Source organism: Mya arenaria, chromosome 10 (assembly GCF_026914265.1).
Source record: "Mya arenaria isolate MELC-2E11 chromosome 10, ASM2691426v1".
NCBI classification, from domain to species: Eukaryota; Metazoa; Mollusca; class Bivalvia; order Myida; family Myidae; genus Mya; species Mya arenaria.
The window spans coordinates 22,475,990-22,612,796 of record NC_069131.1 but is presented as its reverse complement, the minus strand read 5'-3'; the positions used below and the strand labels follow the sequence as shown (position 1 = coordinate 22,612,796).

At 35.1% G+C, this 136,807-nt stretch overlaps 2 protein-coding genes across 3 annotated transcripts; both read left to right on the top strand.

The window, feature by feature from the left end:
* Nucleotides 1–80,150: 80,150 nt before the first annotated feature.
* Nucleotides 80,151–100,648, top strand: LOC128206766 (peroxisomal acyl-coenzyme A oxidase 1-like). The gene is made up of 14 exons (XM_052909452.1): nucleotides 80,151–80,437; nucleotides 83,732–83,894; nucleotides 84,543–84,703; nucleotides 85,252–85,359; nucleotides 87,344–87,463; nucleotides 89,737–89,852; nucleotides 90,269–90,438; nucleotides 91,072–91,234; nucleotides 91,702–91,892; nucleotides 92,122–92,274; nucleotides 98,056–98,161; nucleotides 98,421–98,567; nucleotides 98,836–99,042; nucleotides 100,012–100,648. Exons 1-14 carry the CDS (start codon nucleotides 80,314–80,316, stop codon nucleotides 100,090–100,092), a joined length of 2,010 nt encoding a protein of 669 aa, XP_052765412.1. The 5' UTR covers nucleotides 80,151–80,313; the 3' UTR covers nucleotides 100,093–100,648.
* A 12,247-nt stretch (nucleotides 100,649–112,895) lies between these two features.
* LOC128206763 (uncharacterized) lies at nucleotides 112,896–132,626 on the top strand. Of its 2 annotated transcripts, XM_052909448.1 has the most exons (5): nucleotides 112,896–112,994; nucleotides 124,708–125,063; nucleotides 125,704–125,868; nucleotides 126,242–126,442; nucleotides 127,967–132,626. In XM_052909448.1, exons 2-5 carry the CDS (start codon nucleotides 124,970–124,972, stop codon nucleotides 130,723–130,725), a joined length of 3,219 nt encoding a protein of 1,072 aa, XP_052765408.1. In that variant the 5' UTR covers nucleotides 112,896–112,994; nucleotides 124,708–124,969; the 3' UTR covers nucleotides 130,726–132,626. The 2 variants fall into 2 exon arrangements, with proteins under 2 accessions (XP_052765408.1, XP_052765410.1); XM_052909450.1 differs by lacking the exon at nucleotides 112,896–112,994 and having other exon boundaries at nucleotides 124,551–125,063; nucleotides 125,716–125,868.
* The last annotated feature ends 4,181 nt before the right edge of the window (nucleotides 132,627–136,807 follow it).

Below are 136,807 nucleotides of genomic sequence, written 5' to 3'. Positions count from 1 at the left end.
TTATGGAGGCTTAGCTTTAAGACAGTAAGATACATGAGTATAATTAAATACTGGGTGAAACTATTACATAGTAATGAAAGTAAATATTATAAAAAGGTTTATAACATGCTGAAAACAGATATGGAACAGCATCCTAACAAACCAAATTGGTGTTCACTCATAAAAGACCTACTTTGTAGCTTAGGCTTATATGATGCCTGGTTTTATCAAGAAATTGGAAATGTTAAGATATTTTTGTGTCTTGTTAAACAAAGGTTAAAAGATACTTTTATTCAAGATTGGCAAAGAAGATTAGACATGTCCAGTAGGGCTAGGTTTTACAAAAATGTGTCAGAATTTAGATTTCAACCATATCTCAACAATTTAAATATTACTTAAATTTAGAATGTCGGTGTCCAAATTGCGGCTCTCTTCACATAGATTAAGCATTGAAACGGGACGATGGAATAGACCGCAATCAACGCCCCTAAATGAACGTAAATTCACTGTTTGCTCCTTATTAGAAGATGAATACCATTTTCTTCTAGAGTGCACATTATTTAGTGAACTAAGAATGATATTTATACCTAGGTATTATAGACAACATCCTAGTATGTATAAATTAATTGCGTTGATCAATACAGAAAATGAAACTATTTTAAAAAATCTGAGTATGTTTATATACAAGGCTTTCGAACTTAGAAATGTTGCATAATATCCAACATAAGTATGTGTGTGTGTGATATATGTGTATATGTATGTGTGGGTGTTTATGTATATGTATATGCATATATAATATGATCACCTTTATACCATTAATTGTATTGTTAAAATTGTGGTTATTGTATGTTTTGGTATGTTATATGTTGTCTGTAGTGCACGATTGGTCATATATATGTATAAAGATTTACACATGTTTTGTACTTGTCGCCATTTTTGTATAATATTCGGCCACATGGGTCTATGATCTTCTGGTAAATAAATGATCTGATCTGATCTGATCTGTTTAACTTAACGAGGAATTGTGCATGTATAAATGATTCCAAAATTGTCACTACTAGGTCTTGTGTTTTGGGGCAGTTTAAGACGTATAACGTAAATATTTAGTACACTTTCATTGCAATACAATTATTTACAACCTCGTAATTTATCATAACAATAACTAGAATGGTGTGACCTTAAGCTATAAAACTTCTGGTGCAGCTTGCACTTGACCAGTTAATGACCTCATTAGAGGGACCAAGAGGCGATGGAAAATGAACAATTAATTCATGAACATTGTATCGGCAGTCGGAAGCTAATTCGCTTAGGGTGCATTACTGCTGAACAAATTTCATATCCTGAGTTCAACATGGGACGATAACAACTATTATACTACGTTTATGTACCTCACTACCGAATGTCCGCGGATAGTTTTTGTAATAATCCAATAAGTAATTGCTTGCTATCTACCAACACATAAAACAAGGACAATAAATACATTACATTCGGCAGTTTGTGTTCATTTCAACCGAAATCGCAAGTTGAGCTGGTCTATTTTGTACTCTCATTTTCGAAACCAAAAAGGCATATTAAACTAAGGAAGTTTTCAAGGCATTCCATATTCCCTTTATCAAACATTTTAATCTGTGTACTTATGTTTTTGTTACTTTCTGTGAAAGTATTTGGTTAATAAAATGCTCGGAACGATCAGGTTATATTAACCTTTGAAAACTCGAATAAAATGCAATGCATTATTCATGTTTATGTCGAAACTGAGCAAAAAGGCTCGCTCTAAAACGATCCCTAGCTATGTACAGATAGTGTTTTGTGAAATGGGCGGTTTCAGTACTGACACATTAAAATCAGCCTAGGTTCGTTTTATAACATATATATAATGAAAACATGGATGAGTTCACAAATCTAATTCAAATAATGCAGGACATCTTTCAAGCTTTATTTTACTTTAAGACAGACTTTGAGTAATATACATTGAAACATTATGAAATGAGAAATTTATTTGAAGAAATAAAAAATAGCTGCACTTTGTCACGGACCTATAAATTCCTTGACCTCGTGTATTTTGAAGTGCTGAAATTAGAACGAATAGGCACTATAAATGACTATATTGCTAATTTGTTCTAGTCATGTTAGTCAGGAAACAAAGTCAAACGGGGCAAAATGAATTGAGAAAGGTGGCACTTTTATTCAAAATTTGAAATTGGAACAATATAATTGCAAGTTAGAAAGAAGTGAAATTGAGTGTGACATAATATTCAGAATGAAATCAACAATATATGGTTTTGAAACACAGATGTGTCCTTCAAGAATGAAATATGCAACATGAAGAACACAGTTTCATTACATATACAGGTACAAATAAAACCCCTGAAAAATAGCAAACTTAAGGTCTTAAAAGGGCTGTACTCCGTATGATAAAAATAAATTGCGGAAGAAAAAAATTGTCGAAAACTGTCATTAACTTGGTATTGATGTGTACAATGCATTGAAACTTACTAACTGAGGTACCACATAGTTTACAATTTATTTAAGTTTAGCAGTTATTTCGTATTTTCCATTAAATTAGCGTGATTGGCTAGTCGGTGTTATCACGTGTTATTACCGAGTTAGGTATATAGCTTAATTATATCATAAGATCAGAGTAAACCGTCGTAGATCAGTGGGTACGACGCTTGACTGCAATATTGGCGACGCGGGTTCGAACCCGGTCTCCGACACATTTTTTTACATTTTGGTACCTTTTTTGGTGCCAATCTGGTGTACAGTCCCTTCAAATGAATATGTTGAAATGGGATAAATGGATGTTAACATACATACATACTAATATATGCAACAAAGCACAACACAGTGAAGCAGTGTTTAGAAGAGTCCAATACAAAAGACAGAATAGGTTTTGAGAAATAAAGATTAAAGTACATTCGTTTTTAAGATGAAGAATTTTAACAACATGAAAATAGATGATTTCAAAATTAAAAAAAAAATGCAAACAAATGTTGGTAATTTTTTAAATGTGAATAACATGAACATACAAATTAATACTTTAAAGGGTAAAGACAGTTTTATGAAATGAACATTTGTTGCAAATGTGCAAGGTATTTAAATTTTATTCTAGCAGTTCAATGATTACGGATAGGAATGATCACGTCAGAATTTTTAAGCAATAGGAAAGGATTATTGAAAAGTCTTATAAATGGAATAAATTTAGTTGTTTCCACAAATGAATGTTATCATTGTGTAACAAAAGTTCAACGGAAAGGTTGGTATACAATAGAGTGAAATCATGAACATTCATTAAGAGAACAAAAAGGCAACTTTATAAACAGTTTTACACATTGGCAAATAGTTATTGAAAACTAAAGAAAATGTTTAGAAAGGACCTGTAAGAAAATGAATGTGTGAAATGATCATATTCAAAGAACACGAAGAAACATGCAACAGCTATTACGGTAAAACATATATCTTACAGGGTAAAAACAATTATTATTATTGTACATGAATGTGTGCGTCTGTTCGGTAATTTGACCTTCAAAGAGTAACATTGCTTCTGCAGTATTAAGAAACAGGAAATAATAGCATGTAAATCAAACATTAGAAACAGCGGCATTCAATCGTCAGATATTATACAACAGTTTGGCCAAAGTGCTGTTGGAGATCCATACCGAAAAGCAGTTAACAGCATGTAAATCAAACTGCGGCCTTAAACCGTAAGATATTATACAAGTATAAGTGTGGCCAAATTACTGTTTGAGATCAATACTGAAGAGTAGTTAACAATAGCATGTAATCAAACTGCGGCCTTCAACGGTCAGAGATTATACAACAGTTTGGCCAAATTGCTGTTGGAGATCAATACTGAAAATCAGTGAACAAAAGCATGTAAATTGAACTGCTGCCTTTAACTGTTAAGAATGGACAACAATTTGGCAAAATTTTACTGGTGATCAATATTAAGAAATCAGCAACAATAGCATGTATATCAAATTAACATTTCAAATGATCTAAAATAATACTGCATTTTTACAAAAAGAAATGAAACATAATTGTACATAGTTAGCTACATATTTACTGATTGTGTTTAAATTGACACATACAAAGTTAAAATAATGCCCATTAAATAACATACATGTATTTAAAAGCAATCTGTGTATTAATGTGCACATCGTGTTAATATTGGCGACGTTCAAATTCTTAGGTGTGCAAAATTTGGTGATTTGCACCTGTGGGAAGTATTTGTAAGCAAAAAGCGAAAGTTCAAATACTACGGTTTGCAAAAGCTGCAATATCAATAGCCTTAAAAAGTGATTTGCACCAGTGGGAAGTATTTAAAAACAAAAAGCGAAAGTTCAAATACTATGGTTTGCAAAAGTTGCAGTGTCAATATATAGCCGTAAGAAGTGATTTGCACCTTTGGAAATTGCTCTTACTTCTTCATATTTTGACCGATTTCGATACAATTTGAAATAAAAACAATTTATGAGGCACTTTCCAATATACATACAAAAAGAAAATTAAAAAAATATTAATTAAAATAAATGAGGTAATTTTATCAGTGGATTTCACTTCTCGAAATCTGGATTTCACCTCGATATCCGATCTATTTATGAAAAATTGCTTTAACTTCTTTATTTTTTTAACAATTTCAATAAAATTTGAAATATAAACCCTTTATGAGGCACTTTTCAAAATGTTTGCAAAAAAGTAAAATTATTCATTAAAATAATGAATTATGAGTGTATTTCACTTCTCAAAATCTGGATTTCAAATCAATTTCCGATCAATTTTCGAAAAAAAAACATGAAAATTTCTTCTTCATATTTTGACAGATTTCAATAAAATTTGAAACATATACTCTTCATGGGGCACTTTCCAAAATAATTACAACAAAAATAATTTATTAATTAGATTAAATGAATTAAGAATGGATTTCACGTTTTGAGTGATTTAACGAAATCCACTGGATTCCTGTATCACCCCGCACCGCATGCGTATAATTGCTTTGCGCATGCTCAAGAATTGAACGGAGTTATTGACCTCAGGGCCCTTGTTTATACGCCTCGAAATAGAAAAATTAAATTATTTCGTTACACTTTTTGCCAATTAGATAAAAGAAAAAAAGATAAATAAAAATCACTCCAAGAGTAGTCAAAATAAAATAATATCATTCTCTAATTTTAAATTTTTAACAACACTTTTCTGTGCATACACTTTCAATCGAAAGGCTAAAATCATTCATTTCCGTCTCCAGTGCGATCTCATAAGCCAATCACTGAAAAAAGCTCGCTCTGTGGAGCGAGCCTAATAACATTATACATACATGATATTATCAATAGCCATGTCAGGCACACTAAACACAAGGATGACACAAAAAAAGAGAAAACTCTCATTTCTATCGTTGATCTAGTTTTTGATTGTATTGTGTCAGCAGGTCCGATAAAATATAAATCAACAGTTAAGAAGGTGTTAATTTATGATATCTTAGATGTATTGTTGCCATAAGAGTTTCAATTTTATGTTTAAATCTGATTTCATGTGGTTGATATTTTCCCGCGTTATTGGTTGAAATGTTTCCGGTAACAGTTGGGTCGTTCTATTTACAGAATGTGTTAGAAAGGATTACTGAAAGGTTTTCTTAAATTGAGTGTATTTTTAATAATTCTTGAATAAAATAATGAACTAAATTAGTGTTTAAGTAATGAATTGCGGGTGTTATGTCATTATTGGACCTCGGACTCCACATATTTGCCCTGCTCATATCCCGATAATGACATCAATCCCTGAATTCATTCCTTAAAGAACATCAAATTATGCCAAATGCACAAAAACAGTTACGTTTATTTCAAAAATCCAAGATTACACGGCTTGTTATAGTTAAGAAATTACATCAGACCCTTATATTTGTTTCAACTAATGCACATTCTAAAGACACAATTAATGTTTCGAATTTATTTCCCGGTTTCAAAAGCAAAGTAGTAAGTGATTTATTTGCCTTTATTTATTGAATGCACTGAATTTGTAAACATTATTATCAACATAAGCTCAGGGAGTAGTCTCAAAATATATCTTAGGAAAAAGCTTAAGTTGTTTGAGTTCGATCGATTAAGAGTTTGGTTTTTAAACAAGTAGCAAGGTATTATAGGTTGCAATTATAAAAACAAAACATGGGAAAACTTGAATATCAAAATTAAAAAATGGGGAGCAAGATTATTATTTTGATGAAAGGGGGACATTTTCCTTTTATTATATTAAGTAAAGATCACCTCGTGGTGTTTGAGTGATTAAAATTTAAACATTTTTTAATGTTACGTTACAATATTATTAGACCTCACTTGAACGTCATGTATGACTACCTGGGGTTCATACATTTACCGTTGTATGTAATTGAGTTGGAGAACTTGGATCATGCCCCTTTCGAGGAGCCAAACAATTTACTCAGTTGGTTTGAACGTGCTTATAGGGGTCGGAGAAACTCCCCCGGAGAAAAAAGAAAATGTATGTTTATTTCGATTTTCTTTGGTAGAATTGACAATTTATATGTAAGGACCATTATTTACTTTTATATGTGCTTGGTTTGGTATGAAATCAGAAGGCAGTTTGTTCCATCAGTGTAATCCGGCGTATTCATCAGTGTAATCCGGCATTACTACCCTCGACATCCCAATTTTCTCCCTACATGGCCCGGAATTAAAAGGAGAAGTGGTATGTGACACCCTCATTTATTGTTTTTCTTAAACAGACGGTGTAGTACAAGAGGTATTTTTAATCTACACACATTTTATGTCGCCTAACAGGTGCACTATTCGAAGACTATTTCTAAAATAACAATTTTCAACAACAACAAAAATGATTTTATCATGCAACAATAGATATGTCAATATATCTTGTAAAAGTAGTATAACATCGGTGGATAAAGATAATTTTTCATGGTAAATTCTTTTAGAAATAGCAACGCACTAAAAAAATTGTCAATTAAAGGCACTTATACTGACATGACATGTCTGTGATTACGTACGGATGGTTAAAGTTATTACTTTATTTGATCTAGGAAACATAACTTGTTTTGTAACGGAATGTAAAGCTAATGTCTTTATAACCACTGCTATTTAGGAATGCTAAATGTCAAATGTCCAAGCCAGTATAAAACATTTTATTACTGAAGAGCGTATGAATTTTATTAACAATTCAAAACAAAACCTATACAAACATACACTTCGTTGCAATAAATTCACAATTTTTGTGGGCTTTTTTGGATTTCCATAAAATGAGCCTTATATTGTTTTCTTGTTGTTTTTTTAATGTGGCATTTACGTTGTACATTTTTTTTTATATCTGGAACTATTATAATGTGGTTTATCACTGAGATCGGGTGTTGGCTTTGATAAAAAACAATTCGTTTACGAAGCTCAGGTCGCCTGTAGCAAATATTAGAGATAGTTAACTGCTAATGAATCCGATAAAAAATGCATCCGTCATTGATGGGACTAGCTATTGATTTTACATTTTGCAGGGAACATTTCATTCGATGTGTACATTGTGTTTGTTGCCCTGTTTAAGTCATTCGTGATACATGTTTAAAAGGAATGATAAAAAACAGACAAAATGTTCACCATGTAGCTAGAAAAACGCGATGATTACAATCGACAAAATAGCTTGGAAAGGCAACCAAGGCTACCATATAAACGTTTTATAACGTAATGATTTGTGACCTGGTGTGTGAAAACGCTTTCTCTATATTAGTTATAATGACATATTTTGATACCTTGTCTCCCCATGTCATTTTGGTGTGATTTGAGAGAGTTATGCTCACTGATTACTTTTATGTAGACAAGATGACCGAATAAAACATTACTGGATTGAACTTTTGTTTTTTATTGAACTTTTGTTATTCTAACAAACATACACTTCGTTGCAATAATTCCACAATTGTTGTTGGGTTTTTTATGGATTTACATAAAATTAAACCTGTTTTGTTTTCAGAATAACTAACTAATTGTTATTTTTATCAGAAGAATTTCTAACCGAAATTTAAAGGAAATGCCAATCCTTTCAAACGGTACAAAACTATTGTGTCACTCCTACTACCTGGGATCAAAAGTACGGGTTATTGTGCTTCGTAAATCTTATTTCAACTACCATGAGGGCAAATCACGTGATCGCGTTAACACATTACATTCATCTCGATTTTTGCAATGTTTTTCTACTTTCTAGCGGTTGACGAGTAAAGGGCGGAATGGGGATAACTGTAAGGTGGTTGATCGGTAGACTTTCGATTTGAGACTGTATAAAGTGCATATGTACAAAACTTCCAAACACTCTTTGTATTCATGTTTTGAGTTTTTAGAAGGAAATGAACTAGTCGCAAGTAAAACAATATTATGTTTTGAAATAACGAATTCCTTGTGTTCTTTATGTTGAAATATATGTTTAATGTACAAAATGTAAAGAAATACAAATTATCAAGTTTTTTATTTCTGAAATGCGGTCGCATTTGCCTCCCTTTAAAATTTTAATATTTGTTCTTTTCGAACAGGTCAATAACTTGTGGTTTCTTAGTTTATCACTGCGATCCATGATTACGCCGGTCATCATTTTGAATGAAAAGCGCAAGTTCAATTCACATGCAAATATTCCTAAGGTGGGCCGTAAAACGATTATCGATTATTGCCGAGTCATGCATAAAATCACGGAAACACCGTACAAATGAGTAGAATATGAAAATATGTATTATTCCTATTCTTTCTGCACGTATAAGTGCATAATTCAAATTGATTTTATTTGTTTGAAATAGACCAACATTCATGATTGGTAAATGATTATCGAATGCAAAATGTCTTGGGCTCAATCCTTGACAACGTCATACAAACAAAATTTATATATTAACATATTTGGAATCTAATGCTTATTTGCCTTGCATTGAGCATTAAAAGGGCAGTATTTAGATAAATGAGCGCATCAGCTAGTTTTAAACTCCAGTGAGTGTTTCCGTCACAGACCAAGGCAGTAATAATTTCATTTATGGATAAATATTGCAGAAAATTTTAAAATGTAACTTTGTATAATTTCACTTAAGATATTTATAAATAATGTTGTGTATTCATAACACTCAGCGTATTGAATGATTCAGGATAGATCGCGCTAGAAAAGATTCTAGAATAAATGCTTATCCCAATAACTTAGTCAGATAACCTGCATCCAAACTCTAACAATTTTAGTTCTGGTCATAGGACTTTCCTGCAAGATAGAGCCCTCTTCACTGTAGTAAAATAATATCATTCGCACGGCTCTCGACTGCTTGTCAGAGTATAATAACAACAAACAACAACAACTTTTATTTAGCATTAAATGTACAACATTCATAGCCAAAATGCTTACATATTATCAAACGTAAAAGGTCATAAGAGAGAATTACAAATTGGATGTTATATTAAGATTGTTTTATGAATTAATATTATCATACATATATATTTATTATATGTTACTCTAAACGTGATCGTAAAAGAAAAGCATGGTATACAAATTTAGCAAGAGAATTTAACTTTTTCTTTGCATTTGCTGACATCAAATCTATAAATTTTTGTTTTGTGGGCCAATGGCAAAAATATGTTTTAAAATATTCCTTTCGCAGGTTATTATAATGCGGGCATACTAACAAAAAATGATATTCATTTTCTATGACATTCATGTTGCAATATGTACAAATTCTATCTGTTCTAGGTATATTAAAATACCTTCCCTTTTCAATAAGTAAGTCGTGGGATCAGACTCTAAATTTAGTTAATGATATCCTATATTTATCTATCTGTATAAGATCTAGATAATTTTCATGTAATAATTCTTTTTTATACCAACTATATGTAGCTAATCTGTTGGATCCATTCACATCTGCACTCCACGATTGAATAAATATATCAATTATCCTCTGTTTAATTAGTTGTAAAGGTATAACTTGTATATCTTGTTCGATCCAGACGTCAGACATTCCAATTTCATCTAATATTGTTTTCACTTGAAAAGCCCAGTTTAATCCATTAAATGTGTTATTAGAATTTGCTTCGGTTTTAAGCATTGTGTATATATTTTTCACTAATGAGTTATCATTGCTTTTTAATATTTTAACCCAGTACCGTATCATATTTATTTTTCTCTGAACTTCCATAAGATGTCTTCCTAATTCACCATATAACGCTGATAAATTTGTACTTTTTCTTACTTTAAGAACCTTTCTCATAAATTTACAATGAATAATTTCTATATCTTTTGCAGGATAATATCCGAAAATTTCGGATCCATAGTTTAATATTGATCCTACCAGACTATCAAACAACTTGCATTGCTCTTTTGTATTTAGTTTTAATTGATTGACTGCGATGAATAAATTATGCAAAGCATATAATGAGTGTTGAGCGGTGTGTTTCTGCGTTCTGTTCCAGTTTCCATTCTTAAATAAAGTTATGCCTAAATATTTGAATGATTCTACTATATCTAGATTAGTATTATTGAATGTAAATGTATATTTTGTTTTTCTTCCCCTCTCAAATATCATTATTTTAGTCTTTGGTATATTTACTTTTAAATCCCAAAGGCCGCAATATAATTGTATATCATTAAGCATTGATTGTAGCGCCATAGGTCTATTGGCAAAAATAACTGCATCATCTGCAAATAATAGTAAGTATAGTTTGATATCATTGATACTGCATAGCCCATCTATATTATGATTAATATTATTAAGTATGTCATTGACGAAAAATAAAAACATCAAACTTGAACTGGGATCCCCCTGTTTTACTCCAATATTTGAGGTAAAAAAGGGGGACGCCGTTTCCTTATATCGAACACAGGCTTTTACAGTATTATACATGGCCTGAATAGCTTTTACGAACAATGAGCTAACATTTTGGGTTATAAGTTTATGAAATAAATGAGATCTTGAGATTTTATCGAAACATTTCTCGTAATCGATAAAACAACAATATAATTTCATTTTTGATGCAAGAGTTTTAGCGATTATTGAATGAAGTATAAATACACAGTCAATTTTGGACTTTCCTTTCTGGAATCCGAATTGATTTTCAATTATTTTTTCATTAGTGTTACTCCATTTAGTGAGCCTATTTAATAATATCGTTGAATAAATTTTAGCTATAATATTAATGAGTGTGATTCCTCGATAATTTTCTGCTTCTTCTACATTCCCGCCTTTGAAAATAGGGACGATAATACCCTCCCCAAAACATGTTGGGTACTCCCCCTTTGCAAATATATAGTTATAAAGTTTAAGCAGAAACGGTGCAATATGAGGAAATATATGCTTATATATCTCTGCGGGGATATTATCTAGACCACTACTTTTATTATTGTTTTGGGAAAATACTGCATCTTTTAGCTCAGCAACGGTTATTTCTTTATCAAGGTATTCATCAACAATATCATCTCGTAGAACATTATCATCGTTACTAACGGGGGTGCTATATAAATCCCGAAAATTTTCGAAAAGATCAGATATATTTAGATTTTCCGCATCTTGGTTTCTTATACTGGTTCTTCACCCTTTTCCAGAATTCCCTTGGTTTAGTTTTGCTTAATTTTTCGAATGTTTCCTTTTCCTTGGCTAAGTATTTATTTTTATTCTTGCGTTTAACCTTATTATAATTAGATTTTGATGCAATATAATTATGGCGCAATTCATCACTCGATTTATTCCGTATGAATTTATTCCTTGCCTTTTTAAATGTAGATCGTGCATTATAGCATTCTGCATTGAACCATACTTTCTTGTTCGGATGTGGTATTTTATCTGTATTTAATGTATTTCTGGTAATAGAAATACAAGACGCAGACTCTTGAACTATTTGTATAAATGATTGCGTAGTTTCATTAATATTAGTGCTTGAGTTTAATTGCTCAGTCAATAATGTTAATTGTTCGTGATACGAAGCTATTTTATTATTTAAATCCTGTACCTTTGACAAATCCCATTTAATGTATTTTGATTTGTTTACGTCATTTTCAGTATCGTTTGTATTATTTCTTTCTATCATATGTCTCCCAAAAGAACAAAATATACCTGAATGATCTGAGAATTCATTTGGTTCTAATATTTCAAAATTTGATATGTAGTTAATATCATGGGCCTTCAATAATAAATAATCTACTACACTGGACCCTTGATGGGAATGAAAAGTATAATCTCCCACGTTATTATCCGTGTGCAATCGACCATTGCCTATAATATAAGAGGTGGATTGGCAAAGTTCAACCAATCGTTTACCGTATGAATCAAGCACGTGATCTTTAGACGCACGTGGGGGAATGTTTACAAAATCTGACAGCTGATTATCGTGATCAATATACTTGTCAAATGTAATAAAATCTATGATATTTGAACTTCTACTATTAAGATCACCGAAGACAAAACATTTGCCGTATGGAGAATATTTCTCAATTCCTAGTTCTATTTCTTCAAAAAAATCAAATTGATCATTTGCAAATATTTTCGAATTAATAGGAGGAATATATGTAAAACAAATATACACATCTTCATCAAAGTTAAATAATTGTTTTGACAGTTTTAACCATAATATACCATGTTGGTTTTTATCCACAATTTCATAATATTTGCATAAAGTTTTATGTATGTATATTGATAATCCGCCGCTATAGCGACCTTTTTTAGTATTATGTGCCTTATTTCCAGTAATATGTTCACTTACATAATTGTTTATCTCTAAATTTAAACAAGTTTGTTTTGAAATCCAAGTTTCAGATAATAGAATAATGTCATACTGCTGTATAATATCTAAAAAGTCAATATCAAATAATTTTCTGGATAGTCCATTCACATTCCATGACAGTAATTTTATGTCCGATCTCTCTTGACTGTCCTAGGCACGTGGTGGATCACAGAGCTTCCCGTGAACGAACGTTTTGTGCAGTGTCCTATTGATGAAAAGTTTATTTCCGGTAACGCGGGCGGTCTGTCCTCGCTCCTGGGCGTCCTTGATAAGCTGCGCGAACGCCTTCCTGGCGTCCCGATATTCCTGGGGCGTTTGGATGCCGATACCCTGGTTGCTATCCTTCAGGGCGGACCTCACTTCCGGTTGGAAGGCTTTGGTACGTACCTCTTCTCTGGTGTTGTAGCTGTGGAATTTAACCACGATAGAGCGGGTTCGACCTCTTGATGGGGCACCAAGACGGTGGGCTCGATCAAATGTCATGTTATCAGTGTCTAGATCTAGTTTTAGTTTGATCAAGTCTTTGACTAACCTTTCACAGTCTTCGACATTTCCGGAAGGGCTCTCTTGGATGCCGTAAAACATAAGGTTTTCTCTCATTGAGCGGGCTTTTAAGTCTAAAAGGTCCTCCTTATATTTTTCTGCTTCCTGTTGGTGTGATTTAAGAGAACTTTCCGCATTCTTACACATTCTGTCTAGCGTTTTCACCTGCTGTTGCATTGTAGCAAAGTCCTGCTTTCGCGCATCGTTTTCGTCGCTGATGTAGGTGCACGACTTTTCCATGTCGTTAACTTTAGCTTCCACAGATCCTATTCTGGTGTCGAAATCTGTCAGCTTCAGTTTTATAGAACTCAGAGCCTTTTCTATTTGGTCTATTTTCGGAATTACCGCTTTGATGGATTTAATGTCCGCGATAATTTCCGCTGCCCAGGGGGGTGGGGCGGCACTACCCTGCGGGGTGGACGATGTGAACACTCCTGGGGACTGGGGGTTAAATCCAAATTGCATCGGCTGTCCATAGTTAAATACAGGTGATTGGTTAGGATTCATCACAGTTGACACATATGATTGTGAATTATAAAGAAAATCCGACTCAGTATTTATGCACGTGGCTATCGATCCAGCGTGGTCACTGTTTTCAATATGGCTACCCGATAACGAGCGGCTAGCTTTTCTCTTTTTTGTCTTATATTTCTTATTTGGATGATTGTTTCCAGTTTATAACTCCACAGACATGAAGCTTAATGTTTAAACTTTAATCCAGTATCAATTTTGATTGAAATAATTAGTTATTATGACACTAATTTGCAAGATATTTCCCGGAGAAAAACAATCCATGTCTTGACCATTCACGGTTCAGTAGTAGTCTATAATATTAACATTTCGGGGCACACATGCCAGGGGTGATACTCAATATTCAACTTAATCTAATCATATGGTCAATAACCATTGACCTCATTCACTCTAATGGTCAGCCATTAAGTACAAGTAATTCGATTAGCTACATCTTTCTTAGATCCAATTAATACCAATATGGATAGTAACCCAGGAGTTTTCTGGTTTATCTTGCAGGTAAGAACTACTCTTGTTTCTGTTATTTTCTTTTCAAATATTATTTTTATAAATTGTTTCAAGACTATATTTTAAAATAAGTTAAGATCTATATCAAATGGATTTATATTCATGTGAATCGTTTTACCAACATGTCATTTTTTCATTGAAAATATCACATGTTTAATATTTTCTTAGGCTTGATAATAGTTGTCTGTCTACGTAGTTAAATCAAATTGATGAGAGATGTAAAAATATGTATATATTTGTTCCATCTTTATATAAACCCATTTTGATCTGTTAAACGTTGATTTGATAAGACAAAAATCAACATCAATGTGTGATTATACATGATATGTCTTTATTGATTTACAATAAATTGTGTTTGTGTTCAATAAAAAAAAAATGGTGGATTTTTCAGTCTTATCTTCCAGCAAACATGGACTATTTTACAATCCAGGTACCTCTTTTACGAAAAAAAACCCCTTAACATTCGAAAAGATCAGTCATTATATTAACATGTAGCTTTACTCACTCAGGTCAAACCGTTGCCCAAATGAATAATTTCACAATATGAGCATGCCATTAGTTAGTGGTATAGATGTCACGGTGTTGAGGTGTCGTTGTCAAAACCTAGTGGTTTAGGTGTCAAGAGCATCGTTTTATTTCATTTGCTGAAATCGGTCATCGACTATTGGAATCTACAATAGTGTTTGGGAGGCTGTTGTCAGAATAATGAATACAAATATACGGTACATTTCTGGAATATTGCATCCGCATCTTGCACAAAGCAACGAGTACGAAACAAAATCTGATACGTTAACGAACCGTGAGCTCTTCATTTATGTTAATTAATAATAAGGGCTGGACATGTCTCTGTGAGTGAGTGAGTTATTGACAAGAAGGTACAGATTTATTCTTCACAGAATAGTATCAAAATGGCATATGATTAATGCGGGTATCGTATGTTACGAATTGAATTTAAGCCATGTAGTCAACCATATAACGACACGGTCTACGTCAAGGTATATGACAGTGTTAAAAATTGTATTCATTATTTTATATTTATAACTGGACCAAGCTATATTCTCTTTATTGGGAGTTATATATAGTGTCGAATTCCCATAGAGACTAAATGAAGTACAATAAATCAAACTTAAAACGTGTTTATACTACTTTCTGTGGCTATGTGTGACATTTTTCCATTAGAATTTATTTGTCAATGTACACTTATCATCATATATTCATGAACTTGATAGTGTTTCCATACCCAGACAATGATTCTCAGGGAAACCACTTAATATCAAATATAAATGCAACTGCTAAAAATTTTGTCATTTAAAAGCTCTTTCATTTTAGTTCAATTATTCAGTGCAGTATCAACTTAATATGTTATCACCGCGATATTGCATCAGTTTTAAAAAGGGACTTATTTTATTTTGCACATTTTAGACAATTGCGATTATAACATATCTGATTCATGGTCATTCAATTATTTGTAAGAAAATTGCTCAAGTTCATTTGTTCACAGATATTTAACATGCCTAAACTTTTAATGAAAAATGGTTAAGGAAACATTTTAATTTAGATCCCAGATTAATGTTGTATGGTTGCGTATGTAGCCATTGTTATCTTCTCTCTTCTTTTTGACCAATACATATTTTAACTGATTCAAGATAGAAGTATTTAAGGTAAATTCACACTGGGGCTTCGGAAAGCCCTACTTCACAAATCGTGATACTTTGGATTTTTAAAGGTAATATTTGGATTATGCTTATATCCGTCCAGTGTGAAAAAAAGATGCATTATTAAATGCTCTGTAAATTTCACAGTTTTTATCGGTTCTCCGACGCAAAATATGTATCATATTTTTAAGGTTTTCTCTGTTCACATTCAAGGTATATAAATAAACCACTTCCAGATCAAATGATGTATTTTATGACTATTTCTGGTTTAACGTCGCTGGCGTTATTCACCGTCATTTAAAAACGCATAGAATGGCCGCAATTCTCTTTATTGTCTGAAACAATTATTTCTTGATAAATATGGATATACAACTAACCTTGAGATATAATAAAACAATCATTGACTAGGGAGTCATAGGATCTGAGATGATATTAAATGAATCTCAATTAGCTTGCCTCGTGGAAGAAAATCTATATACAGCTTAATTGTCTACGAAGTAAAACCAATGACAACTTAAAATAATAATAAACAGGATATTTGTCAGAACGTGTATTCAAAGTGTCTCATGTTAGAGTAATGTTACTTTAATAACAAGCGAAAGTGGAAATCTGATCCGGAATTAAGTTTTAAAATTGTTAAAAGCTAAAGAGCAATGTTTAATACTCACTTGATATTAACTTAACAATTTTTGATTTATAAACACACAAGAAGCCCCGAAAGTAATACAGTATACATGCAATTGTATTGTTCCGTGGTTGCTTTTTATTCCAAAAACTGATTATGGGGACATCTTATCAACGGGCGAACGACTTTAAAATCGTAAGATCAAGATCTTGTGTATAAAAGTATGCCTGAGTTACTAAATCGATTGAATTTTTAAATCCCAAAGTCAAATAAATATTGAAAACAATGAACAATAAAGCTCTTAGCCGATGAATTTATCTGTATTTTTTATTCTCTATAATTTGTATATAAAACAGCTAGCGACCAGCATTTACATGTTTGGAAGTAAACCACCCTATGCGAACTATTTTTTTATTAAATGAACAATGCAAAAAGGACCCGGTAAATAGAGTTATGCCTAAAATGTAATCATGTGCATGCTCATAATACAATGTCTTCTCCCTAAGAAAGAAAAAAATCATAAATTGAATAAGATCATTGGTCTTCTGTTCACATCTTATTCACCTAAATGAACTGGTAAACTATATAATGCATTGGTGAATTAAATCTTTACACTTAAAGTGAACTGAAATAAAAACACTCTGTTCTTAGGGAAATTTCCGACAAGGATAAACGAATCCTTTCTTAAATGATTTGCAAACGTATAAGATTGATGTATTTTCACATTTCCATCAGTCATTTGATATAGCTTTAATACAAAACAATCAGCTGACGTTCGTGCGCGGAACTTGTGACATCGTTAGCGAAAATGAGACCTCTGGTGGAAATTTTATTTTAACTAATATTGACTCTTGATAGGATGCAATTAAGTGTATATTGAGAGGGTATGAACATTATATTGTATATTGTTTTACACATTGTGCTGAAGTCTATCTTGAATGTCTGCATTTATAATTTACAATTCGCTTGTCTCGATAGCATAGCTGCATCCAAAAGTCCAATAATGTCGCAAACTGTTTTATGTTATTTAATTTGAAGCACATGTTCCCGCTAAAACATACCTGTTCATTGCATATTGATTTGACCGTTCAAAGCAATTATTTAATTAGAACAGCTTAAAATTGCCAGCAAGGAAAGTGCTGCAAGTTCGTAAGCACGCTGTTAAATGTATTTGTTTAAGCAGGAGTTCCAGACCTGAGAGATAAAGTAGGCATTTTACTCAATTTCAAATATCAAAAGCTCTCCTCAACTATTTACACTGAGATATATTTTTGGTTTGTATTGTCTTTGACTTTAAGATACTGAGGAATTGCGATGTAAAAAACAAAATACAACAAATAAAAACTGATTGGAATCTCATGTAAAACTATTATACCACAAGGATAGAATGTCGTACTGCTCGATACATTGTTATGCCAGGCTGTTAAGTTTCATACGTTTTTTATTTATTTAGGATTGTTGGAAAAAGAGTGAGGTTTGTGCACGAAATCTGGTTAAAACCAAAGGTAATTTACATTTTACTGACAGTTCCAAGGCGGTACCTAACAATCCTTGATAAACATACCTAGTGTGTGTATATATAGTATGCATGCGATGTGCTGTTTGTGGAGTTTTGTGCTGTTCTTCCATGTTTCTTGTTAAAGTTTTTGATTTTTTGTTTTAGTGTTCTGTCTTTGGCGTTTACCCAGTGCCATTAAACCGGCTTTATGTTTAAACATTTTGCTACTGATCTTGTTTCTGTAGTTTTTCACATACGTATTACTACAGTTTAAACATATTTGTTATTATCGTACTTAAATAAGACGCATTAAATATTCTAACTGCAATCTGTATGATATCTGGACAGCGGGATATTTTATTTATATATAATGTGTGTGTGTGTGTGTGCGTGTATTTTTTGTTTATAATCGCGTTCAATGTGTGGCCATCGATATATATTCAGCTAAAATGTTTCTTTTGTATATTTTCCAAGAAGTAAATGTTAAGCGCATTCGGGTATCTTCATTATATATGTAATGCAACGAATGAGTCTTTCAAAGGCCACCAACTAGTTTGACTATGATATATTTCGAACAGAAATGCATGTTGTTATTTTATCTTCGGGGTAAATAGTTACCAGTATAGTTACTACACAATTAAGGACTCTTCCCATCACCACCAATTTTCAGAGGAAAGCAGGTAAATCTTGTTTGCATTGGTGGGGACATATAAAACATATGAAGTCAAACTCCACCTGCTGGTTGTTAATATATCATTGTTATTCAGCTTCAACGCAACTGGCATACTTGTGCCTAGTTGGACTTATTTATTTGCATTGATGGAGTAATATGAGCTCCTGTTGTATGTGGTTTTCCCTTCTGGAATCACGTTGTTATCATGGAAGCTGCCATATTGAATTTGGCGAGCCAATGAAATTTCTTGTTGCAATAAACTCGATTTTCCATCATTATACCCAATGACATTGTTTCTACCTCACACAAATTAAAAGTATCATGCATAAAATATGCTGAATATTAGTATTTCATAGAATTGAATCATATCCTGTAATAACTATGCTTTTAAGATAATTTCCATAAACATTGATGGAAACGGATGTACTTTAGTTTATCACAAATTATTCATTTACAATATGATATACGTTTTTCAATGCCAAAATAACATTTGTTTCATGGAAAATAATTGAATGTTTAAGGTTGAGGTTTAATAGCAATCTGACGTGATAAAGTTGATAAATAGCATTTGTCACGGACGTCTTGAGACAACCTTCGTATAATTATATTAAATTTCATCAAATAAAAAAGGCGCTCTGTAATGGTGTTTCATTAACGTGGAAGAAGCTAAGGGGAGTACCAGTAAATATGAACAAGAAACGCTTTCGCCAACACGATATTTTGTGCAGTTTTACATAAAGTCTATGAAGAGTCTTGTACATCGAACGACATTTTCACACAAAACAAGGATTTATGTTTAGTCAATGTTATTCTTTATTTAACGCCGATGAATATTTAAAACAACGACACATGTATTGAGGTTGTGTGAGCTTCAATTGAAAAAGAACACTAAGCCATTCAAAAGACTCGTTTTAATTCAAATGAACAACTACAGCTTGTTTTAAAACTTATAACATATACTTGTGCATGTTTAGATCGTGAATCAAAATGTCGTCAAAGACATGATTCGTATTGATAAGTTTCATTTGTATGATGCTCATTTTAAAACGAGAAACATTCACAATGTGTATTCAGGCATATTAAGTAGTATGTGTATGTGAACCGATCCCAATTGAATCAATCAAGTATGAAACTTTAACACTCGTTTTGTATGCTTGCCAAAACGTAACAACCTCCTTAGCTCGTTCTGGAAATACGCTTTTGTGATACAGTAGAGGAAAAAGTAAGTACAGAATTACAGCTAGAAATTCGTCATTATTTATATAGAGAAGACCAGTCCAAAATGTAACAACCTCCTTAGCTCGTTCTGGAAATCCACTTTTGTGACAAAGTAGAAGAAAAAGTAAGAACAGAAGTACAGCTAGAAAGTTGTCCTTGTTTATATAGAGAAGACCAGTCCAATAGATCCTAAAATGTGTGTCACGAGAACCGGATGTTAGATATGACCCGTTGATTGCTTGTTCCCAACACCACAGCAAGAAATAAGGTATATGAAAGGCAACGCTGATACATAAAATGACCAATAAAGAACTTGAGCAAACTCTTACTGTTTGTGTTCTCTTCGTAAATGTCTTTGCTGCGAAAGTTTCGTAACTACAGATTCAGTACAACAAGTACATTTAGTGTTGTGAAAAAAGCTATAGGGAGGGGAAAATATGATTGTGACAAAAATTGCATTTAGCACAGAGGATGAAATATTTAGTCTGAGTTGGAGGTGGATATCGTTCGTTTGTCAATTTTCAATTCCCCACTGAGGAACGGTTTGTAAATCACGAATATTGTTTTGTCATGAGAAGGCAAAATAAAGCCCTCCTGGACTTGCGATGCATTTTTTGTAAAGGATAACACACGCCACTGACGCCTTCTTGGGTAAAGGACACAAATATTTAAGTTGGCATGAACCTTGCATTATATGCCAAGCAAAGCAGCGTTTGAAAAATTCAATCAATATTGACAGATATCCCCTGGGCTAGATATAGAAGCACTCTTCTCAGACATTGAATACATATATCAGCATTTACATATATCCACCATCGCCAAGGCCGCTAGATTAACACTTGTATACACTTTTTCGTGGATTACGTTCTAATAATCGCTATAGAAAGTCCATTGCCGATCAGCCCTATCATTAACAAACAAAAAACTGGCTTTCAATAATAAATTGAACTGAAATAAGCTTCTATTACTAAGTTAAATAAAAATCGGGAAAGCTTTGAAGTGGCTAACAGTTTATTACCATTCAAACAACTCCGTTGTTATTGCATATTTGTAAACAAGATGTGAATTTAATTAACATGTTTTCAAAAACTTTCTTACTAGCAAATAATTTAGCAAGAAGTCAGCGTCCATAATGATTGATTGCTTTAGATCATTCGGCGAAAACATTAATTGATTTTTTTCATTTTGTTGAATGCCATTTTCTATAACATTGCAAAAATAGTTTAAACATATTGTTTGATAATAGTTCTTGGTAAACTTGAATTAACTCCACCATGCAGCGACACATATTGTGCAAAATATTGGTTTTAAACTATAAAATGAGCCTTTCATGAAACATGATAATTTGAGATGTTCTAAGTGGTGTCCTTCCAATCCCACTTAATATAGTGGAATACTTTGTTTTGTAGAAATGCTTACGATATTGCTACTTCGAGCAGCAATATTAATATAAGACTGGCATCCCACTCAGTTAAGACTATTTTGGAATTACACCTAGTCTAGAATTTACGATATTGGTACGTCGAGCAGCAATATTAATATTAGACTGGCATCCCACTCAGTTAAGACTATTTTAGAATTACACCTAGTCTAGAATTTACGATATTGGTACGTCGAGCAGCAATATTAATATTAGACTGGCATCCCACTCAGTTAAGACTATTTTGGAATTACACCTAGTCTAGAATTTACGATATTGGTACGTCGAGCAGCAATATTAATATTAGACTGGCATCCCACTCAGTTAAGACTATTTTGGAATTACGCCTAGTCTAGAATTCACGATATTGGTACGTCGAGCAGCAATATTAATATTAGACTGGCATCCCACTCAGTTAAGACTATTTTGGAATTACACCTAGTCTAGAATTCACGATATTGGTACGTCGAGCAGCAATATTAATATTAGACTGGCATCCCACTCAGTTAAGACTATTTTGGAATTACACCTAGTCTAGAATTTACGATATTGGTACGTCGAGCAGCAATATTAATATTAGACTGACATCCCACTCAGTTAAGACTATTTTGGAATTACACCTAGTGTAGAATTTACGATTTTGGTACGTCGAGCAGCAATATTAATATTAGACTGGCATCCCACTCAGTTAAGACTATTTTGGAATTACACCTAGTCTAGAATTTACGATATTGGTACGTCGAGCAGCAATATTAATATTAGACTGGCATCCCACTCAGTTAAGACTATTTTAGAATTACACCTAGTCTAGAATTTACGATTTTGCTACGTCGAGAAGCAATATTAATATAAGACTGGCATCCCACTCAGTTAAGACTATTTTGGCATTACACCTAGTCTAGAATTTACGATATTGGTACGTCGAGCAGCAATATTAATATAAGACTGGCATCCCACTCAGTTAAGACTATTTTGGAATTACACCTAGTCTAGAATTTACGATATTGGTACGTCGAGCAGCAATATTAATATTAGACTGGCATCCCACTCAGTTAAGACTATTTTGGAATTACACCTAGTCTAGAATTTACGATTTTGCTACGTCGAGCAGCAATATTAATATTAGACTGGCATCCCACTTAGTTAAGACTATTTTGGCATTACACCTAGTCTAGAATTTACGATATTGGTACGTCGAGCAGCAATATTAATATTAGACTGGCATCCCACTCAGTTAAGACTATTTTGGAATTACACCTAGTCTAGAATTTACGATTTTGCTACGTCGAGCAGCAATATTAATATAAGACTGGCATCCCACTCAGTTAAGACTATTTTGGCATTACACCTAGTCTAGAATTAACGATATTGGTACGTCGAGCAGCAATATTAATATTAGACTGGCATCCCACTCAGTTAAGACTATTTTGGAATTACACCTAGTCTAGAATTTACGATATTGGTACGTCGAGCAGCAATATTAATATAAGACTGGCATCCCACTCAGTTAAGACTATTTTGGAATTACACCTAGTCTAGAATTTACGATATTGGTACGTCGAGCAGCAATATTAATATAAGACTGGCATCCCACTCAGTTAAGACTATTTTGGAATTACACCTAGTCTAGAATTTACGATATTGGTACGTCGAGCAGCAATATTAATATTAGACTGGCATCCCACTCAGTTAAGACTATTTTGGAATTACACCTAGTCTAGAATTTACGATATTTGTACGTCGAGCAGCAATATTAATATAAAACTGGCGTCCCACTCAGTTAAGACTATTTTGGCATTACACCTAGTCTAGAATTTACGATATTGGTACGTCGAGCCGCAATATTAATATAAGACTGGCATCCCACTCAGTTAAGACTATTTTGGAATTACACCTAGTCTAGAATTTACGATATTGGTACGTCGAGCAGCAATCTTAATATAAGACTGGCATCCCACTCAGTTAAGAATATTTTGGAATTACACCTAGTCTAGAATTTACGATATTGGTACGTCGAGCAGCAATATTAATATTAGACTGGCATCCCACTCAGTTAAGACTATTTTGGAATTACACCTAGTCTAGAATTTACGATTTTGCTACGTCGAGCAACAATATTAATATTAGACTGGCATCCCACTCAGTTAAGACTATTTTGGAATTACACCTAGTCTAGAATTTACGATTTTGCTACGTCGAGCAACAATATTAATATTAGACTGGCATCCCACTCAGTTAAGACTATTTTGGCATTACACCTAGTCTAGAATTCACGATATTGGTACGTCGAGCAGCAATATTAATATTAGACTGGCATCCCACTCAGTTAGGACTATTTTGGAATTACACCTAGTCTAGAATATATGATTTTGCTACGTCGAGAAGCAATATTGATATTAGACTGGCATCCCACTCAGTTAAGACTATTTTGGCATTACACCTAATCTAGAATTTACGATTTTGCTACGTCGAGAAGCAATATTGATAAAAGACTGGCATCGCACTCAGTTAAGACTTTATTGGTAATAAACTAAGTATACAATTTACTGGCGTTCTACCAAGTCTAAGATAAACTTGAGTTATAGCAATAAATATATTTATTTACGAATTCAGCGTGTCAGTTTATGTCATAAATTACCTATCTTTAAAGGAAATTATAACTTTTAAAAGGCTAATGTGTTATAATTTTTGAAAATGATTTAAACGGATATAATTATATGAGTGAATTACACTTGAACCGCCCCTAAAAACGACCATTTAACCATTGTTATGGTATTAAATTTCCATTTAATTGTTTTTATTAAACGCCGTTCAAAAATAAAGACGAAAACCTCGCAACGAGGTATCACAGTGCTCGAAAGTGTTATACACCGACATCTCACTGAAAGCCACAACATGTGGTACTTCGAGGCATGTCCAAATACTTTATCGCTTGGGACAACAAATTTTTCTCTCGTATTGCATATTTTAATGGCATCGTTGGCAGATTTAAGACAATAGTGAAGAATGAAATGCGAAGTTTGAATTAACAAACACAAAGCATTAACAAAAACATTTTAAACGTTGACATCGCACTTATCAATACAAACTCCATTTCTCTATCGTTCCTCAATAAGAAACGAAAATAGTATACAGATTAAAAAGTCCATCTAGCATGGAGCCTGTGCAGACATAACTTTATGGACACTGCATATGTCATCAATTATTGCCTGATCCTTTGAAGTCTAAATGAATGAATGAATGTTTAATGTTGTATTAAAGTTTTTTAACTTTAATAATTAAAGCGCTGAAAGCGTTGAAAAGTTGTAGGCGTGACAAGCTTCATTATTTTACAATTCTGTTAACATACAATACAAATCGAATTCAAACAATATTGAAGTGCACCTTAACTGCAACCGATAAGTGCCAGAAATTGCAGACAACGTTTTGACTATTTGCTCAAGGTAAAACTAGGCAGGGCTTTTAGTCAACTCATTTCCATTTTCTGCGTAATTATCTATAATTATCTATCCCCGTCTGTTCCTAACCAAGATGTATTTAAGATTGAAGGCCTGCTTTCACATTCACATTAACATTGCAATCTTATAAATGTATTTAAACAAATGTCTTTTTAATACGCCCTATTTTAAACCGCAAAACATCTAATGTCCCATTTAGTAGCCCCGATGCATTAATTGATTTAAACATAAACCCCGTTTTTTGGCAAAATCATGATAAAAAGAATATCTCGCTTTGCGGTATTAAAGTCTATAGGCCTGCAACATAATGCATCGAAACCGAGCCTGCGCCTTCACTCGACGAAAAACTATTTTGCTTAATAAATTCTCAAACATCTGCTAAACCTCGAACTCTTCGAATCGTTAGGTAATTTTACTGACCACTTTCTGAAATGTATTTTACATGCAATATTTAATTATAACGCTCCAATACTATGTGCAATAAATATTCGCAAATAACAAACCCAATTCCTAACTGTGCTGTGGTTTATTTATTCAAGGGTAAATGTTTAGTTCATCGTACCGGCGATTTTTGATAAGGAAATAATTATTTTACACACGATCTTTTGCTAGTGGTTTTCTGGGAATTTTTGTGATGCTAGCCAAGAGATAATTTGCTATCTGACACTTTGTTAATACAGGAGCTGTTTGTGACGTTTTGTGGAACCAATCATGGCTGCAATATTGTCAATTATAATGTGTGATGTTGACTAAACAAGAGAGAGTTAAATTTCTATGTAATTGCAAACTTTTCTCTTGATGTTCTTATGATTCTTTAGGAGTTTGAAAGGTATTACTTATACAAATTATATATAGATGATACAATACAATAATGTTAATTTTCATACTTCGTCATCCATTTTTAGGATCAGTATTTCAAGGTCACGGTCAACATTCTTAAGATTTTTTGACCGTACAATAACTTGAACTATGCACTTCAGGCTCCAATATCACGAAAGGTCACCCCGAAAAGTCAAATCACAATCTCAACTCATTTTTCCATATTACAGTATGACATTATTAAGCATTGCTAATGTTTTATTATTTTTATAAGCACATTCTCACAGGCATTATGTCGATTAACATAATTGCTATATATATATCAAGGGCTAAGGTGCTGGATTTAATGTCAATGTCACATTAAAAAGTCTAATCAACTTTTATACCGCATTACAAAGTTCAAAATGATTGCACTCACTTTCCAACTATAAATTATCGATGCACATCTTCTGCAATTTTTTGTTTTCAATGTTCCACATGTTTTTGACAAAGCGTCTCTCAGGAAGAAACTTATTGACAATATATCTTATTTAGCGTCTACGATTATTCTATTTCATCGGTCGGTCGGTCATGGGGGTCGAGATATTGTAAAAGCTTTGATTATACGTCTAGCTACACAAACCCCAATTGTCACTGGTAACCTAGTTTTACTATGAATTTTTTGCCCTGTATGTATTATATAGGTACATTCGGAACTCCTCGGCCATTTTACCGAAAACAACCTCGGATGTATTTGGACGGTTTACATACTCAAAAAGTGGTACGTTTAAGTCCGCTGCAAGTAGATCGCGTAGTAATTTTATTTAGCAGTTAAACTTTGTGACTTAACTCTTGGGATTCTTCATTATGTTTGCAATAATACAATTTAATGGCAATCAAATTAAACTTAGATCAATAAATACAACTCTAAAACACTACATTTAATTAATGATATAATTCAAAATTTTACGAACTACTTCAACTGATGTACCTGCATACATCCGAGGTTGTTTTTTTAAAAAAAAATGGCCGAGGATTTCCGAATGATATAGGTAAAGTCAGGTTTTACATCGACGTTGTTTCTTTGAAAAACGGAGGAGCTTAATATCTGAAGAGTTTAAAACATTTTACATCCAAAGAAATATAAATAGTATGTTCGTAAAAACCAACATTTTTGTTTTATTACAGGAAAACATGTTTACCTTTATCCACATAATAAGGTCAGTTACCCCATTAGTTTCCGATTGATAAATTTGTAATGACAGGCAATACATTACAAATGGCGTTCACTAAGTATGTATTTAAATAATGCCTATTTTGCACTTAGTCATTCAATACCAACACTTTTGTTTGGCTTACTTATCTTCACATTTAAAAAACTCTTATATGAAACCAAAATAATCCAAACTTATTATTTTCCAGCAACGCATAAGTGAACTTTTTTCCTTTGAGGGCAAATTAAATCAATTCAGAATTGTCTACTAATGTTTCAAGTGTGTGCTCTATTTACACAGGTAAGTGAATCAACGCATAGATATAATATATCAGATCATTGGCGTCATTCTTTCTTTGTAGGTTTTGAAGCCGAATGGTTCGTGATTTAAAAAGAAAACTCGCTGAAACTTGCTGAACGTGATTTCTTGAAAGAAACGGAAACTTTCTTTCTTATGTAATTTATTTTTTAGTTTACTAGTGGAACTTGGAACATACATGTTTTCAACGGAGATTGGGGGGGGGGGGGAGGTCGTGAAACACTACAATTCAGTGCTATTTCGTTTGCAAATTATCAACAGAATATATATTACTTAATGACATTAGTGGTCTATAATCTTGATAACATTTGATTCCTTTGAAATTATAATTAATTTAAGTTACTTTCTATGGAAATAACATAATTAGGATACTTATTGGCATGATCTGAATAGCGAAATATTTCATGTGTATGACGTAATGTTTCATTTCTGAAACAAAAATCTATTCAATCCATTGAAGATGTAATAACGATATTGTGGCCTGTGTAATAAAATAATGTGAAATCAAAATCCCAGGAAAACTAAAAATGTTTTGACTTGCAGAAAAGAAATTAAATCAAGCCCACATAATTGTTTCAGCTATAAATATGTTAACATTTAAAGAGTTTCACCTTAATGGGAACCATATCTGACTTAACTGCGAATACGAAACTTCCATATAACTGTTATAACTATTAATTGCATTTGTGTTTAAATTGAAATGCAGGCAGATGAGAGGCGATGAAAAATTATGTCGTCAAATTAAATGAACGGGGATGGCCACGAATAGATTCCCAATAGAGGAAGAAGTATGATGGTATAAGAACGTGGTATATAAAGCAATACAGTATTTGTTTGTTTATTTGCTCAGACAGAAAAAAATGTATATGAAATGAGAAATACTATTCCTGGGATTGGAATTGAAACGCTAACAAGTTGTGGGTTCAAATCATACTTTTTAATAATAATAATAGGTCAATGCCACATAAAAGTCCAACCGGTTCTCGACTAAATTTCTTTAATGTAGTTCAATAGTTGTGTATCTAACTAAATGTAATTACGTCTGTCCACAGCACAAGAACACTTTATTACAGGGAGTGAATATTGCTAGCATATATGATTCGTTTGAAATTCAAAAGACGTTACTTTAAAATCGTTTTGTGGTCTGGACAAAATATATTCGAAAATCAAAACAACGATTTTCAAGTATCACAGCAACTAGACTACAAAGATTCATTTTGTGTTATTTAGTCCTAAACCTGAAAGGAATAGCAAACATAGAAATAGATCTTGAAGCACTCCGCCGAATTTACTATATTGAGAACACCACCAGGACGAATATCAATATCGCAGCGGAATAAGACCAACTCAGCGAGTGCTTGAAACTTCTCAAGACCTTTTACGAAATTGGTAACTTAAAATGTAATGGAAGGTGGAAATGTTCTAAGCCACACAAACTATGCGGACACCGCAATATTCAATCAATTTAGAACAAGACGCAAACGGAAATCGAGTTTAACTGTGGTTTAAAATAAACGCCCAAAGTGCATAAAACGATTCAACACATTCTGCGAGATTGGTAAACTACAATGTACTTGGAGGTAGGTATATATTAAACCATACATGATAGATGGTACTCTGCTTGCTTCAGTCTATTGAGTAAAAGACCCATCCGGATGTCGGGTTTGGTAGCGACGAGTGATTCAAATGAGTTAAAGGTTTAACAATGTTGAAATGTCTGAAAATCTCCTCGATAAAGGCGTTGCGCTTGCAGAAAGAAAAAAAAACGTATAAATTCAATGGTGCATATACAATTAAATACGCAATCGTATTACCATCCGTGTTCGAACTGCCAAGCAGTCACCTTATGAAAAACTGGTTACAATACTAAAGAAAAGAAGCATTCCAACCACAGACCTCGCTATAGCAACAACTTCATATGAGGAAATCCACCCACTTAGCCACGGCTATGTGATTATCTAAGTGAACGTTAAGAACGTGTTGCTCTTTCTGGTTCGATGTATTATACAGTTGCAATATCAGCTGGATGGCCTCAAGGCTCAATTCTTGGGAAAAAAGGTTGTACCTTGTTTGCTTTGACAGATCAAATATCAATTATCTTTGTTCAGATTCGTAATGGCAGACACTAGCTGGCAATACACATTAAGAGCAATTAACAACCGTGCGATATACGCGTACTTAAAAATGACTTTTCGACATAATTGTGCCCATGATTGATTTTAAAACAGTTTTTTGAAAGATATATTCATACAATAAAAGTAAAAGTTCGATTGATTGACAAGACCATCAGCCGAAAACATAACCAAGAATTTTTGTATGCATATGATCAAGGCCGATTTTACACTAAATTGATGATAAAAAAGTAAAAAAAAAACACTCCAGACTTTCTTAGACATATCGTTATTAATAAACGTTTTGATAAACACTTTGGAACAGTTCGCAAGACAAGAGTTCACGCTGAACACTCTTTATTTGTCCTTTAATTCATACATGTTCCAACAGTTTTCAACAAATGCAAAATAAAACATAAACGACCAATCGGAGAAACAATGAAGAAAAACGAAACAACTAAGGACTATTATTGAAAGCGAAATAAATATTTCTCTCATGCTTAACGATGAAATATGGGGTTTTAACAGTGAAATAACAACAGTGAAAATATTTTCACTGCAAAATAAGCAGTGAAAATACCAACTTTCAGAACTACCTTTAAATTCCTTTATTGTTACATGTACTTGCCTTGATCAAAACAGAACACTGGACTTCAGTAAATTATGTCAAAAAATGTTAATAAAAGTAAACAAAATTTAGAAATTTAAATAAATATATGATTGGAAATTAACAACTTACCGTTTATTACCGGTTATCCCGTTTATCAAACATTTTACTGATCTTTGAAGCTGAATATTCGAACATTTGCTTTCATACCAAACAAATTACAGACAAAAACAACTGTTCAAACATTTATATCATCGTTCAAATGTATTTTTGTTTTTTGAACTGTTTGCCGTTGTAGTACGTAAAATGAGCTTCCTGGAGAATTCACACAACAATTTACAGATAGATCCGGTATTTTGTTACCCCACCCACACCTCAAAATGTGTCAACAAACTAGCGTGGCATTTACTCTTTATCTGGAAAACACACATTTTAAAGCGAAACAGACTGGTCTCTGACAGTAAGATGACTGAATATTAACTTACTATAATAACACGCGTACATGCAGGCTTAAACTAAGAAGAATGGCTAAAATCCAATGAGTATCCACATTTGTATTGCTAACACATTTGACCTTCCAAATGTTCATTCTTTAAATAGCGGCGTAGTAATTTGGTTATGTATTCATGCCCATCTTAAAATAAAAAGTGTTTTCATTATTTTTTGGAACAAATGTGCACTAATAATACTTCATTGTTTACTGTTCATAAAGCTTTGCAATAAAAAACGAGCGAATATTAAGCTTTAAGAATGAACAGCAGAGAACTATTTCTCAGCAAATCGAAAGTAGAAAAGTTGACAGCTATAATTAAGCTGAGGGGCGCCCCACGGGTACCGGCGTAAAGCCTACCCTTTTCAAAAAAGAGGGTAATTCAGAAATAAATAAAAAACAAACAAATAAAACTCCGAAAATAAGCATAAAAGAAACAGAAAATTTGTTTATTTCAGTGTAAGATCGTATTTAATTTCACTCGTGATCATAAAAAAACTACATTTTCACTCGTGGCTTCGCCACTCGTGATAATATGTTTTTCTATGACACTCGTGAAATAAAATACGATCTTACACTGAAATAAACACATATCCTCTAATTTTTGACAGCAAATATCGGCAACCACTAGCATGATGATATCATATTCCTTTGACTGAAGTAAGAAAAATATCATTATGCTGTAAAATATAACCTTAAATAAATTTAAAGCTTTCACTTCAAGAACTTTAAACTCAATCTCAAACATAATGTGATTATATCCATTATACAGGCAAGAGGTCATAAAAACATCTTATCTATGACAATATATCCTAGCTACTCTAGCAATCCATAATTGGCCAACCAGTGCAAATGTTTTGTGACATGGTACAGATTTGTAAAGAAATCGAAATGTTCGCATGAATAGGTGTTTTATGGAGAGAAATTCCAACCACTGCCACGTGTTTTGGTAAAGTACGTATGTTATTTAAGCATAACGATATATTGACTCTCAATAACCTCTTTTGTCTGCGGAATTTGAAAAATGCACAGCATGATAAAAAATATGTTTTTACACTAACGTGTTTTTATTTTGGCCTCAGTTTTTAAAATTATATTCACATTTATCTTAATAACCGTATTTGTTTTATTTTTACAAATTTTAATATCATAAATCCTGATTAAACTTTGCCTTACACGCCGTGCGGTCCATTTCAAACTTATGTTATTCTGGATACAGTCAATATAAAACTTTAGGCATATCTTGGACGCGTGAACTCTTCGGTTAAGCCTGAGTCATGATCATTTAAATGTTAAAAATTTGCAGTCATATAGACATGCATTGTGAGATGAGCTTCGTGAAATAAACTTGGAACTTCGATCTCTAGTCTGCCTTTTTAAATCATTCTTATCAGACTAACTTATGTGTCAGCCATATTGCATAATTCAAATGTTATGATATTGCAAATGAATGATCAAGTTTGACCTTTAAGACCTTTTTCCATTCTCTTGGCTATTTATCGAATCTTTATGGTAAGTTGTTGCATGCGAATGGTGTTTAAGGCAACTCATTGATTGATTTTATAACAGTAATAAATCCACTTTGACACCTCTCAGACGCCGTCTACATATATGCATTTTAAGCTTCATGGCAGCCTGATGGCGAGTTTGGATTTATTAAATGCTATGATATGGCAAATGTATTATCAAATTTGACCTGAAATAGTTTTTTCTACTCTCTTGGCTGTTGATATAGAATCTTAATTGTACTTTGTTTCGTGAGAACAGCGTTCAAGTAAGCTCTTTGTTTGTTTTTAGTGGATTCACACTGACACATCACAGACGCCTTTTACTTATGTGCGTTTTAAGCTTCAACGATTTTACAGCCTGATAGCGGAATTGAATTTATAACGAGAAGTTTATCTGTCCTGTAAAACGAAAAAAAGATTTGTCAAGAGACAATATTGCTTGAATTTCTCAAAACGGCGGTCACAAATCTAAGCAGTATTTATGTAGGAAATATCTGTATAAATTGTACAGTCATAATAGTGTTGAAGGATTTTTATACAAAAGCTTTACTCGTGTTGATATAACCTGCGGAAGTTTTATCCTTTTTAAGCATTTCAAAATATCTTTATTACCTTAGTGGAGGAGTTTTGGCTTGCCTCAAAGCGGTTTGAGCTGTGCACATTTTGCAAGTGAACTATTTATATTTGGTTAGTCCAACTGTTTTCAAATGGCGATACAAACCAGATCAGACATATCAAATGCTAAATAAAAGCTTTGGTCGTTTTTAAAGTACTGAATTCAGAATATGAAAAATATTGAAAGAAGATTGTCATATATAAAAAAATACTCCGGTCGTCATTTTGTCACTTTTGTTTTTAATTCTGTTGAATTTTAATATTAGATTCATGTCACCACAGAAGAGTGAATTGAATCTTGATACTCAGCCTAGGTAATTGTGTATTTTCATGGTATCTATTATGTGTTTTTAATAACTTTCTGTGTTAGCATAAGACGGAAAACAACACACGCAGTTATATTTCTAACAACAGTGGTTATATTTTTCATTTAGTTTTAAAACAAGTTTTTACATCATTCGACTTGTAACCCTTGTAAGCAAGAAAGGACTTTCTCGAAATTCATAAACATTACATGAACTTTAAATGTCGATCGTTAAAAATAGTTTGTCTCTTAATATACATGACACTCCTGCCCACTCGTATTCCAGTAAGTTATGAAACCAGGGGGGATTATTTACAACATCATTTTCTTGTCCAATATGGTGAGATATTGCCACAAGACTCATACATCTTTTGTAAGTATGTTTTAAAACAGCGGATGAGCGAGTGAGATATCACTTATGGTTAATATCTCTCTTAGTACGAGATATGTATTTAGTGAACAGCGGTAGATAAAATCACGTATGATTGATGTTTGGCTTCGTACCAGAGCTGCATTATGGGAACAGCAGAAGAGACAATCACGAATCTGATTTATCGCTCTCTTGTATAATTGACGTCGTATATAATACATAGCAACAAAGCTTTTTTGAAAATCTGGTTACTGATATTGAAGTTTGAACAATTAATACACTAAATCAATTTAGATAGAGTACAGTTGTACAGGTGATAACACTATCTGACAACACGTTATCCTAATATAATATATTAATATTTGTTATTTATTGTAACAGGCATAATATTGATGCACCCCAGCATTTCCATGTGTATTATTGTGAAATTTGAACTATCGACAAAATAAATACTTACCAAATTCGTTGCGATCTTTTCGTAAAATTGTGTGTTTCAAACTGGTGAGGACAATAACAATTGATACAAATCTGCCGTTTTAAATACTGACAAACAGACTGTAAAATTTAACTTATAACACTCACCATTTTCCTAATCCTTTAAATGCAAAATTCATTTGCTGGACATTCCGGAATTTCACCTGAACTCATAACGTTCAGTTATATTTCATCCATAAATTATTGATTTTTGTCAGATGATCACCACCACTTTCATATCTTGATTTACATTATTACACCAGTGATCCATTAGGCTAACTTCGTTTGGTCGACCTTAGCGTCTAATTTTGGGTCGAACATTATCTTCTGAGGCATTTCAGCTCTAGCGCTCTTTCAATAAAGTCAACGGTAAATTTGCGGACATTTTTCTTCTCAAAAACATCTAAATTTGCACATTTTACACTTTAATATAAACGTTTATTCATTGTATACTAACCACTGTAATGCTGAAAATCCAAGAGTATTTTGACCTCTATACAGTACTGATTACAGCATTTTAATTAGAAATAAAACTTTTGCTTTTATCGTCTTTTTACCAACTGCTAAGCTTCTATAATTTCATATGACATTGTTGTTATAAAACACATCCAACAAGTATTAGATTAAACCATTTGTAGCAATACCCTGTAAAGTGTTTTTAGTCTCGGGTTTTCATTTTATTTGTGCAGTGGTATAGTAAAAACGATATAGAACAAATAATTAAAAGCAGCTACCAAGTTCAATTGCCGCACGGGCATGCACCAAAAGTAGCGTTTTTATGCTGACCTTGTCGCCCTTGCCATTACTGCTCCAAGAGGTGTCTCATTTAATAACACAACGAAAACAAAAGGGAAAAGCACAATAGTCAAGAGTTATAATATAAATCCTGCACAGAGGCCAAAGGCGATTTCTCAAACAACAATAAACAAGAGACAAAAATGAATGAATATCATAAACAGCAAACGCATCAAAATCGCTTTATTGATAAATGATAGAAATGCAGCCTGCTAAGAAGATTGAACTTTTAAGACGTAACATCTATCGGCCGTAAGTAGAACATCTGAACATAAAAGTCATTTTCATGTTTATCTTGAAAAGAAGTACAACCGGAGACACATTTTCTTTCAATGAGAACTTTTACATGCTAAGCGCGTGTCTAAGATTAATCGTACGCAACTTTCACTTCTAAAATTACTGCCGTTTAAACATTGCAAAAAGCCATTTTATTTTAAGAGAATTAATGTTTGCATTGCTTTTAGTGAAGTTTAATACTAAAATCATCCACTGTAGTACAGGAGAAAGTTGAGGAGACATACGGTGGATTTTCAATTGTAAATGCCACTTGAAAACAGAGCTTTCGAGTCTTGAGTCTTACGCACTTGAAATGAAATTATTCAACTTCGAATACTTTATGTAACGGAGTTAGTAGGTTACATGATATTGTGTAAAACGGGTAAAGGAAACCATTTATCGTAAGTCCAACAACACATTAAATTGCTGATCAACTATATCAATACATGTATATGGTTGTTTAAAATGCAAGGCATGGACAACATAAACATATACTTTTCGTGGTGATATCCTTGTGTTAATATACTTTGTGAATGTCAAAAATATATTTCCGCTGACATCCACGAACTAGCTAAGAGACGGAAGCTGACGACAGCGAAGTTCCAACAACTGTATTCATTATGTCATTTAGTTATCAAAGGAGTCTTTCTGTTTTATATATATGCGTTGATGATGGGATGCCAAATTAATTGGTGGGTTCATGTCGGAGATAAAATGTTTGATTTAATCAGTTTTTACAAAACTCTCAAAGACACCAATCTCGAAGCTTTGTCTGGATGAATGTTCATTTTTTAAATGTTTATACACGGCTGGATTGAATTCAAACCACACCATCAGAGAAACAATAACAATTTTAGAGTACACATTATTACTGAGGATGCCACAAAAACATTTTCAAATACATATGAGAGGTTGTAGACCTTTGGAAGTCTTGTTACACGTTATACGGTCTCTAATCGAAAGTCAACCGTTTCACACTTATCCACATTCTGCCTATTGCTCGTTAACCACTAAGGAAACATAGCAAAATATCGGGATGTCTATGATGTGTCATCGCGATCACGTGATTGGCCCTCATTGCACTTGAATAAATACATCCGATGTACAATAATACGACATCTTGATGGTTGTTAGTAGAAGTGACTCATTACGATTCTTTTTACAATTTGAAAGAGTTTAATGTAAACAGTAATTATTACACCAATAAAATTACAGCATGATCTTTTGACCTTAAACGATTGACAAACCTGCAGTTCATTCAAATTCCGGTTGTGAAACGAACTGCTATAACATTATATTCAATGTTTTATTCGGTCGTCTAGTTGATTTATTAGTATCGGTCAGTAATAACATCACCATTCATATCAAAATGACATGTGCTGACCAAGCATCAACATTTTGCATAATTAAGAATAAAATGAAAAACCTTTTTACACAACGGGTAACTTATATCACACCGCAATAATACGTACATATCGTAAACATGGCTGCTTTCCAAATTATTTTGTCTATATTAATCGTCTCGTTTTTATATCTGTGTCTGAAGACAATATATGCCAGAACTCACTCTATATCGACCAATCTCGGCCAATATCGACAAAACTCGCCTAATATGAGTTTTCTCCGCTTTGATTGGCTACAAAACTCGCCTAATATAGGATTTGAGAAATGAGCCATTTTCATTTGCTGTCGAAACTCGCCTAATATGAGAAATACGCTGGAAATTAATTTTAAAGGTAGCCATTTTGTTTTCCGTTTCCGACTGTTTTGAAAATTTTGTGCTTCGTATAAACCTATTTGGCATACTTGAACCTATTGAACGATTGAATCACTTTGTACGGTTTGATATAACAGTTGTATTTAACCCGTTGGTTGATTTTACGACTATTATGATTTTGTACGCCGACAAAATTGACGTGAAACATATGGCGTGTTGGCAAACGATTTACAAAATTAAGACAAAAAGACATGCTTCCGCACAATGTACAGTGCTTTATTCATGTGCAATGTCACTATGAGGATGCATGTCAAAATCAGCAAATTCAAGTCTAGAAAAGCAGACACCATGAATTAATAAGGGATAAATACGGGTTCAATGTTAACTAAAGGTAAGTTATAAGAATGTTTTAACCAAAATGGTAATAGTTAATTAATAAAATACTTATTAATTATGTGATTTCATATTGACCCAGTTATTTGTCCTCGGTCAGCTGTATTTGCCTTCGCCCTTTCGGGCTCAGGCAAATACAGCTAACCTCGGACAAATAACTAGGCCAATATGAAATCACCTAATTAAAAACATTATATTAAATCGTGTTTTCGTTGATAATTGACTTATAAAACGACATTACATAATTGATTGACAGGCAAACATATATCACGAAAGACTAAAACACCGCAAAAAATGAACACACTGAACGTAATATTACGATCAAAATGTAAAACTGATAGCTTGTCCCACAAGTTACGAATATTTTTCTCAGAAGGGCATAAGCTGACTCGAATAATTGATGGAGGCGATCTGAGCTAGGTAAACGCAAACACGCGATCTTATTGATAAACCACTAATAAAAGTTCCACATATAGAAATTTGTATAGCGTGAATGTAACATAAGAACAATATGATCGTCGTTAGGGCCAAAGGCCTTTGCCTCTAAACATCGCTTATGTTTAAGGTGTTTATTATTTTATCTGTTTTATCAATTTTAAAATTATAGTTATGTTTGGTATCACGTTTTCGAATTTGACCTCTTGTGTACTGTTGTTGTTGTTGTTTTTTCAGATAATTTTGGAAGAAATTGAAAAAAGGATATGTCTGCCACAGTTTTTTGCCGGAATATAATGACTTGTTTTGAATAAAAGATTCACTTTTTTAAATTGCGTGTTAAAGGAATCGAAAATACAAACGGAAAAAATGGCAGATATAACAAAACCTTCTCATCTTTCAGCAGAAACGAACACACAATCCTACGTGGTGAGCAGAAAAAGCCTTCTTTGAAAAAAGACCGTATATTCAAAAGTATTTTGGGTTAACATGAACTTCTCATAATATCAATTTAAATGCCTAGAATATTAATTGCCATCACAAGTTAACGCAATGATTTGTAAATACATTTTTCTTTGATTATCTTAATCACAAACTTTTGGCATAGACACATTTAATTATCTTGCTTATGTTCAGACCAGCGAAATAAAGTCCGTTCATACATGCCGCTTTTCACAAATTATATTCGTATCAAAGATAAACTGCAGTTATTTACCAGATCACTTACTGAATTCATTCGGAAGACATTATCATGATGGAAAGTTTAAAATGTAGACTAAATAAAATATGAAAGTGTACATAGTCTGTCAATGGCATAAGTTGTATAAATGCCCTGCCTTTGTGGGATAGCTGTCAAAATGTGGTGGTGTAGCTGTCACAGTAGGTGGTGAGGTTTCAAAACGTAGTAGATCCAGAGTCAACAACAACCTTTTGTTTTATATCCTGAAACCGTTCTGAGAGAGACAGAACCAAGCATAATGTAATTCGCGGGTTATTTTCACAATAACGGATATAATACCATCTTTTTTATGGAAGATTTCATTCCCATTTTTAACGAAGGAGCGACGAAAATTAAACAGGAAGAGGAATACCGTAAAAAAACTCTGTGATTTCGTGCAAAAAGGACGTGCCAGTTAAGATTTGTTAATGGTATAGCTATGATTTAATGCGGGTGCCGATTGATTCATACTGCCTTTTAGCCATGTGATCAACTATACAACGATACGGTCTAAGACAAGCCATATAACACACTAAAATTTGTGTGGCATTTTATTAATATTCATAATCCTCTGAAGAGTGCAGAGTATGGGCCAAATCATGTTCTACCTCAAATGCCTTCTAATAAAGCCCAGGTTACATACATAAGGAATTTAATGCCAGACAATACATCATAATGCGTTTATGCTGCTTTCTGTTGCGTACAATTAGTGGTTCATATATTCTGGGTGACAGTTAATTCCAATTCAATAAGTCTGTCTGCTGACACCTATCATTAAATCTGGATGAACTCTAAAGTTCCCATTCCGTGACGGTGATTTTTACAGACAAAGCTCTATATTAAATAGAAGCGCAGACTTAATAAATTATAAATAATAAATTGTCATTACAAAGACTATTTAGTATGTTCATTTCTAAAGTGCACGATCGCTTGCATTATATCACAGCAATACATTTATTGTTTCTCTTGTATTAAGTTTGTTCTCAATTTTTACAAGCTTCAATGGTGTGAGGTTTTGACCATATAAGCTTCTTTAACCCCCCCCCCCCCCAGTAGACTCGTGTTGCATTAAATTCGTGTTACACTGACCGATCCAAAGCGGTAGTCCTGTAATAAATGGGTGAAGCTAATTTTCATTAGTGTGCGGTCTGTTTGTGGTGTGTTTGTATTTGTAGTGTTTGTATTTGTGTATGTGGTGTTTATACGATCGTTTCTCTAGATCAATGTCGTTTGGACTCTTGCTTTTTAATCAAACGATTAAAAGCGTTAACATACATATTCTATAATAGTATGCGCTTTTAAAACCTGTAAAAACATATATGATTTAAAAAAAAATGATGCTATGTGGTTAAACTACTTGAGACTGACATTGAGATTTGACTTTGTATTTTCGCGATATTTTGGGCTAGAATTCAAAGGTCATCAAAATAAATATTTCATTGGTGCAATTAACATTCCAATAAGCCATATACAATTTAAACTTAACAGAGGAAAACTATGAATGTACATGTGCATTGGCTAAAAATAGCTTTGAATTAGGCCCTGTATCGTGTCCGCATAATCGAAAATGCAACAAAAAATCGGTGTCGAAAGCCTCATCAGATAACTCGTTAACTATTTTTGTGCCGTGGAAGCGAAGGTCTTACCTTATGTATTATTTAAAGATAACACGGAAAGTGTGTAGTGTCAATGGTTTGTGAAATCGCGGGTGTCGATTTTGTGAATTATGAATTTTATCTTCGCAAATCGTATCAACCACGAATATGATCACAAGTCAAGTCGTACGCCATATTGTTTTTGATAAATTCAATCGTCTTACGAGATGAGAGATAACGTACAAATTACTTCCAAGTCGTTTCAATATATATTTTGGAGACTCGAATATAAAGGAGAGAAGGAATTTAAACAGACGCTGCTTAATTATTTAAACAAAAATGATGTACGGGGAATGCAAATTATTCTGATATGTATATTGAATCTGTTCTGTTGTTGTGAATTGTGCCATTAGGTTATGAAAGTAGGGAATGTTTCCTGACTGTTGGTTCGTGATTTGTACTTCATCAATTCATGTCAAGAATGAAACATCCTTTTCGACTTTATGGTTCTTACGACGTCAGTTTTAGCAAAATAAATGGTACTGATTTAAGGTACCAATTACTGCACATCATGGTTTTGTAACACATAATTGATACCTTTCAATCACACTTTTTTGCGCGAAATTGGGCGCACCTGCTCAATATATATTCGTGGATTCTACGGCTCGATTCTCCATCTTTTGTATAAGACAATACAAATTGTATACCAGACATTACATCATAGTGACAACGTATTTATATTTCTTTCGTATGGTTGATGTATTACTTGCCCTTTATTCCATGACATCTGTCAGTGGAAACCTGTAATTACATTTGTTAGAATTCTGTCGTTCCCATAATTTCAGAGAAACTACTCGATAAAGATGAAAATCACAGACTCTTTTAACATCATATATTATAATTATAATTTGCATTGATTGGTTATTATATGAACATTAATTTCAGGAAAAAGTTAATGCATTTCTCTGATGATTGTTTAGATAATATATATTTATTTTAAGTCATGCCATAAGTCCTCTTTGTTCAGCAATCACATCGTCATATCTTTCCATTGGTATAGTATTTTAACAAATCAGCGATACGCGGTCATACCACTCATACTATGTATGCTGTGAAATTTATACTACTTAATATTAAATTGAAAAAAAATATAAATTAAATTATCAATAAATTCAAACAATGACTTATGTAGCACAACATCACACTGCATACAAATCTTTTTCATAAATCATTGAGTAGTATAGTAGTATTGTAAATGAGATTGGAAGGCTTATGATGTGACATAAGGCTGGCTCAATAGATCTGTCTTATGAATTATGCCATTTACGTACTAATTCAGACAAAGAAGTTTAATGAGGTACATTATTTTATAATTCTCATGTAACATACTTTTTTCTGAATGGACGTGATCTCGTTACGACAAGATGCATTGTGACGCATGCTCAATGTAGACAGAAGCATTTCTGAATTCATTTTACCAATATTCTACAACCGTCTGAGTTGTCTGACCTTGGAGTATGTTTAAGGCAATGACACATATATCTTAAAAGGTCATTTCTAGTGTTTGGTACACGTACCAAAACCACGCTTTTTTACTATGATATTAAAAAAGGTCTAGCGGCAATTCTTCTCGTCTGCAATAAAAGAAAACGATAAAAACCACGATATTACTACAACGGTAGAATCAGATGGCTAATTTTCTCTTAGAATACAATTGATATCTATAATTTTATATTAACTGGAGAACACATTGCGACCGGTATTTGTGTTAATATCCAATAGTTTTAGTATATTGAATACGGTTATTATCGTACCTTTAAAGCAACATTACAAGAAACACCAATGGAAACACAAAACCGTGTACTAAATGAACACGTTTTAAATGGCTGACATTTTAAATTTGCAAAATACAGGAACATTAACGACAATTAGTTTCCAGTTAACGGCGTTAGAGGTAAACTGTCATGCATTATTGTAACATATTATCGGAATTTGGTAGATGTTTAATAATTCTTTAAGTAGTCCGTCAACACATCATTGTGTAAATGCCATCGTAAAATAGTATATGCCTTGACTCCTTGTCAGACAATAAATAAAATTCTAAATAAAAAAGTGTTTGCAGGGAATATATGTTTGGGTGGGTTTCGATTTTATTTGTATTCGTTTAAAAGCCATGTGCAATTCACATTTAATTGTTCACTTCAATTTATCTCAAACTAATCAATTTATGGTCGGGCTCAAACAAATCATTTCTTATGTTATATGGATCGACCCTTGTTTCATATTCAAGTGCTTCTGGTCAGACTCGAACAAAACACCTTTTCTGTGATATTGATCACCCTGTGTAAGAGGCTAGGAGAACATGATCCTAGCCAAACTCGAACTTATCAGCGTTGTCACTCTGTGTTTCCTTTAAGATAGGTCAAGAGAAAGTGTTCCTAGTCGGGCTCTCACTTTCTCACATTTTGTGTCATTTTCTAGAGGCTAAGAGAACATGCTGCTATTCGGGATAAAACTAATCACCTCGTGTGTGATATTGATCACCCTGTGTTTCCTTTTTAAGAGGGCAAGAGATCATGCTGCTGGTTGGGATCAAAATAATCACCTCTTGTGTGATATGCATTATCCTGTTTTCCCCGTCAAGAAGACAGGACAACATGCTGGTGGTCGGGCTGGAAATTAGCACATAAGTGTGAGATGCGGCCAACTTTACCACTAGTCTTCTCTGAACCTGTTATACTTATTTGTTCATTTAAATCCAAATCAAACGTGATTTATAAATAAAAATACATTGATAGATCACTTGTTTCCTGATCGTTTCGGAGTTATGTGACTATGTTCTATTTGCTGTTATTATGTTTTCTTTGTTGCGAATATGTATACTAGGGTGTATACATGTCATGCTGTTATAATTATCTGCCAAAGATTTCAGTGGCGAACCAAAGCATTTGCCCAAAAGACTGGCTTAGCTGCAGGGATATTCCATCTCCAATACGCCTTTACCTAATAATTGCCATATCTGCAACTTTTAACAACGAAAGACAATATGGTACGAGCAAATTGTTTAGATCATACTGAATATAATTCTACATATACCATTTTGCTCGAAAAATGCAAATATTAATAAGCTGTGTGCTAAACACAGATCAATGTATCTCTAAATAGGATACTACGATAAGATAATGGCTTCCTGGTCTGGCAGTTGTCAAGTGTCATCGCTATCAGGATTTAACTTACCGCTACCATGTTGATTGAAACGTCAATAAACGAAGACAACCTTATTACTAGCTCACTGTAAAAAATACATATTAAATTAGAATAGTGTTCACCAAAATTGGTTTGGAATTGAAATACTCAAAACAACCCATTGGGAGTTATGAACAAAATAATAAAGAAGACAGCCTGTCCCATCATTGACATATTTAATTCATCAAATATGCGGCTTTATCATTATAGGCGCAGGATGTTGCGATATACCCTTTTACCTTACTAATCTAAGTTGTGGACTTCAACTTCATAATTTCATTTGTTGTGGAAATTGTTTTTATTAATGCATTGTATATATAAGTCAGTCACCCAGCAACTGGCACTCTTCAAGTGTAGTATTTCTTGTAGTAATCATAGGCATGATAGATCAATTAAACTTTGGTCATTTGAACATTCAGTGTCATTTTGCGACTCAGCTATAAAACTAACATCATGCTTGTATGATCATTTATTATCTAATTCATGTCACTTGTCGTAAGATAGTTTCGTTTTCCGTTAATATAAGTAGTTAGTAGATACATGTTTCACTGCTATCTGTTTTCGCATAGCCATGACAGCGTTTGTCGTATGAACTTATGGTCAACTTATCCACTTATTAAGTGAATATGACGACACATTTGTTATCGACAAGACATATTCAAAGATGACATGCAGACTAAAGTATTATGGAGATGTTAAATTAACGTGTAACGCCTACTCAAATACCTAGATTGGATTCACTATCCCTTTTCAGAATATTTTAAGAAATATTATAGAAAAATACATTGACTAGACAAACATGTTAACATAATCAGTAACAGCTACCTGTCATATTTCCTTAATGCGGTAAAAAACGACATGGAAAATTAAGTCATAAGTAACAACGAGGCAATCTCCTAGAATTCGGCCGTTGAGTGAAAACTTGTTCTTAAAGATGTAAGATGGTAATGTTACTGCAAATGATTTTACGAGAATCAATAATCAAATTGTCCATCGTAAAACAATGTTTTAAAATTGATAGCCTAAAATTTCTGTTTAAAAGTAATTTGCTCGACAGTTGTACGACAATGTGCGAGTGGGCTACAATATTGGTGCTCGAAAATATTGAACTGTAAGAACATTAATCAGTTAAAACTAACGTTAATGATATTTTAAAAGGACAAATGACTGCCATTCTCATTCACAAGACAAACAATGCAGCATTTCGATTACTTTCCCTCAACTTAAGACGCAATTTTAACTCAGAACTGGAATTCTTAGTGAATGTTGTGACAGTCCGAAAACAGTTATTATAGAGTTGCTAAGAGCTAATTGTTGAGAATAGTTTTAAAGTTGATAAATCTTTGAGCGAACAGGACTTAAAAATTGCCTAAACAATAAGTTCTTGATAAAGTGCAGGTACATCAACACATAACAAGAACTTATTGCAATTGATACTAGTTCAGTTTATTACAACAAGAAGTGCATTATCTTTTCTCGATGAAAAGTTAATGTCATATTTGAATAAATGTTTTTTTTTTAAATTTCCTTAAACACACATTTTCTCCAGCTGCAAAATGATCAACATATGGTATACTCTATCATTCATAATGATAGAAGTATCGAGGAGTCTGCAAAAACTTGCTCGTCATATTTTACTGCTGATTGTAAGCATACATTGCGAAACGCATTGGTTCAAACACGCAGATTACAGGTTCCTATTTAGACAACACACTTAGTGGTATTGAGCCCAATATATTTTATCGTGACACGTTATTGATGGTTCATGAATCATGTATGTATTTGTAGAAACAACTGTAATATATCCAATGAAGATACAAATGATTTTAGACACGGACAAAACGCTTACAACAGTATCTTCGAAAATGGGTAAAGGTTTCAAATATCATCCTCCGGCCTGTATATCGTCTATAAATAACCGAAATCAATTTCAGGCAACTACTAGTGCAATCCATACATCAAATGTCCAGACACAAAAAAACACATGTCAGACTGTTTATCAAGATGACATCTTGTGTATACATCTTGTTTATGGCGTTAACTTAGCGGTCTAGATGTTATGGGAGCCCTTTATTCCATTTCAATTACTCTATCCGTGGAAATTAATCATTGCAATTGGATGAATTATGTCGTTTCTTCTATAAAAAGCCGTGAATTTAGCAATAGAATCCCGCAGAGACAAAATATCAGAGAAAATGAGTGTATAAAAATTAATGCCATGATACCGGTCAGCTTGAATTGATTAAGTTTCAATTAAGAACCTCTATTAACACGAGCAGATCGGGTGGGGGGGGGCTAAACTCGCCCAAGTTTACTTCTTATTTCGATATAGGAGAAAATAAAACGTTATAAAATACGCCCAAAATGCGCCAATTCGGACTGGAAATCGTTACAATTTTCTGAGTGGACTACCCCCCAAAAAACTGACAACATTTTAAATATAATAAATTTCGGTTCTGTAAGAGAAGCGCAAGTCAAAAGGTTTCGCCCCTAGGTATCGCCCGTTATCACGTCAAATCCTTGATCCGCCCCTTTATTTATAGTATAACGTAGCATAATGTGTACCATAACAGGATGTTATCGATAGGTTATATGGTGAAGGGTATTGGACAAACATGTAACCGTACGTGACATCGCTTGAACATTGGATATAAGAAAATAATTGTCAATATCAAACTTGAGTGTTATTGGGTGTTAATAGTTGGTTGGTTTTTATTACTGCTGTCTTTTAAATAACAGTAATGCTTTTTACCAAAATCAGATCGCTTGTAGCGAAGATCCGTGATAGTTTACCGCTGATGCTCTTTTGCTGAACAAAAATATATATATGTTTAAAAAGTAACAAGTAACTGTCGTTTAATCATTTGTTAATTACGCGTTTATTGCGTCCAAGACCACTACCTGACCTCATTCGAAAGGCATTGTATGTTTGGGGGTTGAAAGATCAAACCGAAGATGAATGTTCGTACAATCTGACCATGACATTAGTTTTTGGAGTAGTGGTTAAGCTGTCAAGCGTATCTTTTTATTAATTTGCTGAAATCTTTCACATAAATTAATGTTAGCGTTTGGTAGACAGTTGCCACAAAAACGGATAGAAATATACGGTATCTTCACTAGAAGACTCCATTCTCATTCTAAACTAAGGATGAAATACGCAATAAAATATAGAACGAAAACGAATCGCAAGCCTTTAGGATCTACAGTGATCTATTATTGTCTCATAAGGTAGAAATACCGTGTTTTCTGCACTTTTCTTTCAAATTAAACTCGTAATCCTTCATAAGAGCCTTTGCTTTCGACATTTACTTATCATGTTTGGTATATTAAAACAATTTTACTAATTGTTGTAAATCTTATTTGGGAGTAAGAGTGCGACTTTAACGATGGAACGATTACGCAATAAAGTCTGGAACGAATCGACAGTGAGGGAGAGGTAGAGAGAGAAATGCCAGAAATAACCATGTTAGTAGGTGAATTATGGACAGTCCAAAATTATTTTTTAAAGAAATGTACCAAAATGGCAATGTTTGTGGTTTATATGGGTGTCGATAGTTTAGCGTTGACATCAACCATCCAAAAAGAAGATCTAACTCATGCTATACAACAATCTTGAAAATGGGTGGCATTCACTTATAAATTCCGATTCTTTTAACAAGTTGGAGCCAAGTAATGTTTTACTTTAAGAGCGTTCCATATAAGTCCAGTTCCCATATATAGGAGATTGAACGCCAGACCATTCATCATTGTGATAATGTGTTTATACTTCTTTCTGTGGCATAAAATAAGTGGTTCATATTTTCTGTTTTTACATTTCATTCCATTTCGATCAGTCTGTCTGTAGAAACCTATCATCAAATCTGGACATACTCTGGCTTTGCTAGACCTAGACGGGTGCATCTCAGAGAAACAGCTTCATATAAAATAAAAGGACAAACTGTATAAAATCTTGCATAACAAAGTTCATTCATTTCATATTCAATTCCTCAGTGCATAATAAACTATAACAGAGAGTACATAACATGGGTTTCCTTTGCACATTTAAGACAATTGTGATAATTACACAATTTCACCATGATTATTCAATTCTTTGAGATCAAAATGCCAAAACATATGTTTACCAATATTTAATGTATTTGCATTTATGGTAAAATTGGAGATGAACACATTGAAATTCAGATCTCATGTAAAACAATTGACCTTACGACAGCGGCTACTAAGCCACGCCCCCTGATATCAAGGGAGCGAACTCTGTCTATGTCCGTCAAACAAACAAGGAAGCAATGGCGTCGTTTCACCGATATTCCTGACGGTTTGGGGCCAAATTATCATAAATGTGACATTTCACTGCGAAAACAACAGTAGGCAAAGGAATTTGTTACTGGCTGCTACATCGGAAATCTCGATATATCTTTAGAAGACGACGATATCTAACATTTACGGGCTGAAATCTATCGAAGTCAGAGAAATCGGATAGCCGCCATGTTGTCAACATTGACATCGATACAAAGGAAAAGCGTGTGTGTGACGCATACTTTAAATGCAAAGGTAAGTTTAACTTTTAATAACGCCGGTCATTCTTACAGGATTGTTGAAACAAAGACTAAATCATCACACAATATGAGTATATCATAAATGGCCCGAAAGGGGAACCCGGAAGTGACATAAAATGACAGTTACATGCCAGCTATATATAACCTTATATTTTACAGTATGAGCAGATACGTTTTTTTAAGTTAATGCATAACAAGTTTCAGTTCTCAGCGACTATAAACAATAGTGTAATAGTTGGCAAGTGACAATTATGGGTGATACCAATCTGTAACTTTTGCATTGCTTAAACATTCATATGCTTTAATTCTTGTTCTTACAGAAATTTCACACACTCTGCCTGTTAAGGTAAACCTGGGAGGAAAAGTCCCCCCGGTGTGGGGCTTAAACTCACGACCACCATAATACTAGCACGGCGCTCTTACCAACTAAGCTGACCGGGCAGCTGGTTGTAACCAACGCTGCCACCATAAAAGTATTCTGATTGATGGATATAAGGAAGTCCCGTTGTTATTGTCTTCAACAAGCCTACCGCCACAGCCTGGCACAGGGGACCTAGTATAAGACCAGAAACCGCTCCCCCCCATGATATTTGCCAGTCCGGGCAATGTCAACCGCAAGAGAAAACCAGTGATGGTAAGTTTTACAAATAATCGGTAGGACCTGTTTTAAAGCTTTTTATAACATTTAGTTTTACTTTGCTGTACAAAAGTTATGGACTATTTGTCCAGACAAAAGACAACAACCACAAAACATACAGTTAGCTATTTTCTTGTCAATATTTCATTATTATATACATGTAGAAAGCAAACATCAAATGCAGTAGCATTTACAGCCAGAATTAAAATATTTAACAAGACATGTAACTGATTTATTTTAATAGTGGCATCTTTTTTTTATTTCAGGAAAGTGTGGTCTTTTGAAGAGAGTCCTTGAAGTTGTTCAGCATATGGTGTTGTTGGATTCTTGGAAGGATGTACCTATGGTGTTAGCTTCAGTCCTGGAATATAACACCAGTTGTTTCATATTTAATATCAGATTAATACATTGTTGTGTTGAAAACATTACTTAAACTTTGACATTTCTTTGGTGCTTATACATGACATTGTAGGTGTACATCTCTTTATTGCAATGGCAAATATATTTTAAAATATATCGCATAAGCAGAAGTTATTTTTCTCTATTAAAGCTGCACTTTCACAGATTGATCGCTTTGACAACTTACAAAAGATCTGATTGCATTTATCATATTTTGGCTCAAAGAGGTTTGCTTTGTGGTTATATTTAAGGACTTAATTGAAAGAATGACAAAATTAGCCTCATTCTCAAACAAAAAAGTGTCAAAACAGAAATCTGTGAGAGTGCAACTTTAAGAATGGGATAAACTTTCATTAAAGATAACAGATTTACGTAATTGGCACCAAATATAAGAATAACATTGAAATCATGTACATGTTTGACTTGTTCATTATACATAATAAGAGACTTCAGTGAGTCTTTACAGCACATACTTGGCAGAATCAAGTGAACTCAATAATTGATTTAAATGATTTATATGAAAATAAGAAATCTATGAAATTGTGTCGAAATGACTGCTACAATAGCCATTGTTTACATGAAATAAATTGATTTATACAGCAAATAAAACCTTGACGATTCAGACCGTTCTGTTCTAGTTTTTTTAGGGTGGTTCAGATATTAATCTGTTTTTGGAGGAGGTCTAGCTGATGTGAGCCGATCCCGGTGTAAGCTTGTCAAATACAACAAACAGTACAGTAGCTGCTTGAGGGTCAGGGTTTACTTGACTGGGTTTCCCGTCGACAAAGTGCTGATATGAAAATAAGAAATCTATGAAATTGTGTCGAAATGACAGCTACAATAGCCATTGTTTACATAGTAACCATACAAGTAGATGAGATTCGGAAGCATGCGCTGGTTCGGACAAAAATTTAGTTGTACAATATTTGCACTTTGAAAGCGAAGCAGTTTATAAGCTTATATTAAGGTATCAACTAAAAAAGCTCTATCTTGAATGAAATCAATCGTGTCCATGTTGAACCTGATCTTAAATGGCCATTTCTGCCGATTTGACAACACAAGCGAAAACATAAATGTACGATGTTTAAAGTTTAAAAATAGTAACACTAATTTAGGTCACGGACAACTTCAGTATTAAACAAATTTAAAGCGGATTGATTTGCCCCCCTTATAAGGAACTAACTAGTTATTTCAGAAACATACTTTTTTACAGACGTATAGATGTTTCGCCTATGAACGATCTTTCAAAATTTCGAAGTTCAACTGTTGGTGATGTCTTCCACAGAGTCTGATCCAGCGATTGCATTTTTCTCGCTTGTTTCGGAAACGGAACGAATTCCACGCCGGTCTGGCTACCTTGTATCCGAATTACAAGTGTCATTACAACACCTTTTTATCATAATACTTAAAAAGGCGAGGAAATATCAATGCATGTATATGACGGACTCTGGTCAGTTTGACGGACAAAATGGCGGATAACAACACGGCTTATCAGCGCTGTATTCTGATTGGCTGATAGGACCTGTCTATCAAATCCTGTCGTAAGGTCAATTATTTCGTAGGTATCCAATATTTTTTCCTGTTGCGACCTAGAACTACTAAGAAGATTCCCAAGTTTCAAAGTCAACGTGCACCAACTGTGTTTTAAAGGCCATACTACAACTATTTTTATAATGTTTATTTAAAGCTAATTGTTTAGTTATGTTTATATCTGTCTATTGTTAAAGGTGTAAAAAATAAACTTTAAATCCAGGGCATGATCTGCAAAACTAAATAAATATTGTATTTCATATGTTTTCTCGTCTCATATTCTGGGCTTATAAGTAAAACCCCACTGATACTGATCCCATACCCTACAAAGCGAAGTTAGCGCGGACGTGTGAAAGTTCTGAAGGTAATCTTTACATATCATTAGTTTTATGACTAGTTTGTTCAAACATCTTCTTTTGGTACATATGCTATGCTAGACAAGCATTTGAAAACGAATGAAAAGAAATCGTCTTGGTCTTCCGAAAATCGTCCGTAGTTGCAATGATCATCAGGGATTATCAACTTTTGTTTCGTTCACTAGTCAACATCATGGAATGAATTATACGGAACGATCTGCTTTTAAGACATATAAATTGTAAATTGTACATTATTTAGTCTCTTGACAGTTTACAAGTATAGCAATTAACTACTTGACATTAATCCAATTACTCTTTCCCATTGTCAACGACAAGAAAGCATAACATATCGAGAACCTTTTAATGTGTTATCGGAGTTGAATTTTAGTTTTATTAGTAAACAACGCATTAAAAGCAATCATCATGCCATGTTAAGGTTTTCCTATCATACATTATTGAACATATAATATGGCATAGAATGAAAGTATAAATTTATAAAAGTTTAATACTCAGTCAATTTCAAATCATTATTACAATATTGTATCGTTAGGAGAATTAAGAACCACAATTATTCATGTCATGTTTTAGACACAAGTAGTACTCATATTTAAAATCAATACGTACACGTTTATAACAAACATATACTTTTAGTGTTAAACTTCAACTACCTACTAAATGAGGCATTGATGTAAACTATTGATTTTGATAACACGGTTCTAACCGTGTATTTAATAGCTGAAAACACTTAATTATTAAATGACTGGTGAGTGCTACAAGATTAACAGTGATCAACTATTGTCTCGTAATTTGAAAATACTGTGATTTCTGCACCTTTCTTTCATATGAAACACAGTATCCTTCATAAGAAGCATTTTGTTCGTGATTTATCCTTTTCGGTGAATTTAAACAATTGTATTTATTGCGGTACACCTTATTTTGGAGTGAGGGTGCATCTTTAAGTAAGATAAACTTAATCATATCTTCTATCGTCGATTAAAGAAGATATGTGTGATTTTTATTAGTTCAATCACTTGAATAGTGAGTGACAAAACTGGGGGGGGGGGTCCATGTTGTCAAATACAACATTAAATAAGTAGTGTGCGTATAATAAATAATAACGGTTATAATTTAACCACACTCCATTCATTGCACATTCAAACTCCAAACATTTGCAACCGGCTCCGAGATGAGAGTCAATGTATAGACAAAGAAAACACTCTCTAACATGGTGCAAGTAAATAGGAAGAAGATTTAAATGTAATCAGTTCATACCAACTATATATAATGATTAATTAAAGCAACATAACAAATGCAAGTGCGTGCTTCCAAAAGGAGGACACTGGAGACACTGGTTGCCCCAACTTTGACGACCTCAATTTTGAACCCATCTTAGTAATCGTAGGTGTGTGCACGTCGATTCCCAAACTTGTTCAGAAACAACAAGGAATCATTATTGAAATTGACCAATTAGTATACAGTAAATTCAATAATATAAGTCCAATTGTAAGAAAACCTAGAAACATTGATTAGTGCTGTGATATGTATGTTTGTAAAGCGTTTGTGTTTGTGCATATCCGATTAATCCGTTGAAACCCCCCAAAAAACAGTTCATTATACACATGACTGAGATTGACTTTGGAAAGCCTATATAATTTACAATATGACTGATAGGTCATCTGTGTTATATTGTCTCACTCTTGTTCTTAATTTTTACTTATTTCTACAGTATCCGCTGCAGGTTTAAGGATATTCTTACTAACATCTTTTCAGCTTCCTGCAAGTTATTGCGCAATCTTTGCAAGAAACACCACAAGAAGTAACATTCCATTTAAACTTAACACAGCAAATACGTGTTTTGATAAGGATGAAGATGAGGCTGGAAAAGAAGAATGCGTCTGCTGCTGGTGTTGCTGTTGTTGCTGCATGTGATGGTGATGGTGCTGCTGGTGCTGCTGCTGCTGCTTATGAGATGGTGACAGATAAAAAATATGACGGCTGAAGACGATGATGATAGTGATGAGGATGAAGAGAGGGTGAGAAGAAGAAGAAGAAGAAGAAGAAGAAGAAGAAAGAAGAAGAAGAAGAAGAAGAAGAAGAAGAAAAGAGAAGAAGAATTATTGCTTACTCGGGCATTAAAGATATTTCATACTTCAAAAAAGTCTGATGAATCGATTCGTTTACTCCTTTCAAATTTTGCCAATTCAAAGTTAATTGATTAAATTTACACAGGTTGGCGGGATGCGGCGGGATGCGCTTTACCAGCATTGTAGTCGCTTCTCTGCGCTGTGGACAACACCTTCAACAAAGTTATGTTTTAATTTGCTCGCGTTTTTAGAATTTGTTGAACGTCCGAAATTAAGAAATACACATAAATAAATAGGCATTTTCTGTTGGTTTTTGAAATCTTACAGTGAACATGCTAAAAGGCACCAGCATTGTTCCCAAGATCCCTTTAACCGAACCCGTGTAATAGAAAATGTTTATTTAGTTTTCGTGTATTTGAATAAATATAGTATTGTAAATTGGATGGGGCTTTGTGTTTCTTAGATTGAATGCTATAAATTATATATTCATCACATGGAAAGGCTGAAGAAAACCTGAAGTTTTATTCTTTTGGATAATACTAGTTCATAAGCACTTTTAATCATATGTTTATTATTATTATTGTACTTGATATAATTATATATAAACTTTATTTAGGAACATATGCTGCTGCTTCTATTCAAATGTTTCAGCGTCTGCTGTACGGAGGGTCCAACCATCCACCCGAAGAGATGGCCCTTGCAGTGGAGTTGGCTACTGATGACAACCCACAAATGAGGAGATGGCTCATAGCGGGACTGGATGAGGTAAAATAGATCTTGAAACTTTATTCATATATATATATATATATTGGTAAAAAAGAAAATGATTATTGTGATGCGATGAGGATAAGGATGAAGATGAGGCTGGAAAAGAAGAATGCGTCTGCTGCTGGTGTTGCTGTTGTTGCTGCATGTGATGGTGATGGTGCTGCTGGTGCTGCTGGTGCTGCTGCTGCTGCTTATGATGATGTTGACAGATAAAAAATATGACGGCTGAAGACGATGATGATAGTGATGAGGATGAAGAGAGGGGTGAGAAGAAGAAGAAGAAGAAGAAGAAGAAGAAGAAGAAGAAGAAGAAGAAGAAGAAGAAGAAGAAGAAGAAGAAGAAGAAGAATTATTGCTTACTCGGGCATTAAAGATATTTCATACTTCAAAAAAGTCTGATGAATCGATTCGTTTACTCCTTTCAAATTTTGCCAATTCAAAGTTAATTGATTAAATTTACACAGGTTGGCGGGATGCGGCGGGATGCGGCTTTACCAGCATTGGAGTTCGCTTCCTCTGCGGCTGTGGACAACACCTTCAACAAAGTTATGTTTTAATTTGCTCGCGTTTTTAGAATTTGTTGAACGTCCGAAAATTAAGAAATACACATAAATAAATAGGCATTTTCTGTTGGTTTTTGAAATCTTACAGTGAACATGCTAAAAGGCACCAGCATTGTTCCCAAGATCCCTTTAACCGAACCCGTGTAATAGAAAATGTTTATTTAGTTTTCGTGTATTTGAATAAATATAGTATTGTAAATTGGATGGGGCTTTGTGTTTCTTAGATTGAATGCTATAAATTATATATTCATCACATGGAAAGGCTGAAGAAAACCTGAAGTTTTATTCTTTTGGATAATACTAGTTCATAAGCACTTTTAATCATATGTTTATTATTATTATTGTACTTGATATAATTATATATAAACATTATTTAGGAACATATGGTGCTGCTTCTATTCAAATGTTTCAGCGTCTGCTGTACGGAGGGTCCAACCATCCACCCGAAGAGATGGCCCTTGCAGTGGAGTTGGCTACTGATGACAACCCACAAATGAGGAGATGGCTCATAGCGGGACTGGATGAGGTCAAATAGATCTTGAAACTTTATTCATATATATATATATTGGTAAAAAAGAAAATGATTATTGTGATGCGATGAGGATAAGGATGAAGATGAGGCTGGAAAAGAAGAATGCGTCTGCTGCTGGTGTTGCTGTTGTTGCTGCATGTGATGGTGATGGTGCTGCTGGTGCTGCTGGTGCTGCTGCTGCTGCTTATGATGATGTTGACAGATAAAAAATATGACGGCTGAAGACGATGATGATAGTGATGAGGATGAAGAGAGGGGTGAGAAGAAGAAGAAGAAGAAGAAGAAGAAGAAGAAGAAGAAGAAGAAGAAGAAGAAGAAGAAGAAGAAGAAGAAGAATTATTGCTTACTCGGGCATTAAAGATATTTCATACTTCAAAAAAGTCTGATGAATCGATTCGTTTACTCCTTTCAAATTTTGCCAATTCAAAGTTAATTGATTAAATTTACACAGGTTGGCGGGATGCGGCGGGATGCGGCTTTACCAGCATTGGAGTTCGCTTCCTCTGCTGCTGTGGACAACACCTTCAACAAAGTTATGTTTTAATTTGCTCGTGTTTTTAGAATTTGTTGAACGTCCGAAAATTAAGAAATACACATAAATAAATAGGCATTTTCTGTTGGTTTTTGAAATCTTACAGTGAACATGCTAAAAGGCACCAGCATTGTTCCCAAGATCCCTTTAACCGAACCCGTGTAATAGAAAATGTTTATTTAGTTTTCGTGTATTTGAATAAATATAGTATTGTAAATTGGATGGGGCTTTGTGTTTCTTAGATTGAATGCTATAAATTATATATTCATCACATGGAAAGGCTGAAGAAAACCTGAAGTTTTATTCTTTTGGATAATACTAGTTCATAAGCACTTTTAATCATATGTTTATTATTATTATTGTACTTGATATAATTATATATAAACTTTATTTAGGAACATATGGTGCTGCTTCTATTCAAATGTTTCAGCGTCTGCTGTACGGAGGGTCCAACCATCCACCCGAAGAGATGGCCCTTGCAGTGGAGTTGGCTACTGATGACAACCCACAAATGAGGAGATGGCTCATAGCGGGACTGGATGAGGTCAAATAGATCTTGAAACTTTATTCATATATATATATATATATTGGTAAAAAAGAAAATGATTATTGTGATGCGATGAGGATAAGGATGAAGATGAGGCTGGAAAAGAAGAATGCGTCTGCTGCTGGTGTTGCTGTTGTTGCTGCATGTGATGGTGATGGTGCTGCTGCTGCTGCTGCTGCTGCTGCTGCTGCTGCTGCTTATGATGATGGTGACAGATAAAAAATATGACGGCTGAAGACGATGATGATAGTGATGAGGATGAAGAGAGGGGTGAGAAGAAGAAGAAGAAGAAGAAGAAGAAGAAGAAGAAGAAGAAGAAGAAGAAGAAGAAGAATTATTGCTTACTCGGGCATTAAAGATATTTCATACTTCAAAAAAGTCTGATGAATCGATTCGTTTACTCCTTTCAAATTTTGCCAATTCAAAGTTAATTGATTAAATTTACACAGGTTGGCGGGATGCGGCGGGATGCGGCTTTACCAGCATTGGAGTTCGCTTCCTCTGCTGCTGTGGACAACACCTTCAACAAAGTTATGTTTTAATTTGCTCGCGTTTTTAGAATTTGTTGAACGTCCGAAAATTAAGAAATACACATAAATAAATAGGCATTTTCTGTTGGTTTTTGAAATCTTACAGTGAACATGCTAAAAGGCACCAGCATTGTTCCCAAGATCCCTTTAACCGAACCCGTGTAATAGAAAATGTTTATTTAGTTTTCGTGTATTTGAATAAATATAGTATTGTAAATTGGATGGGGCTTTGTGTTTCTTAGATTGAATGCTATAAATTATATATTCATCACATGGAAAGGCTGAAGAAAACCTGAAGTTTTATTCTTTTGGATAATACTAGTTCATAAGCACTTTTAATCATATGTTTATTATTATTATTGTACTTGATATAATTATATATAAACTTTATTTAGGAACATATGGTGCTGCTTCTATTCAAATGTTTCAGCGTCTGCTGTACGGAGGGTCCAACCATCCACCCGAAGAGATGGCCCTTGCAGTGGAGTTGGCTACTGATGACAACCCACAAATGAGGAGATGGCTCATAGCGGGACTGGATGAGGTAAAATAGATCTTGAAACTTTATTCATATATATATATATTGGTAAAAAAGAAAATGATTATTGTGATGCGATGAGGATAAGGATGAAGATGAGGCTGGAAAAGAAGAATGCGTCTGCTGCTGGTGTTGCTGTTGTTGCTGCATGTGATGGTGATGGTGCTGCTGGTGCTGCTGGTGCTGCTGCTGCTGCTTATGATGATGTTGACAGATAAAAAATATGACGGCTGAAGACGATGATGATAGTGATGAGGATGAAGAGAGGGGTGAGAAGAAGAAGAAGAAGAAGAAGAAGAAGAAGAAGAAGAAGAAGAAGAAGAAGAAGAAGAAGAAGAATTATTGCTTACTCGGGCATTAAAGATATTTCATACTTCAAAAAAGTCTGATGAATCGATTCGTTTACTCCTTTCAAATTTTGCCAATTCAAAGTTAATTGATTAAATTTACACAGGTTGGCGGGATGCGGCGGGATGCGGCTTTACCAGCATTGGAGTTCGCTTCCTCTGCTGCTGTGGACAACACCTTCAACAAAGTTATGTTTTAATTTGCTCTCGTTTTTAGAATTTGTTGAACGTCCGAAAATTAAGAAATACACATAAATAAATAGGCATTTTCTGTTGGTTTTTGAAATCTTACAGTGAACATGCTAAAAGGCACCAGCATTGTTCCCAAGATCCCTTTAACCGAACCCGTGTAATAGAAAATGTTTATTTAGTTTTCGTGTATTTGAATAAATATAGTATTGTAAATTGGATGGGGCTTTGTGTTTCTTAGATTGAATGCTATAAATTATATATTCATCACATGGAAAGGCTGAAGAAAACCTGAAGTTTTATTCTTTTGGATAATACTAGTTCATAAGCACTTTTAATCATATGTTTATTATTATTATTGTACTTGATATAATTATATATAAACATTATTTAGGAACATATGGTGCTGCTTCTATTCAAATGTTTCAGCGTCTGCTGTACGGAGGGTCCAACCATCCACCCGAAGAGATGGCCCTTGCAGTGGAGTTGGCTACTGATGACAACCCACAAATGAGGAGATGGCTCATAGCGGGACTGGATGAGGTCAAATAGATCTTGAAACTTTATTCATATATATATATATATATATATATATATATATATATATATATATATATATATTGGTAAAAAAGAAAATGATTATTGTGATGCGATGAGGATAAGGATGAAGATGAGGCTGGAAAAGAAGAATGCGTCTGCTGCTGGTGTTGCTGTTGTTGCTGCATGTGATGGTGATGGTGCTGCTGGTGCTGCTGCTGCTGCTTATGATGATGGTGACAGATAAAAAATATGACGGCTGAAGACGATGATGATAGTGATGAGGATGAAGAGAGGGGTGAGAAGAAGAAGAAGAAGAAGAAGAAGAAGAAGAAGAAGAAGAAGAAGAAGAAGAAGAAGAAGAAGAAGAAGAAGAATGATTATTGCTTACTCGGGCATTAAAGATATTTCATACTTCAAAAAAGTCTGATGAATCGATTCGTTTACTCCTTTCAAATTTTGCCAATTCAAAGTTTATTGATTAAATTTACACAGGTTGGCGGGATGCGACGGGATGCGGCTTTACCAGCATTGGAGTTCGCTTCCTCTGCTGCTGTGGACAACACCTTCAACACAGTTATGTTTTAATTTGCTCGCGTTTTTAGAATTTGTTGAACGTCCGAAAATCTGTTTCAATCAATAAGTCATTTTTTTTTAAAAATACACATAAATAAATAGGCATTTTCTGTTGGTTTTTGAAATCTTACAGTGAACATGCTAAAAGGCACCAGCATTGTTCCCAAGATCCCTTTAACCGAACCCGTGTTATAGAAAATGTTTATTTAGTTTTCGTGTATTTGAATAAATATAGTATTGTAAATTGGATGGGGCTTTGTGTTTCTTAGATTGAATGCTATAAATTATATATTCATCACATGGAAAGGCTGAAGAAAACCTGAAGTTTTATTCTTTTGGATAATACTAGTTCATAAGCACTTTTAATCATATGTTTATTATTATTATTGTACTTGATATAATTATATATAAACTTTATTTAGGAACATATGGTGCTGCTTCTATTCAAATGTTTCAGCGTCTGCTGTACGGAGGGTCCAACCATCCACCCGAAGAGATGGCCCTTGCAGTGGAGTTGGCTACTGATGACAACCCACAAATGAGGAGATGGCTCATAGCGGGACTGGATGAGGTAAAATAGATCTTGAAACTTTATTCATATATATATATATTGGTAAAAAAGAAAATGATTATTGTGATGCGATGATGATAAGGATGAAGATGAGGCTGGAAAAGAAGAATGCGTCTGCTGCTGGTGTTGCTGTTGTTGCTGCATGTGATGGTGATGGTGCTGCTGGTGCTGCTGGTGCTGCTTATGATGATGTTGACAGATAAAAAATATGACGGCTGAAGACGATGATGATAGTGATGAGGATGAAGAGAGGGGTGAGAAGAAGAAGAAGAAGAAGAAGAAGAAGAAGAAGAAGAAGAAGAAGAAGAAGAAGAAGAAGAAGAAGAATGATTATTGCTTACTCGGGCATTAAAGATATTTCATACTGCCAATTCAAAGTTAATTGATTAAATTTACACAGGTTGGCGGGATGCGGCGGGATGCGGCGGGATGCGGCTTTACCAGCATTGGAGTTCGCTTCCTCTGCTGCTGTGGACAACACCTTCAACACAGTTATGTTTTAATTTGCTCGCGTTTTTAGAATTTGTTGAACGTCCGAAAATTAAGAAATACACATAAATAAATAGGCATTTTCTGTTGGTTTTTGAAATCTTACAGTGAACATGCTAAAAGGCACCAGCATTGTTCCCAAGATCCCTTTAACCGAACCCGTGTAATAGAAAATGTTTATTTAGTTTTCGTGTATTTGAATAAATATAGTATTGTAAATTGGATGGGGCTTTGTGTTTCTTAGATTGAATGCTATAAATTATATATTCATCACATGGAAAGGCTGAAGAAAACCTGAAGTTTTATTCTTTTGGATAATACTAGTTCATAAGCACTTTTAATCATATGTTTATTATTATTATTGTACTTGATATAATTATATATAAACTTTATTTAGGAACATATGGTGCTGCTTCTATTCAAATGTTTCAGCGTCTGCTGTACGGAGGGTCCAACCATCCACCCGAAGAGATGGCCCTTGCAGTGGAGTTGGCTACTGATGACAACCCACAAATGAGGAGATGGCTCATAGCGGGACTGGATGAGGTCAAATAGATCTTGAAACTTTATTCATATATATATATATATATATATATATATATATATATATATATATATATATTGGTAAAAAAGAAAATGATTATTGTGATGCGATGAGGATAAGGATGAAGATGAGGCTGGAAAAGAAGAATGCGTCTGCTGCTGGTGTTGCTGTTGTTGCTGCATGTGATGGTGATGGTGCTGCTGGTGCTGCTGCTGCTGCTTATGATGATGGTGACAGATAAAAAATATGACGGCTGAAGACGATGATGATAGTGATGAGGATGAAGAGAGGGGTGAGAAGAAGAAGAAGAAGAAGAAGAAGAAGAAGAAGAAGAAGAAGAAGAAGAAGAAGAAGAAGAAGAAGAAGAAGAAGAATGATTATTGCTTACTCGGGCATTAAAGATATTTCATACTTCAAAAAAGTCTGATGAATCGATTCGTTTACTCCTTTCAAATTTTGCCAATTCAAAGTTTATTGATTAAATTTACACAGGTTGGCGGGATGCGACGGGATGCGGCTTTACCAGCATTGGAGTTCGCTTCCTCTGCTGCTGTGGACAACACCTTCAACACAGTTATGTTTTAATTTGCTCGCGTTTTTAGAATTTGTTGAACGTCCGAAAATCTGTTTCAATCAATAAGTCATTTTTTTTTAAAAATACACATAAATAAATAGGCATTTTCTGTTGGTTTTTGAAATCTTACAGTGAACATGCTAAAAGGCACCAGCATTGTTCCCAAGATCCCTTTAACCGAACCCGTGTTATAGAAAATGTTTATTTAGTTTTCGTGTATTTGAATAAATATAGTATTGTAAATTGGATGGGGCTTTGTGTTTCTTAGATTGAATGCTATAAATTATATATTCATCACATGGAAAGGCTGAAGAAAACCTGAAGTTTTATTCTTTTGGATAATACTAGTTCATAAGCACTTTTAATCATATGTTTATTATTATTATTGTACTTGATATAATTATATATAAACTTTATTTAGGAACATATGGTGCTGCTTCTATTCAAATGTTTCAGCGTCTGCTGTACGGAGGGTCCAACCATCCACCCGAAGAGATGGCCCTTGCAGTGGAGTTGGCTACTGATGACAACCCACAAATGAGGAGATGGCTCATAGCGGGACTGGATGAGGTAAAATAGATCTTGAAACTTTATTCATATATATATATATTGGTAAAAAAGAAAATGATTATTGTGATGCGATGATGATAAGGATGAAGATGAGGCTGGAAAAGAAGAATGCGTCTGCTGCTGGTGTTGCTGTTGTTGCTGCATGTGATGGTGATGGTGCTGCTGGTGCTGCTGGTGCTGCTTATGATGATGTTGACAGATAAAAAATATGACGGCTGAAGACGATGATGATAGTGATGAGGATGAAGAGAGGGGTGAGAAGAAGAAGAAGAAGAAGAAGAAGAAGAAGAAGAAGAAGAAGAAGAAGAAGAAGAAGAAGAATGATTATTGCTTACTCGGGCATTAAAGATATTTCATACTGCCAATTCAAAGTTAATTGATTAAATTTACACAGGTTGGCGGGATGCGGCGGGATGCGGCTTTACCAGCATTGGAGTTCGCTTCCTCTGCTGCTGTGGACAACACCTTCAACACAGTTATGTTTTAATTTGCTCGCGTTTTTAGAATTTGTTGAACGTCCGAAAATTAAGAAATACACATAAATAAATAGGCATTTTCTGTTGGTTTTTGAAATCTTACAGTGAACATGCTAAAAGGCACCAGCATTGTTCCCAAGATCCCTTTAACCGAACCCGTGTAATAGAAAATGTTTATTTAGTTTTCGTGTATTTGAATAAATATAGTATTGTAAATTGGATGGGGCTTTGTGTTTCTTAGATTGAATGCTATAAATTATATATTCATCACATGGAAAGGCTGAAGAAAACCTGAAGTTTTATTCTTTTGGATAATACTAGTTCATAAGCACTTTTAATCATATGTTTATTATTATTATTGTACTTGATATAATTATATATAAACTTTATTTAGGAACATATGGTGCTGCTTCTATTCAAATGTTTCAGCGTCTGCTGTACGGAGGGTCCAACCATCCACCCGAAGAGATGGCCCTTGCAGTGGAGTTGGCTACTGATGACAACCCACAAATGAGGAGATGGCTCATAGCGGGACTGGATGAGGTAAAATAGATCTTGAAACTTTATTCATATATATATATATTGGTAAAAAAGAAAATGATTATTGTGATGCGATGATGATAAGGATGAAGATGAGGCTGGAAAAGAAGAATGCGTCTGCTGCTGGTGTTGCTGTTGTTGCTGCATGTGATGGTGATGGTGCTGCTGGTGCTGCTGGTGCTGCTTATGATGATGTTGACAGATAAAAAATATGACGGCTGAAGACGATGATGATAGTGATGAGGATGAAGAGAGGGGTGAGAAGAAGAAGAAGAAGAAGAAGAAGAAGAAGAAGAAGAAGAAGAAGAAGAAGAAGAAGAAGAATGATTATTGCTTACTCGGGCATTAAAGATATTTCATACTTCAAAAAAGTCTGATGAATCGATTCGTTTACTCCTTTCAATTTTTGCCAATTCAAAGTTAATTGATTAAATTTACACAGGTTGGCGGGATGCGGCGGGATGCGGCGGGATGCGGCTTTACCAGCATTGGAGTTCGCTTCCTCTGCTGCTGTGGACAACACCTTCAACACAGTTATGTTTTAATTTGCTCGCGTTTTTAGAATTTGTTGAACGTCCGAAAATCTGTTTCAATCAATAAGTCATTTTTTTTAAGAAATACACATAAATAAATAGGCATTTTCTGTTGGTTTTTGAAATCTTACAGTGAACATGCTGAAAGGCACCAGCATTGTTCCCAAGATCCCTTTAACCGAACCCGTGTAATAGAAAATGTTTATTTAGTTTTCGTGTATTTGAATAAATATAGTATTGTAAATTGGATGGGGCTTTGTGTTTCTTAGATTGAATGCTATAAATTATATATTCATCACATGGAAAGGCTGAAGAAAACCTGAAGTTTTATTCTTTTGGATAATACTAGTTCATAAGCACTTTTAATCATATGTTTATTATTATTATTATTGTACTTGATATAATTATATATAAACTTTATTTAGGAACATATGGTGCTGCTTCTATTCAAATGTTTCAGCGTCTGCTGTACGGAGGGTCCAACCATCCACCCGAAGAGATGGCCCTTGCAGTGGAGTTGGCTACTGATGACAACCCACAAATGAGGAGATGGCTCATAGCGGGACTGGATGAGGTAAAATAGATCTTGAAACTTTATTCATATATATATATATATATTGGTAAAAAAGAAAATGATTATTGTGATGCGATGAGGATAAGGATGAAGATGGGGCTGGAAAAGAAGAATGCGTCTGCTGCTGGTGTTGCTGTTGTTGCTGCATGTGATGGTGATGGTGCTGCTGGTGCTGCTGGTGCTGCTGCTGCTGCTTATGATGATGTTGACAGATAAAAAATATGACGGCTGAAGACGATGATGATAGTGATGAGGATGAAGAGAGGGGTGAGAAGAAGAAGAAGAAGAAGAAGAAGAAGAAGAAGAAGAAGAAGAAGAAGAAGAAGGTGATGATGAAGGTGATGATGAAGAAGAATGATTATTGCTTACTCGGGCATTAAAGATATTTCATACTTCAAAAAAGTCTGATGAATCGATTCGTTTACTCCTTTCAAATTTTGCCAATTCAAAGTTAATTGATTAAATTTACACAGGTTGGCGGGATGCGGCGGGATGCGGCTTTACCAGCATTGGAGTTCGCTTCCTCTGCTGCTTTGGCCAACACCTTCAACAAAGTTATGTTTTAATTTGCTCGCGTTTTTAGAATTTGTTGAACGTCCGAAAATCTGTTTCAATCAATAAGTCATTTTTTTTAAGAAATACACATAAATAAATAGGCATTTTCTGTTGGTTTTTGAAATCTTACAGTGAACATGCTAAAAGGCACCAGCATTGTTCCCAAGATCCCTTTAACCGAACCCGTGTAATAGAAAATGTTTATTTAGTTTTCGTGTATTTGAATAAATATAGTATTGTAAATTGGATGGGGCTTTGTGTTTCTTAGATTGAATGCTATAAATTATATATTCATCACATGGAAAGGCTGAAGAAAACCTGAAGTTTTATTCTTTTGGATAATACTAGTTCATAAGCACTTTTAATCATATGTTTATTATTATTATTGTACTTGATATATTTATATATAAACTTTATTTAGGAACATATGGTGCTGCTTCTATTCAAATGTTTCAGCGTCTGCTGTACGGAGGGTCCAACCATCCACCCGAAGAGATGGCCCTTGCAGTGGAGTTGGCTACTGATGACAACCCACAAATGAGGAGATGGCTCATAGCGGGACTGGATGAGGTAAAATAGATCTTGAAACTTTATTCATATATATATATATATATATATATTGGTAAAAAAGAAAATGATTATTGTGATGCGATGAGGATAAGGATGAAGATGAGGCTGGAAAAGAAGAATGCGTCTGCTGCTGGTGTTGCTGTTGTTGCTGCATGTGATGGTGATGGTGCTGCTGGTGCTGCTGGTGCTGCTTATGATGATGTTGACAGATAAAAAATATGACGGCTGAAGACGATGATGATAGTGATGAGGATGAAGAGAGGGGTGAGAAGAAGAAGAAGAAGAAGAAGAAGAAGAAGAAGAAGAAGAAGAAGAATGATTATTGCTTACTCGGGCATTAAAGATATTTCATACTTGAAAAAAGTCTGATGAATCGATTCGTTTACTCCTTTCAAATTTTGCCAATTCAAAGTTAATTGATTAAATTTACACAGGTTGGCGGGATGCGGCGGGATGCGGCTTTACCAGCATTGGAGTTCGCTTCCTCTGCTGCTGTGGACAACACCTTCAACACAGTTATGTTTTAATTTGCTCGCGTTTTTAGAATTTGTTGAACGTCCGAAAATCTGTTTCAATCAATAAGTCATTTTTTTTAAGAAATACACATAAATAAATAGGCATTTTCTGTTGGTTTTTGAAATCTTACAGTGAACATGCTAAAAGGCACCAGCATTGTTCCCAAGATCCCTTTAACCGAACCCGTGTTATAGAAAATGTTTATTTAGTTTTCGTGTATTTGAATAAATATAGTATTGTAAATTGGATGGGGCTTTGTGTTTCTTAGATTGAATGCTATAAATTATAGATTCATCACATGGAAAGGCTGAAGAAAACCTGAAGTTTTATTCTTTTGGATAATACTATTTCATAAGCACTTTTAATCATATGTTTATTATTATTATTGTACTTGATATAATTATATATAAACTTTATTTAGGAACATATGGTGCTGCTTCTATTCAAATGTTTCAGCGTCTGCTGTACGGAGGGTCCAACCATCCACCCGAAGAGATGGCCCTTGCAGTGGAGTTGGCTACTGATGACAACCCACAAATGAGGAGATGGCTCATAGCGGGACTGGATGAGGTAAAATAGATCTTGAAACTTTATTCATATATATATATATTGGTAAAAAAAAATGATTATTGTGATGCGATGAGGATAAGGATGAAGATGAGGCTGGAAAAGAAGAATGCGTCTGCTGCTGGTGTTGCTGTTGTTGCTGCATGTGATGGTGATGGTGCTGCTGGTGCTGCTGCTGCTGCTTATGATGATGTTGACAGATAAAAAATATGACGGCTGAAGACGATGATGATAGTGATGAGGATGAAGAGAGGGGTGAGAAGAAGAAGAAGAAGAAGAAGAAGAAGAAGAAGAAGAAGAAGAAGAAGAAGAAGAAGAAGAAGAAGAAGAAGAAGAAGAAGAATTATTGCTTACTCGGGCATTAAAGATATTTCATACTTCAAAAAAGTCTGATGAATCGATTCGTTTACTCCTTTCAAATTTTGCCAATTCAAAGTTAATTGATTAAATTTACACAGGTTGGCGGGATGCGGCGGGATGCGGCTTTACCAGCATTGGAGTTCGCTTCCTCTGCTGCTGTGGACAACACCTTCAACAAAGTTATGTTTTAATTTGCTCGCGTTTTTAGAATTTGTTGAACGTCCGAAAATTAAGAAATACACATAAATAAATAGGCATTTTCTGTTGGTTTTTGAAATCTTACAGTGAACATGCTAAAAGGCACCAGCATTGTTCCCAAGATCCCTTTAACCGAACCCGTGTAATAGAAAATGTTTAATTAGTTTTCGTGTATTTGAATAAATATAGTATTGTAAATTGGATGGGGCTTTGTGTTTCTTAGATTGAATGCTATAAATTATATATTCATCACATGGAAAGGCTGAAGAAAACCTGAAGTTTTATTCTTTTGGATAATACTAGTTCATAAGCACTTTTAATCATATGTTTATTATTATTATTGTACTTGATATAATTATATATAAACTTTATTTAGGAACATATGGTGCTGCTTCTATTCAAATGTTTCAGCGTCTGCTGTACGGAGGGTCCAACCATCCACCCGAAGAGATGGCCCTTGCAGTGGAGTTGGCTACTGATGACAACCCACAAATGAGGAGATGGCTCATAGCGGGACTGGATGAGGTAAAATAGATCTTGAAACTTTATTCATATATATATTTATTGGTAAAAAAGAAAATGATTATTGTGATGCGATGATGATAAGGATGAAGATGAGGCTGGAAAAGAAGAATGCGTCTGCTGCTGGTGTTGCTGTTGTTGCTGCATGTGATGGTGATGGTGCTGCTGGTGCTGCTGGTGCTGCTTATGATGATGTTGACAGATAAAAAATATGACGGCTGAAGACGATGATGATAGTGATGAGGATGAAGAGAGGGGTGAGAAGAAGAAGAAGAAGAAGAAGAAGAAGAAGAAGAAGAAGAAGAAGAAGAAGAAGAAGAAGAAGAAGAAGAAGAATGATTATTGCTTACTCGGGCATTAAAGATATTTCATACTTCAAAAAAGTCTGATGAATCGATTCGTTTACTCCTTTCAATTTTTGCCAATTCAAAGTTAATTGATTAAATTTACACAGGTTGGCGGGATGCGGCGGGATGCGGCTTTACCAGCATTGGAGTTCGCTTCCTCTGCTGCTGTGGACAACACCTTCAACACAGTTATGTTTTAATTTGCTCGCGTTTTTAGAATTTGTTGAACGTCCGAAAATCTGTTTCAATCAATAAGTCATTTTTTTTAAGAAATACACATAAATAAATAGGCATTTTCTGTTGGTTTTTGAAATCTTACAGTGAACATGCTGAAAGGCACCAGCATTGTTCCCAAGATCCCTTTAACCGAACCCGTGTAATAGAAAATGTTTATTTAGTTTTCGTGTATTTGAATAAATATAGTATTGTAAATTGGATGGGGCTTTGTGTTTCTTAGATTGAATGCTATAAATTATATATTCATCACATGGAAAGGCTGAAGAAAACCTGAAGTTTTATTCTTTTGGATAATACTAGTTCATAAGCACTTTTAATCATATGTTTATTATTATTATTATTGTACTTGATATAATTATATATAAACTTTATTTAGGAACATATGGTGCTGCTTCTATTCAAATGTTTCAGCGTCTGCTGTACGGAGGGTCCAACCATCCACCCGAAGAGATGGCCCTTGCAGTGGAGTTGGCTACTGATGACAACCCACAAATGAGGAGATGGCTCATAGCGGGACTGGATGAGGTAAAATAGATCTTGAAACTTTATTCATATATATATATATATATATTGGTAAAAAAGAAAATGATTATTGTGATGCGATGAGGATAAGGATGAAGATGGGGCTGGAAAAGAAGAATGCGTCTGCTGCTGGTGTTGCTGTTGTTGCTGCATGTGATGGTGATGGTGCTGCTGGTGCTGCTGGTGCTGCTGCTGCTGCTTATGATGATGTTGACAGATAAAAAATATGACGGCTGAAGACGATGATGATAGTGATGAGGATGAAGAGAGGGGTGAGAAGAAGAAGAAGAAGAAGAAGAAGAAGAAGAAGAAGAAGAAGAAGAAGAAGAAGAAGAAGAAGAAGAAGAAGAAGAAGAAGAAGAAGAAGGTGATGATGAAGGTGATGATGAAGAAGAATGATTATTGCTTACTCGGGCATTAAAGATATTTCATACTTCAAAAAAGTCTGATGAATCGATTCGTTTACTCCTTTCAAATTTTGCCAATTCAAAGTTAATTGATTAAATTTACACAGGTTGGCGGGATGCGGCGGGATGCGGCTTTACCAGCATTGGAGTTCGCTTTCTCTGCTGCTTTGGCCAACACCTTCAACAAAGTTATGTTTTAATTTGCTCGCGTTTTTAGAATTTGTTGAACGTCCGAAAATCTGTTTCAATCAATAAGTCATTTTTTTTAAGAAATACACATAAATAAATAGGCATTTTCTGTTGGTTTTTGAAATCTTACAGTGAACATGCTAAAAGGCACCAGCATTGTTCCCAAGATCCCTTTAACCGAACCCGTGTAATAGAAAATGTTTATTTAGTTTTCGTGTATTTGAATAAATATAGTATTGTAAATTGGATGGGGCTTTGTGTTTCTTAGATTGAATGCTATACATTATATATTCATCACATGGAAAGGCTGAAGAAAACCTGAAGTTTTATTCTTTTGGATAATACTAGTTCATAAGCACTTTTAATCATATGTTTATTATTATTATTGTACTTGATATATTTATTTATAAACTTTATTTAGGAACATATGGTGCTGCTTCTATTCAAATGTTTCAGCGTCTGCTGTACGGAGGGTCCAACCATCCACCCGAAGAGATGGCCCTTGCAGTGGAGTTGGCTACTGATGACAACCCACAAATGAGGAGATGGCTCATAGCGGGACTGGATGAGGTAAAATAGATCTTGAAACTTTATTCATATATATATATATTGGTAAAAAAGAAAATGATTATTGTGATGCGATGAGGATAAGGATGAAGATGAGGCTGGAAAAGAAGAATGCGTCTGCTGCTGGTGTTGCTGTTGTTGCTGCATGTGATGATGATGATGGTGCTGCTGCTGCTGCTGCTGCTGCTGCTGCTGCTGCTGCTTATGATGATGGTGACAGATAAAAATATGACAGCTGAAGACAATGATGATAGTGATGAGGATGAAGAGAGGGGTGAGAAGAAGAAGAAGAAGAAGAAGAAGAAGAAGAAGAAGAAGAAGAAGAAGAAGAAGAAGAAGAAGAAGAAGAAGAAGATGATGATGATGATGATGGCTTTGCTACTGGTGCTTCTGTTGCTGGTACTGTGTGCTGCTGTTGATGATGATTGTTGTATTGGTGATGATGATGAAGATGATGATAGTGGTGAGAAGATGATGATGATGATGATGATGATGATGATGATGATGATGATGATGATGACAGATGAAGATAATGACAGAAGAAGTAAAAGAAGAAATGATTTCTTAATTATTAGAATGTGTTTTAAACATAAAAATGTGGTGGTGGTGATGGTGGTGGTGGTGGTGGTGGTGGTGGTGGTGATGATGATGATGATGATGATGATGATGATGATGATGATGATGATGATGATGATGACAGATGAAGATAATGACAGAAGAAGTTAAAGAAGAAATGATTTCTTAATTATTAAAATGTGTTTTTATACATTATACATACTTTTCATTGTTTCTTTCAGAGAAGAAAATGGATGCCTTTCGGAGGGAAGCTCGATGGAAAAGTGAATTTCCAATACAATGATTGAGACAACACTTTTACATTGATGTTTGATGTGACAAGCTGTTCTTGATGTAGCATTCCAATGTTAATGGGACATTCTCAAGTTTATGTGATTACCTTATATTAACTTGACTTTTCAATGTTGATATCACATGATTATGTTGATGTGGCAACATTTTGTTGTTGAGACCTTCTAAAGTAATGAGACAGTATAATTGTTAGCTGACAACCTTATTTTGATAACACATTCTTATTTTTAGGTGACAACCTTATATTGATTTGACATTTTTATCTGTCATTCTTAAGTTAATGTAACAACTTTTTTTATCATTCGATGCCCCCATGCCATTTGATGTGGCATTTTCTATTTTAAATGGAAAATACATTTTTCCATTTCTGATTAATAAAACATTTTTTCATTAATTTTTTTAAAATGAATTTCTTCCATTGTTAGTTTTGCATTCTTAAGTTGAAACGACATTCTTCGATTGACAACTGATGTAACATTTTCCGTTGTGATTTTGATGTGACATTTTTTCCTTTCTTAAAAATGTTAATGCAGAGAGTGTTATATTATAAATTATGATTTCAAATCGATCGTTTATGAATTTATCGATTATTTTAATACTATGAACTAAAGTGTATATGTATACTAAATATAATTTTGATTCATGTTTAAAAGTGTTCAAAATGATGTATTACTATAATATAGACCACACCATTTTCCAAATTCTTTACTACATGTATTTCTGAAAAATTAGATTTTATTATCTCGAATGATTTTTCTCTTAAAAAAAGTTACATGTTAATGATATCAAATTGTTTTCATTTTTCAAAAAATTCGTTTTCAGCCACAGCGGAATATGCTTTGTTTTTGTTATTAGCTCGACTATTCGAAGAATTTGTGGGCTATACTACTCGCCCCAGCGTCGGCGTCGGTGTCGGCATCGGCGTCCGGTTAAAGTTTTAGGGCAAGTTGGGATTTTCACTTATAAGTCCAAAACCCTACATTCAATTGACTTAATACTTCACACAGTTGTTCAAGGCCATCACATGATGAGGTTAGATAACTCCAAATTATTCTTTACACAGATTATGGCCCCTGATTGACTATGGAACTTAGGTTAAAGTTTTAGGGCAGGTTGGGATATTTATCAATTACTTCTATACCCTTCATTCAATTGACTTAATACTTCACACAATTGTTCAGGACCATCACCCAATGAGGTTACATAACTCCATATCCTTAATACAAGTTATGGCCCCTGATTGATTTAGGTTAAAGTTTTAGGCAAGTAAAAGTTAAGGGCAAGTTGGGATTTTAATAAAAAAAACTTCTATACCGTTCATTAAATGCACTTAATAAAATTCAAAATTATTTACGACCATCTTACAACAAGAAACATAACTCCGTTTTAAGCCTAAATTCAAATTATGGCCCTTGATTTTTTTTTTATTTCCTTTGAAAGACATATTTGTATAATCTTAACCACATTTTCATAATGGGAAATCAAGTTATTTGAGTGCCTTGCGTCACTGTTTGGGCGGGCTGGTGGGAGGGCAGCATCAAAGTCACCTTATGTATCGAATAATTTTAGTTAGGTTTGACATAAAGAGACCAAACTTGGTATTTTTATACGTTATTGTATTCTAAGTCAAAGCGGCGTAGTCGAGCGCGCTGTCTTACGACGGCTCTTGTTAACTTTCTAAGATGCTTAAAGAAGTTAATACAACAAATACATACTTGTATTTGGAACATGCTTGCCTTGCTTGCCTTTGACACAATTACATGTCTGGTGAAAGCATTTTGTCTTGTTCCCTTTATTGTGATATTTCGTTGACCAAAATCCTTACAGTTTGATACAGTTTGTTGTTGTTTTCGTAGTATTTACGTGTTTGACTTTCGGTCCGTCTGTCCGTCCATACACACTTTTTATCGTGTTAAGTTAATACCATCCGACCAAGATAATCAAATTCATACTTTCTTAACTTCTATTTAGTAACAACACGCTCTACAGTAGCAACACGCATTTCTGACAAGTAATACCAATACAGTTGTCAAGGGAGGTCATGCCATACTAATTAAAATTAGAATGCCTGCTACAGCAGTTGCCAATAACCTTACAACTTGCATTCAAACCTTACAGTTTGTTGTAAAACTTTTGTTGTGTTTTTTCAAAAGTCAAAAAAGGGATAAATGAAATCATTTTGTTAGCTTGAAGTATCATTTATATCATGGAGTATCGATTTTGATAAATATAATAAAAACGTTAAAATGTAATGTTTTGCTGTGTTTATTTCCTGGCCGGAGGAGGAGGTATGTTATGAGATTTATTAACCACACCCTCGGAGAAAGAAATTTAAAGAAGGTCGAAAATACATAAAAATTAAAGAAATTGTTGTTTTAAATGTGGTAATATATTTTATTTCACTTTGGTCACAACAAAATAACACTCGTGAAACTAAATACGATCTTACACTGAGATCAGCAAATATCCTCTATATCATCACTGGGTTCACCTCATCACCGAAACGTATCGGGAGAAGTGTTTTCTTTTATTCCTATATTTCGGTGGTATTGAGATATATTTCAAACAAATAGCGATGATATTGAATATGATATTAAAAGTTGCATGTAACGATTTTGTGTTACAAAGCATTCACGACTCAAAACTGCAAATCAAAATATCGTGGATAAAGAGCTATTTGAAGAGCATCAACACCTCGCTTGTTTCAATGTCAAATATCTATGAAATCTGTTTGTTGAATCGCACTTTTGGAACAGTCTCAAGCTCTTGCAAAGCACTTAATGTACCATCTAGCAAAATCTAAATTTGTCCCTTCCCATTTAAATACATTTTGCAGTTGACAATAAAAATAATTGAACACGGTATATATTTTTTTCTTATGAAATGACATTGTATCATACATCTAAAGGATGCAGACATGCGGTTTACAATTAAAGGCTAATATCCAAGGAATTAAAACAAAGGGAATTGCAACATAATCATCAATAAGCTGTTTTTCACCTTATTTTAAGTCCTAATAGTATATTTATTCAGATATCCGGCCGGTTCGCTGTCAACACCTCAAGGAAGTCAAGAGTCTGCCGAAACGCTTGTAAATCAATGAAAATTGATCAAACTTCAAATACTGGAATTTCATATGATAAATTGGCCACTATTTAAATGGAACGCAGTAACACCATGGTGATAGCAGACGTGCATGCAGAGCCATGATAACGAACAGTCTCATGTCCAAGTCTAGACACGGCCATTAATTTAATTTCGAAGGATCATTTTCATTCCATTCGATTTACGAAAAAAATGTAAATAATTGTACAAATTTGAATAGTTATAAAATTCAGGAAATTTCATCATGAAAACTCTTCAAGAATTAAAATTTGCAGTTCTACCATCGAGTTAACTCCGACTTAAGAAAGTTCGTAACCATTGCCCCACAGTCTCCGTTTCAGACTCAAGAAACGAAAGTGTTTTCTTTAATTGTGCAATAAGAAAAATGTGGTTCAAATTGCCGGTCACATTTCAATTATTAGGTTGAATTACCGTTAACACACAACAACAAAATCGTTTCATATATTGTTAAAATGTCCAAGTCTAATACTTAAAATATATTTAATTACAATGAATCATCTAATTCCATCAAATTAATGCGAAGAATTGTACGATTTCAAACAGTAAAGAAAATAGTAATACAATTCAGCAAGTTTCATTATCACTGGAAGAAACGATTCACTGTATTGAAGGCTTGCAGTTTTAACATGGACAATGCCGCCCTTCGGGGGGATATAACATTGACAAAAGTGTGTGGTATTTGGTTGAAATCGAACGTAAACTTTTCTGCTTTTCTGTAAGGAAAGTTTCTATATACCCTCTTTCGGATAATAAAAAAGAATAATTAAATATTCACCTAAATGTTTAAAGCTATGTTTTGAATTCCCAGCTGAATGTTTTCGATAAAATTAGGGTAACCGCTGGCTTTCAACAAAGCTGGAAAATGGACTTCTTTGAGCCGACTTTAGATGCTTATGAAGAGAATAAGCTGGAAATAAGTTTATATTTCTGGCGCAGTCCATCTTAACGCGTCTTATCCCGATGACGAAAGTATTCTAAACTTGTTTTCGCCCTGTTTTTCCGCTTATAAATATATATCTATTTACTGGTAACTTTCCAGTTTAATGGACCACCCTTTCTATTGTAATGCCATAACTTAATACATTTATGTAAAGACTTTTCTTAAACTTTTGGCGTTAGATAGTGAGGTATATCTATGAACTTAAATGTATCGTAATAGTGTGAAATCTTTGCGACGTCGTTTAAAAAAATGTATGTTTGTGATCTGCCTAAAGCTTTTGACATAAATTGAGGTTGTTCGTAAAAATATGCCAAGACGACATGTTCATGGTATAAGTTACCACATTTAAAAAAATAAATAATCTAATATATATCGCAATGAGTTTTCCTATTTTTTCTTACATTGTCAAGGGCGTGCATTTCTTATGTGACACGTAATGTTGCTAACTTAAAGTGACACTCTTATTCAAAATCAATACATACACATGTGTAACAGTCCTAAATTGATAAACTTTTAACTACTTACTAAATAATTTACGGAAAATATTAATTACTGATAAAAGGATTGTAACCGTAGATGAAATCCCCAAAATATTAAATGATTGGTAAATGCTTAAATATTTACAGTGATCTTCTATCGTCTCATAAGATAGAAATATCGTGTTTTCTGCATATTTCTGTCAAATTATTCTCGGAATCCTTCATAAGAACCATTGTTTTCGACATTTATTCATCCTTTCTGGTATATCAAAACTATTATATAAATTGTGTTAAATCTTATTTGTGAGTAATAGTGCATCGTTAACTGCATACGTGGTATAAACTGTATTTTGTCTGATGGGATGGAAGTATCTATGAAGTATTTCACTGTTTTGAAATGTAAACACGCTCTTAATTCCAATTATGACGTCAGCGTCCAAAGGGCTCGGACACAAATTCAACGGCGTCCTCTCCAAAATGACTTGACGTTCGCATGGAAGTTTGCCCGCTTTTTTGAAAAACAATCGGCATATCATACAATGAAACTGTTTGTTTCAGTGTAAGATCAAAATTTAGTTCACCTCGTGAACACTGAAAGTAAATATTTTCCCGTGGTTACGCCACTCGTAAAATACAGCCTTTTGTGTTCTATAGGAGACATACAATTACAACGATACTACATTGATATGAACAATTATGCTGTACATATTATTATTATATTATTATTATATTATTATTATATGTTCACTTATGGCTTTGTGAATAGATCAACATATATACACAAGGGTCTCGCAACTATAGTTTATGTTGTGTAATAATGCCTGTTGAAATACAACATAACAGAAAAATCACAAAAAGCATCGAGTATTGATCGAGAAAAAAATGTCAAAGGATTCACAAAAAATAATCTCGTGTGTAATCTCGGAACTACTTTCGCGTTGCTTAAAGTAGATTACCAAAATAAACTGGTAAAACCTGTCAACTTTTAAATACATACAATGATCCAACTTTACTCACGCTCCAGAAGCATTTCAATATTCAGCCATTTCAGGAACATGGTTCTCACGTTCTTCAAAGAACCACCAGGATAAGTACGAAGCAGAGAAAACTTTCTATTTATCTAGACCCTAAAGACAGCTACTTCAGTGCATTAGTTGTTTGCCATTTCGAACTCGAAGTACATCTTATTTGCAATTGCTTATAATTTATTTCCCATTGGTCAAATTTATAAATACATTGGCTATGCATATTGTTTGTACAAGAATATGTAATGTCTTTGTGAGACAATGAGATTATCATTTACTTTAAGCGTGTTAATTATATATGCGCCAAAAAACAAATACATGAAAATCGTCCACCTTGTAACAACCAGAGGGGTTTTATGCGCCTTGTGAAAATATGAATTATGGTCATTTCGTAACCTTACCATTTCGTAACCGCTCATTCTTGGTTATTTTGTAACCATTGTGTTAGTCATTTCGTAACCGTTGAAAAATTGATACTGTTAAGAAATGACCAGATCCCGAAAAGATGAGTGTTTTTTCGTCCACTGATGCAAATATTAGCGGGAGTTTTTTGTCCGGGGAATGTTTTGTCTTACACTCCTATATTTGCATCGCTATTGTGCGTACTTCGGACAAAGATCTGCTCTATTTTCTGTTCCATGAATGAACTCTAGTTATATTTAAATCAATTATTAAACGAAACAGTTTTGTATAAGAATATATCTGCAGATTGCATAAAGTTAAAGCATTATCAATTTACCGTTCTTAAACAAACTTTTGCCAATGTCTTTTACAAAAAACGAAGCTGTTCTGCTATGTATTGGACGAACTAAATGCTTACAAAAATACCAGGAAAATAAAGTATATTCTTATGTACCTACATGTATATTCGTAGTTTCCAGTCTTTAAATTGAATGCATGGTTTTAAATCAGTCAAAGATATACTAGTCATATGTTTCATGGTTTAGTTACGGTATAATTATATAGCATATTTTAACATTATGACTGTACACATAATACCCTTTTTAGCTAAACAACACTAACAGATTAACTAGTTATATTTTGCGAATTCCACTAAATAAGTAACATGATAGCTGGTTAACTAGATAAGATTCGTGTTACCACTTATATTATCATGATACATTTGATTACATAATAACCCCGATAACGAAGCTGAAAAATGGCAACTTTTCACATAGTTTACCGAATTGGACGAAATAAAAAGTTATGAGTTTATCAAAGAGGCTAGTTTAACAATACCTAACGTCATTTGTACTAAAACCACTAAGTTAAAATCACCTGAACCCCCTACGGCACTTATCTTTAATGAACTTTTGGCTTCTAGCAGAAGGGTTAATATTAAGTTATGATTTGCAAATTCCACTTAATAAGCAACACAATAACTGGTTAACGTAATAAGATTTGTGTATCCACTTATCTTTAAATATATTTATGCTACTTAATCACTCTCGTTGGCATGATTTTACGCGAGAGTGTGGTCTTGTGTTGTGGGGGAAACCACAGAACCCAGAGAAAACCGGCTTGGTGACCACAAACCAAACTCACATGCGCCCAAGCCGGGAATCGAACCCGGGTCGCCTAGGTGAGAAGCGAGTGCGCTAACCTGACAACACTGCGCTAACCGGACAACCCACAGTGAGTAAAAAGGACATTTATTCAATGTCAAAATTAAAAATAAATACGAGTTTGACATCCTCGTAACATAATATTCACGACTAGCATATTGGGCGTCCAAACAACCGCCAACGCCCATTATATTTATAGAACTGGTTATCTACTTATGATTTGCGAATTACACTTATAGTAAGTGGTTACACGAACCTTATCTAGTTAATCAGTCAGTATATGGTAAGCGGGTATAAACTTTAAGCATCGCAGTTGCCTCCCGCCCCCTCTCTTCACACATTTTTTTTGACAACATATATCGGAGATTGAATAGCTTACATCATTACTGAAACATACGTGGATATCACTGCGTATGAAAATTAACGGGACGCCATACTTGTTTCAAAGTAATCATCTGGTTTAAAAAGTATGTTGCGTTTATTGCCTTTAACTATGTTGAAATGGCCGTATATTACGTATATTTTCGTATGTTTAAACAACTACACAAACATTAATACACGTGCATTTAAAAGTGTAAAGAATTGCCGTACGTTTAAAATTGATGATTATTTACAATAAAGCAAACAATGTTAAGACATAAAGTAATATATTGAAGTTGATTGAAATGTTTACCCAATCCTCCTCCTGAGCCCATATAAACAACTGTTTCTGAGTCTTTAGATGATATTTTGTTAAAGCAGGGGCTGGTCAAGGATTCGACGTAAAAGGGGGCAGAGCTAAGTTGCGTACCCTTTGGACTTGCGCCCGTGGACCGGAAACAAAATTCATTTGGTTGAAAATGTTGGCAGGGGTGTTTGGGGGTTTTCCCACAAGACAATTTTAACAATATCTAATCCAAAAAGGTGCATTATGGGCTTATTTAATTACTTTCTTCTCCATTATTGAAATAAAAAATAGACTTGGACGATTTTAGGGGGGTGCGCTTGGTCCACCCCCCTGAATCCACTAGTGTAAAGGTACTCTACGCTGACATAACAATAGTCTAAAAGTCTTAATAAATGGCATACATGCCATACTGCCCGGTGGGGGGAATCCCCTGGAATTTCGATCATACCCCTGCTCTCTCTGTGGGAGATAAAAATCCCTAGGAATTATAAAAAAATGTTTTTTTTGGGAGAGAGATTTACCATCAGGCAATAATGACAAAGTGAAACCACAGTATGTGGGTGAAAAATAATGTATAGAAACAACTCCACAATGGTGAGATGACTGTTTAAGAAAGGTTTGATAAATGCCAAAAATAAACTTTTACAACAAGTGTTCAATAATTTGTAGTTATGTTCGAAGGCAAAGAAACGTTATTTTTTAGAGAAGGAAGAAATTAATAATTAATTAAGTTATTCCATTCTCTTATTGTCTGAAAGTTATCATAGCTGAAAGTATTACGCAAAAGTTTTTAAAAGATTTTGGAGGAAGGTAAATTTAATTTAATTGTCTCGCAAACATATTTTTCCAATGACATATTTTGTTCTGCAAGTTAGATAGATATAAAGATTATTTTATTCCTCCAAAATTGAAGAGAAGAACTTATATACAATTATAAACAACATTATAGGCAGTAAATACACATTGATGAATACATATAATATCATTCAGCATGTTTAACAAACCGAGAATAGAAAACTACCAGTATATTATCATATAATTAACACAGTGACGACGCAAATAACATTCTAAGCTCTGCGAGAGTTTCAAACAGAACAAAGATGTTAAACTAGACTATAGTAAACAGATTTACATAATTTACAGACAACAACAACAACAACAACAAACAAGTCCATTAAGTTATGCGCAACATTGTAAGTACAGCGATCGTAATGGGATAATATACCGATAGCAAACACGTGAGCACATTGGACAGAACAAGTCATTGTCATAATCGCCTTATAAGTCTCGAGACCACAATGGTTGTATATTGTATTCCAAAGAAATTGACGATATTTTTTTTTTCGTGACAAAAAAGAAGAAGATGAACACACATATTATCAGTCAACAATTGACAGGATTTACATATCTGAACATATTGGCGTGAAATACATTGATACATACAATACATCTACATTGACTCCGGCCTACTTCCAGCAGACCAGAAAATTGCCTTTGTACCTTTCTTTAAACGCCTTTCTTTTAAAAAAGCGAACGTCACTCTAATGAAAACTACATTTTTATCCCAACTACTTTTTGTCATTATATTATGGAACACCTTGAAAACCCCACAATGTACTTGAATCACGGCTCCAGAAGCGAATACTCATCCGAATATCGGACACCATCATATAAGATTTCAGCAAGGCATTTGATACCCTACCCTACAAGAAACTTTTTCATGAACTTCAATCAAGAGAAATCTTCTTGCCTGGATCTCTCACTTCCTCAGTGTGTGTATACCACGTGATAAATTACGTTATATATGCTACGTCAGAAGGCAACATTTTGCTTAAAATTAAGACTAAGATAACTTTTATTTTACTTCACCATTTTAAATGAAACAAAGGGCAGTCTATGCCGCTTAAAGAGCCACGCCTTCGTATAATTACCGGAGTTTGATAAGGTGAATAGTTTCATCAAACCTGTTTCCAAAATAATGTTTTGACAGTGCTCTGTCAGACGGCCGTATTGTGAAAAGGTTTGTCGAAGTGTTTTAAGAAACTACAATCTCAATCAAACTCTGGTAAAAGACCGAAGGTGGGGCTCCGTAAGTGGCGTAGACTGCGCTATGTTTCATTTAAAATGGTGAAGAAATAGGAAAGTTATCTTTGTTTAAAGTCTTCATTCGATGCAAAATATTGCCTTCCGACGTAGCATTTATGACGCAATTTATCACGTGGTATACACACACATGCATAGAAAAGTGGGTGTTGTAGTGAAAGGTGAACAATCTACACCAATCCATGTGGAACCGGGAGTAGTTCAAGGCACCGTCTATGGATCCCTGCTCTTTTTCTGTCGACTCAACGATCGCCAGACAGCGTAGAATCCTTCCGTCTTCCAGCCCTCCGAGGCGTATTGACATATTACCTGACATGATTGGTCGCAAATATTTTACGAATAAAGTTAATACTGCAGTATTCCCCTCCCCCCACCCCTCCAAATTGTCCAAGTATATAATGTACTTTGAAAAGTGTAATTAACATCACATTTGCATTCTAAGAAAAATGCGAACGGTCCCAGCTCTCGAAAGGGACCGGAAAGGTCGAACTAGGCGCTCTATAATTCCTGCGCATTGTTACCGAATGGGCGGCCCCGGTGACGCACAGGGACGACCCTGTGCCTAAAGAAAAATCTAATAAAATACACCCAAATGCAGAAATTCATAAAACAAAAATCAGGGGAATATCTATAAACCCCTTGCTAAAACTTTAAACCAAATAAATTTTGGTTCGGGGGGGGGGGGGGCATGTCAAAAGTTTACGCCCCTATGTCTCGCCCCCTCTAACGTCAACTCTTGACACGCCTCTGGCCCCGATTTCAAAATGTATCACAATGGAACGCTGTAAAACGTTCACTTGTCTACGATACAACCTTTGAAGGTTGTTATGTTGTCTTCGGTGTATACCAAAGTATATACCATGGGGTGAGGAGACATCCTAAATTCACCTGTTTCTGTATCGGATACCGGTCATAAATTGGAAAGCTAGGTTAAAAGATAGGATACGAGATAAAATGCACGAACTACGAATCAATAGTACGCATTCCGTTATCAAAAGTTCATGCATAGTTATATATACGTAATATAAAGTAGAACGACAAATCAGTTTTAGCATACCATCCGAACTGTCGGTATGGCTTCGGTTAAAATTAACCCAGACTTGGCAAAAGAGAGGAAATCAGCTTCTTTTGATTGCGAGGCTCTTACAGAAGTTGTTTATGGAGGAAAAGAAAATGTCAGACGAAAAAGATATCTACGTAAGTTAATTTTGTAGCATTTTATTGCATAAAATGTATTGCATTTCATCGCCGGAGTTTAAAATCTGGGACTACCTAAAATGGTCTAGTTACCTGAAAGCTTGTCGGTTTATCATTCTTTTCGATCTATACGTTTACCTTCTTCTTAAAGTTTATATTAAAGCTGCACTCTCACAAATTGAACGTTTTGACAACTTCTTTTTATTTTTTGTCTTGGAACGAGCCAACATTTGCGAAAATCCATGGAAACCAGTTATATAAGACTTCTAGCAAAAATTTAGATCGCAGTTTTTTTATTTAAATTCAAAAAATCATGTTGTATGCATTTTTCTTAACGGTTTAAGCCATAAAACATTAATTTTTGAACGGAAATATGCAAATCTGCGATCTGATCTTTTGTCAGCAGTCTTATATTACTGGTTTGCAGATAGTAACGCAAAAATTTGCTCATTCCAAGATTTTTTTTTAAAAAAGGTGTGAAAACGGTTAATCTGTGAGAGTGCAGCTTTAAAAAGGTACCTTATTGATTCAACTATGATTGGTAATTCAACCCAGGATGCATAAACACATTAAGTAGCTATATTTTTTGCAGTGATTGAAACGCAGGTATTCTTCGCAAAGGTACTTAATGTTGAAGTTATTTAATCATAAAAAGAAAACAGTCTACAATTTTACGTGTTAAATATTTATTTATATCAGCGTTTAAATTTATCATTTAAGGTTAAAATTTAGTGCTCATTTGCCAGCCAACCGCTAGTCTCCCCTCTGGTCATAGTTGGTTTCAGGTGAAATCAAAATCAATACATTCACATGTATAACAAACATACATTTTGAGTGATAAGCTTTTAACTACTTACTATATAATGCATTTATGGAAAATATTAATTACTGATAACAAGACTGTAAGCGTGCATTTAAAAGCTGAAAACGCAAAAATATTAAATCATGGTGAGTGCTAAAATATTTACTTCGATCTACAATCGTTTCATAATGTAGCATTGCCGTTGTTTTGCACCTTTCCTTCAAATTAAACACGGTATCCTTCATAAGTACCATTGTTTTCGACATTTATTAATTCCTTTTGGTATTTCAAAACAATTGTTTTAATTGTGGTAAATCTTATTTGGGAGTAAAAGTGCATCTTTAAATCAGTGTGCTGATAAGCAAAGCAATCCAAACTGTATAAACAAAATATCAGACAACTAACGTGTAGGTCGAACAATTAGATTAGTTACTTACTTCCGCGTTCTAGTTGTTGAACTTGAAGTTCCCGATTTTAACATTCGTATGTCAACGCCTTAAAGGCCCGCCAGTGTACTTGTTTATAATATCAGATAAAAGAAGTACTATTGGTTACACCAGGCCTCATGAACGCTTCTTATTAACTCCCTTCTGCTTATTGTATAACTCTGAATATGTTATCAAATGGTTATCTTTTTGGCTGGTTTGCATATCTAAACTATTTGATTGGGTTTTGATTTGATTTATACCTGGATGAAAATTGACCAATCAATGAATCTTTCGGCTAACTTTGACCAAACCAAACAATTAACGGTTTTTATACAGTTGGCTTTAGCTTGAAATAACGGAATGAGACGACATAACATATAACATTGTTTAAAAGGCAGATGACTTATTATAAACAACAACATTTGGATGTCAACATTTTCGCTCCAATGTTGACATATTCCACCAAAAATATCAATTGTGATTTATACATTACACTCTAGGAATGTATCTGTCTACCGAGGAATACGGTCCCCAACTGTAGGCCGAAAAAAGTACCGAGGATTTTGTATATATATATATATATATATATATATATATATATATATATATATATATATATATATATATATATATATATATTTTCATTTATACAGTTATTTAATGTTTAAACTTATCACAATCATATGGTTAAAACAATAATATCAGATTTATTTACAATACAAATAAACTTAAGCTAATGGGCCTTTAACCATTGCGTTTCGTGGTTCGAAAATTAGTTCGTATATATCAAGGTTATTATTAGAAATGGTCTCGATAAGAAATATAAAAATAATAGTATTTAAAGGCTCATAAAACAAATCATGATTTATAACTTAAAATACCTCAATTATACTTTTAAGATCGTAAAAATAAAAAAAGACAAGTCAGAGTTAGCTAAATTTTTGAAAAATAAAAATTTAGTTGGATACGTGCATCATGGGTTGTCGTCTTTAAACAAACAGTGACATATTAAAATATATTTATGTGCACCCGGTGCCCCCCCCCCCCCCCACCACACCAAAAAAAAATATAAAAAAATAAGAATTATCGTTTTAATCTACTTTTCATTTCAATATAGAAGAAACATGTGATAGAATACGACCAAAATGCACCATTTCGGACTATAACTTGTTTAAATATTCGTGTGTGTGTGTGGGGGGGGGGGGGGTCCCTCAGAACCCCCCTGCCAACAATTTAAACAAAATAATATTCGGTTTTGAGGGAGGGGCGCATGTCAAAAGGTTATGTCCGTAAGTTAAATCCTGCATTCGCCCCTGGCCCTGGTTGTGTTTTAGCCAGTTTCGCCCCCCCCCCCCCCGTTGTTGTACCTCGTTTTCAATCGGATACCTTCGGCCATTTACCATCGAAAACAACCTCGGATGTGAATGGACGGTTTACAATGTCAGAAATCTTTTTATCCAACTACGCTTCAAGTAGATCGCGAAGTTATTTTATTTTAGCAGTTAACTTACTGACATTACTCTTGGAAATCTTAATTATGTAAGCAATCATGCATTTAATTTGGCAATAAATTTAAACTAAGTGAAACAAAATACACGTAATAACACTTCAATTAATTAATACTATAATTTAAAATTCTACGCACAGCTTTTACGTACTGGTGTACCGACATACATCCGAGGTTGTTTTCATTGGAAAATGGCCGAATAATTCCGAATGACCACGTTGTCTATTTGGATAATCCGGTAATGTCTACTACGGTCTTGTTTAGTAGCAAACTGATTTGAAGACAAATGTCACAGACAACGCACGCACGCACGCACGCACGCACGCGCGCGCGCGCACACACACACACACACACATGATCCTTCACCAAAGGTCAGTTGTATCAATATTACTTTTTTATATTATAAAGTTCCGATTTACCGAATTACTAGGGTAACTGCATTTAAGTTTTTAATCTAGCGTTTAATATTTATAAATACAAAGTTTAACTTATAGTCACTTTTTATTCTCTTGTTTTCAATTTTACCGCCTTTAAATGGATAAATGTTGCATTTGCAGAGAACATCGTTTTTCAAGACAAGTCTATGCAATCTTTCCCGCCATGGTGGAATCGGGATCGGGAAACGCTCTATGATGTTGGAATAAAAAAGTCCATCTACATGATCAAACTTATCAAGCAACTTAATATCAAGGACCTTTCCGACATTTTCTACATCAGAGGGTAAATTGACGTGTTGATTTTTAATTTATCACAAGAAACACTTTGATCCGTGTGCATTTTAACAAGTACATATTTTCATTTTTGGAATGGGGTCGGGGTATTTTTATTATGAAAAATTCAAGTTTTTAAAAAAAAAAATATTTTAAAAATATTTAATAATTTTCATATAAGTGCATTTTTTATAAACAGAAATTGGGAATATGTTTTTCACTTTCGAGAAAAAGTGTGTGTTTAAGCATTGTTAATCCCATATTGGTAAGAAACAAACACAGAACAACAATGCTGCCATTATAGTTTGTCCCTGGAGTTTCCATAGTATAATGTTTTAAGGAACAAAAGACAAGCCTACTTTGGTGGCAAAGGTATTCATTATTGTATTGTTATTCAATTATTTAATTTAAATTTTATTATATACATGTTATCTTTGGGGACACTATCATGATTGACCACCTTACTGTAAGTCAGTTTGACAACGCTGTATGAAACTCCACACTAACGATTTTTAATGAAGAAGCGATAAACGGTTCTCTAAATGCATGGCAAACAATTTGCAGTGAAAAATTGGCCACCATAGCCGGTGATTAATACCGAAATCAACAGTTTCTCACAATATTCATTATATGCGATAGTGAAATCCTCGTTTTTCAGGGCACTAGTAAGTCATGAGAACTTTCCCCTCGGCATCCACGAGTCCATGTTTATGCCCACCATAGAGAAGCAGGGTACCCCAGAACAGATTGAGAAATACTTGACGCCTGCCAGACAGTTCAAGATTATCGGAACGTATGCGCAAACAGAAGTCGGACATGGTACGACAATTGACGATTTCTGTCTTAAACTTCTGTGTAGAATGTACTGTCTCTTATATCACTCGACTGATAAACATTTCTTCAATCCCAGATAAGGAGATCCAACTATTTTGATATGCTTTAAATTCTTATCTTGCACTATCTTACACGAGAGGCCATGGCAGATGTTTTTCTCCTACCTTAGTTGAACAAAACAAAGTAAAAATGTATTGTTATCGCCGGAACTGTTTTGTGCGTAGTTCCATACTGGTACTTTACATCTTTGTCAGTGGGCGATGGGGGAAACCAGAATTTTCGAAAAAAAAACCTTTGCTTTAATAAAAGACTAAATGCGGGGCTACGTCGACTGCGCTTTGTTTAATTTAAAATGGTGCATAAATAGTAAAGTTATATTTGTTTTCATTCGAAGCAAAATATTGCTCTCCCACGTAACATTTATGACGTGCGATATATCACAATAAACGTGAACAAAATATACGTTGACATCGTTAAACTTGTGTTCTTTTGTTTTGTTTTTGTAAATCCGAAAAGTCCTGCATTGTTTTCAGGGACGTTTATCCGAGGGCTTGAAACGATGGCTACGTACGATCCTGCGACCGAGGAGTTCATCATTAACAGCCCAACCATCACGGCCATGAAATACTGGCCAGCTGGGTGTTAGTTATTGGATTTTCTTTCATGCTTTTCGATGAAATATGGGGTTTTAACAGTGAAATAACAATATTTTCACTGCAAAATAAGGAGTGAAAATATCAACTTTCAGAACTACTTAAATTCCTTTGTAGTTACTTGCCTTGATCAAAACAGAACACTTCACTTTGAACCAGTACATGTTGGCAAAAAAATGTTTAAAAATTAAAGAAATGTTTAATAAATTTAAATAAATATATATATTTGGAAATTGAAAACTTACCGTTTATTACAGGTTAACCCGTTTTTCAAATATTTTCTTGATCTTGAAGCTGAATGTTCGAACATTTGCTTTCATACCAAACAAGTTACAGACGAAAACAACTGTTCGAACATAAATATAATTTTATATCATCGTTCAAATGTATTTTGAACTGTTTGCCATTGTAATACGTAAAATGAGCTTCCCGGAAAATTCACACAACAATTTACAGATAATCCGATATTTTTTACCCCACCCACGCCTCAAAATTTGTCAACAAACTAGCGTGGCGTTCACTCTTTACCTGGAAAACAAACCTGTTTTCAAGCGAAACAGACTGGTCTCTGACAGTAAGATGACTGAATATTAATTTACTATGAAACACATGCATTCTTAAACTAAGAAGAATGTTAAAAATCCAATGAGTATCCGCATTTGCTTTGCTAACACATTTGACCTTCCAAATTTTCATTCATAAATAGCGGCGTAGTAATCTGGTTATGTATTCATGCCCCACTTAAAATAAAAATGTTTTCGTTATTTTTTGGAACATATGTGCACTTATAAAACTTCATTGATATCTGTTTATAAAAGCTTTGCACTAAAAAAAGAGCAAATAATAAACTATAAGAATGAATAGCAGAGAACTATTTCTCAACAAACCGGAAATAGAACAGATGACAGCTATAATTTTGCGAGAGGGGCGCCCCCCGGTAGCGGCGTAAATACCACCCTTTCCAAAAAAGGGGTTATTAAGAAATAAATTAAAAAAACTAATACAACTCATAAAATAAGCATAAAAGAAACAGAAAATTTGTTTATTTCAATGTAAGATCGTATTCAATTTCACTCGTGATCATAGAAAAACTACATTTTCTCTCGTGGCTTCGCTACTCGTGAAAATATGTTTTTCTATGACACTCGTAAAAATAAAATACGATCTGACACTGAAATAAACAAATATCCTCTATATCTTTGATTTTAATTAGACATTTTTAATGTCTACACATACTTTATGAATTTCCCAGTTCTACCAGAATTAAGACTTTAAATAAAGACCCAATCAGATGGCCGAAATGTTTATGTTTTTTTTTTGTATACGAGACTGCGTTATGGAATCGAACCAACAAATAAGCTATTTCTGATAGATCCATTCACCATTATGTTAATGCTGGACTCTCACACATTTGCCGTTTTTGCAACTTTATTATTTTTTTGTCTTGGAAAGAGCAAATTTCACCGTAGATATCTGCAAACCAATGATAAAAGATGGGTGACAAAAGATCAGAGCGCAGATTTGCATATTGCCGTTCGGAAATTAATGTTTATGGCTTAAACCGTTACTAACGGTTTAAGAAAAATGCATAAAACATGAGTTTATGAACTTAAATATAAAAATCCGCAATCTATTTTTTGTCAGCTGTCTTATATAACTGGTTTCCATGGATTTTCGTAAAAAATGGCTCGTTCCGTACCGTTTTTTCTGCACATTTCTTTCAATTTTAACTCGCTGTCCTTCATAAGAACCATACAATGCGGAGTAAGAGTGCATCTTTAAATGTTGATGACTGATACCTAATGACCTCATACAATGATTTGCATCATTTGAGTGCTGACATAAAAAAATATTAATGAATGATAATGGCTCTTTTGCTATGCGCACTCCTCCCATTATTATTCATTAAGAAATTACTTATTACATATACAATGCTCATTGAATTATCTCCCGTGCACTTACTTTATTTCAGTGGGACGGACGTGTAACTATGCTGTCGTAATGGCGCAACTTAACACGCAGGGTAAAAACATGGGGATTCATGCTTTCGTTGTGCAGATCAGAAGTCTACACGACCACAAACCCATGCCAGGTAAAAAACAACAACACATATTATATTAAAACTGTTCCCTTTTTTGCTTGTTTTTTTCTGTTATACCATTAAAATTTATGCACAAATATTTAGTCCTACTATTCTGGCGTCATATCAAATTATGTCATTTTGTATACTTTCCAAGTCAAGTCATGATTTTATTTTGTAAATAAAGGCCTCCTGCCCAAAATATATTTCCAAATAGTAAACATCATACGTAATGCTTATAGTTTGTCATAATACATTTATACATGAGATGAAAACATTACAGTATGATTATTCTTTTTTCTTGATACCATTCATAAGATGAAATATGTACACTGCTAATTTTCTTATTGTGTTAAAGTCATTTGTGGATAATAGGGCATAAAACTATTCAGATCAACAGCAGATTCACACCAATTTAACAAATATTGATTCCTTATATGTGTATATTTTTTACAACTAAAAAGGCAAGATTTTCACAATCAATTTCAGATATATTATTGTTCAGTAGACAGAAATTACATTATCGATCATGCAGAGCAATACTTAAGTGCCTTCTAAGTTCAATATTCAAATCATGATTAAAACATCTAAATGTAGCATATGCAATTTTATGTTAAAGTGGCATCTCTATCAACACAAATATTGTTCGATGTTAAGTAAACTCTTAAATTGGCTGTAGTGGTAGCGGTTTCCAATGACATATCATGTTATTTTCACTGCTGTTATTTTCACTGCTGAGGAAATACCAATTTGATATTGGTTCCCGTATTGCTTAATAAAAGTATCAATTCATGGTGAAGCAATAGTTTATGTTCATGGCTGTGTCTATTTTAATGCACGACTTTTCAGCTTTTATTTATGCACAAAGTATAGTCCTACTATTCTAGAATCATGCTAAATTATATCAATTTCATTTATGCTTTCGGTGAAATATAATGTTAGTTACATTGATGGTATTGTCACAGGGGTATAAATAACAATTTGATATTTCACTGCACAGATTTTGGTTCCCGTGTAATGATGCGTTTACTTTTCCGGGTTTAAATTGTTAAAAATACATCAACAAAATGACGTCACGACGTTGTTTCTCCCTCACAAATTCCCTAATCACGCCAATAAAATCCACTATTTTCTTAAGTTTTAAATTTCGGTGCAGATCAATTGTATTTCACTCCCAAGCACAGGAATTTACAGTTTCACTTGCCGCTGTGCCACTCGTGAAAATATGCTTGGTGATATCAAGAAATATATTTCATATTCTGTCTCCATCTAGGTGTACAGCTTGGTGATATCACCAAATATACCATTTATTTTTCTCCATTTATGCGTACAGTCTGGTGATATCAACGAATATACCCTATATGTTTCTCCCTCTATGCATACAGTTTGGTGATACCAACAAATATACCCTATATTTTATATCCATCTAGGCGTACAGCTTGGTGATATCAACAAATATACCATATATTTTATCTCCATCTAGGCGTACAGCTTGGTGATATAAAGATATACCCTGTATTGTATCTCCATCTAGGCGTACAGCCTCGTGATACCAACACATAAACCCTGTATTTCATCTCCATCTAGGCTTACTGCTTCGTGATACCAACAAATACCCTTTATTTTATCTCCATCTAGGCGTAAAGCCTCGTGATACCAACACATATACCCTGTATTTCATCTCCATCTAGGCGTACAGCTTCGTGATAACAATACATTTACCCTGTATTTCATCTCCATCTAGGCGTACAGCTTGGTGATACCAACAAATAACCTTAATTTTATCTCCATCTAGGCGTACAGCTTGGTGATATAAAAAATATACCCCATATTTTATCTCCATCTAGGAGTACAGCCTCGTGATACCAACACATATACCCTGTATTTCATATACATCTAGGCGTACAGCCTCATGATACCAACACATATACCCTATATTTCATCTCCATCTAGGCGTACAGCCTCGTGATACCAACAAATTTACCCTGTATTTCATCTCCATCTAGGCGTACAGCTTGGTGATACCAACAAATGCCCTTTATTTTATCTCCATCTAGGCGTACAGCTTGGTGATATAAAAAATGTACCCTATATTTTATCTCCATCTAGGAGTACAGTCTCGTGATACCAACACATATACCCTGTATTTCATATCCATCTAGGCGTACAGCTTGGTGATATTAACAAATATACCCAATATTGTAACTCCATGTAGGCGTATAGCTTGGTTATATTTACAAATATACCCCATATATTATGTCCTTCTTTGTATTACCTAACCCTAGGTGTACAGCTTGGTGATATCGGGAACAAGTTAGGGTTTAACGGAATGGATAATGGCTATCTGATATTCAACAACTACCGTGTACCCAGGGACGCCATGCTCATGAGATATGCCAAGGTAACTTTTCCATTTTCAATTTACACCCTGCTGTCTTCATAACCTTAGCCATGTCCGTGAGTAAAGTCGATACAGTCAGTATTTAAAAAAACAAACTTGATATCATTTGCATTCTTATTCGAAATGCAGTGGATCCAAAAAGGAGATTTAGTTTTTACGGCTTCGGTTTGCATTCGTTAAATTTAAAAAAGGTTTGGCTGATATTAAATGCATCATGAATGAAACAGATGGGACCTACATTGTTCAAGGAAACACAAAGTTAAGATATTCGGTTATTATCTATTTACATGTGTGTACTAATGTACTTAAGTTGAAAAAGATGGCACTTATATTGCTCCAAGAAACGTAAAATTGGTGAATTGAGCGATGGTCTACATGTGTTATGTGTAAATAATGGTTCATTGAATTTTATTCAGGTTGAAAAAGATGGCACTTATGTTGCTCCCAAAAACGCAAAGTTAGCGTATGGAGCGATGGTTTACATTCGTGCTATGATTGTCGGAAGTATGGGAATATCGTGTGCAATGGCCGCCACAATAGCAACAAGATATAGTGCCGTAAGGAGACAAACAGAAATAAGGCCAGGGTAATGTTTTTTGATACTCATTTTTATAATACAGTCGAACCCCGTTGGCTCGAAATCCCAGGGATCGGTGAAAATACCTCGAGCCTTGAAAAAATCGAGCCAAACGGTAAATCTTGCCTTGAGTATAAATAAACGGTCCTTAAAACTTAGTTCGAGCCATCGATAAATTCGAGCCAAGCGAATTCGAGCCAACGGGGTTCGACTGTAATCATTATCGATTTTGATCTTGCTACAAGCTTAAGATTTGGCGGTATTACCATGAACTTTCAAAGACAGATTTGCGATTGATTTTCAGTCGAGCCCCATTAGATCGAACTAGATTAAAGAACCGATTTTTTAGACTAAGGCAAACAATCTCATTTGGCTCGAATTTACCGAGGTGCGAGGTATTTTCGCCGATCCCTGGGAGTTCGAGACAACGTGGTTCGACTGTATGTAGCAATAAATATATTTTACGTCAGTAATGTATTTCGATACAAGATATGTCATGCAGGCAATTTCTATTCTTTGCCTATCCATATGAGCCATTATATAAGACGTACAACATGTCAAAAGGGCCCACGATTTTAAACCCTTTGTCAGTCATATATCATATTATATATTTCAAATGACCCTACTCTATCTACCATTTAGTGGTCCAGAACCTCAGGTCATTGACTACCAAACCCAGCAAGAGAAGCTGTTTCCGATGATCGCTGCAGCTTTCGCCTGGCAGTTCACTGGCAACTTTATGATGGCGGAGTACAATCGTGTTTCAGCTGACATTGAGAAGGGCAATATGGAGGAATACCAGTCTGTAAGTGATGTGACTGAACAGCTATCCTTTGCATGATCAATAACGTGTTTACTTGGGCCAGTGGGCTAGGGCAATACAATCAAGGTCTTAACATTTGGCAGATATTTCCTTTTATTATACTCAAAAACAATAATACGATGAAAGCTACAGAGATAAGACTTGCAGCCAAACACTATGACTCTCTGTACGGGTACAAGGTACAAGGTCAATATTTGTATGAAAAACTACAGACACCGGTACAGTACTTGAAAGTTTAAATATAAACCCCGTTTTATAGCACAGGATCAACGCCAATGACACGCTTTGCTCGAGTTCCTCGTTGGCTCAAACTGGATGTAAAGTAGATGTAAGGATTTCTTTAGGTAAAAATCCGCTTGGCTCAAATTTTTCGAGGATCGATCATTACTTAATAACTCTGTTGGTCATTAATTAACTGTTAAAAATATTAAACGCCTTTTTCTCCTTAGCTGCACGCCTTAGCAGCAGGACTGAAGGCTCTGTCTTCAGATATCGCAAACGAGGGTATCGACAAGCTACGGAGAGCATGCGGAGGACATGGATATACACATGCTAGTGGGCTGCCAAAAATCTGGACCCATATTACACCCGCCTGTACTTATGAAGGGGAAAACACCGTTATGTACCTACAATGTGCAAGGTAAAGCTGTTAGATGATCGCTTTAGTGACGAATTTTGGCTCGTGTCATTCACTTTAATTACATTTTAACGAGTCTGTTTTTAATTTGAAGTAGAATTTCTTGCAGGTATACAATGGTGACAGTGTTGTTCTTTAAATTGCTGAAAGGGAACAGTTTTTATTAAACCGAGACTCAAACTCATTTTAATCTTAAAAACTTACGCATTTCTGATCGATCATATTGCTTCAGGTACCTGGTGAAAGTCTATGCCCAGGTTTCCAAAGGCCAGCAGTTACCTGGATTCATGAGCTATCTGAACAAACCACAGAAACCTAAGAGTTCTATCAACGAAGCTATAAAGATGGAAGACCTGACTGACTTGTATGAACATGCTTCTGTCAGGTACGTTTCATGATAGAGAGCAACAACTCCGATATAAAATGTCTGGTTCAAGCATGCTTCTGCCAGGTAAGTTTACTGATTGAGGTCATTATGTCCTTTATAACATGTCTGGTACAGGCCTTTTCTGCCAGGTAAGTTTACTGATTGAGGTCAATATGTCCTTAATAACATGTCTGGTTCAAGCATGCTTCTGCCAGGTAAGTTTACTGATTGAGGTCATTATGTCCTTTATAACATGCCTTGTTCAAGCATGCTTCTGCCAGGTAAGTTTACTGATTGAGGTCATTATGTCCTTTATAACATATCTGGTACATGCCTTTTCTGCCAGGTAAGTTTACTGATTGAGGTCATTATGTCCATAATAACATGCCTGGTTCAAGCATGCTTCTGCTAGGTAAGTTTACTGGTTGAGGTCATTATGTCCTTTATAACATGTCTGGTACAGGCCTTTTCTGTCAGGTAAGTTTACTGATTGAGGTCATTATGTCCATAATAACATGCCTGGTTCAAGCATGCTTCTGCCAGGTAAGTTTACTGATTGAGGTCATTATGTCCTATATAACATGCCTGGTTCAAGCATGCTTCTGTCAGGTACGTTTACTGATTGAGGCCATTATTGTCCTATATAACATGCCTGGTTCAAGCATACTTCTGCCAGATACGTTTACTGATTGAGGCCATTATGTCCTATATAACATGCCTTGTTCAAGCATGCTTCTGTCAGGTACGTTTACTGATTGAGGCCATTATGTCCTTAATAACATGCCTTGTTCAAGCATACTTTTGCCAGGTAAGTTTACTGATTGAGGCCATTATGTCCTTAATAACATGCCTTGTTCAAGCATGCTTCTGTCAGGTACGTTTACTGATTGAGGCCATTATGTCCTATATAACATGCCTGGTTCAAGCATGCTTATGTCAGGTACGTTTAATGATTGAGGCCATTATGTCCTTAATAACATGCCTGGTACAAGCCTTTTCTGATTGAGGCCATTATGTCCTATATAACATGCCTGGTTCAATCATGCTTCTGTCAGGTACGTTTACTGATTGAGGCCATTATGTCCTATATAACATGCCTGGTTCAAGCATGCTTCTGTCAAGTACGTTTAATGACTGAAGCCATTATGTCCTTAATTACATGCCTGGTACAAGCCTTTTCTGCCAGGTACGCTTACTGATTAAGGCCATTATATCCTTAATAACATGCCTGGTTCAAGCATGCTTCTGTCAGGTACGTTTACTGATTGAGGCCATTATGTCCTATATAATATGCCTGGTTCAAGCATGCTTCTCCAAGTACGTTTACTGATTGAGGCCATTATATCCTTAATTACATGCCTGGTACAAGCCTTTTCTGCCAGGTACGCTTACTGATTGAGGCCATTATATCCTTAATTACATGCCTGGTACAAGCCTTTTCTGCCAGGTACGTTTACTGATTGAGGCCATTATGTCCTTAATAACATGCCTGGTACAAGCCTTTTCTGCCAGGTACGCTTACTGATTGAGGCCATTATATCCTTAATTACATGCCTGGTACAAGCCTTTTCTGTCAGGTACGCTTACTGAATGAGGCCATTATATCCTTAATTACATGCCTGGTACAAGCCTTTTCTGCCAGGTACGTTTACTGATTGAGGCCATTATGTCCTTAATAACATGCCTGGTACAAGCCTTTTCTGCCAGGTACGCTTACTGATTGAGGCCATTATATCCTTAATTACATGCCTGGTACAAGCCTTTTCTGTCAGGTACGCTTACTGAATGAGGCCATTATATCCTTAATTACATGCCTGGTACAAGCCTTTTCTCCAGGAACGCTTACTGATTGAGGCCATTATATCCTTAATTACATGCCTGGTACAAGCCTTTTCTGCCAGGTACCCTACTGATTGAGGCCATTATATCCTTAATTACATGCCTGGTACAAGCCTTTTCTGTCAGGTACGTTTACTGATTGAGGCCATTATGTCCTTAATTACATGCATAGTACAAGCCTTTTCTGTCAGGTACGTTTACTGATTGAGGCCATTATGTCCTTAATTACATGCCTGGTACAAGCCCTTTCTGTCAGGTACGTTTACTGATAGAGAGCATTATGTCCTTTATAACATGCATGGTAAAACAACAAGCCTCTGTCAGGTACGTTTGCTGATCGCGAGCAACAACTCGTTTATAACATGCCTTGTTCAAGCATGCTTCTGTCAGGTACGTTTACTGATGGAGGTCATTATGTCCTTAATAACATGCCTTGTTCAAGCATGCTTCTGTCAGGTACGTTTACTGATTGAGGCCATTATGTCCTATATAACATGCCTGGTTCAAGCATGCTTATGTCAGGTACGTTTAATGATTGAGGCCATTATGTCCATAATAACATGCCTGGTACAAGCCTTTTCTGATTGAGGCCATTATGTCCTATATAACATGCCTGGTTCAATCATGCTTCTGTCAGGTACGTTTACTGATTGAGGCCATTATGTCCTATATAATATGCCTGGTTCAAGCATGCTTCTCCAAGTACGTTTACTGATTGAGGCCATTATGTCCTATATAACATGCCTGGTACAAGCCTTTTCTGCCAGGTACGCTTACTGATTGAGGCCATTATATCCTTAATTACATGCCTGGTACAAGCCTTTTCTGCCAGGTACGCTTACTGATTGAGGCCATTATATCCTTAATTACATGCCTGGTTCAAGCATGCTTCTGTCAGGTACGTTTACTGATTGAGGCCATTATGTCCTATATAATATGCCTGGTTCAAGCATGCTTCTCCAAGTACGTTTACTGATTGAGGCCATTATGTCCTATATAACATGCCTGGTACAAGCCTTTTCTGCCAGGTACGCTTACTGATTGAGGCCATTATATCCTTAATTACATGCCTGGTACAAGCCTTTTCTGCCAGGTACGCTTACTGATTGAGGCCATTATATCCTTAATAACATGCCTGGTTCAAGCATGCTTCTGTCAGGTACGTTTACTGATTGAGGCCATTATGTCCTATATAATATGCCTGGTTCAAGCATGCTTCTCCAAGTACGTTTACTGATTGAGGCCATTATGTCCTATATAACATGCCTGGTACAAGCCTTTTCTGCCAGGTACGCTTACTGATTGAGGCCATTATGTCCTTAATTACATGCCTGGTACAAGCCTTTTCTGCCAGGTACGCTTACTGATTGAGGCCATTATATCCTTAATTACATGCCTGGTACAAGCCTTTTCTGTCAGGTACGCTTACTGAATGAGGCCATTATATCCTTAATTACATGCCTGGTACAAGCCTTTTCTCCAGGAACGCTTACTGATTGAGGCCATTATATCCTTAATTACATGCCTGGTACAAGCCTTTTCTGCCAGGTACCCTACTGATTGAGGCCATTATATCCTTAATTACATGCCTGGTACAAGCCTTTTCTGTCAGGTACGTTTACTGATTGAGGCCATTATGTCCTTAATTACATGCATAGTACAAGCCTTTTCTGTCAGGTACGTTTACTGATTGAGGCCATTATGTCCTTAATTACATGCCTGGTACAAGCCCTTTCTGTCAGGTACGTTTACTGATAGAGAGCATTATGTCCTTTATAACATGCATGGTAAAACAACAAGCCTCTGTCAGGTACGTTTGCTGATCGCGAGCAACAACTCGTTTATAACATGCCTTGTTCAAGCATGCTTCTGTCAGGTACGTTTACTGATGGAGGTCATTATGTCCTTAATAACATGCCTTGTTCAAGCATGCTTCTGTCAGGTACGTTTACTGATTGAGGCCATTATGTCCTATATAACATGCCTGGTTCAAGCATGCTTATGTCAGGTACGTTTAATGATTGAGGCCATTATGTCCATAATAACATGCCTGGTACAAGCCTTTTCTGATTGAGGCCATTATGTCCTATATAACATGCCTGGTTCAATCATGCTTCTGTCAGGTACGTTTACTGATTGAGGCCATTATGTCCTATATAATATGCCTGGTTCAAGCATGCTTCTCCAAGTACGTTTACTGATTGAGGCCATTATGTCCTATATAACATGCCTGGTACAAGCCTTTTCTGCCAGGTACGCTTACTGATTGAGGCCATTATATCCTTAATTACATGCCTGGTACAAGCCTTTTCTGCCAGGTACGCTTACTGATTGAGGCCATTATATCCTTAATTACATGCCTGGTTCAAGCATGCTTCTGTCAGGTACGTTTACTGATTGAGGCCATTATGTCCTATATAATATGCCTGGTTCAAGCATGCTTCTCCAAGTACGTTTACTGATTGAGGCCATTATGTCCTATATAACATGCCTGGTACAAGCCTTTTCTGCCAGGTACGCTTACTGATTGAGGCCATTATATCCTTAATTACATGCCTGGTACAAGCCTTTTCTGCCAGGTACGCTTACTGATTGAGGCCATTATATCCTTAATAACATGCCTGGTTCAAGCATGCTTCTGTCAGGTACGTTTACTGATTGAGGCCATTATGTCCTATATAACATGCCTGGTTCAAGCATGCTTCTGTCAGGTACGTTTACTGATTGAGGCCATTATGTCCTATATAACATGCCTGGTACAAGCCTTTTCTGCCAGGTACGCTTACTGATTGAGGCCATTATGTCCTTAATTACATGCCTGGTACAAGCCTTTTCTGCCAGGTACGCTTACTGATTGAGGCCATTATATCCTTAATTACATGCCTGGTACAAGCCTTTTCTGTCAGGTACGCTTACTGAATGAGGCCATTATATCCTTAATTACATGCCTGGTACAAGCCTTTTCTCCAGGTACGCTTACTGATTGAGGCCATTATATCCTTAATTACATGCCTGGTACAAGCCTTTTCTGCCAGGTACGCTTACTGATTGAGGCCATTATATCCTTAATTACATGCCTGGTACAAGCCTTTTCTGTCAGGTACGTTTACTGATTGAGGCCATTAAGTCCTTAATTACATGCATAGTACAAGCCTTTTCTGTCAGGTACGTTTACTGATTGAGGCCATTATGTCCTTAATTACATGCCTGGTACAAGCCCTTTCTGTCAGGTACGTTTACTGATAGAGAGCATTATGTCCTTTATAACATGCATGGTAAAACAACAAGCCTCTGTCAGGTACGTTTGCTGATCGCGAGCAACAACTCGTTTATAACATGCCTTGTTCAAGCATGCTTCTGTCAGGTACGTTTACTGATGGAGGTCATTATGTCCTTTATAACATTCCTGGTAAAACATGCTTCTGTCTGTTACGTTTGCTGATGGAAATAGTATGTCTTTAATAACATGCCTGGTATAAGCATGCTTTTGCAAGGTACGTTTGCTGATGGAAATAGTATGTCTTTAATAACATGCCTGGTACAAGCATGCTTCTGTCTGTTACGTCTGCTGATGGAGAGCATCGTGTCCTTAATTACGTGTCTGGTACAAGCAAGCTTCTGTCTGTTACGTCTGCTGATGGAGAGCATCGTGTCCTTAATTACATGTCTTGTACAAGCATGCTTCTGTCTGTTACGTCTGCTGATGGAGAACATCGTGTCCTTAATTACATGTCTTGTACAAGCATGCTTCTGTCTGTTACGTCTGCTGATGGAGAACATCGTGTTCTTAATTACATGCCTTGTACAAGCATGCTTCTGTCTGGTACGTTTGCTGATAGAGGTCATTGCAAAAACATCTTTTATTTGTTACACCTAAATTTCAACCAGTATTTAGGAAAAAATGTACGTTTTCTCAGATGGCCAACCTGAATTTTTTTTAAATGTTTTTGTTCTTAACAGGATGATCCAGGTAGCGGCAACTCGACTCTTGTCTTTGCTTAAGTCTGGGAACTCAATGGAAGATGCCCGGAACTTGTGTGGCGTTCAGATGGTCGAGGCAGCAAGGGTATATACATATATGCTTACCAGAATAGAGTTTATTGATAATTACTGTCTGAGTTCCCCCGAATAAACATACCATTGGGAACAGATTCCAATAAAACACACTCTAAACCAAGACTTTTTCGAAAGTTGTAACAGCACCGATAACTAACAGCCGTTTCAGAACATTATTGTATGTAGCTTAACAATTGATGTCCACGAACGTCGCATTACCTATTTAACAATATATATATATATATATATATATATATATATTCAACCAGATGCATAGCTACCTGTATACAGTGCGCACGTTTCAAAGTGTCATCCAAGCTCGTGCCAGTGACCCGAAAGTGGCGAAGGTTCTCACATCCCTGTGTCAGCTGTTTGCTGTGAACGGCATCTTACAGAGGCTCGGCGACTTTCTGCAGGTTTGTTTTAGTCTCTGAATTGAATGATATTACACTACAATTGAGTACATACTTTTATCACTGTATGTTTTATTCTGTCTTTCATGTTTCAGTTTGTCTAAAATGCAGGTAAGTTGTTGAATTTGGTTAGAAAAAAAGTGAGATATTGTTTAGCAGTATCTTTTCCTATTTTATTACATAGAAGTTTAATTATATAAATTTAGAACAATGAATATCTAAATACTGAATTATATTTATCTAACCTTCATTCATTATTGACATTTTTCAGGATGGATTCCTGTCGGGCCAGCAGGCAGCCATGTTGGCTGATAGGCAATTGGCTTTGTTTGCGGACATCCGGCCAAATGCTGTGGCTTTGGTGGATTCCTTCGACTATCGTGACGAGGTGCTTGAAAGCTGCCTTGGACGATATGACGGCAATGTGTATGAAGCGCTGTACGAGTACGCCAAAGACTCCCCGCTGAATAAACAGGAGGTACAAATTGATTGATTGAAATGTTTGCTTATCATGGAATTACTTGAAGTTTACTTATTCGTTCATTAATATTTTTTTATTGTAAAGTTTCCTGAAGTAATTCATACTTTGATAATATTTACCTTTTACGTTTTTATTTTATTGGTGATTGTTGGGATTAAAGTAAGGTCGTACACATAAACTAGTTTAAACCCCCTTTACATTTTACTGACTGTTCCAAGGCGGTACCTATCAACCCTTGATAAACACAACTAGTGGTTTATATAGTATATATGTACTGTGGTGTTTGTTGAGTTTGGTGCTGTAGTTCCATGTTTCCGTTTCTGTGCGTGTTTGTTTTTGTGTTCCATGCTGTTGGTGCTGACCCTGTGCCCTTAAACAAGGCTTTAGTTTAAACTTTCGACAGCTTGTTTCTGTAGTTATTCATATAAATATCGATTCTGAATTATGATGAAAGAGAGAGAGGGAAGCATCATGGCTATCATAACATGGTTAATATTAAGAAAATTGACTACTGGACTTGACCTTGTAGTTTTAGTTGTATTATTAGCATTTGTCTTGCCGTTGGTTGTAATTCATGATGTAGTGTTGAGGTCGAATTAGTGACCTTACTTTGTTTTATCTTAAATCGAGAATGCATGCCGTTAAGTACAGTTATCAGGTAGTTCGAGTACCATTAACATATCTAATCATTTAAAAGACGCCTTATTTAAATAACAGATAGGAAATACTTTTGTGAAAGGCTCAATATTATTTTGACTATTATAAATGTTTGTAAAAAGTGATCCTACAGGGCAGATATAAATGCCGCGATACAAATCGTTGTTCATGGCTATGCATAACTAACTTCTAACAAACATCACACAGGGGGCGGAGCTTATCAGTTTGCATGCGGCCAAATTGACCATTACAGTTATCTGATTAATCGTTCATCGTATTACTTGCAAGTTTACTCTCTGTGTTTTGCAGGTTTCGCCTTCGTACTACACGACACTGAAACCCTTGATGGAAGGCAAGCTAACGTTTGACACCCCAACTGCAAGACTGTAATGAGCAGATATCCATACCAAGGGTGTAGGACTGATTTCAAAACAGTTAATGACGGCGACATATTGGTCAGTATTATTTGACTGATGTGCTTGGAGACAACTATGTATAATGGAATAGAGCAAAAACACTTAATTCAGTGAACTCAATTCGTTTTTTGATGTAAACCGATTATTTTTAAATAATAATTGGAAATGCAATTAAATAACTATGTGAAAAACTATTTCTTGATTGACCATGCAAATCGTCTTGTGCGTTAATATGCTCGTACTAAGAAAAGAAAGAGAGTGAAAACGTATACAATTTTTGTCTCTGACATGTTTACCATTGTGTATCCATTGTTTATATGTATGTGGTACTAACAACAACTCCCGTCGTCTTTTTTGTATTGATTTTGTCAAATATTAATATTAGACGTAGGGAAATCAATAAATTGGGAATTTATTTTAAGCATTATAGGTAAAGAAAGGTTATTCCGGTTTTATTTTATGTGATATGACGTTTGTAAAGCACTTTTTAACGTGTATTTTGTAAAATCTGGTAAATAATAATAATAATAAAATCAGTGTCTGTGTTATGATGATGTGAAATACTCACTTTCACCTCCTGTGATTCAGCAGATATGGAAAAAAGGCATGAAAGATGGGCCCCTGGAAAGCGAATGGTTTTAGACTAAATCGGTGCACCTTAGTTATTTTCAATCGAATCCAACCTCGGATGTAAATGGACGGTTTATAATGTCAGAATTAAATTAAAAGTGTTGTGATAAAAGTCGGTGTAGTGTGCTCGCTCGGAACGCTAAGGTCAGAAATGCGCAGGCAATGTGAATAATTTATGTTATTTTTAGATTTACAGCCTTGAATATTCGTTTTCCGTGGATAGAGGTACCTTGATCTACGTTGTTTCGCTTTACGAACCCGTTTAAAGATTGCGCAATCGATATTGTACCTCTTGCTCTACCATATATACAGTGTCACAAAAATCTAAAATAACCTCTTTGGTAACTGCATCTGAGCTACAGTTCGGTAAGGTCTGAATGTAAGCTATTCACGAGCTGTAGCCGAACATGACCTTGTTTTGCAAGTTTATTCATGGCATTGAAAACAGCGCGTGAAGAAACGAGTTGGCGGGTCCAACTTTTTCTACCTTGATATCCTTTAAAGCCGCTCCATCTATTTTCTACTTTCAGCCAGACATAGATCTGCAAATGTTTTCAATCAAGATAGTCCGTTGAGTGTTACCCGCTTTTGTGAAACACGAGCGGACTGACGTCCGATGCCTGCGATAAGGGTCAAATAAATTGAAATAAACATCTGTAACGTTACTCTACATACTTTAAAAATAAACAAAGCAAATTCCAACAACATTTCTTTTTTACATTTGTCTTTATTCAATACAGACATTCCGCGTTGATTACATGTATATCCGTTTTTCGGTAGCTCGACACATATGTGCGTCCCTTGCAAAAGGTTTAACAAAAACAAAAGTTGTTATATTTGTTGTTGTTGTTGTAATTGTTGTTCTTGGTGTTGTTGTATGTGTCGCGTAATGCAACTAAAATGTTGAGTTTAAATGGTTAAAGCAAAAAAGTCTCTTTTAAAATATAAAGATTATTTTTTTATTAAACTAACATTGTTTTATCAATACAAAGGGCTACCATTTAAATTCAATGTAACATTAATGGTCACATTAGTACCGATGTAAATTCAGAACTAATTGGTAATAACTAATAATAACCGCACATCTTGGGCATATACATTAACAACAGCATATGATCGTCTAATGGAATTATATATATTATTGTATTATTATATTAAGAAAGAACATTTTAAAAAAGGAATAACATTTGAACAATTGTTGGTTAATGAGTTAGATTTCTACTGGTTAGACATATGGCATGTTTTAATAAAAGCCTATTTATTTCGCGAAGGTAATCACACACAGAACGAACCAGCTCTTGTTTGGCTCTTGATTGTTTTTGCACTTCCCATGTTTTTGAAGATACTTTTGTTGTCGTGAAAGCTGTGTGATTTTCGGTCTGACAATCTGTACATTTTTGCATAAACCTTTGCTTTTTTAGAGTGAGACCAAATCCCTTCATAAGAATTGCATATAAAACACTGTTTATGGTCTTATTAAAGTCTAAGGAATGTGCATCAGAGCACACAGCACGTGCAAGAATTTTTTGGCCGGGCAACTGAATATAATAAAGGAAGGTGCAGCCCACTCTAAACAACCGCGGGCCTCTACCAACCGGATTAAACAAACTACCACCCGTGTTAAACTCTGTTGAGAGTTAGGCTCCAACTTATATCACAATTTGACATTGACGTCTGGAGAAGCCTCCAGACGATTCTCAGGTCCTTCTTTTCAGGGTCCCCAGCCACAACTCCGCGAGACAGGCGACAGTATATCCCCTTGTGTTTAAACTATTCGAAATGTATTACACTGAAGTTGATGAATTGATCTTAAAATCAAATGGGATGGCTTACCAAGCTCGGCAAGCAATTTTGAAAATTGTACGATGGTTGGTCAGCTTGACTCTCACAGAAATAGTCCACAGGAGGTTCTTGTACGACATACTGTTGTCCGGTGACCACCACTCAAAGTGTTGTTCGGTAACGATCACTGCTGCAAAGTGCACAACACAGAAGCAACGAGCTATTTGCATTAACTTGCGGACTTTTGTAATATATACGCATAAAATGAATATATTTAACCTAATATGAACGCAGTTTTCAAATTCAAGGACGTTTTTATAACTTTTATCCTTGTTTGTAATGCATGCATATTAGGGAAATTGTAATTGTGCACCCTTTTGTAATTGCAAGTTGAAATCGAGAACGCACGATTGCTTTTGTTCGGGTTTAACTATCCGTTTGCCATTGCGTGTATAATATTTTTCCTTTTTTGTAAAGTTAAAACACAGACGTGCGCTCATTTAATTATTATCTATCTTGTTGATTATATTTTAATTACATACCAATATATATATAATAACACGTGTACTTGACACACTATGCATGTCCATATAATTTGGAAGAACAAATGTCTGAATTAGTACTTTAGATATCCCCATCCCCTAAAACACCCTCTAGACAATCGCCACAGTGCCAATGTTTACCGTAGGTAAGCCCCTATGTAACGGGAAAAACGCACCAGACCTTATATCTGTATAAACTACATTCAGGTTCGGCAAGTTGGGAATATTTGCTCTTGACTGTGTTTTTATTGTAAACAGAACAAGAGGGCATTTCCCGTGTTATTACTTTATACTCCGTGCTCGAAAAGAAGTGACATTTTTTATTACTTTTTCTCTGCATTGCGTAAGAATTAAGATTAATTAGGTGACACGTCTGATACGTATTCTGTGTTCGAGTTCGAGACGGCAGAGAGCATTTCAGAGGGTGAAAGTGGTCTAGTGTATTACAGGTCAGGGAGCCGTTGCAATAAAAATAGTTTCATCGTTTACAGCATATTTGAGTAAATAGTAATTTAGCCGGTATTTAAAATGAAATCAATGTTTTGGAATTCAAAACAAATCCTGTTGTCATTTGTGACGTTAACACAGACTTAAGACTACAGAAGTCACGGCTGAAAACCTTGCTCAAAAAGAGATTTATAAAAAGGGCGATGGTGGTCCAATGGTGACGAAGATGTGTGTTTGAGGCAAAAAAAAGAAATTAATAGGTTGAGATTCTAATGTTTAGAAGTTGTCTGTTCAAGCCAAAGAGAGACATTAAGAAAGTAAGACTGATCCGATGATGCAGTCGGTGTGCGTTTGAGTCAGAGAGAAAATAAGAGGGGTGAGGGTGGTGTAAGGTATTTAAGTTGTGCTTTGATCCAGATGAGATACATTAGGAGGGCAATCATTGTCTATTGGTAGCGTTGTTGAAATTTAGATCCAGAAAAGATAAATAAGGTACTTTGTGTGATATCGATTTTGTGTTCGAGTCCGAAGAGAGACATTAGGGGTTGTCAGCAAAGTGACTTTAAGAGTGTTTGGGTTGTCTTGTAATATAAACGTTGTATGTTCGGACCAGAAGAGAGACATTGCGAGTGTAAGCGTTGTCTGTTCGAGTCAGAAAAGTGACTTTAAGAGTGTTTGGGTTGTCTTGTAATATAGACGTTGTATGTTCGGGCCAGAAGAGAGACATTAGGAGTGTAAGCGTTGTCTGTTCGAGTCAGCAAAGTGACTTTAAGAGTATTTTGGTTGTCTTGTAATATAGACGGAGTATGTTCGGGCCAGAAGAGAGACATTAGGAGTGTAAGCGTTGTCTGTTCGAGTCAGCAAAGTGACTTTAAGAGTATTTTGGTTGTCTTGTAATTTAAACGGGGTATGTTCGGGCCAGAAGAGAGATATTATATAGGAGTGTAAGCGTTGTCTGTCCGAGTCATCAAAGTGATTTTAAGAGTGTTTGGGTTGTCTTGTAATATAGACAAAGTATGTTCGGGCCAGAAGAGAGACATTAGGAGTGTAAGCGTTGTCTGTTCGAGTCAGCAAAGTGATTTTAAGAGTGTTTGGGTTGTCTTGTAATATAGACGGAGTATGTTCGGACCAGAAGAGAGACATTAGGAGTGTAAGCGTTGTCTGTTCGAGTCAGCAAAGTGACTTTAAAAGTGTTTGGGTTGTCTTGTAATATAGACGTTGTATGTTCGGACCAGAAGAGAGACATTGGGAGTGTAAGCGTTGTCTGTTCGAGTCATCAAAGTGACTTTAAGAGTGTTTGGGTTGTCTTGTAATATAGACGTTGTATGTTCGGGCCAGAAGAGAGATATTAGGAGTGTAAGCGTTGTCTGTTCGAGTCAGCAAAGTGACTTTAAGAGTGTTTGGGTTGTCTTGTATATAGACGGAGTATGTTCGGGCCAGAAGAGAGACATTAGGAGTGTAAGCGTTGTCTGTTCGAGTCAGCAAAGTGACTTTAAGAGTATTTTGGTTGTCTTGTAATTTAAACGGGGTATGTTCGGGCCAGAAGAGAGATATTATATAGGAGTGTAGGCGTTGTCTGTCCGAGTCATCAAAGTGATTTTAAGAGTGTTTGGGTTGTCTTGTAATATAGACGGAGTATGTTCGGGCCAGAAGAGAGACATTAGGAGTGTAAGCGTTGTCTGTCCGAGTCATCAAAGTGATTTTAAGAGTGTTTGGGTTGTCTTGTAATATAGACGTTGTATGTTCGGGTCAGAAGAGAGACACTAGGAGTGTAAGCGTTGTCTGTTCGAGTCAGCAAAGTGATTTTAAGAGTGTTTGGGTTGTCTTTAATATAGACGGGGTATGTTCGGGCCAGAAGAGAGATATTATATAGGAGTGTAGGCGTTGTCTGTTCGAGTCAGCAAAGTGATTTTAAGAGTGTTTAGGTTGTCTTGTAATATAAACGGGGTATGTTCGGGCCAGAAGAGAGATATTATATAGGAGTGTAGGCGTTGTCTGTTCGAGTCAGCAAAGTGATTTTAAGAGTGTTTGGGTTGTCTTGTAATATAGACGGGGTATGTTCGGGCATGAAGAGAGACATTAGGAGTGTAGGCGTTGTCTGTTCGAGTCAGCAAAGTGACTTTAAGAGTATTTTGGTTGTCTTGTAATTTAAACGGGGTATGTTCGGGCCAGAAGAGAGATATTATATAGGAGTGTAGGCGTTGTCTGTCCGAGTCATCAAAGTGATTTTAAGAGTGTTTGGGTTGTCTTGTAATATAGACAAAGTATGTTCGGGCCAGAAGAGAGACATTAGGAGTGTAAGCGTTGTCTGTTCGAGTCAGCAAAGTGATTTTAAGAGTGTTTGGGTTGTCTTGTAATATAGACGGAGTATGTTCGGGCCAGAAGAGAGACATTAGGAGTGTAAGCGTTGTCTGTCCGAGTCATCAAAGTGATTTTAAGAGTGTTTGGGTTGTCTTGTAATATAGACGGGGTATGTTCGGGCATGAAGAGAGACATTAAGAGTGTAGGCGTTGTCTGTTCGAGTCAGCAAAGTGACTTTAAGAGTATTTTGGTTGTCTTGTAATTTAAACGGGGTATGTTCGGGCCAGAAGAGAGATATTATATAGGAGTGTAGGCGTTGTCTGTCCGAGTCATCAAAGTGATTTTAAGAGTGTTTGGGTTGTCTTGTAATATAGACGGAGTATGTTCGGGCCAGAAGAGAGACATTAGGAGTGTAAGCGTTGTCTGTTCGAGTCAGCAAAGTGATTTTAAGAGTGTTTGGGTTGTCTTGTAATATAGACGGAGTATGTTCGGGCCAGAAGAGAGACATTAGGAGTGTAAGCGTTGTCTGTCCGAGTCATCAAAGTGATTTTAAGAGTGTTTGGGTTGTCTTGTAATATAGACGTTGTATGTTCGGACCAGAAGAGAAACATTGGGAGTGTAAGCGTTGTCTGTTCGAGTCATCAAAGTGACATTAAGAGTGTTTGGGTTGTCTTGTAATATAGACGGAGTATGTTCGGGCCAGAAGAGAGACATTAGGAGTGTAAGCGTTGTCTGTTCGAGTCAGCAAAGTGACTTTAAGAGTATTTTGGTTGTCTTGTAATTTAAACGGGGTATGTTCGGGCCAGAAGAGAGATATTATATAGGAGTGTAGGCGTTGTCTGTCCGAGTCATCAAAGTGATTTTAAGAGTGTTTGGGTTGTCTTGTAATATAGACGGAGTATGTTCGGGCCAGAAGAGAGACATTATGAGTGTAAACGTTGTCTGTCCGAGTCATCAAAGTGACTTTAAGAGTGTTTAGGTTGTCTTGTAATATAAACGGGGTATGTTCGGGCCAGAAGAGAGATATTATATAGGAGTGTAAGCGTTGTCTGTTTGAGTCATCAAAGTGACTTTAAGAGTGTTTTGGTTATCTTGTAATATTAACGGGGTATGTTCGGGCCAGAAGAGAGATATTATATAGGAGTGTAGGCGTTGTCTGTCCGAGTCATCAAAGTGACTTTAAGAGTGTTTGGGTTGTCTTGTAATATAAACGGGGTATGTTCGGGCATGAAGAGAGACATTAGGAGTGTAAGCGTTGTCTGTTCGAGTCAGCAAAGTGATTTTAAGAGTGTTTTGGTTGTCTTGTAATATAGACGGAGTATGTTCGGGCCAGAAGAGAGACATTAGGAGTGTAGGCGTTGTCTGTTCGAGTCAGAAAAGTGATTTTAAGAGTGTTTGGGTTGTCTTGTAATATAGACGGGGTATGTTCGGGCATGAAGAGAGACATTAGGAGTGTAAGCGTTGTCTGTTCGAGTCAGAAAAGTGATTTTAAGAGTGTTTGGGTTGTCTTGTAATATAGACGGGGTATGTTCGGGCCAGAAGAGGGACATTAGGAGTGTAAGCATTGTCTGTTCGAGTCAGCAAAGTGATTTTAAGAGTGTTTGGGGTGTCTTGTAATATAGACGTTGTATGTTCGGACCAGAAGAGAGACATTAGGAGTGTAAGCGTTGTCTGTTCGAGTCATCAAAGTGACTTTAAGAGTGTTTTGATTGTCTTGTTATATAAACGGGGTATGTTCGGGCCAGAAGAGAGACATTATGAGTGTAGGCATTGTCTGTTCGAGTCAGAAAAGTGACTTTAAGAGTGTTTTGATTGTCTTGTAATATAGACGGGGTAGGTTCGGGCCAGAGGAGAGACATTAGGAGTGTAGGCGTTGTCTGTTCGAGTCAGAAAAGTGACTTTAGGAGTGTTTGGGTTGTCTTGTAATATAGACGGGGTAGGTTCGGGCCAGAAGAGAGACATTAGGAGTGTTAGCGTTGTCTGTTCGAGTCAGAAAAGTGACTTTAAGAGTGTTTGGGTTGTCTTGTAATATAGACGGGGTAGGTTCGGGCCAGAAGAGAGATATTAGGAGTGTAAGCGTTGTCTGTTCGAGTCAGAAAAGTGATTTTAAGAGTGTTTTGGTTGTCTTGTAATATAGACGGGGTATGTTCGGGCCAGAAGAGAGACATTAGGAGTGTAAGCGTTGTCTGTTCGAGTCAGCAAAGTGATTTTAAGACTATTTGGGTTATCTTGTAGTATAGACGGGGTATGTTCGGGCCAGAAGAGAGACACTAGGAGTGTAAGCGTTGTCTGTTCGAGTCAGCAAAGTGATTTTAAGAGTGTTTGGGTTCTCTTGTGGTAAAGACGGGTCAGTTGAGAGACAAAAATTGGAAATGAAACTACCCTGTTGAGCTCTGAGGTGTATTTAGAAGGATTTATAGGTTCGAGGCCGCCAACTTTGTAGTTACCAAGTGATTTACCGGCACAGAGAAGCAATGCTTACTTCAGATGATCTTCCTTTTATATTATATATTATTCTTAGCTTAACCCTCGATACCATTTTGGTCATTTTTTAATTTTTCAAATTCATGTTACGCACACACCTAAATCCGGAACGCTGGCTACGTCCCTGAATGTGAATGCTTTATATGACTGATTGTTTTCAAATATTAAAGCTACAATCTTCGTTTGCAACTTGCAATACATGTTTATAAGGAAAATTGTAATTCCACACAATAGGGGGATATTCTCGTACTAATTTCCGCATAATTGCTTTTTTGTTTATGACTTTTGAAACTTAAGTCTTTGGGTCGGTAGATTTGGAATATCTATATGACTTAATTATACAGATAGTCATGACCTCCTTGTTATTGCTTTATGCTGGGGAATCGAGTTCCGAAAGAGAGTATTAAGGTATACATCTTTTATAGCAGCGAACAAAAGTAGCTTATTTAATTTTCCTTCTTTTGCAAAAATGAGTCATTTGCAATGAGAATATCACAAGCAAGCTTCATTTTACACTTTAAATACAAGTCAATCCACTGTTTGCTAGGCAAGGTGACTGACAATTAGCATGCGTAATATCGCGCATACACTTGTACCCTGCGCGAAAAATGCCTATATACCTATTTGCAAAAAATGTATTTGTTATAGTGTAACTTGATCTAAGAAGCTTAGATTCTTTTTGTGGGAAAGAAGGGTTCGCCCATAATGTTTTTCCGAAAACAAATTTAAACAAAATTACTGTTAAAATGTGTTACACACGAATAATGTATGACCTCAGATGTATCCGAGTTTACGTTTATCACCTTATTATGACATTGACATTATCCGAAAAGATGCAAGCAGTCTAGTGGTATATAAAATTGGTGGTGAAAGTAGTCTAGTTGTATGTTAGGTGGGTGTTCAAACAAGAATAGAGACAATTAGACGGTGAGAGTGTTCAAGTGGTATAAAAGATGAGTGGTCGACACTGAAGAGAGACATTTTAAGGTTGAGAGCGGTCAAGCGGTATAGGAAGTGTGTGGGCGAGCCAGAGAAGAGACATTTAGAGGATGAGAGTGGTCAAGCGCTAAAGAAGGTGTCTGGTCGAGCCAGAGGATGAGAGCGGTCTAGTGGAATGGAAGTTGTGTGATCAAAGCAGAGGAGAGACATTACGAGAATGCGCGTTCGGGTATGACGAGAGATATTAAGGTGGTAAAAGTGGTAACGTTAAATACAACTTGTGATTTCGAGTCCATAGAGTGATATTTAGATCGTTTGAGTGGTCTCATGATGAATAAGGTGTATGTTCAAGCCAGAAGAGAGACATGAAGGGTATACATGTTTGGTCCAATGGTATAGAATACGTGTGTTCGGACAAAATCAGTGTTTTAAAGCAAGAAGACCTTTGTGGAGGTCTAGAGTTATACAAGTTGTGTGTTCTAGCTAGAAGAGATACATATAGATTGTGAGTGTGGTTTAGTGGTATACAAGTTGTGTGCTCGAGCTAGAAGATATACATATAGATTGTGAGCGTGGTTTAGTGGTATACAAGTAGTGTGTTCGGGTTAGAAGAGATACATTGAGATTGTGAGCATGGTTTAGTGGTATACAAGTTGTGTGACAGAGCTAGAAGAGATACATTGAGATTGTAGTCGTGGTAAAGTGGTGAACAAGTTGTGTGTTCGAGCTAGAAGAAATACATTGAGATTGTGAGCATGATTTAGTGGTATACAAGTTGTGTGACAGAGCTAGAAGAGATACATTGAGATCTTGAGCGTGGTTTATTGGTATACAAGTTGTGTGTTCGTGCTAGAAGAGATACATTGAGATTGTGAGCGTGGTTTAGTCTTATACAAGTTGTGTGTTCGAGCTAGAAGAGATACATTGAGATTGTAGTCGTGGTAAAGTGGTGAACAAGTTGTGTGTTCGAGCTAGAAGAAATACATTGAGATTGTGGTCGTGGTTAAGTGGTATACAAGTTGTGTGACCGAGCTAGAAGAGATACATTGAGATTGTGGTCGTGGTTAAGTGGTATACAAGTTGTGTGACCGAGCTAGAAGAGATACATTGAGATTGTGAGCGTGGTTTAGTGGTGAACAAGTTGTGTGTTCGAGCAAGAAAAGATACATTGAGATCTTGAGCGTGGTTTAGTGGTGTTAACGTTGTGTGTTCGATCATGAAGAGTAGCATTTAGGGGGTGATAGTTATCTAGTAGTATAGAAGTTGTTTTTGCGACTTGAAGATGGACATTAGGAGCGTGGTATTGGTCTGATTTAAAATATTTTGTGTGTTGACGCCAGAAGAGAGACGATAATAGGAAGCGACCCAAATAATGACATTAAGGGCTTGGGAGTGGTTTAGTGTTTAAGAAGTTGTGTGTTCGAGGCAAAAGATATATATATATAATTATATATATATATTATTTAAAGCGTAAGAGTGCGCTGGTGGTATCGAAAGTGTGTGTTAAAGCGAGAGAAGTTAGATATTAACAGTGTAAGAGTGGCCTAATGGTATCGAAATTGCGTGTTCGAGCCAGAAGAGCGATATTAACAGTGTGAGAGTGGTCTAGTGTATCCAAGTTGTTTGTGTTGAGCCAGAAGAGCGATATTAACAGTGTGAGAGTGGTCTAGTGGTATCGAAAGTGTGTGTAAGTCGAAATTGTGTGTTTGAGTCAGAAGAGAGATATTAACAATATTTGAGTGGTATAGTGATATCGAAGTAGTGTGTTAAGAGCCAGAAGAGCGATATCAACAGTGTAAAAGTTGTCTAGTGGTATTGACATTGTGTGTTCGAACCAGAAGAAAGATGTTAACAGTATTATAGTTGTCTAGTGTTATCGACGTTGTATATTCGAGACAGAAAAGAGATATTATTGTTGGTGTAGTGGTAAAGAAAGTGTATGTTAGAGACAGAAGAGGTATTTGTTAAGTGTTAGAGTTGTTTAGAAGTATCGAAGTTGTATATTCGACCCAGAAGAGAGATATTTATAGTGTTGTTGTGGTGTAGTGGTATAGAGACAGATGAGGTATTCGAAGTTGTGTGTTCGAACCAGAAGGGTGATATTAACACTGTTAGAGTTATATAGTGGTATAGAAATTGTGTGTTTGAGCCAGCATAGAGTCATTAAGTGCGTGATAGTTGTGTAGCGGTTTAATACTGTCCGATCCAGAAGAGAGATATTTAGCGGGTGAAAGTAATCTAGTGGTACAAAAGTTGTGTAGAAGTACTGCACTTATGACAAAGCAGAATAAGAGTTATAGTTATACAGCTATTGCACATTTGGCAATGATTTCATTAAAAAGCTCGACAATTGAGGCAGTACCTTCTTATTCAGTACTGAAATATCATTTGGCACAGATTAGACCTAACTCTTTCCTACAGTTCAGTGTCATCTTTACAACATAGCTTCCATTTACAAATCAGTCGATTGAGATTCTGATATACATTCCATAAATATACGTTTGTTTATCACGCTTACTTTAAATGTGCAATGCAATTACGCCTGTTCTTTATAAAACGGCTGTCTAAAATTCACTTTTGCCATTTACAAAACATATGACGATCTGGTATATATTTGTACATGACCTGTGAATGTTCGGATTTAACTGCATACGAAAGACTTCATACCTATATAAAACAAATCCTAAGTTTTCAATGATATATACTAATCAATACCACACAGCATGATAGTGTGTTTGTGTAAGATCCCGTTAATTTAGCACTGAGATCAAGTTTAATGTTATTTTATAACTTTATCTGTTAAATACAAAATTGAATAACATTTTTTGTATTTTCGCCTTTCGTTCATTTTACAATTGTTCCTAAACATTAAATTGCTGCGCTTTTACGATATCTATTCCATCATCATGTAATTAAGACTGCAAAAATCTTATAGCGATGGAATATCAGCTTAGATACACCCTGTTTCCATTTCATAATATCTTAATATAACTTGATAAGGCTCGGCTCACTTATTCCTTTTTTCTATATTTTTCGTAATATTGCTTTCATTATAAGGCGCTTTAAGACGTAATCTTTATCATACTCATATTAACCAATTTTCATTTATTAATTTAAGTATGTATTTCAGATAATTGAAATAAGCTACTTAAGCCTATTAAGCGTAAGAAGTATGCAGTAAGTTTGGCTTTTGCATTTGATCATATCTAAAACATTTTTCGTTATGACCTAGAACATGCCAAAATACATCCACAGGCATCATGATAGGTATATTTGTATCATATTCCCAAACTTGATGTATTACAGTACATTTTAGCACCTTTAAGTGCAGACGCACTTGTTAGTACTAGTTAAAAAGGCATTGCGTGTGAAGAAATAATATAACGCATGTCATTCCTTCTTCCCCCCTTATTTTATTGCATTATTTGCATTTATACGTGGAATTTGGTAATATATACTGTATATATAAAGGAATGTATTAAAACGCATTTTATGACAAAAAGTTTCTTATTTAAGGAAGATGTAAAGCTAAAAAAATCGTTTTTATATTTTGCAATACGCTTATTAAAGGTAAACTACCATATATATGTATGGGTATTTCTGCATGAATGACGCATCAGCTCTTTTGTTCGGGTTGAAATATTAGCTCAAGGCTGCGTGTTATATAAATCTCCGTTTCTGTTTAAAACAATTTATTTTGAAGACGATCTTGCCAGCTATGGAACCGGAGCCGGGAGCCTTTTGTAAAAGGGTAAGTCAATTTACATTTTCAGTTATGTTGTTGATTGAACATTGATTGAGCATGTAGGAATGGTTTGTCGAATGTTCATTTATTGTTTAAGAAATAACAACATAAATAATATTTTCATTCGTCAGGAAGTAATGCGATTGATAAATTATTACAAAACGCGCAAGGGATTGTGATGTTATTGCTTTTTTCAGTGTTGCGCTCTGTTTAATAAGCGCGACGCCATTCAACATTATACAATCATATGTTGTAGTACATATTTCTTAAACAACTGAGTTTTAATTTTAGTTAACAATTGTTGAAACTGTAAATATGATGATGGATCGCAATGTTTCGATGGCCAATTGTATTTCATCTATTAATGAAGCTCGTGTAATGCCAATACATTCAGAAATTAAATGCCAATACATTGGTCTGATAGAAAATAAAGTTATGCAAATTGAAAAAAAAACATATCGAGTTTGATTTTGTTTTAAAGATGCACTCTAACAGATCGAACGTTCTAACAACTTTTTTTTATTTTTTGTCTTGGAACGAGCAAATATTTGCAAAAACCTATGGAAACCAATTATATAGAACTGCTGACAAAAAATAAGATCACAGATTTGTGTATCTAAGTATAGAAATGATGTTAATGCATTTTTCTTAAACCGTTAGTATAAATTATTTTTTGAACGTAAATATGAAAGACAACGATCTGATTTTATACATGCCATTGGTTTGAAGACGTTTACCCAAAATTTGCTCTTTCCGAGACAAAAAAATATTTACAAAAAGTTGTAAAAATGGTATATCGGTGAGAGTGCAGCTTATAATATCAAATTAATATAATATATACGTGTGTATGTGTGTGTGTGTGTGTGTGTGTGTGCGTGTGCGTGTGCGTGTGCGTGTGTGTGTGTGTGTGTTGAGGGTGCATGCAAGATTGCGTGCGTGCGTACGATCGTAACACCCAGTCGTACTCCACCTCCGGCACCACGCCACCCCCAAATCGTGCACGTGCACTTTGTATGTAAAGTTTGAATGTGGTAGAAAGTATGCCTTCATTAGTAGGTGAGATGCAACCATTATGTTATTGCTTATCACTAACAAACTCCTCAATCACTGGCCCACTTATCACTTATGAACCCCTCCCCAACTACTCGGATACACTTATCATTAACAAACTCCTCCCTTACTCCCCTTACCCACTTATCACGAACACCCCCCTACCCACTCCCCTGACTCTCCTTCCACTTCAGAAATCGTACAAGCGCACTCTCTGCGGGTCAATATTTAAATACATTACTCACGAGAGTCACCATTTATGAAATATAAGATGACAAAACGCGCAAGGGATTGTGATGTAATTGCTTTTTTCAGTGTTGCGCTCTGTTTAATAAGCGCGACGCCATTCAACATTATACAATCATATGTTGTCGTACATATTTCTTAAACAACTGAGTTTTAATTTTAGTTAACAATTGTTTAAACTTTAAATATGATGATGGATCGCAATGTTTCGAAGGCCAATTGTATTTCATCTATTAATGAAGCTCGTGTAATGCCAATACATTCAGAAATTAAATGCCAATACATTGGTCTGATAGAAAATAAAGTTATGCAACTTGAAAAAAAACATATCGAGTTTGATTTTGTTTTAAAGATGCACTCTCACAGATCGAACGTTTTAACAACTTTTTTTATTTTTTGTCTTGGAACGAGCAAATATTTGCAAAAACCCATGGAAACCAATTATATAGGACTGCTGACAAAAAATAAGATCACAGATTTGTGTATCTAAGCATAGAAATGATGTTAATGCATTTTTCTTAAACCGTTAGTATAACATTAATTTTTGAACGTAAATATGAAAGACAACGATCTGATTTTATACATGTCATTGGTTTGAATACGTTTACCCAAATATTTGCTCTTTCCGAGACAAAAAATAAATAAAAAATGTAAAAATGGTATATCTGTGAGAGTGCAGCTTATAATATCAAATTTATATAATATATACGTGTGTATGTGTGTGTGTGTGTGTGTGTGTGTTGAGGGTGCATGCATGATTGCGTGCGTGCGTACGACCGTAACACCCAGTCGTACTCCACCTCCGGCACCACCAAATCGTGCACGTGCACTTTGTATGTCAAGTGTCAATGTCGTAAAAAATATGCCTTTACTAGTAGGTGAGATACAATCATTATGTTATTGCTTATCCCTAACAAACTCCTCAACTACTGACCCACTTATCACTTATGAACCCCTCCCCACTCCTCGGGCACACTTATCACTAACAAACCCTCCCTTACTTCCCTGACCCACTTATCACGGAGACCCCCTACCCACTCCCCTCATCCACTTATCACTAACAAACCCCTCCCCTACTACCCTGATCCACTAATCATGAACTCCCCCTCCACCCACTCCACAGACTCTCCTTCCTCTTAAGAAATCGTACAAGCGCACTCTGCGGGTCAATATGTAAGTACATTATTCACGAGAGTCACCTTTATCCGAAGTGTTATTTGGGGTGGGCCAAAATATTTTGTTTCTATGATAGAACAAATACGTCCTTTGTTTCGCCATCTATTTAGGCCCCCTCTTACGGGAAATAACCGGCACTAAACCAGCCCCTGTAGCCATACAAAAAGTAGGTCGTAACATGCAACATTTGGTTTATTCTCATGGCTCGAACGAAATAAGGGTAGTGACATTTTTTAAAAAGATATCTATACATTTCATGAAAAATGAGATTATCCAGGTAATACATCTTTTATATGAGAGATTAAAACTAGCTATTCTGTGGTTATTTCTTGCACAAGATGGGGTTGAATTTAATCATTTGGTAGTTCACAAGTTTCTAAACAAGTAGGCTGATGACTACCGTTCAAGTAACCGCCGATCACTGTACCCTGCTCACAAAATGATACCGGTAAAATTATATTTGTTATTGTGTAATATAATCATAGAGTCGAAAAGAATGACAAAACATTCGTGATATTGAGAAGCGAAAAGAAAATGCCCTCGCAAGTAATTTCTGTGTGAAATTTAAATAGCAAATTATTCTTATGACGTTTTTTTCTGGTACCAAGCTGTCTATAAACTATTATTTTGGGAGCATTCTGTGTTAAATTTTACTAATACAATTATACCACTTTTTATAGCATGTACCCCTACAGCTCCCCTAAGTGCGTCTTTAATTACTCCAGGAGTTACTTGTAGGGTATCCACAAGTTTACCAATGAGTTTAGAGCACTTTTAATGAAAATAAGAGCGTCAGCACAAATCATTTTCAAGGACATTTTGGTTGCAAGGGCAACACAGTATCCCTTTTGAGGAGGATTTGTTAAATGATTCACACTCTGCATCTTAGCATCATTTAACGTCACTTAACAAGATATTTATTAAAGTCACGGTTAGTACCACATCTATATATCAACATACTTATGGTAATAGTGATCTTCTTATATTACAGCAGTTATTTTGGTTCAAACCAGAGTAAGTCCTGGACATTATCGAATCTTATTAATATTCTCCTAGTGTTCCATGTTCCGAAATTTTAATCCTGGTGAACCTTTTTTTTTCAAAATCACATTTAAGCATTTTGTTAAAAGTCGAAAATAATATGTATAGCATAAATCAATATAATGCAGATTTACTATTCATATTCTAATATAAAATTTAATCAAATATGTTTTTGTTTTTTGTTTCCTTAGTATCTCTTTTACTGATGTGCTTCATTTAATTTTGAATAGCCGTTTTCCATAACATCACGTGATGTGAACATTGTAGCTGCAGAGTTTGTTTGCCTGTGTACCCTCTGTAAAGCGTGACTTAGCATTTATGAAATATAAGATGACAAGGCGAAAAGTCTGACGATGAGACACCATGCACAATCATATTGTTATTTTTGAAATATGATACACGGGATGTCTTTAACATTTCCTAATCTAATAACAAGGAAATTAAATATTCTGTTTTTTTCTGTCTTTGAACGACAAGGGTGCAACTGTATACAAATACGAGTATTATGTGTCTACTTATACTTAAGGATGACATATCTCTTTTGGCACGTCCGCCTTTCTGTCCGTCCGTCTGTTTGTCTGTCTGTATGACTCTTTGTCTGTCTGTCTGTCCGTCCGTCCGTCCGTCCGTCTTTCTGTCTGTCTGTTGTCTGTCTGTTTGTCTGTCTGTGTCTGTCTGTCTGTCTGTCTTTCTGTCCGTCCGTCCGTCTGTCTGTCTGTCCGTCCGTCTCTCTGTCTCTCTGTTAATATTTAGCAGTTTGTGTGGGTGTGCACCTCGGGTTTCCCAGATAGTGAAGAGCTCGGGCCATTGACTTAGTTAAAATGATAGCGCCTCAATATTGTGTCGCGCTTATCTACGAATGTTTATGAGCCAGTGTGACCAAACATTCCATGAATCTTAACCTTCATGAATAATGGTGTAACGGAGTCTTTGTGCGTTTCTTCGCGAAATAACTACAGAGTTATGACCATTGACTTAGTTAAAATAATGCTGCATCAATCTTGTGTCGCGCTTAACTCAAAATGTATGTAAGCCAGTGTCACAAAACATCACACGATTGTTAACCAACATGTACAGTGGTGTAACTGAGGCTGTATGCGTTGCTTGGCCAAATAATTGCAGAGATATGACCTAGGCAGAAGAGGTCGATAAAACATATCATGTTGTGTCATGCATATATCCAAAACATTGCATAGCCAGAGAAATAAAACTTTATTGGGGCGTGAATCAGCTTGGGAATTTCTGCACCTGGCGGTTTGCGTGTGTCTTCTTATTTATAAAGTATCGATATCAAAGTGCGTTATGCTATCCAAATACGGTTAAAATTCCACATAATCACACGCGTACTTGTTCATCTCACTTACATTCATTCCCTACTAATAATAGGCTTAGTCATCACCTTTCCCCGGCCTCCCTTTGGCTTGAGAATTTCAGGCTCAAAAATAGTGTGTTTTTAATTCTCATACTTGTTAAATAAGGCGTTAGTATTTGGTTTAAAGAATTCTGGTTAAGCATTTGGTATGCATGGAGGATAGACCCGCTTGTACTGTTTTTGTAATTGATAAAAAATTTCGATGATTTTTTAATATTTCTTCTATGGTTTTTTTTTTTTTTCAATGGATCTATATTAAATGCATTTAAAGTATGTAGTTATTGAAAATCGTGCTTTGTTGCAATGGAAACACTCTCTAAATTTTGAATTTGTAATAAACAGAGCAAATCCAAAGGTCTTTCGCAAAACGAACATTCTTTTAGTACTTGGACTCTGTAAGGACCCTGACACTATTTTACACCCTTTTATGACCAATGATTAGACGTTAATTATTAGGCACGTTTGCATTACGTGGTAGGAGGAAAACATGTATCAAGGACCATCGTCATAATCATTGTTTTAAATATTTCACTTAAAATCAAATAACTCGTTTCGGTAAGAAGTTAAGATTATTTTATCACCATATCCTATTATTTTTTCAGACTTTAATGTCGTTTCCATATCACTTTAAAGACATTTTTATTTTTTGTTCGTATGAAACCGATCGTTACGATACATTATAATATTTATCACGGCAAGCGCAATTTTGCAAATACATATAAGATTTATTATGACCGCTTTTGTGGAATGATATATATATATTTAGAAAATTTGGTTACTTTGCCAAAGGTCAAAAGTATGTGTGCATTCCACAATGTCATGTTTAAATGTTATACGATACTAGTCACGTGCAAGACAATGATGTTTGGTAAATGTTATTTTTAGAAAATTCGGTGGAGGTCAGCAGGATTGTTGCATGCTACAATGTAATGGTTAAATGCAAACCACAGTGGTATGCTTAAATGCGATACGAAACCAGGCACATGCATTAATCATTTCAAAAGACCATGACGTTGGGTAATGGGATCTATGTACTTAAAAGGACAAAACTGGCCTTTTCAACGACCGGGTATTCAAATTCATATTAGGATCACAAAAGGTTCTCACGCATCTGTTTTGGTTCGTATTTCCAAATATTTTTCCTAAAAGCACAACTATTCAGAGCTTATAATGTGATTTCTTTAAAGTGACACTCTTATTAAAACTTAATACATGCACATGTATAAGAAACATACATTTTGATTGATTAACCTTTAACTACTTACTAAATAATTGCATTTATGGAAAATATTAATTACTGATAACAAGATTGTGACCGTGTATTAAATAGCTAAAAACGCAAAAAATATTAAATGATTGGTGGATTTTAAAAGATTTACTGTGGTTTACTATCGTTTTATAAGATAGAAATACCGAGTTTTCTGCACCTTTCTTTCAAATTAAACTCGGTATCCTTCATAAGAATCATTGTTTTCGACATGTATTAATCCTTTTTGGTATGTTCAAACAATTGTGATATATCTTATTTTGGAGTAAGAGTGCATCTTTAATACAAAAGTATATTTTTTTTAATTAGTTTCTTAAAAAGTCTACAAATTTGCCTAAATAATAAGCGTTTGATTTAATTTCGCTATGTTCGTACTTCGTTTTACTGTCATTTACTTAGAAGCATTTTGGGTCAAAACCTCTTGTTTTTAATTAAAACTGTCGCAAAAATATCGTATGTTTAAGGCAAAAATGCTGCGAACGGCCCTTGATCTAATGATTACATACCAAAAATATGACCAATTTGATCATATGATAGTTTTTCTGAAATTGCATTTTCAAAAAGAAGAACACGTTTTGAATTTGGAGAGATGATACGAGGACATTAACAATAAAATTCCTTTTCATGAGCTGAATATATTTGATTTCAATGAGAGTTCAAGCGAACATTGTAGACTTTAGTAGAATAATAGACACGGAAGAATCCGCAACCTTTGGGTTACATCAGGTGTGTTATTTTACAAAGGGGGGTGTCACGGTGCCAGGACTCTATATTAGGGTCAGTTGTGATAACAACTGTTTTTAAGGTAAATGTTTTTTGGAAGAGACATTTGTTTGCTATGTTTTAATGAATAGATTAATTAATTTATCGTAATGTGTTCTTAAAAAATAGCCTTAATAAAAGTCATGTGGAAAACAGTCATTTTTGGAGTTGGAACCCTTGTCGTTATATAAGGGAGGTCACATTTTTTGGGGGTCTGGACCTAGTTTTGGTCACAACTGACCCTAATATAGAGTCCTGGCGCCCTTTGGTATTCAATATTAACTTAGGTATATCTTATAATCATACATCATTGACCTTTATTGATTATATTGGTCGTTTATTAAAAACAAGTAATCCGATAAGCTACATCGTTCTAAGAAGATCCATTTAAGACTTAAATTGAATATCAGCCCTGCTTTAGGGTCGAATAAAATGCTGCGTCAACATGCACATTGGCTCACAGAGAGCGCATTTGCGCATGACTACGTATGTCAGTATTTTAAGCATGAAGATTGCCCTTCAAGAGTACTTGCCACATTGTTTTTTTCTGTAATATGTTTAGGAACATTTCTCATGTGTATTTGGTATATGTTGCCCAATACAATTGATTACGGACTAGTTTTATTCAATATATTTGAAAAATTGGCAATGGTACGCACAGTGTATACACAAGTAAAGTATCAGAATACCATTTTGAAAGTCCTTTTCGAAAGAGAACAAATTATCAATTCCTCAGATTATGAGAGATGTATATGTAATATTGTTTAGGGACTAGTTCACGTTTTTTTGTGTGATGAGGCGAAAACATTGATATCATGTTAAGGATTAAAATTCGACATGTTGCATTTTATTGGTGTATGGTATGCAATGGGGCTGTTCAAAATGGGTGGAGTTGAATTTTAATACTTATATTTACTTTTATTTAAATCTACATTTCTGCTAAAATAAATTAATTGTCGTGGTGTATTAAACCGCAAAAACCCGGGCGTTATCGGTAGAAAACGTGCATTATTCAGTAAATTCACGTGCCGTTAATGCCCGGTTTTTTTGTTTTACATATGCGCTATCAGGGCCCTTATCATAACAATGAAGGCTGAGCGACCTGGTTTCTGGCAAGCTGATGTGTTTACTAAATAGTTTTTTTTCTGCAGTTGTTTTGTCTATTAAAAGCACTAAATTATTTCTAAAACGACTAACTCCTCCGAACTTCAGTTATTTCTGTCGATTTTATTCAGAACATATGACTTATATGGACATGATTGCAATGAAAAAAGAAATTTCAAATATGTTTTTCTCTGATACTGAAGATTCTGAACATTTTATCAAGAATATGTTTACAAAATTTTCAGGCTTAAATTAGTTATCAAAACAAATAATGGTTAAAGTAAGACTGTATAGGTAATTAATTGATTACCCGATAGGTATTGTGTGTAAATAATCCAATTAATCCAGTCAATTTTCGAAAAAAACAACACTTTCAAAACGAATTAACACTGCAAAAATGGCGTCGAAACAAAATGCAGCTGCCGAGTTATGTTGCGGCCCGAATCGAGCTTAATGTAAAACTTTTTCAATGACATAACTCATGACGTCATACAAGCACCCGTTATAGAGGTTATTTTGAACTTACTGTTTTTGCATTTTCGTGACATTTAACAGCCTTTTTAAACACAAACGTTTTTCACCTGTTTCATCTATCATGATATCATCTACATTAAAATCAAGCAAATTATCGTTGCTTTTCTTGTTTTAACTGCTTTACTGCAGATTACAGTTTTGCATGTCGCCAATAAATTTACTAGGATTTCATTAAAAAAAATAGTTTCGTAGTAAATATGCCCCGCCCATTAGTATTATTGCGTCCAATGACAGGACAGAAGTATCGAAAAAACGCACGCGAGTTCGATGGGAAATGCCATTGCACTTTATACAGATATAATATGAAATTGATAAACAACAACCATCGTTGTGTAGGAATGAAGTGTAAATGTAAATATTAAGATGTGAACACTCTTCTTGTTTCAATGATTAAACACTAACAAGCTTGCAACGTATTGTTACTTATCTATACTAACTATATATACCTTTATTATTGATACTTATCGTAAGTTATTCTTTTAAAAATTGATTTATTATTTGATAATGATTAATAATTCTTTTATTAATATGAGTATCCACGGGAATTTATTTGGTGTCTGTTCATAAAATTAAATTAAATAACTCAATTTACACAGTTAAAAAGAGTCATTATAAACATAAAGTATGTGAGCAGATCTCTTTTAAGCTGCACACTCTCACAGGTTGAACTTTTAGACCACTTTGTTAGTTTTTTGTCTTGGAACTGGCCAATTTGTGCGAAAATGCCTGGCAACTATTGATATAAAATGCTGACAAAAATCAGATCAGAATTGATGATTTATGCATTTTTCTTAAACCATTAGCAACGGTTTAAGCCACAAAACAAGTGTCGAACGGAAATATGAAAATCTACGATCTTATCTTTTGTCAGCAGTCTTGTATCACTGACGTGCCGATAATCACGCAACATTTGCTAATTCCAAGACAAAAAAAGAAAAAAAGTTGTCAAAACGGTAAATCTGTGAGAGTGCAGCTTTAAAGCCGCACGCTAACAGATTGACAGTTTTGACATATATTTATTTTTACTTTGAGTAAGCAAATTTTGCGTGAACGTCAGGAAACCATTGATTCAAGACTGCTGACAGAATATCAGATCGAAGTTTTTCATATTAACGTTAGATGTTATATAGATAAAAGCGTTAATATAACGCTTTAAGAAAAATGAAATTTTCTACATTTTTCTTATTTTTTGAGATCTGATGTACTGTGAGTTATGTTATATAACTGCATTAAAGGCATTGATACCAATATTAACTGATTCTGAGACAAAAGCTTAAATATCAAAATATTTATCTGTGAGAGTTTAGCTTAATGACAAAACTCCAAGTTGTGCTGTTTAGATTTTTAAATTTGAAATACACTGATTCTCAAAGTAATTAAATAGTGCATATTTTAACAAAAGAAAACTGTCTTACTAGTTTATTGTATTTTGATGTTTACGACTTAAACTTCTAATTCAGGAATTATGTAAGCGTATTATTTTAGTACAAAAACACGGTCATTCATTAATGCTTTCATGGAAAGAAATTGAATACAACGCGGCACTTTGCAAGGCGTTCAAGGCCGGTCGGTTGGTAAAACTAGGTTACCAGAACGCGTGTATGACACCATGTGATATTGAGTGCTATATGATACCTTGCACCTGAATGATGCCACATTGACTTACAGTAACTTTACATGATAAGGTAAATTATATATACTCAAACGAGAACGACTACAAAAACAACATCAACACTTCATTAAAATACAACTTATATTTAAAGCCAATGCAATTGCAGATAGGCAATCATTAAGTACTAAACTGAGGTATTAAGAATTTCACCTTTCGCGGGTGTTTAAAGGTCCGCCTACTGCCAAACATCCGATACACACTCTGTGCGTCAGATTTTGCGTTTTCAATGTATCATCCAATAAGGTTGAATTTGTAGACAGATGACGTAAGATGACCTGAATTATATTTTTAATGAATCAGAAGGGCTCTTTCGCTACGCTCACTCTGCCTTTAATTTATTGTTTGTATGCTATGTTTTTGACCAAGTGGCCTTTACGTACCAATAAGGCAGGTGACTTGCCTTGACTAGAAGTAAGAAAACACATGGGATAATATTTGGAATAAAGTATATTGGACAGCAATGAAAATCAATTGAGTACATTTCTTTTTTAGCAATTCCGTTAATTTATTTGTGCTGTCTTGATACTTCCTGGATTCTTAACCATGGCTAATGCATGCATATGTTAGGTTTGAACAACGCATGTATTGTATTCAGATCACTACTAAATACATTAGTTATCCGGGGTGTGTGCTTTGCGCGTAAGGGTTCTCATACATGTTCCAGGGAAATGGAGAGGAGGTGCAGTTGTGTCGATCAAACACACATGCAATGGGTGTATGCGGGTTATGGGGCACACACGCTCGCATCAGGGTTATGGGGTATGCGGGTAACGGGACACTAACATATGTTTCAGTGGTGAAAGGGCAGGGTGGTTTGCGGCTATGTCTATCACTCACACGTGCATCAGGGCAATGGGGGTAAGCGGGTTATGGGACACTCACATATGTTTCAGTGGTGAAAGGGCAGGGTGGGTTGCGGGTATGTCTATCACTCACACGTGCATAAGGGCAATGGGGGTATGCGGGTTATTGGAACACTCACATATGTTTCAGTGGTGAAGGGGCAGGGTTGGTTGCGGGTATGTCTATCACGCACACGTTCATCAGGTCAAGTGGGGTATGCGGGTTATTGGCCACACACATATGTTTCAGTGGTGAAAGGGCAGGTGCAGGTATGTCTATCAATCACACGTGCATCAGAGCAATTGGGGTATGCGGGTTATTGGGCACTCACATATGTTTCAGTGGAGAAATGGTGGTCAAATATAGTGCAGCGGCGATGTGGTACTAACATATGGGGATAAAGGTGTATGTATGTATAGGGGCAATTAAACATGTACCAATGTGTTTTTGGTGGCGGTAGTAAGGGTACCAACACATGTATTAGTGCGGGGGGGGGGGGGGGTGGATACTAAATCACACATCGATCAGCAATAATGTTTTAACCTTCATCTGAGAATTTGAAAATAAGCAGCTTTAATGTAATGTCAGATTGAAATGAATGTTCTTGTTGTAAAATAAACAATATGTTAACATTCTTGTTCTTATTTTACAGCTTCACATTGGCGGAAACAGAATCACGGAAACGTCGACACAGACCCTCGCTAGCACAATCAAATTTGATCTTTGAAGTTTTATTTCACGGTTTTACGTCAAAATGTTTAACTAATTTAGCAAAAGAAATTCAAAATATTGAACATTCGAACAAAGTTTTAACTTTTAAATAATTGTTTTATTGAACATTTTACATTGTAAGGAATGGTCCAATAGTTCCAAAACTACGTTACAAAAAAAATAAGTGCAAAAGCAAAGTCATCATGGGAAATTGTTTGAAATCATGCCAAGTATCCGCAAATGATCACCAAGCGCAGTTAGAGACCAATACAAATGTGTTAGGAACCGACGTTGATGGTAGGTTAAATAATTAAAGTAGTTGATATGATAAATCCATTATGGTAACGTTTTCTGATGCTTCAGCACCCACCAGTAGGTACATGCAAATCGTTATATTAACTGCTCTGTTTGCATAGACAAGTGTCAAAATTTGAACCTTTTTTACTTTATAACTATCAAACGTCAACATATTAACATATCAGGATTTGTCTTAACTCATTGTTTATATATTAATATATTAAGATATGTCATCACTAGACTTAATTGCCACATTAACTGAATATGAAATACATCTTCAAATAAACCTCTCCTATGTTAGTTTTAGCATAAACTTATTTAATTGTACAACGAATGTGAAACAAATTATTGCAACTTATATTTATCACTCTACTAGGCACGATATTGTGCGAGAGTGTGGTCTTGTGTTTTGGGGGAAACCGGAGTACCCGGAGGATACTCACTTGTCCGACTTGGGGACCACAAACCAAACCGCTCAGGCCGGGAATAGACACTAACCATTGCGCAAATTACATCATTTTAATTTTTGTATAATCATGCATACACATTTTACGCTCTAAACAAATGCACGTTTCACATTTTAATTATACTTAAAGACTTAACGAATGATACCAAACGCTGTTAAAGAAAAATACAATAGTGTGTGTTGCAGCCATTAACGATGCTGGGGGTCGAGACAAACAGGGTATTAGTGAGGATGCAGAAGTATACAAGCAAGACATTGGCGCTCTAGCTGCAAGGGAGAAGGCCGAGATTACACAGCCCCAGCAGCAGCAGCAGCAGCAGGATGAAGCCATCATAGCGGGTAGGTTAAATGTTTACTGTACGGAAAACAATGTATTCTGATATTTTAACGTTTTCAATAATTTCCGCACCCACCAGTAGGGCATAGAGATCTTTATTTGAATTCAACTGGAAAAAGAGGAAAGGTCAAAGAACCTTTTTGGTTTTGAACTTTTATTTGTAAAAATGTCGATTTTTCAGGATTTGTCTACAAACATTGTTTGCTTATTGAAACCAATAGACATTAAGTGCAATTTTAACTGAATATGAAATTCATCTGCCAATGAACCTCTTATATATGAACTATATTATGTTATAGACATTTTAAAAACAATATGATAACTCAGTTTACTTTCTAAACGTATGTAACTTTCACATATGAACTATCCTTAAAGACTCAACGAACAAACAGCTAGCGCAGTTCGAGAAAACGACAGAAATGTGTGTAACGGTCATTGAAGATGCTGCGGTTCGAGGAATAGAACGTATTGATGATGGCACAGACGCACACATGCGAGACCTTGACAAACACGCTACTAAGAAGATGGCCGAGATATCACAGTCCCAGCAGCAGGTTGATGATGGCTTCAGAAAGGGTGAGTTCAATTTTACAGAATTTAACGTTTTCCAATGATTTCTGTACCATATAGTAGAACATATACTTCTAAATACGAATTCCGAAGTTAACATAGAAAATGTTTGAGCCGTTTTGTTATTACTTTCAATCGAAGATAAATCTACATTGCAGGATGTGTATACCAATATCATTATTTAAATTTTTGAAAAGGTAATCATTACACATCGAGTGCAATTTTAAAAGAAACATCACTTGTACTGGTATACGTAGCTACATGTGCGGATAAAACTTGCAGTTGAGTTTTAAACTCAGAATGACTTCGGGATTTTTATAAACTTGTACAAGTATGCTCACAAATATGGCATAAATAGCTTTCCTCGTGCTATCGTAAACGTAGTTTTAAACTTGAATAGGCCACATTTCTGCATGACGTGTTTTAAAAAAAAATCCACACAGACACGTAGCCATGTAGGCAGTGTTTCGCATCCTCTGTGTATCTGATGATCTTTTTGATATTTGCATTCTTGTATTCAAAACCCATCATCACAACAACCACCATTTTGAATAAACAAGTTCAAGAAGTGGTGGTTTATCATTCGTATCTTTTGGTCTCGTCATAGAGTATATTCACATGCTAAGTGTCATATTTGTTCAAGTTGTGTTGTGTGTAAATCATAAACATCTCATTGTAACGAAGCACAACAAATCACAAGATAACAAACGTAAACGAACACGATTAAATTAACATAAAAATGCATACTTTTATTTATAGATTTCCTTTCTTAACGGTAACCAAATACAAATAAATGCCCCCCGTTCCCCACTTAATTCCTACTGTCATACTGTATACCGTCTCTTATTATACCTTTGTTCTCTTTGAAAACGTTTCAAATATGAAGAACGCCATGCAGGCCACACATTTTGTAAAACTTACGCAAACAGTGAAACAAACACGGAAAATATGAAAAGGTTGAGCCTTCCTACTTTAGTTAGTGGAAACGAACATTTCAGTAACTTACTTTTAACGTCTTAACGCTTTGATGAGTCTGCATTTCAATTCATGAAAATAGGCTTAGTATTCCATAATAGTGCACAATGAGTGAATTGGCACTTCTTCGCGACGGAAGCTTATTATGTGTTGCCACTTCAACATTGATATAAAGTGAGGTTATTCGCCAACCATCTAAATGTGGTCGTTTTCATAACTACATCAACAATAGTATTTTGCCTTGAACAAATACACTTAATGGTATATATGAACGTTTTCTTGGTAAATAGCCGTTTAATTATTGTTATCGCACGTTTGAGAACATGAGTGAACGTTCTCACAATCAGTGATAAAAAGTGCTGAACATTGGTCTAGTTTATTACTTGCGATTAACATTCAGAATAAAATTTCAACATGCGTTTTGTTGTGTCAATTTATCTTTGGTTCCTATTATTTGTGATCATGTGATGTCTCCGCGCGCACACTCAAATCGTCGTTTAAATATCTATACGATATCGATTGTGGAATATGACCATATTATTTTGTGTATTACAGACCTGAAAAAAATTCTACTTCAACACCATTTGAACAGCAACTCTACACTTTTTCCGGGACCGTTCTTTCATGGCTCAGTGAGCCTAGAATATTTCTACGTTCCTCCTAGGCTTTCGGAGGTATTGAACAAAATGAACAGAGAGAAGAACGGACCAGAAGAAGAGGAGACACGACCTATTACATCCCTGGAACAGCTACTGACACCTGATGATACAACGAATCAATTAACAATCATAACCGCGAATGCTGGTGTTGGTAAATCATCGTTTTGTAAGTTTGTATCTGTTTTGTGGTGCGCATTACATGGCCAAAAAACGGATACAATCAGCAAGTTTGCCAAAAGTTTTGACATTCAATTCGATTCTTTGAAAAATATACCCTATTTACTCTACATTCCATTGAGAGATATTCCAACAGGCCGAACCCATTCTATTGAAGACATTATTTTTGCTCATTTGGAAATTGTGATAGGATACCAGGACGATGACCGAAAAAACCTGGAAAGAATATTTATGGACGAACGATGTTTGGTTATTTTAGATGGAATGGACGAATCTTCCTTATCAACTCTGAAATCACCAAAGGCAAAACGGAAGTACAGCATATTGATAACATGCCGCCCATGGAAACTGGCAGAAACAGAATTGCCGAAATACAAGCATGTATGTATTGACGATCTCAACAACATTGCACGAAACAAGCTTTTTAAACACCTGAATACAATTTTAAACACATTTTATCGGACCACGTTTAACGTTGAAGATTTTTTTGCCACTTTAGAGACTCAAAACCTACAGTCACTTTCCTGCAACACACACGTTGGTCTGCAACTGTACTGCCTCTGGCAGGACAGAAATATGGACGTCGAAAAAAGCAAAATGAATGTGACGCTAGGACCTACAAGATCACACATTTATGCAGACGTATTGGAAATGATGTTCAATCCTAAAATACACGAAAGAAAAGAAACCCAAGAACGTACACAAACACCCGCTCTCAAACAAAAGGCTCTTCCTACATGTTTTGATGGACGTAAGCGGTGTAAAGCAAAATCCTATTTGATATACGAAATAGGAAAGATTGCTTTTAAAATGTTGGTTAACTCGAGCATTCATTTTGATGAGGCAACCATGGACTTGTTACAAGAAGAGCAGTTTCTTTTAGATTCAGGACTGATTTTAGCCGATAGGTCACAGAAGTGCAGTACTAAAAACAAGGTGTACCGATTTCTGCATAAAACCTACCAGGAAATGTTAGCAGCAATATATATGTCGTCACTGAACACCGAGAGTGAAGACTGGCTTGCGTTTGAAAACACATTCGATACGGTGTCTTCACCGGACATACTGGCCTTCCTGTGCGTGATGAACTACGAGCAAGGCTTGCGATGTTCGGAATTGTTCGGTGACATGCAGCGAGAGTTTTGCAGAGAAGGTACATTGTATGCCAATGAGATCATCGAGTACCAAGACGCCGTGCAGTTGGCGTACACCGAATGTGTTAACAATGGAGTCTCGAATCCGCAACTTACCCTTAGACATGCATGCGTTTCAGCGTTTCGTCCCCAATTGCTTCACAGCGTCAGCGAACTTAAGTCGTGTTATATTAAATGTTCAGAAGAAATCTCTGTTACAACAAGCTTACTAGGCATCGAACAACTTAACTTATTAGCTATATCAAATGAAAAAGATTACGGAACTGATCGACAAACTATCCCAACACAATTTCTTAAAACGTTAACAGTCCTATGTATATACGATTTGAATATAGACAATGATAACTTGAACCTGGCCTCCTGTGATCTTAAAATCTTGATTCTACAGAATCTTAGGCTCAAGCGAGTGACCATCGCACCGGCCCTGTTAGAGAATTTCTGGGTCTCCATCAAAAATGAAATACGGGATAACACACCGCCTATGGAAGTGTCATTCGCACACGGCGCACAGTTTTCAAACAAATTACGAAAGCTCAGTCTGGACAACGTAACCTTAAACGAAACACTAAATATACAACAGTGTGACAAGCTACAACAATTGCGATTGGACACATTAACATTCCCTGATGAATTCCACTTGGACCTGTCATCCAACACGAGCCTCACACAGATTATCCTGCAAAACCTCCGCCTCAAGCATGCGACTATCGCACCGGCCCTGTTAGAGAAGTTCTGGGTCGCCATTAAAAATAAAATATGGGATAACACACCGCCTATGGAAGTGTCATTCGCACACGACCCACAGTTTTCAAACAAATTACGAAAGCTCAGTCTGGACAACGTAACCTTAAACGAAACACTAAATATACAACAGTGTGACAAGCTACAACTATTGCAATTGGACACATTAACATTCCCTGATGAATTCCACTTGGACCTGTCATCCTACACGAGCCTCACACAGATTATCCTGCAAAACCTCCGCCTCAAGCATGCGACTATCGCACCGGCCCTGCTAGAAGTGTTCTTGGTCTACATGAAGAAGGACATGGTAGAGATGATATCGCCTTTGGAGGTGACATTCGCACACGGCAAACAGTTTACATCAAAACTTCGAAAACTCAGCTTGTTGAACGTTTCTTTTAATGAAACGCTTTTTCTACAGCAATGTGATAAACTACAACTTTTGCGATTGGACGAAATATTAACATTTAATGGCGACTTTCATCTTGACCGTTCATCTATCACAGTCTTCACTGAGGTAACACTACAAACCTCCCATATCAAAAATGTGATCATTACCCCGGCACAGCTTGAGTTGTAGTACTTCATCAATAACTACAACTGCAATTCAACATATTTACGTTACCTGGTATCTTCCACCTTGACCTGACTTTGATCACGTATCTCACTTTCTACAGTTAATCTATAGGACCTCCGCCTCACAGATTTGGCCATCGAAAGCTAAATCTGAACAGCATGACAACTACCCGCGTTCTTCTTACAACACTACAAAAATATGAGGATTTCGTCACATCATACTCTTTTAGCCAATGCAATTGCAGATAGGCAATATTTAAGTGCTAGGTTTAATCATGAAGAAATTCAACTTTCGCGGTTGTCTTGTATTGGCAATTTGTCAGCCTATGAGATTGTATTGTAAGTCATTCAGATGACCTGAAGTAAAAAAAAATGATAAAGAAGGACTTGTTTGCTACGCTTATTCTACCCATTCTAAATCATTAAGATTTCACTTCATGTCATCTAACTATCACATAGATCGACGATTCAATCAATAAGTACGCCACGTAATACGCCGATTAATACAAAAGTTGACTCATTTGAAAATAAGTTCAAATATAATTTCAACAATTGTGTCATACTGATTTTGAAAATGACCAATATCTAAATAGATGATAAATTTATTTTGAACACGTAAACACATTTTCAGGTCCGTTTTACCTGATTTGTTTAGAAAGCAACTGATCCACATTGGTGTTTCAATCACAATATGCCATGGTGTTTGCTCCAAAGCTAAATATTCTTCAATATCATTGACTTTCCGGTGTCCATGTATATATGATCACGTATGATTTATTGTCAATGATCTAGGGTTATGTATATCCCCATGTATACATGAACTCGTTTGATTTATTGTCAATGATCTAGAATCGTGTATTTCGCCATGTATATATGAAAACGTATTATTTCCAGTCAATGATCTAGGATCGTGTAGTTCTCCATGTATATATGAATACGTATTGTTTCCAGTCAATGATCTAGGACCGTGTAGTTCGCAATGTATATATGAATATGTATTGTTTCCTGTCAATGATCAAGCATCGTGTAGTTCGCCATGTATACATGAATACGTATTGTTTCCAGTCAATGATCTAGGATAGTGTAGTTCGCCATGTATATATGAATACTTATTGTTTCCAGTCAATGATCTAGGACCGTGAAGTTCTTAATGTATATATGAATACGTATTGTTTCCTGTCAGTGATCTGGGATCGTGAAGTTCGCCATGTATAAATGAATACGTATTGTTTCCTGTCAGTGATCTGGGATCGTGTAGTTCTCCATGTATAAATGAATACGTATTGTTTCCTGTCAGTGATCTGGGATCGTGAAGTTCGCCATAGTTTTTGACCCGTTTCAATGTAAATATTCATGTTGATTTTTGAACTGAAATACATTTTTGTTCCGTTTCAGTTAAATGTTATGATTGTAATATATTGCACATAAGTGTTAATGTTTTATATTTAAGCTATGTGTGTTCTAATTACAGTTACCGTACATGGTAATAAACATGATCGTATTAAATGTTTATGTATAATTTGAATTCTTATATAAATTCAATGAACTAAAAATGTTTAAATCTGTTTTCGCATTTAATGAATTTAAAATACATGATCTGAAATAAAGTTTTAAAATAACGGTTGTTTCGTTGCTTGCAGGAATCAATAAAGTGCGTTTGAAATGCAAACAGATGAAAAACAAATAAAAACAACAACAACAAAAATGGTTATACGGACTACGGCTTATTTACACAAAGAAATTCTAATGAAAACTGTATCACTGATTTCCTCACACTGTGATCAGCATTCATCTGTTTGCATTACAATTGTTACGACAATATTCCCATACTGAGTGCCAAAAGCATTCGCGCAAAATTCTCTCTGAATTATAAATGTTTAAACCTGTTTTTGCATTAAATGAAGTTAAAATACATTATCTGAAATAAAGTTATTAAATAACGGTTGTTTCGTTGCTTGCAGTAATCAATGAAGTGCGTTTGAAATGCAAACAGATGGGGAAAAAAATGGTTTTACGGACTACGCTTTAATTTACATTAAGAACTTTTACGGAAGACTTTATCACTGATTTCTTGTCAGTGATAAGCATTTATCTGTTTGCATTACAATTGTTACGACAATATTTCCATACTGAGTACCAAAAGCAATCGCACAAAATGTTTGTGTGGAAGACTGGAACCTATTTAAATAAGAAAGACTGAAAAACAAGAGATGTCACAAAAACGTGTCACATGTCCCTTTTTTGGGCCTTGTCAGGTAATTTGCAATAAGGCCTTAACAAATTGAATCAATGATTCACGTAAGGGTTCATTTTATAAGGCAGGAAAAAGTGCCATATATTTATTTTGCAATCATGTATATTAAATATATGCCAAAATATAATGACATGTGCATGTATGCAATATACGTATATATAAATGTCCATGATCGAATATCGAACAAAAAAAAACCGCAAGGAAAACGTCTCATGCATTAACAACTTTATTTTCTGTCTATATATTGGCAGATTTTATGACGCATACAATGATTATTTCAATAAATCAGCTGGTAGACATTGGCTCTCCATTTCGATTATTGTGAAGGTTTTTCCTTCAGTCCTAAGGCTTCAAACCTACACACCCGATGACGCTTAACAGAGAATAAGTGTAACATGGCCTTATACGTCATATCATAAATGCATGCTTAACGCACTGATTTTTGTATTTATACAATTCACAAACACGTTATGTCTGAGAAGATGAGATGGCAACTATCATGAACGAAACACGCCAACGACTGTTTGGATTTCATTGATATTTTAAAGGTTTTGACTGAAACAGAAAGTATTACAATGAATTTTATATTGTGCAATACGACCTGAAATTGTCACGTTGGCTACTACGACAAGAGCACACGTCGAGGCGCGATTACACTTACTTGTTGCTCTTCAAGTCTGTTAAATTTGATTGGATTGGAAGAACAAAGTGTCAAACATTGAAGTGTGAATTTGACCTTTCAAATAAAAGTTCGAATGCGTGGCCCATCAATGTTTACTGACAAAGTTGTGACTGATAAAAGAAGTCTTGCAATGAAGTCGATATTGCAAAACATTAATGACCAAACACATAGAATAACCATGTTGTTTTTACATTTTTGTGCAGCTTGATTAAAACTTCAAGTATAATCAATGCTAGATGGCTGACACAGAATTATTAATATAAAATCCTTAGTGCATGACAATAACCTCTAATTGTGACATGGAACTTATTAAATATGTACAAAAATCCACAACCGTCGCATGGAAATGTACAGTTCTGTGGACTTTTAAGTGACACTAAAGACTATACAATACAAAATCAATACACACACACATGTATAACACAAATAACTTTTGAGTGATCAACCTTTAACCTGTTAATAAATAGTGCATATATAGAAGAAACAACAACTGATAACAAGATTGTAACCGTGTATTTAATGGCTGAGAACACAAAAATATTAAACGATTGGTGAGTTTTAAAAGATTTACTGTGATCAACTATCATCGTTCTAGGTAGTATTACCGTCTTTTCTGTCCCTATCTTTTAAAATAAACTCGGTACTAATCATAAGACCCATTGTTTTCGATGTATATCCATTCTGTTTGGTAATTTAGGCACTTGTTTAAATTGGGGTAAAACTTGGTTGGGAGTACGGGTGCATCTTTAAATGAAATGAATAATAACAAGTCAATGGTGAGACTATGTAATATCGGACTGACACACTTGCGGACGCATGTACAGTGCGCTGACTATATGCCATCCTTCGGGAGCATTCGTGTTTTTTTTCAATTGACTTCTGAGCAGCTAAAACATAGTATCGTCCTTTGACCGAAAGCAAATAATGAAAAGACATTGATTATGTTTTGCAGAATGTTGTCGAGCTTTTTTGCGAATTATGTTCATATTATTTTACTGATATGCTGTGTTCAAACACAAACGCTCATTTGTTACATTCGTGTTCATTAACAATTGTTAAAGCTAGAAGTATATCAATCGCTATAAAAGTGTGTTTTGACACAAGCGACACATTGCTATTGGTTTCTTTCTGAGTCTTGTCAAGGATAAAGTTTTTGCCGATTAACAAGGCTTTAACATTTCTTAGACGGTTTACTTCTATGAAAAAAAGACGAAAATATATAACGTTTTTTTTTTGTTTTTTTTGGGGGGGGGACTTTTGAGGCCAATAGTGTCTTGTTCACCAGTTAAATATGTTGAATTTGTTCGCGGATGTTAGAGCAACAAAAACCGCAACAGTAAAGGACTACGACATCTACTAATTAGTTTACCGCTTACTTCATTCAGTTATAACCAGACCCAACCTAGAAATGGGTTTTCTACGTTTTGTGCCCATCTTAGCGAGTGTTTTAAACGAGTTTTCCAAAAGTAGTGGCCTATATTGGGCGGATGTTTGTCGTGTCCACTGCAATACCTTCTATGTGGTACAACACCTTCTTCTCTCTAATGAGTACCAGAACCAGTCTAAAAACGGAATTTCTGAGATTTTTGCCTAAACCTTTCAAATGCTATAAACGAGTTAATGAGTAATTCCGACATGATTGAAACTATTCATTGACAGTACTATTAAATGCACCACTTACAGCAGTCACGGTATGAATGAAACTGTTCATCGACAGTAATACTAAGTCAACACCATGGACCTGGCATACAGCAGTCTCGATATGAAGTAAACGGTTCATTGGCAGTATTGATAAACGTACCACTGTCAAAAAGCCCCGGCTTACACTAGTACTGATTTGATAGAACTTGTATATTAACAAGTGACATGATATATACAACTTTGTCAACTCCCATTGTCCCGGCTTACGGCAGCCTTTGTGTTATTAAAACTTTTCCTAGGCATAATGATGAGTGCACCTCTGTCAACGCCCATATACCTGGCTTACAGCAATCTCGGTAAAGTTGAAACTGTTCATTGACAGTAATGATAAATGAACCACTGGCATCGCGCATATCTCCGGCTTACACTAGTCCTGATATAATAGATCTTTTATACATGTATTAACAAGTGCCATGATAAGTACAACGTTGTCAACTCCCATGTCACCGGATTACAGCAGTCTCGGTCTGATTAAAACTGTTTATTGACAGTTATGATTAGTACACCACTGTGAACACCAATTTACGAGACTAACAGTAGTCTCGGTTCGATTGAAACTGTACATTAACAATTATGATAAGTACACAACTATGAACATCCATAACCCCGGCTTACAGCAGTCTTAGTACGAATGAAATTGTTCATTGATAGTAATGATCAGTGCACCACTGTTTACACCCATAGCCCCGGCTATTGTGGCTATAGTGGTCTTCAAAAACGATATTTAAGCAAATACCAACGTTTAATGAAGAGTTCCAGTTTCAATATTTTAATATTTAACACTCTTTATTATTTGCTATACTTGTTTCCGTCATACACAAAGAGTGCATCGAAAATACATGCATCAATTTTTATTACAAACAGGAAATTATTTTCTATAAGTGAAATTTCACTTGAAAATGCTCAGCTTTTTTTCTAGTTATTTCTACAGTCTTATCATGCAACTGCTCAGGTACGTTTTGCAAAGCGCTATGCTCCTCCAACGTATCTACCTCATAAGCATACAATGAGTAAGGGGTCCAGGTTGGACATTCCGTTGGTATTTCCCAAATATTTCTTTTGAACAATCATCGTGTGGACCTCGGGAATATATCAGACAGTATATGAGACTCTATGATAGTTATAGACTGGCTCTCATTGTTTTTTCTAACTGTGTAATCCTGAGTTGCACCGCAACTTTAATATACATTCTGTATCGATTAGCCGATTGCCGATAAACACGATTGTAAAACATAGCCCATGAACACAGATTAAATGCAAGTAGAAACATATAAGATATATGCGTACCCCTATGGCAAAAACAGAATTCCGAAACAGGGCGAATATATTAATAGCAACTCGGAACACCTTGGGCTGTCTTCCGAGGCTTGCCAGAGACCGACGCGTGCTTACTTTTGCTTGACAAACATATTGCAGATTATTGCCTTTTTTGTTTTCCTTATTTATAGC

Excerpts from the sequence above, each read along its gene's own strand:
- LOC128206766 (XM_052909452.1), top strand. The coding sequence starts at position 80,314 with ATGGCTTCGGTTAAAATTAACCCAGACTTGGCAAAAGAGAGGAAATCA. Across the intron at positions 91,893-92,121 it reads ATGTACCTACAATGTGCAAG|GTACCTGGTGAAAGTCTATG; the intron begins GTAAAGCTGTTA and ends ATATTGCTTCAG. Across the intron at positions 98,568-98,835 it reads GGCTCGGCGACTTTCTGCAG|GATGGATTCCTGTCGGGCCA; the intron begins GTTTGTTTTAGT and ends GACATTTTTCAG.
- LOC128206763 (XM_052909448.1), top strand. The coding sequence starts at position 124,970 with ATGGGAAATTGTTTGAAATCATGCCAAGTATCCGCAAATGATCACCAA. Across the intron at positions 125,064-125,703 it reads GTTAGGAACCGACGTTGATG|TGTGTGTTGCAGCCATTAAC; the intron begins GTAGGTTAAATA and ends AAAATACAATAG. Across the intron at positions 125,869-126,241 it reads GGATGAAGCCATCATAGCGG|ACTCAACGAACAAACAGCTA; the intron begins GTAGGTTAAATG and ends CTATCCTTAAAG.